Source organism: Numida meleagris, chromosome 1, assembly GCF_002078875.1.
Source record: "Numida meleagris isolate 19003 breed g44 Domestic line chromosome 1, NumMel1.0, whole genome shotgun sequence".
Taxonomy (NCBI): Eukaryota; Metazoa; Chordata; class Aves; order Galliformes; family Numididae; genus Numida; species Numida meleagris.
In genome coordinates this window covers 128173315-128278592 of record NC_034409.1, presented here as the reverse complement: position 1 = coordinate 128278592, position 105278 = coordinate 128173315, and the positions used below count along the sequence as shown (strand labels likewise).

The 105278-nt window shown below is 42.0% G+C and overlaps 4 protein-coding genes across 14 annotated transcripts; 3 read left to right on the top strand and 1 right to left on the bottom strand.

Annotated features, from left to right (window-relative positions):
• Nucleotides 7-15034, top strand: NIPA1 (non imprinted in Prader-Willi/Angelman syndrome 1). 2 transcript variants are annotated; one of them, XM_021412190.1, is made up of 5 exons: nt 7-211; nt 3297-3344; nt 7182-7272; nt 8471-8631; nt 9938-15034. In XM_021412190.1, the coding sequence occupies exons 1-5, from the start codon at nt 52-54 to the stop codon at nt 10447-10449; spliced, it is 972 nt and encodes a 323-aa protein (XP_021267865.1). In that variant the 5' UTR covers nt 7-51; the 3' UTR covers nt 10450-15034. The 2 variants fall into 2 exon arrangements, with proteins under 2 accessions (XP_021267865.1, XP_021267872.1); XM_021412197.1 differs by lacking the exon at nt 7-211 and adding an exon at nt 412-2552.
• Nucleotides 18489-29428, top strand: NIPA2 (non imprinted in Prader-Willi/Angelman syndrome 2). Of its 9 annotated transcripts, none has more exons than XM_021412129.1 (9): nt 18489-18768; nt 20684-20740; nt 23344-23579; nt 24499-24559; nt 24890-25112; nt 26679-26735; nt 27184-27274; nt 27885-28045; nt 28450-29428. In XM_021412129.1, exons 5-9 carry the CDS (start codon nt 24974-24976, stop codon nt 29085-29087), a joined length of 1086 nt encoding a protein of 361 aa, XP_021267804.1. In that variant the 5' UTR covers nt 18489-18768; nt 20684-20740; nt 23344-23579; nt 24499-24559; nt 24890-24973; the 3' UTR covers nt 29088-29428. The 9 variants fall into 9 exon arrangements, with proteins under 9 accessions (XP_021267804.1, XP_021267776.1, XP_021267782.1 ...); XM_021412163.1 differs by lacking the exon at nt 18489-18768 and adding an exon at nt 18890-19102; XM_021412154.1 differs by lacking the exon at nt 18489-18768 and adding an exon at nt 19119-19336.
• On the bottom strand, nt 31360-99963 carry CYFIP1 (cytoplasmic FMR1 interacting protein 1). Of its 2 annotated transcripts, none has more exons than XM_021412084.1 (31): nt 99784-99963; nt 85683-85806; nt 85412-85501; nt 84229-84306; nt 83450-83551; nt 81326-81507; nt 79968-80064; nt 79717-79845; nt 78979-79083; nt 78695-78786; nt 77484-77601; nt 76720-76842; nt 74603-74728; nt 74137-74303; nt 72956-73103; nt 70954-71107; nt 69575-69731; nt 68862-68958; nt 68444-68520; nt 68242-68350; nt 67534-67653; nt 65174-65373; nt 59194-59281; nt 48062-48205; nt 46542-46632; nt 38312-38442; nt 36002-36074; nt 34825-34919; nt 33371-33609; nt 32389-32536; nt 31360-31980 (listed from the first exon to the last, which is right to left on the bottom strand). In XM_021412084.1, exons 2-31 carry the CDS (start codon nt 85797-85799, stop codon nt 31816-31818), a joined length of 3762 nt encoding a protein of 1253 aa, XP_021267759.1. In that variant the 5' UTR covers nt 85800-85806; nt 99784-99963; the 3' UTR covers nt 31360-31815. The 2 variants fall into 2 exon arrangements, with proteins under 2 accessions (XP_021267759.1, XP_021267768.1); XM_021412093.1 differs by lacking the exon at nt 70954-71107 and adding an exon at nt 71405-71552 and having other exon boundaries at nt 31816-31980.
• LOC110406113 (fibronectin type III domain-containing protein 9-like) lies at nt 49349-56057 on the top strand. The gene is made up of 2 exons (XM_021412175.1): nt 49349-51352; nt 53763-56057. Exon 2 carries the CDS (start codon nt 53891-53893, stop codon nt 54551-54553), a length of 663 nt encoding a protein of 220 aa, XP_021267850.1. The 5' UTR covers nt 49349-51352; nt 53763-53890; the 3' UTR covers nt 54554-56057.

Here is a 105278-nt window from a genome sequence, read left to right as displayed (position 1 = left end):
CGGCAGCGCTGGGCCCGGGCAGCCGCCGTGCGTGAAGCCGTCGGCGGGGCGATGCGGATGGCGGTCGGTGCGGCAGCGGGGGACGGGGCGGCGCAGAGCCCCGGCCCCGCCGCCGTGTCGCTGGGCTTGAGCGTGGCCGTCGTGTCCAGCCTGGTGAACGGCTCCACCTTCGTCCTGCAGAAGAAAGGGATCGTGCGGGCCCGCGGGCGAGGTAGGGGCCCCGCCGCCCCGGGCGCTGCAGTGCGGGGGGAGCGCCGCGGCGGGCTCCCGGCCCCCTGCAGCAGGGCGGCATCGAGCCGAGCCCCGCCTGCCGCGGGCACACCGGCTGCCCCGGGCGCGGCCAGGGGAGCCCGGCGGTGGGCGGGGCGGGCCGGGGGCACCTTGCAGGCGGGCGCGGGCTGCCCGGAGGTTCGTGTGGGGCGTTGTGGGGAAGGAGTGCGGTGGGCTCATTGTCTCCGGTGAGGGACGGAGGGCACGTTCAGCGCAGTCATCGGCACCGCTCCGCAGCTCGCGCGTCCGCTGTCCCGCTGCCGCGCAGCGCTGGGGACCGCGCCTCTGCCGGCACGCGTTACTCTTTCCCTGCCGTGTGGTACCGCTGTGCTCTGCCGCTGCCTCAGGCAGTTCTGGTTCGTTCTTCGCTGGGGCCCTTCCGCGGGCTGCACCGCGAGCTACAGCAGCCGCGTGGTGGCTTTCCTCGGTGGAAGAAGGCGCACCCACAACGTGAAGTCGCTGCTGGTCTTTTCGTGTTGAAAATCCCATCCCTCGCTATTGTTTTCTGTTGTAAACCTGCTCAGGAGCTTATGGTGCTGTCTGAGCAGCCTAGCCAGAACAGAGATGTGAGTTCACGGGGCGTGGAGGTCTTCTGTATTTTGTGCTGCAAACGGAGCTCCCCAAAGCACGCAGCCTACAAGCAGCGGTTTGCTGGCTGCATCTCGATGCTTGCAGTGTAGGAAAACTGCAGTGTTTGTGTGTGTGCGGATGCGGTGGAGCAGAACAAACTTCCAGCTCTGCTACCACCAGCTGACAGCCTGATCTAACAAGTTGTTATGCTTTCTACAAGGACCTTACATTAAGGGTCTCTACGTTAAGACCACTGTTTCACAGGCATGCTCTCCTTTCAAGATGGCTGTAATCTATTTTTATTGTCTAGAGAGAAATTACACTGCGTCATAACTACAAATCTTTTTGTAAGGGAAACAATGAGGAAACAAAAGAGAACGGGAAGACTTTCCAGCTCAGCCCTGCCAAAGGAACTTTCCATTTTGCGGTACAGTGGGGCCTTATTACCTCAGTAGCGTCCTGACTTAGGTGGCTGATGGGAGTGCATTTGTGTGGGTGCTGAGCATCACAGCTGCGAAACATCTGCTCTGAAGATACGGCGGAGTTCTACTTGTGCGTTTTTCCAAATGTTTCCTGTCTCTGTGCATTGGAGGTTGCACTAGATGACCTTTAAAGGTCCCTTCCAACTCAAATGATTCTATGAGACATCCAGCCAAATACTCTGTTTCTTTCTATTTAATGTTGTGAAGCCATGCGGCTCTTCCTTGAACCTAACAGTCAGAACTAAGAGCCCAAGATGTTCGGTGTCGGATGATGTCTTTTTTCCACTGGCTTCGGAAGGTGCTGTATAATTAACAAGGAGGCACTTCAAGTCTTTTTTGTAATCTCTCCTGAGTCAATAATATCGTGTCATTGCAATTAGTAATCCTCCTTTAGAAACAGCAGCGGGTGGCAAATATTTTGCAAAGTTATCTTACTTGAGTCAATATTTTCTGTAATTTGTGCCCCCAAGTGTTTTTATTTTATATGCAATAACAAAAGTCTAAAAAATGATTACTCCCACTCTAAAGCTGGCCATTTTCATTAGTCATTTTCCATCTCACTTCAATTATATAGTGTGATTTCCCAGCAAGCGCTTAATATTTCATAAGTCTCCAGAGTTGCAGATTATTATATCTTTCTTTCATTTGGGATTTCAGAGTGCTCACTGTAGAACCGCAGAATGGCTTAGGTGGGAAGGGACCTTAAAGACAATCTAGTTTCAACCCTCTGCTGTGGGCAGGTCTGCTGTCCACCAGCTCAGGCTGCCCAGGGCCCCAACCAACCTGGCCTTGAACACCCCCAGGGATGGGACACCCACAGCTGTGGGCAGCCTGTGCCAGCACCTTACTGCCCTCTGAGTAAAGAATTTCCTCTTCATTTCTAATCTATATCTTCCCTCTTTTAGTTTAAAGCCATTCCTCCTTATCCTGTCACTATTAGACTGTATAAAAAGTTGGTCCTCCTCCTGCTTATAAGCTCTCTTCAGGTACTGGAAGGCCATAATGAGGTCTCCCCAGAGCCTTCTTTCTCCAAGCTAAACAAGCCCAACTTTCTCAACTTTCTTCACAGGAGAAATGTGCTCACTGCAGTACTTGCCTATTGGTCCAGCACATCTTGAGAAGAGAGTGTTTTCCCAAGCAAAGGCAGAGTGGGATTGCTGGAAAGGCTGGGATCATGTTATTCTTGCATTCTGCTCAAGTCACGTTTGGTGGGGGCTAGCATCTGGTTTAGTAAGTAGTGATTAGCATTGATGCTCTACAAAAACAGAGCTGATAAGATGTGGTACACAGGTTCCCTGGTGCATTCCAGGTCAAACTTCAACAATCAAACCATGAAAATAGAGCTGGGAAGGCGCAAGAGGACCATCCTGAGTTTTTATGCCTCTTGGAAATGTGGTGGTATATCAGTAGTTCAGAGGTTTCAGTTGCAGCGTTTTCCAAACATTCAAATGCAGGAGGATCTGTCCACACTGCCATACTTCCAAATCTGCTTGCAAGACAGATTCTTGATACAGCCTTATTGGAGCTATATTAACAAACTAATTTATCCAAATAATTATTTCCATATGTTTCCCATTCTCCTAGTGGTGGCTAGTGTGTATGTTAAACTTACTTCAGAGTGGCATTTGCTGGCATTTTGGACACTCTTCAAAGTCATATAGCATTAGTGTTGCATAGGTAACACTATCTATAGGTAACACTTGTATAGGTAACACTAATCCAGTCTGGAAACCAGAGCCTCTGGCTAGTATGTTCCCTTGAGAAGCTCTGACTTGGGCAGTGTGATTTGGCCTGCAGGCCAGGTCTGGGCACTTTCCGTCCTCTCTCTTGTTTTTTGCCCACTCAACTGTCTTGAGAAAAAAGGTTAAGATAAAAGTCCTTAATAGTTGAGAGTATTAAAATTGTTCTATTTTGTTGTTCTGATAATGCAGTTTCATATTTTTCTAATATATCTTCCTATACTTCCTCTCCCAGGTACTTCATACTTGACAGATATAGTATGGTGGTCTGGCACTATTGCAAGTAAGTATCTTAAATGGTTTATGATTTTTTTTTTTTTTTTTTTTTTGAAGGGGGAAGTTGTGGTTAGGTGGCAAATTGAGACATCAGAAAAATCTAGTTTCTAATCTTGGATCTGGCACTCACTTGTAGTGAAGTTGCTTTCCCTCAGAAATATCCCACTTTTACTAAGCTGCTTCTCTGGCTGTTCCGTCTGATGGCGTTAGAAAAGGCGAAGAGCTGGGATAAGCCCAGATCAGATTTTTTTTCTGGATTTTCTGAACCATCTGATACTTGCAGCTCTTGGCACCCACACACTGCTCTGACTGGATTCTTGCATGTTTTCTGTCTCTGGTTTGCACTGGTACACCCAGTTTTTAATAAAAGTCAAAGCTGAATAAGAAATTGTAGCTCTGCACAAAGGGGCTCATTGAGAACATGTTATGTTTTAGATCAGAAAGCACTTAGCCTCAATTTAAAAAACAGTATCTTTTTTGATTTCTATTTTGATAGCTCCAGTTTCAGTGTTGTTTTTAATTTGGAGGGTTAATATGGGGTGCTGATTATGAGATCTGTACAATTTAGTTTTAGTGTCTTTGTAAGTTATCCTTACACTAAGTTCACTCTCCAGTTTCAATCCATGCAGAGTAACTAGCTTTCTCCTTTTGTAGTTCAGTCCGAGTCTTACCCACAGGAGTTTAAAGGCAAAACTGGTTTATAGACACTAGTCCAGCCTTCTGTGGATTATTTGGAAATGTTTCGATGCTGTTTCTGAGAAGCAGATGAGTCCAGTTACGTACCTTGCTGTGATGCAACACGGTACTTTGTTCTCAAGCTGTACAAGAGAAATGGGAACTGATAGATCCCTCAAAGGATGAGGTTCACAGCGAGTGTAGGAGCCAATAGAGCTTCTAAGGCAAGTCTTCAGATAATTCAAGCTGAGTTTAATTAGTGTACTGTGGGCTTCTGACTCCATGATCACTGCTGCCTAAGCAGCAATAAATCTATGCTTTGGTCACAATTGTTTGTTCCCTGTGAGGCTTCTGCATTGAAGTTCAGAACAGACGGTAAAATAGGAGAATTTTTAATACAGGAATCAGAGGAAAGGACTTCATGCTCAGAAGAGCTGCCTGAATTGGCTGAAGGTGAAACAGCTGAAGGAACTGGTTTAAATTGGCTTTTGTCTATCAGCTAGGTGCAGGTATTTCAAAACACAGCCTCAATTATTTTACCAATAAACCAGTTAAGGACTTTACAGGTTCATTACTGCAACACTGTCACGAACTGCAATGGCAAGGGCCAGGCAGGGAGGGAACTGTGGAGTCTAGGGAAAGGTAATTCTTCAAGAATTAGTTGGGTGAAATTACATGTTTTTCTCAAGTATGGAATTTGAAGTTAGGACGGCTAACAAAGCCAGCATCAACTCTATCATCTTGTTTTTGCAGTATTTACTCAGACACTGCACAAGCATTTCTTGTTAGCATGCTAACTCAGAATAACACCGCCTAGCTGTTTTGTGGCCTTGGGATCCGCTGGAAGACTTCAAAGGAAGGGTTACAGATTCTACTGAGGGACGTTTTGTTTTTTTTTTTTTACTTTTTTAATTTTTTTAACACAGTAGTCAAGAGAGTGATTGATATATCTCAGTTAGCTTTACATTCATTAGCTAATTGATTAGCTTCAGTGCAAGCTTTAGATGGATGCGTCGCTATAATGTTTGTGACTGCTTAGTGTTCTGTTGCAGATTAGGAATGCACTTGTGACGTGTATCTCATTTGTCTCCCCTTATTGTGCATCGTGGAGCAGTGTTGGAGTTTTTGAAATGAACTTTTTTGCAATAAAACAAGGCTGGTAGATGTACTCTAGGAACGTTCCTAATGTGCATCAGCTGCAAATAGACTCAGTCTGTGGGATCAGGCTAAAGTTTCTTTGCAGTAAAGCCCCTGACGTGCATGGAACAGACATCTTTCACTGTTCAGATCTGCTTTTACTAGTCTCCTCACAGATGTAGACATGTCAACGTGCATCAGGCTTTGTGTTGCAATAATTTCTGGGATATCAGCACTTCTTTTGCAAGCTGGCAGCCTGATGTGCCTTCAGGAGCTGAAGTAATGACTTGATTTACAGCACTGATGTGTCTGGAGATTAATTTCTATCCACCGATGACTGGATAGGTTGGCAGCAAAGGTCTTCAACAACAGATGGTAACCATTACTGAGATTCGATTTTATTTTTTTTTTTTAATTGGTCTTAGTTAATCCTAGTCAGTCGTCCACAGTGGTGAGAGACTGTTGCTATTCTATGGTAGTGCTGAAAAGTTTGGATAAATTCACTTGGCGTATTACACGTGCAGTGTGACTGAAGCTTCGGAGACCTAATTTATGTGTCTGAGTTGGTGCCGTATATTAGTGTTCTGTAGTCAGAAAGATGAGTCACCTGACCTACACGTACACACACCGAGAAAAATAGCAAACTTTTGTCAGAAAAACTTGGAAATGTGTGAAATCTGCAGATCCACAGCATGCCAGGTGGGTCTTGCCTTCCATACAAGGTCTCCCTCAGAGCCTTGAGGATAGTGGCACAGCAGCCCCATGTGCCTGCCAAAATACAGAACTGAGGCTGGTAGCTGAGTTACTCTGCTGTCAGGGGCTGAAAGCTTTCAAAAGACCAGCACTGACCGAGAAACCAGCTTGTGCTCTAGCAGTGCTGCTCATTAGCTTCTCTGACTTGCTCTTGCATGTAGAGAAAGCCTCAGTGACTTCAATTAGTATATTCTTGCCACGTTCTGCAGTTTTGTAAGCTTGTGTTTCTCCTTTGTGCTTCTTGTAGGTTATGCAGGTCTTCATCTTTACTGGTAATGTGAGCTAATTTAGTAGATTAATTAGTGTTTGCACTGTGCTTTGCAGGTGTGAAGAGCAGTTTGATGATAACAAGGTTTGATGGTTGAGGGCAGTGCCAGCCTGAGCAGAAAGACTGTATGGATGCTTGAAATGTGTTCAAATGTTCATAATGGCTCTTAAAATCAACTTGAAATTTGAGCTGTATGTAATTTGTGTTCAGTCTCAGGGTTTTTGCCTGCTACCACACTGTAACTGTGCAAGCATCATGTTGACCTACTATAAACTTAACATAAACTTGCCAGCACTTGCAAAACCATCCAGCCTTTTTTTACTGAAAACTTGAACACGTTAAGTGTTTATCACAGCTGTGGTGTGTGCAATGATGTGGTAAATTTTAGAACTGGCTTTTATGAGGCGGTGAGGAGAAAATAAGATCATGAGGCTGTTAACGTGACTTGGTATGGATTTGTTCTTTTTACAGTGATCAGAAATTTCTTCTGATATTGTATAATGCTTTGAAAAGTTGATGCACTCTATATTGTAAAGCTTTTATGCGTGCACTTGATATTTCATTATTAGATTTGTTTGCTGAGTATTGTCCTTATTTTTCCCCCAAACAGTAACACTGCTGTTAGAAACTGTAAGCCAGTGCATTTGTGTTATGTGAATGCACATTCTGAACCTGAAAGTATAGATTTCGTGTACTTTCAGCACTCCCTATATGAAGATACGAGTGTAATTAATGACTGTTTCTAATTGGTGGTCTTATTTATAGTTCACCAAGAAAAGGTGCAAATAAAACTGTTTACTCTTGGATCTTCTTCTATAATAAATTCGAATCCTGTATTAATATATAAAAATTCCAGCCATTTGGGTTAAGTGCAAAATTAACAGAGCTGAGCAGATCTGTAACATCAACTGTTTTCCAGTTAAATCAATCTTTCTCAAACAGTATTGGGTAAGTTTTCATTCCTTCTTTTTACAAAGGGGTTTAAAGACATATTTCTGGTTCTCTTGACAGTGGCTCTTGGTCAAATAGGGAATTTCTTGGCCTACACTGCAGTCCCAACTGTGTTAGTGACTCCCTTGGGAGCGCTTGGTGTTCCATTTGGGTAAGAGTTTACTTTTCTTGTTTTTATTTGAATGTTGTTACTACTTAGTGTCAAATAGACTCTGTGATCACTGGACGTCTGCTAAGGAGATGCCAGGTTTATGAATGTAATGATGAGTTAAAATGTTGCCTGTTCCTGCTTTGCCTATTAAAGTGTGAGTATAGAGTGGTGGTAGTGGGAGAATGGTGAAGAAAGGGTTCCTGAATATCTTCTTTTTTTATCTGTTCCAGACTGTAGGGATCATTAAACAACTGTTTTTTTCCCTTCAATTCGATTATTCTGGACTCTTCTGCCCATTCTCTTATTCACAGTTCCCTTACTATGTAGATCTTTCTCTTTGTTTCACATTTGTTCTCTGCCCTGCTATCCACAGTCCACACGTGTTTATTGATGCTGATTTTAATTCAGTTGGATTTGGCCCAGTTTCCTGAAGTGAGAGCGTCCCCTGCATATGGCTGCTCACAGCTTCTTCCATGTTACGTTCACGTGAGGGGAGGGGGAAAAAAAAGTAAGGCAGTGAGTGTTCTGAATGGAGTTTAATATACAGCTAAATATTTTGTGAATAGCTAAGACACTATCTATGAAACTACTGCAGAGAAAAGGTACAATTATTTAAAAACAATGCTGCGTGTTGTCCTGAGAATTTTTGCACTTGTCTTGAGTTGTCTGCTGAATTATGTATCTGACCATAGTGGTTATCCGTTTGAGAACGTACATTGCATTGTGTGGGCCACACATCTTTCTGAAGTTTTGTATGCTGTGTAGCACGCTGGTGCTCTACTTGCTACCTATTTTATTCCAGGCCACATCATTTATAATATTTTGGTCAGCTACATGTTTGAGCCAAGTCCTTGGAACTTTGTAATCAAAGACTACTTTTATCTCATGGTTGTGTAGCGTATATAAAATATTTAATGATTTGGTGAAATACCATTAACAGGTAGTTATCTGCCGATGAGTTTTGTTCCTTGGTGGCTTTTTGGTTTGCTTTTCCAGAGGTGAAACATCAAGGATTGAGTAAAGCTGAGAATGGATGAATCTTCCTTTTGATAAGAAAGAAATGTGTTTGAGGGCTATTTGAAGATTCGCTAATGTTTAATAATATTTCTTTAGGAGGAAATTCATATGGCACGTAACTGTTACTGCATTATTAACGGGATGTACCCAGATTTAATTTTCTTCTTTTTCTTTGTGAAAGGTCCATTTTAGCTTCTTATTTGCTGAAAGAAAAACTGAACATTCTTGGCAAGCTGGGATGTTTGCTGAGCTGCGCTGGGTCTGTTGTTCTCATCATTCATTCCCCAAAGTCTGAGAGTGTTACGACTCAGGCTGAGCTCGAAGAGAAACTTACAAATCCAGGTACTTTCTTCTTTTTTCAACTCAGAATGATTCTGTGAGACTGATTGAGAGAACACATGAGGAGGAAGCTAGCCACTTATATGACATAGGAGAATTGACTTCTGAAGAAAATATGACATGACAGAGGCAAACCGGTACAGCTTTTGTGTAGGAAAACTGCAGCTTATTGTACATAGGATACCTCAGATTTCTTGATACGCCTACACAGAAAGGAAAACATAGATGCTTTTGAAAAAGTTCTCCTTTGCAGGAAGCTTAAAACAATATCCATTTGAGCTTGTAACTTTCTAAAATTTTGGAAGAGTGTATCAGTTCCTTAGAGATGAAAACTATAATTCTAGCATCTCGATTTACATTGTTTTATATAGAACAAAAAATACTCAATGTCTTTTGTTCTTAAAATAAAAAAGGTAGAATCAAAGTTTGTAGTAAGTGTTAATTATGTTCCAAACAGATTTTTTTTTGCACAATAAAGGTGTGTATAAATAGGCTGTTGAGATGTACACTGAAATGCCTGTTCTTTTTCATAGCACCCCAGAAGTTCCAGGATGACACAAACTGGTGCTGACACGTGCCAGATCCACTTCTGTTTTTCATTCATAGAGGCTAAACTTCCAATTATTGTTACTTTCTTTAATTGCTTTAGGTCAGAGAAACTCAAACCGAACAGCATCAGCTATCCAAAGTTATGGATGAAAGGAAAAAAAAAAAAAGCAGATAAAAAAATTGCAAACAAGGAGAACAAATACTTTGGTCTAAATTTAGTATATCTGAACAAAATAAATTGGAAATATATTACTTTAAAATTTTAAAGCACGCAACTTTTTCACTAGTCCAATTGGTATATTAACACTATAATGTAAATGATATGGCCTCTCAGTTCTTCTGTCTGTCCCCTTTCATCTCACTCAATTAATGGAGTTTATTTTTATGCTTAAGCTCTTTGCTGGATCCACCCGCTGTGCTTTAGTGAATGAGTGATGAATGAGGTATTGCAGCTGTCTGTTATAAGAGACTTTAAGCCTGATGGAAGAGAGTTTAAAAAGAAAAAAAAGCCATCTTCAGTTCAAATGGGCAACTGTGTATTTTACTACTTCATGATTTGCTTTACACAAAGAATGTGAGGACATCATTAGTTACAGGTGCCATCAACGTCACTGAAAGCACAGCGTTTTGGCTCTGTGTTCAACAGCAAATCATAACTGTAATGTATACTTTAGGTTCACTGATAGGACGTGATTCACCTGCTAAAATCTTTGGAATGCCAAGAGTTCTTACCTTGCTGTTATCTTGTTTTGTTTTCCAGTTTTCGTGGGTTATCTCTGCGTAGTACTGCTAATGCTTCTCCTGCTTATCTTCTGGATAGCTCCAGCGCATGGACCTACTAATATCATGGTTTACATCAGTATATGCTCTCTCTTGGGCAGTTTCACTGTTCCCAGTACAAAAGGCATTGGGCTGGCTGCTCAAGATATCTTTCATAATAATCCGTCAAGTCAAAGGGCTTTGTACCTCTGTCTGGTACTTTTGGCAGTATTAGGGTGTAGCATTATCATTCAGTTCAGGTACATCAATAAGGCACTGGAATGTTTTGACTCCTCTGTGTTTGGAGCCATCTACTATGTTGTATTTACAACTCTAGTCCTGCTGGCTTCAGCCATCCTTTTCAGGGAATGGAGTAATGTAGGAGTGGTCGATTTCTTGGGAATGGCCTGTGGATTTACTACAGTATCTATTGGAATTGTTCTTATACAAGTCTTCAAGGAGTTCAACTTCAATATTGGAGATTTAAATAAACCTAACATGAAGACAGATTAATTTTTTTTTTTTTTAATGGGAAACTGGATGGCTCAGGGAAAGATAAAGAGCCTTTCATTTCTAGGTCACTGATTCAAATATGATTCAGGTTGGTAGTCAGCCTCTGATGATTTGGTGGCCTACATGAAATGAATTGGAGGCCTCCATCCAGTTTCAAAGGAGCAGTTGTCCATTGTACCCCAGTTAATACAATAAATGACCTTAATTGGAACCGTGGATTGAGTCAGCATAGAGACTGATGTATTTCCTTACTATAAAGGATAATCAATCAGAAGAGATTTGAGGATATTCTGGCAGACCTGTGTGTGAATCCTTGTATTTTGGCTGCCTCTGAGGTATTGTTTTTGTGGGTAGAAAACTTCAGTTTCTAATGAGCTCAATCTGACTCCTTTACATGAATGATGTATACCTTAAAAATAAGAGGGGGAGAAAAGTGAGTTGAACAATTTGTTAATACTGCAATGTATTCACCGTCAAGGCTGTGAATTCTGAGACTAATGTTGGCTGAATTACGGACTGCAGATTTGTCCTTCTTAGTGACTGTCTTGGCAATTTGGTCTGCCGTGCGGTGAAGACACTGGGGAGTTTTAAAATTGAATTCTTCACACAGAGCAGTGAACCCTTAAAATCCTTCACTATTTACTTATCAGCCAATGGTAGTGTCCAGGGTATGCATTTTCCTTTGTAACATGTGCATTAAGACATACCGCATTCACCTGAGAGTTTTTAATCAGGAGCAGACAAAGACTGTAAAAGATATAGAAATGATGCACAGACTCATTGCCTATATGGTGGCTTATTTGTAAGCAGCTCAGAACTATTTCAGTGCCTTTGTAATCCAAAAATACTGCATAAATGTGAATGTATTTGTTTCAGATGGCCTATATTGGTTTAATAATTCAGTCTCGCTGTCTATAATACTGGACTGTATTCAAATTCTAAACATGTAAAGCATCCAGGAGACACGTATTTTGGAAGAATTTACTAGCCTGAATTGAAACTCTTAGATGCTTTGACAGCTTTGGCATAGTTGTAATGGGAAGAGGTAACCTATGAGAGGACTACTCGAAGCCAACCAGCATACCTTGACTCTAATTAAGTGACTAAACACAGGAAACTATATTGCAAAGTAGTTGATAAGCAGAAAAAAAACAAACATGTAAGAGACAAAAGGGCATAAAATTTCTCATCGCTCAGAAAAAGAAAAGGTGGCCTCATCCTCTTGTAACATTGGAAAAGGAGATTGAAGACTGACAAAGCGTAGGCATTCAGAGAGCTGAGTTTCAGGAAACCAACTGGAACATACATTCAGATCCGCTAACTTATAGACCTTTATGAATAGTACAGCAATAATATTTTGACAGGTAGTACACAATAGCTTAAGCTGCAAGTGGAATGATTCTGAACTGTTTAGGTTAAACCTTTTAGAGGACATTTGTATGTCAAAAATAGTTAATTTTCATGTGTTTATATTTGGTAGTTAAAAAATCACGTCAAAAATTTGCAAGGAAAGCTTGAAAAGTAATAAATGTTTGTTTCCTTTTGAGTACAAAAACAGAAATTGCACAGTGGAACTCAATATCTCTAGATCAGGATGTTTCTTGAAACAAACAAAATCCCAGTATGATTACGAGACAGTGTTTGGAAAAGTTCATGATGCTTTATGAAGAAATCATGAATCTTTGTGACTGGCTGAGAGTAATAGAACTGTTGATTAATGGAAGTAATAGTGTCCACTCTGAAGTGTTTTTCTTTGGTGTGAATTAATGCTAACTTAAAACTCACCTGTTGTTTGGAAGCCAGTTTGACAACTCCAAACCGTGAGGGACTCATGGTCTGAACTGGCAGAAACGTGCACTGTTACAGACTGGCACAGAAATTGGGTGTCTTGGTGGAACAAAATAGCACTAGCAGAAAAGGGGCCATCTTGGATTTGTAGATACTTCATATGATTTCTAGGAAGTGTCAGAATTGTAGATGGGGCAAATTGGACTACAAAAGATAGTTGCAACTAAACTCTATCCGTATTGATTGAAGGTGGTGTATTGGTTATCAGCAGACAAGTATGTTTTGTCATACTAGTTCCTTTTTTTTACTGAAACCTGAATTGTACATAAGTTCTGAGACCTATAGTGACCTACTTTTTAAAACAATGTTAGTTGTTTTCTGAAGCAGTCAAATCGTCTTTTCAAAATCCACATTCACAAGTTGCGTGTTGGTTTTGTACTAGCCTCTAATCTCCAAACGCTTCCATGAAGAACTTTCTTTAGGTTAAAGTGAAAACGTTTGTGGTCTTACCTCAGACCTTCTTGGCCATATTTGTGTGTTTTGTTTTAAAACATTCCTATTTATTTAGAAAGTGCCTATCCTAGTACGTTAGGTGCATATGCAAATTATTAGTAAATATTGTATCCACAATAACTTGACTGCCCTGTCTAACTCTTGCCATTTTCTGCGACACACAAACAAGTTTACTTGATGAGCACTCTCTACGCAGAGTAAGAATTAAGTAGCAGCCATGTTCTGTGGTCCTTTGGCCATCCTTACAGCTGATAAATGTATGTATAGGTGTCTTCTCCCCAGCTGCTCCTCATCCATGATGAGCTTTCTAGAAATGTCTGGTTAACCTTGTTGTTTAAAACAGATGTCAAAAGCCAGCACATAAGATGAAAGAAATTCTCGTGGCCTTGCACATCATTTATATCTGCAGCCTTTTACATCATGAATGCTAAATGAGGGAAGCCTTTATTTTTGCTACTTTGTTCAGTATATAACAGTGTTCTTTTGAGTACTGCTGTACCTGGATCTGGTTCAATTCTAACTTTAGAAATGTATTAGCATTTTGTTGTCACTGTTGGTATGATTCTTCCTCCCTCCATCCCGTGGCCTCCTTTTTTTAGTCTTTCCCAGCTCCTTTTCTGATTTAAAAGGAGGCACTGCTGAAGTTGAATTTTAGCTGTTCCCTCTTTTTTTCCCACCTCTGACAAATAAGCACTTTGAAAAAGACATCTGAGTTCCGTCATCTCAGGGAGCAAATGTGCATAGCTGTTTCCTGAGCTTTCCCTCATGGAAGTGATGGAGCCTACACGTGTAAAATGGACTGATTACAGTGGTGGGATGCATTTCAGTTAAATTCAAATCCATATGAAAGGTGTTTCACTCTGTATGTCTGGCTTCTGTTGTACTTATCAAACATACATACGTGTTACTCACTTGACGATAGCGCTTTGATGATTATCCCTTCAGTGTATGGAGGATTTACATGTGTCACTCCCGATCTTTATTAGGTGTCAAACACAAAAATCCCTCAAATGTTCAGTAGGAAAATAGAAACATTTTTGATACAACAACCAAAAGAAAATTTGTTACCTTAAGTACTTATGTAAAAATGAAAAATATCTAAGGTTATCTGCTGTACTGACTTTCCAAGACATTATATATGTAAATAGAGCCTATTTATTAGTGAGCTGAAACTAACGTTAACGAGAACCTGTCACATCACGGTTTGACAAGTGAGGCTTCCTATTAATAATCTTGGTTTGTATTGAACATATGTATTTTTCTGAAGTAACTAGCACTGAAAAATGAAAACACTGGACTTTGTTTGTTGAGGTACTAGAATCTGTGATGTTTAGCTTTGCTTTTTATTTAAAAAAAAAAAAGGGTTTGTATTTGAAGAAAGATCTGGGGTTAATAAGTATGGAGTGCTTAAAACTGGACTTTGCACATTGTAGCCTTCTTTTCTTCTTTCTTCATAAATATAAAGCATTCTACAGATGTTCCTCAGTTGTCTTGCTGAAGCTTCACTGTTCAATCAATTATTAACAAATATTTATCAATTACCTGATGTCTTTTCTTTACAGAGATCAATCTTTGTGATAATTTTTCGGTGCTACTGAATACAGGCTTAAGTGATGCAGAATTTGAGTGTACCATGTGAGGCACCAATGATGTGGAAAGTTGTTATTACTAGTGCCCAAGTGTTTCAGACAACAATGTTGAAATGATTACAAAGTTAGAGATTAAGAAATCTTTCTTAAAAGCTGAAAATAAGCGGTTTGGGTGGGTTTTCTTGTGTTTGGTTGGTTTATTTTATTTTATTTTATTTTATTTTATTTTATTTTATTTTATTTTTTTCTCCAAACAGCTACTCTAGAGAATAGAAAGTGTTACAGAAATTGGGTATTTTTAACTTCATTCCTTTTTCAGCTGTGAAACTTTCTTTCTTTTTTTCTAACTTTTGTTTTCCTGGAATGTAAAAAACAGTTCTGATGAGATGTGGGGAAAAAGTGGATGGCAACAAATACACAATGGCAGGTTGGGTTGCTTCAATGCTATTGCAATATAGTCACTATGGATTACATAAAAATGGTTTATTTTATTAGCTTTCAAATAATGTATATATATATATATATTTGTTAATGGCTTACCAGTCAAGCTTACTCTTTGCTTTTTAAAAAATAGTTATAGGCATGTTGTATTTGCCTTGTGTAAATTATAAGAGGCTATTTATTAAGTTTTCTGATAACTAATCTATTTATTAATCTGTAATGTTTTAAAATAAATGATTTTATTTCTAGCTCAATGCTTGTTTTGTGACTCCTCCTCTTTATCACACAGGGAAAAAAAATATTTTCCCACCCGTCTAGATGCCGTGAAGTCTAATCCCAATTCATGAGCCCAACCTATTTTCCTTACTTTCATAGGCTTGTTTTTACTGGTGATGGAAGATTCTTACGTGTGTACAGATCAATTACCACATGAAGGGCTCAGTTGTCATATGGCGGTATCTACCAAAAACTGTAGCCTTGATGTTTTAATTGCACTTGAGGTGTGCTCATATGTAAAATAAACACTCCTCTGGCGGAAATGTTTGGTGGAGCTTGAGTCAGTTCAAACTGGCTTAGGGGTTATCATGCACTCCTGTACATAAGCTAAGGAAGCCTGTGTCCAGTCTAATTTCTTGTCACAAGAGCTTTCCACAGAAGAAATCTTTTCAGAAGATGATGGAGCCTGACCAGATAATCCTTCATCTGAAGTTCACAGCTACTTGTGTTGGGTACTGGCACATGAACGTGACTTTCAGACATGTTGTTTTTCAGATGGTGGGATTTTGATGAAGAATTTCAGTCTTTGGGCTTGTGTCTAAGGGAATACACCAGTATTATTGCTGGTCAAAGTTATTTTAAAACAAAGTGGCTTCTCTGTAATATAAAATGTTGCATGCAGTGGAAGAGATTGGCATGGATACTTTGCAAGGTATGTGGTTAAAATCTTATTTTTGAAGGAGTTGGTGATGTTAATGCCATGTACCAAGATAGGAAGACCAGGAAACTAGAGAAGGTTTCCCTTCTGTATGCAGCATCTCTGATTCTCCCTTTTTTATTTCCTTTTTTTTTTTCTTTAAGTAAATGAGTATACTGCTGTTACCACTGAAGCCTGTGACGTAACCAGTCATGAGTGTATGTTTCTCACCCCCAAATCTCATGTGAGGAGGGTGTTAAAAAGACCAAAATCTGATAGTGCCATTTTCTCTTTATTTACCATGAGGTGGTAGAGGGGAGAAAAAAAAATGTGCTGTTGATTTTTGATGTGTTTGTTTTGTTTTGTTCTTATTTTTGAGATCTTAAGCAGAGCTTATTAAGTTGCATCTGGGAGTGCAACCCTTGTAGGAACAGACTTGCAGACATGGATCCTTTGTTCTGCTCAGCTGTCTTGGTTAAATGCAGCAGGGACATGGCCACCAGAGGCCCTTACAGCTGCCTGATTTCCTCATCAGTTTTCTGCTGTCTACAGACAACACTGAATTTAGCACCCTGGTGGGATGCTTTAAAATTCTGCCAGCTGACAATATTCTGCCAAGGGATACCAGTTAGCAGCTCTGGGTAGGTAGCTTTTTATCACAAACCTTTCACTGTATGGAGTTGGAAGTTACTGCACAAGAGTCAGCTAGCTCATGTGCAGCACAAACCTGCTAACCTGTTAATGTTTCCCAGGGTTGTGTGGGTGGCAGCCTTGCTCTTTGTCCTTAAACCTTGAGGGATGTTTATATACACAGTAGATACTGAGCCCTGAAAAGTTCTGAAGTTCTGCTTGTAGCTTTGCAAAATAATTTACACTAGCAGACCTTTGCTGTGAAATTCATTGAATACAAAGAATGTGGAGTGGCATTGCAAGAATGGATGACAGTAGGTAGTTTACCATCGTTCTTCATTTCAGAGGTGTTTCCAGATACTCTGAAAACATGTCTGGTATATCGTACTGTTGTAAATTATCCAGAGACACTTTGATTATTTTCTGTTAAGCACAACCCCTGGCAGTGAAATAAGGCTGCGGTGATTTGTGATGAACTGAGAGCACTCAAAAATGTATTTTGTGTGAAGGAGTAACAGTATGTTGATCAGAACTAACAGCTGAAAAAAATATCAAGAAGAGTTTAAATAGACGTTGAACTTTTTCAAAGATTTCTCAGCTCTGGTATCTTGTAAAGTACAGAAAAGCCAGCCTCCTACTGTATCATAGAATCACAGAATTGCCAAGGTTGGAAAAGACCTATAAGATCATACAGTCCAACCATCCACCTACCACCAATATAACCCCACTAAACAATGTCCCTCAACACTGTATCTAAATGTTTCTTGAACACCTCCAGGGATGGTGACTCCACCACCTCCCTGGGCAGCCCATTCCAGCGCCTGACCACTCTTTCAGAAAAGTAGAATTTCCTAATGTCCAGCCTGAATCTCCCCTGGCGCAACTTGAGGCCATTTCCCCCTATCTTGTCACTAGTTACAAGAGAGAAGAGGCTGACCCCCAGCTCACTACAACCTCCCTTCAGGTAGACAGTGATAAGGTCACTTAGAGCCTCCTCTTCTCCAGAAGTGACAGTATATTGTATACTATCACTATAGTAGTATATAGTATACTCCAGTGTAGTGCTTAGCAAATAGCTGCATACTGCCTATTATATAGATGTATGTACACATACGTACATAAAAACTACTTGATGTGTGGAAAGTTAATGTCGCAACTGACAGTCTAGTTTCAAGCTGGGGGCTAGAATGTTGCCCCAGGACATAAAATGGCCTTAAAAATTACCGCTTTGAGCGTCCTGGAATTGCAGGGATTAAAGTGACAGAGTGAGGGGCCTTTTCAGTCCAGTTGATGAGTGAGAAGAGGGATCCTGTGGGGGCAAGCCAAGATTGCTTCTCTGTTTTTGTTTCCAGGTTTTACAGAAATGAAGCAGTGGCCTGTGCAGACTGTGGTAATGTCCTGAGAAATCCTTGCTAAGGAAGGTGTTGTCACTAAGAGATGTGACCAACAGGTCAGTCCTACTTAAAAGTCACAGCTCTCAGGTGGAGCTCTCGCGGACATTTTGGGAGCATTGGCTGTCTAGGCTAATGCTCCACAGCAGCTTTGGAAGGTGTACTTGAGTAGTTTTGAAGGAACTGAAGGGCCCTCAGAGCCTGACACTTGCTACAGCTGTGTTCCAGAGTCTGTACTACAAGCTGAGGAGAAGCATGGCTAACCCCCAGTCAGGCATATGAGATTCAAGTGTTTTCGGTTGCAAAGCGTGCATGAGGATCATGGCATCTGGATTAAAAAGGCTAATAAATCATAGCAATCAGTCAAATCTTTAAAATGCCCTTTTTTTTTTCCCCTTACTGCATACGGTTTGTAAGTTTTCCTGTAAGAGTGTATAAGAAAGGGAACATGGATTTCGGAAGGAATGCTTAGGGTAGGAAGTCATAACGAACGACATGCGGCTGCGAGGAAACATGTTTCTTGTGCAATATTCTGTATTGCATTTAAAAAAAAAAAAAAAAAAAAAAAAAAAAAGCTGACCGTAGAAGGCAGCAAAGCCGGGTCAGAAACGGTGTCCGTAAGTCGAGTTCTGCCCCGCCTCGGGCTGAAGCACCCAGAGGGTGACGGGGACTACGCGGCCCTCAGCCGCCGGTGCTGCTGACGTCACACCGCGCGCCCTCGGGGGAAAGAAAGGGGACGGCTTACGGGAGGGACCACGTGACCGGGGCGGGCGGGGCGCGGCCCAGCCCAGAGCCAGGCGGCCGCGCCCTTTCCGGCGGGCGCTGCCGAGACCAGCGGGGCGGGGACAGCAGAGCGCGGGGAAGGCGCCTGCCCTCGCCTCTCGCTGTCGTTGCCCGCCTCGCTCCGCAGTCGGTCCTCACCCTCTCCTCATGGCGGTGCAGAGCGCGGGCGCCGGCCCCTCCGACCGCCCGCTCCGGCCTCCCCCACCTCTTCGTCCGCAGGCAGCAGCCGCGGGGCCCCTCCCGACGGGGGCGTGAGGGGCGGCGACCGCAGGTAACGGCGGAGAGGCGGCGGGCGGGGGAGGCCTCGCGGCCGCACGGCGCGCGGGGGGGGCGGGCTGAGCAGGGGGGCGGCGACCGGGAGCTCTCGCTCCGAGGGGCGGGGCATGTGGGCGCGAGGCGCAGCCCCGCCTCGGGGTCGAGCCGCGAGCCCCGGTGCCGACGTGCCGGGAGCCGAGTGGGTGAGGAGCCGGCAGGCCCGGGCGCGCCGCGCCTGGCGCACTGTGCGTGCGTGCGTGCGTGCGTGCGTCTGGCGGGGTATTCGCGGTGCCGCGTTCGTCGGGAGCCGAACTGGTTCGTCCGTGGCTTGGCGCAGGGCCGGGTGCTAGGTGAGCTCCAGCAGAGCTTCCCAGGCCGGGCCGGGCTTCAGTCTGAGGTGGGAAGGAAGGTTTTGGCTGCATTTCTGGATCAAAGCGAGACTTTGGGTTTATTTGCATTCTCTGAAGGCTGTGTCTGACGTCTCAGTCCCAGCATTTCTTTAGATCGCCTGAAATCTGAAGCTGCCTATCTTACACGCTCAAGGTAGAACTTGAGTGAACTTTGGTCATCCGGCTGAGAATGAGGTAACGAAATCGTTGCAAAAGGGATGAAGAAGGTTGTGTCATTGACTCCTCACGTTGGGTCCGTTTTGATAGGCTTCTGGGAAATGCAGGCAGTAGGGTAGCAGCTACGAAGCACGCTCTGTAGTCATTTAGTTGATGAATAACACTCTGTTTCAGTGAAGGTCCTGCAATTGAAGATTGTTCTTTACATAGAAAAAGATAAGTATAAATAACGCAGGAAGAATAGGGTGTACAAAAAGTTAATGATTGGATTTTTTTTTGTTTTCTCCCCTACTATCTTAAAATTGAATACTTGTTGGTTTTTCTTTATTAATATCATGTTAAAGGAGTACGTTTCCTCATTGTTCAAAAAAATCTTAGGTGGGCTTTTTGAAACTGTTGGTGTGTCTTTTGCTTTGAGTACTTGTGCCTCTAACGTGCTATATACATGCACACGTATGACATCTTTGTAAAATATATTAAGATAAAGCATGTGTCCTTGTTTTTCCTTGTCCTTGTAATACATAAAAATAAGCATAAGATTGCACTCCCTTTTAACTTCATGGACAGAGGTAGAAAACTTTCTCTGTTGGAGTTAGACTTGCGCTGCAGAATTGGAGGTACTCTTTCCTGACGAATTTCTGGACTCCTTGGGCTCTGGATGCCATGCGTCTTGGCCTTTTAAAGGCACACATGACTGAGATTTGAACCAGCAGCTCTTTTGTCTTAATGGTGCATTACATCTGTCCTTTCTGTGTTCTCTGTCCCCGTGTCTAAGAGAGAGATGTAAACATAATATGACTGAGGAAGAAGACTTGGATTACAGAGTTAGCTGTATGTCGCAGATTCAAGGAATCTTACTGAGAATATCTGTGTTGCTACTTTTTTCCCCAACCTAAGTGTTCCGTATATGAACGTATATCCTCTAAATACTCACCATACCAAAGCCGATACTTAAAAATTTATATTAGTTTTTCTTATAATAAAAGCACCTTAGAACTTAAGTTACTGAACAAGATTGAAGAGACGACGATAGTATTTCAGTTCAACTTTTAGCGTGCTCCTTCCTAAGGAATGGCTTAGATTGCACGTTAATTTCTTCAGTTAGAGAAGTGAAAAGCAAAGTGGTGGAAGAACTGTAAGGTTTCACATGAGGTGTATGTAGGGAAGGTCAAACTGAAAAATCACACTACTTTGTTACTCGAGTGTTTTTAAAACTGTGAGCTCCCTTTGTAGAGCATAGGTGAGACAGTGTACACTTTTGTGCATCATGTGTGAAAGTGAGATTAGCATGAAGTTAGGGACATCGGGGTTTTGTAGCTGAATTCTTAACGTACCAATTAATATTCTTTTTAACTTACATTTTAGAAACCTAACATTTGAAATATTTAAGAAGCGAATGCCTCTGGATTTTGGAACAAATTGGTATGTATATAACAGCCTTCAAAGGGCACATTACTTAACACTTGTGCTGTTAGGGCATGTTTCTGGTTCCTGTGGATTTATGCTCCTGGAAAGGAAGAAAGGAACACATAATAGTTAGCGTATACTTGTTATAAGCTTTGGTTGCTCGAACCCACTTTTCTTCCACAGAAAGCTTTGTGGATGGGAGGGCATTAAGCAGGTGCCCTATTTCTAAGTTAGAAACACAGAACTTCTCGTGGAGCTCTTACAGATGGGCAGAATTGAAAATAAAATACATCAGAAAAGTTCAGAAGATGGTGAGCAGCTGTACCTGGAGTAACTCTTAGTAATGTATCAAAGCAGGCCTGTTGTTTTAAAATCCTTCTGGTGAGTCATGTAGCATTGGCGATGTGGTTGAAATGACAGAGTGGTAATTAATGGCACCGAGGAAGGAAGGGTTGCCAGTCTGTAAATGCAGATGAGTATTTTCGGGAAACATTTCTGAAAAAGGAGACGCTTCTGTAGGAATAAGTGAAAGTTATTACACCCAGCCAGAGGGAACTGGCTAAACAAATGCAGTTCTCAGAGAACAGAAGTTCTGTAGAAAAGAGTTTGAAGGTTACGCAGTTGGAGAAGTTGAAGGTGACTGCAGAGGAAGTGTGAAGAAAACCACTCATTTTGGTTTGAGTGGAAAGAGTCTTCCACTGTATTGCAGAAGTGATAACAACTCAGCTGAAATACTGTGTGCAGCTTCAGGAGTTGCACTTGAGAAAAAGCATGGGCTGTTGAGGAAGACCCCAGAGGGCAGCACAGAAGAAGGCAGCAAGCACCTGACTTGTGGAGACGTTGTTCCAAGACCGGAGTGGACATTTGTAATGGATTTTGTTAGTCAAAGAGAAGATGTAGATGAAGATCTTTAGATAATGAGTTCCTAACTGCGTCAGAACATAAAAGCATGCCTGCGGTGTTTCTCAAGTTCCCTTCAGACATCTCTTCCTTAGAGAGGAGTGTTCCAATTGCCTGTAGTGAGGAGCAGCGTTAAGTGATGTGCTGTACTTGGGCAGACAGTTGAAGTAAATGGGCTGTTAAGGCCTGCTTTAGCTTAGTGATATCGTCCCATTCACAGTTAAAAAGATCAGCTTTTAGAGAGAAAACCCAGAATTCTAGCATTCAAAGATTTTAGTGTATATTTAGGCTATTTCTCAGAGAAAAGACGGTCTACTTAGCTCTTGAGGGCTGGTGGCCAAGTAGGCAAAGTTAGAACAATCCACCATGTTAACTTTTACTGACTGTAATTATTGGTTTCATATAAAGTACAACTATTAGAGGTGATAATTAATTTTCTTTGGCTGGTAACTCCCTCATACTTACTTAAGCTTATCTGTTTTTAAATGTAGAATATAATTCCATTTCACGAAATCGCTTCTAATGTTTCTGAACATTGAGCTAATTTGTTACAATAAATATTTAACATCTTTTAAGCTCTGTTCCCTGTGCTCCTGTGGAGAGAAAAGGACTTTTGAGCAAAGAGGAAAAAGAAATGTTTCCTTCTGTTTTAGGCTAGAGACTCTGTGTCTTGTCAGCAGCTTTGTTTGCCATTTGTGATATTTCCTGGTTACATCTTTTAAAAAAAAAAAAAAAAAAGTTTGCAGAAATGTGCCAAATCCAGCTAAAACCATTGCCAACCTTTCTTCCCTCCTGGTGAGCCAGATCTCTTCAGCTCCTCGCTGAGCTTCAACCCTGCTGCAGAAATGGCCAGCAAAGGTAGTCAGTATGAGCCGCGCGTGGAAGTACGGCACTCCAGTCCAAGCCAGAATTGGACTGGCTGCTTCTGTGGGGGCAACTAAGCTTACAGAAAACTAGCAATAATTTACGTGAAGAAGTAGTTGAAATTAGAATCAAGATGAACACAGCAGTTGACAGGGAACCAAAATGCTCTTAGTATCCCTACTTTTCCTCAAGTCTTTAATATATTAAGGACGCTACATGGCAAAACTAGGGCGTTTTTAAGTCTAAACTCAGAAAATTACCTGTTAACTCACAAGCTTTCTCATTCTCTTGCAATCATATACTTCCTCCAAAGAAAACCAGTGTGTACTCCTTCCCTTGTCTCTGAAATACAGCGGGTAGAAGATGCCAGGATGGGACTAACTGATGCTTTTTTACCTATGGGAGATGTATTTTTGTGTAGTGAAGCTGTGCAAGCTTGGACGGGCAGGGGAAAAAAAAAAAGGTGATTTTGTCAGTGTGAGTTCTGTTTTAATAAAAAGCTACACTGGTAAAATTGCTCTCGTTGGTAATATAACTGGAGTAGCATCTGTTGGAAATGCTTTGGTAGAGTGGGAAAGCTCAGCACGAGCAGCCTGAGTGGTGCTGTACCAGCCTTGTGTTTTACACCAGCTGGAGTCAGAAGAACACTCTTAGCTTGATTCCCTAAGCTGTGTGACTTACGGCTCCCAGAGAAGATGGCATAAAAAAGACTGTCATTAAAAAAAACATCTAAAACTTCTGCAAGGATAATCAAAGAGGGCTTAAGATTTTTGAACTGCAGATCTTGTAGCATTTTGCATAGTGCTGTGTTGAGTGTTTATTAAATGAGATTGCTTTCCTTTGCTTTTTCACAGCCTAACAAGATGCCAACAAGAAGAGCTGGGTTCAGTTTTAATGTTAACCTACCTGTGGTTCTCTGCTGGGTTTTCCTAAGAGTGTAGTGAACTGATGAAAGTTGGCAGCAAGAGCACAGAGGGGAAGGCAGTATTGGAAGAAAACAGTGATTTTGAAGAAACAAGCACAAGAGTCAGAGCTGTGAGCTTGCTTGGCGGACTGGATTGTGCTTTTATCAAGTCCAAGGCTTGCATTCGTACGTCCATCTCTGCCAGAGCCTGGGTTTCTTGGTATTGCACAGTCTTGATGCTGGCATTGTACTCCTGCATGGGGAAGCTGCTGCTGTCTCTCAGTATTAGAACTTGAATTCCAAGACTTCGATGAGCACCTGCACGGGAACGTTCTACTCCCTCCTGTTCTTTGCCCCTTTTTCCTCTAAAGTCAAAAGCTTGTTAATACAGCGTGCAGCACGTGTCATGCTTCTCATTATCTGGAAAATGATTGCTTAGGGAAATAAATGCAAATCTATGATTGGTGTTCCCAGGAAATAATCTATTTATTTATAGGTGTGTTCTTCCTTCCAGCCAGTTCTCTAAGCATTCATAATAACCAGAGGCCTTACAGTAAAAGTCTAAAAATAGTTTCCATTTCCCTTTGTACTACAGAGACGTTAATCTTTTTGAAAGGACTTTGGGTTAGGTTTTGGTTTGTTTGTTTTTTTTTTTTTTTCATTTTAAAAGGATTTATACAGATATCTTAAATTTAAATCTCACATATTAGATGAAATCCAGGATATCTTCATTGTAATATATAACAGGAGAAAGGATGTACTGAAATGAATTTTCTTACTTAGCTGGAGGATGAGTATGTAGAGTAAAACCTTCATGTCTAGTCTAGTCAGTACTTTCTGCTAAGCTGTTGTAGAAGGTCTTACATAACAAAGTCTTAGGTTGGGTGGGTGCTTTTCAACAGCAAGCTCATAGTTACTGTAGCTGAGCTGAAAAATGCTTCATACAGGTGTGGGAAATTCTTTGTACAGTACATCAACAAACAGAGGCCTTTTCTTGTTCCGTGTTTATAGCTGATAAGTGCATGCACTTACATCCAGGCTCATTTGTGTCAGGCAGATTGCTGTACGATTTAACAGCTGTTCCGCTCTTCTTTCATTTTTCTAGTGAGTTTATGTGGAAGAGATGCTGCGGCTGTTCTCAAGCTCTCTGACAGACTAATTTCAATGTAAGTAATTATTTGTTCAGTGTTGTCAGTTAAGCGGTGTGCAGGTCATAGGTCCGTGTACTTAAGGAAAAGGAAAATAAATCATGTCACTTTGAAGTTTTCTTTTACTTCCTTTTGTGGGAAGCTTTTCAGTTTTGAGGTTTCAGTTTTTATATTCTGGGTCAGATGCCCTTGTGCAGACTCGTTAGTCGCTCATCCGTGAGTCAAGCTTACACATGCTTCTTTTTTTCCATAGGCCACTCTCAGGAAGAACCAGCCACACGAACTGCTGAGGAATCCTCTCTATGTTACGCATTTCTACCATTTTAATTATGTGTTTATTTTTCTCAGGTTTCAGTATTGCATCATCTCGTGTTGAGTAACAGAAGCTCCCCTGTTCGTTGATCAATGTGACAGGCCCCAGCAGTTTACGAGATGAGCCAAGCCCGTGGGAGATATGACTTCTGCATTGGGCTGGTGTTGGCTATGAGCTCCAGCATTTTCATTGGAGGGAGTTTCATCCTGAAAAAGAAAGGTCTTCTCCGATTAGCTAGGAAAGGCTCCATGAGAGCAGGTAAATGCATGTTTAAGAAACTTGATGACGTTCCAGTTTTACTGCTTAATAGATTATTGAATTCATGATCTCATTCTTACTTTTAGGTATATGAAACCTAAAACATTTATCCAGTGTGTGTTTTTGTTGTGTTTTTTCCCTCTGGTGTCAAATACCTAACTCAGTGTGTGACACGTACCAGTTAATTTGCATACAGTGCCCTGTAGGGATGCTTATGAAACTATTCCCTTAGCATGTTAGTTAAGGTTTGGATTCATTTTGCAAATTGAACTTGGAACCGGCACTCTTAACTACATCTGTGCTCCTAAGAGGGTGAATTGAGGAGAACGTTAACTGCATTTGTCAGGAGATTGTTTTAGAAAACTCAGAATCACGTGTAATGATATGCTATAGTGTTGTCTGTTATCTGGAGCTGCTGAAAGTGTTTTTCTCTCATTGTTGCCTTTTTAAAGCCAGGAACATTCTAAACGGTGCTCAGTTCTAATTATGGATTAATATATTACCAACTCAAAAAGCAATATTAGTGGACACGTATCAATTTTCAGCTTGATTTTGTTGAACCGAATTTACCAATATTATATCACTTTCAGTATAGCTGTTACCATTTTGGGAATTGATTTTTCATCGTTCTGTCAGTGTATGGATTGGAACAATAAAATTCTGTCTAGCACTACCTAGATTCTTTCTTTTCCTTATGGCTCACTCTGTGTTTGGTAAATGAGGCTCATATTTGCAGTATCTAGCAGCAACCAAGTCTGAGTTCTGCCTGTAGCAGGGAGGGTCCAACTTAAGGTCTTAAAGATTTTAGAAACCGCCTCCCTCCACATCAATAGCTGCAAAGGAAGTGAGGGATTGTTACAGTAGGTCAGAGCTGTAATAGAATATTGGTTTGAGAGCAGCGTGCAGTGAGCATGCAAATGATTGCAGAAGGCTGGATGTGGCTGTAGGCAGCCTGGTCTAGTGGTTGGCAGCCCTGCACTCAGCAGGGGGATTGAAACTAGACGATCTTTGAGGTCCTTTTCAACCCAGGCCATTCTATGATTCTGTGGCCCTTAGATCGTTCAGAAAGTTGAATCTGAATATTTTTAATTCAGTACCTGCCCTCTCTGTTTCTGAAAGCTGGTTGATCTTGAGTGAGATACACGATTCGTTCTGCCTGGTTTGGAATGGGGAAGTGTGACTACATTTCACACTGGTGTATGTAATTGATTGTCTAAGCCGTGCCTGATTTCCACAGTGTTTTTCTGAGACATGTAGCTTGGCTTTGTGTGTCATGACAGCGAGTTGAAAGAACTGTTTTTCATGTAAAGCCAATATGGTCATCACTGCCATTTCTAACAAAAAGGAAATAAAATAATCAGTTTTCAGAGTGGGCTGTAGGAAGCATCTGCACGTCAGAGCTTGACAATGATTTCAACTCCTCTAGCTCAAGAGACCATATCAAAAAGATACCCAAGACTGCCATATTTTTGAGAGCATACAAAAAATATTTTGGTGGTGTTATCAGTGACAGGGCTAGCTGTTTTTTGATACATGTTTGTAATGGAATAACTAACATTCTTTCAGGTCAAGGTGGTCATGCATACCTTAAGGAGTGGCTATGGTGGGCTGGGCTTCTTTCAAGTAAGTAGATTTAGGGACAGCGTCTGTCTTCTTTACTTGTCATTACTTGAACTCTGAACTTACTGGCTATAATCCCGATAACTACAGCTTAACGTGTGCTGTAGCCTGTGTTTTGCCTTGTAGCCTGGCACTGCAGATATCCCCACGCGAAAGTTCATGACTCCAGTTAGCAGGCTGGGGAGCTACAACATGGACACCAAAGTAAAGCACCTCTTCTGATTTGGCAGAATTCATTTTAGGACCTGTTTGTAGTCCCTCAGCCTGTTCTGTGTTAAAAATAGTAATGGAGGTTTTGTGTTCTGCTAGTACTGACAGCCCACCACCACAATTAGATTTTTCCATTGTTCCCTTACTGCATGTTCATGTCTGCAAGAAGATTTGCATGGATTCACACGTTTGTTGCATAAGACACCCTAACTTCTTTTTTATTGTCATTACTACTCTGCAGTGGGAGCGGGTGAAGTAGCTAACTTTGCTGCCTATGCTTTTGCACCAGCTACATTAGTGACTCCTCTAGGAGCTCTCAGTGTTCTTGTAAGGTAAGAAATGCTAACAGAACGCAAAGTGATTTCCGAGAGAGAAGCTTAATGTTTATAAGTGCCTGAGATACGCTGTAATAAATGTGGTTTGTTCTTAACTATAAATGAAGAGTGGTTATAAATGTCAGAAGTAACTTTAAGTTTCTCCAAAATTCAAATGACTGTTGTAAAATGGTTCTGGCAATCTGCACTTCAGTCTGTGAAAAGCTACTGCCCTCTCCATTTTAAAAACGTGTTGTGTACAACACAGTAGTACTTTCATTCCTGATTCAAGATTTTTGTCTTTTAAAAATGACTTTCACAAGTGCCTTGATACAGAGTTTAGGTGAGGCAGCATAAAAATGGGTTCCGAAGGAGCTCCAAAATCCTAAAAGTTAGTTCTGCCTGCACCAAGTATCTTGACAGAAAATCAGCTGTGTTGCTATTTTAAATAAAAGCTTAATCAATGGAATTGTTATGAATGATTTATGGCCATGAACAGTGTTCCTGCTCACCAAAAAGTGCACGTTATGTTTGTAACTAACTGACCTGTACAGTGAAATCAAGCAGTAAGTTGATGAGCAAATACATATTACTGATGGTGTGTTTGGCACATTTTTTTTCGTCTTAGTGCCATTCTGTCATCCTTCTTTTTAAATGAAAAACTTAATCTACATGGAAAAATAGGGTGTTTGCTAAGCATCCTTGGATCAACCGTGATGGTAATTCATGCTCCACAAGAGGAAGAGGTGGAAACTTTAGACGAAATGTCCAGCAAACTACGTGATCCAGGTAAGAAAAATGCTGGTTTGATCTCTTGAGTAGTTCATACAGAAAGATGTGTGCTTACTCTTGTCTAAGCAGAGAGTTTTATTAACCGACCTTTTCAAATACCGGGAAGATGGCCCCTGTCTGCTTCATGTTGTCATGGTGAAGTAGAGATTTAGGTTCTGCAGTGTGACTCCATAGGGAGTCTTCATGCTGATAGAGTGGCAAAGTTAATGTGCCCGAGTTTCATTATTGTAGCAAGGTCACTCAAATTATTTTAACTTCAGTGTTGGTGGAGTAACGAGGAACTTGCTGATCTTTTCTGTTTAAGCTGAGCCAATTGCCTTGTTAAAGTGTGTTTTCTTGGTACCCCTAAGATGTTTGATAGTATACATAAATAACAAGATGTCTTTTCTCCCCAAACACAGGTTTTGTGGTCTTCGCAACACTTGTTGTCATTGTGTCTTTAATTCTAATAGTTGTGGTGGGACCTCGCCATGGACAGACCAACATTCTTGTGTACATAACAATTTGCTCTGTGATTGGAGCGTTATCAGTCTCCTGTGTAAAAGGTCTGGGCATTGCTATAAAGGAACTTTTTGCAGGAAAACCAGTGCTGAAACGTCCCTTGTCTTGGATTCTGCTGCTAAGCCTTATTGTCTGCGTGAGCACGCAGATCAACTATTTGAACAGGGCTCTGGATATATTCAACACATCAATAGTGACTCCAATCTATTATGTAATCTTCACCACATCTGTTTTAACTTGTTCTGCTATCCTGTTCAAGGAATGGCAACACATGGCGGCTGATGATATTATTGGCACCTTCAGTGGCTTCCTTACTATTATTGTGGGGATCTTTTTATTGCATGCCTTCAAAGATGTTAATTTCACCCTAGCAAATCTGCCCGTCTCCTTGAGGAAAGATGATAGAGCAGCAAATGGGTCTTTGCTGAGCACATATGACTGCTTTAATCACGATGAAGAAAGTTCTACCTGTGTAAGTGAAATACAATCCACGGAGAGTCTCTCAGCCAGGAGAAATGGAAGTCTGTCAGCCTTCTGAAGACATCTACTTGTTAAATAAGAGAAGAACAATTCTGTAACTCTGGATTTTTTTTTTTTTCCTGCTGTGAAATGTCTGAGCTTGTCTGGAACCTCATGTACTTCCTAACAGTGTGGGTAGACAATCTTTTAAGTTCGATTAGTTTGGATCAAAAACACCGAAGGGGGTTTTAATTTGCCTTATTTTTACTTTACAAAAATACTAAAATGACCTCAGACCACACTTGGTGTTGTTGCTTAAGTTGTGTAAATACTTTCATTTCACTCTTCTGTCTCAAGATGTATTGCACTAATGACAATTTTATCCAAAATAAATGGCTTTATTTCTGCACTGGTGGTAAACAGGTTGCAGTGGGCCTGAATCCTTTGTACTTAAGCCCCGAATGACTGCAACGTATTACAGCGGGAGCTGTCCCAGCCTGGGGCAGAGGAAAGCTACACCCAAGCAGCAGTAATCTTTTGCAAGTACTGCTTACCTAAAGCTTTGTTAGACTCGGAGCATTTACACCAACCAACCAACCATAATCAGAATTGTAGTTCTAGTTGCGGTAATGCAGTCACTGCCTCTGACAGTACCTTGGGAAGAGGACCAGAAAATACCAAACCCAAAATGTTGCTGCTTCGACAATGCTCTGGTGGTAATCTTTTTAAGTTAAGTTTACAAAGGCAGAAAATAAGTATTAGTGATGTAGTTTTATAAGAACATTCCTACCGTAGATGGTGAAGACTAGAAAATATCTGAGACAAAGCCAACTATTTACTGCTGTAATTTTGTCAGTTTCAGGGCTTAACATTAAGGAGTATAGTTTATTACCAGGACAAAAGTCAAGCGACTCCCACCTGTGAAACTAACTCCACTACCTTCCTTTTCACACATGAAAGAGGCACCAAGATGTCAAACAAGAAAAAAGGTTCTTGAAATTCTGGGTGAAGAACAGGATTTGCATTTCTGCCTGGTTTTAAGGAGCATCATCTCTCCACTGTTCAGGTACAGAGCAGAGCCTTCTAAAAAGGCCCTAAAAACTGGGTGAAGCAGGTTGTGCAGCAGTAGCACCAAACTGCTGGCTGCCACTTCCAGTACCAAAGTACCAGCCTCACTCAGTCAAGAACAGACTAAAATTTCATGTAACATTTTACTTTTGTGTAATAGATGCTTTGGATTCCAGATGCATTGTGTTTGGTAATTTAAAATGAGACAGTTATGCCTTTTGTGCACTCTGTTTTTTTCCTTTTAGGCAAGCAGTTATAACAAGTGAATTTCAAAGGTGGTGAATTTTTTTTTTAAACACTCTTACAGTCTTGTATCTGGTTGAAGAAATAAGCCACCTTTGAAAACATGAAACTAATATAGGAGTAATCTCTGAAATTCTCTTAAACGTATTCATTAAAGGGAAAACGCCATCCTGAAATCTGTACTAATGCTAGTACTTCTAAAATGTGAGAGATCAGTTCACCTAATGCTGCTAGTTAACCAGTGAGAATTACAATTTACTTTAATCACACCACAATTAGTTATTTTTACAGAGTTGTTAAACTAAAAACGAGGCTGTGCTACTTAAATGTTTATGCAGCACAGTGCCAAGCTGAAGCCTCGGGTATGTGAGACTTAGCTCTAAACCAATCACGATCTCAGCAAATTAAGCCATTTCTTCAGTTGCTTAATTGAAGCCTGATGCAGAGGGGAATGTTTTGATTGACTAGAAGTCTTCCTGGTGCTCCGCTGTGAAAAAAAAACAGTTTTCTTTAAGAAACATTTCTTTATCTAGTGGAAGAAATGCTTGAATCAAGCTGGTGTTACAAAGCACCAGCATCTCCCACACACCATGGCAGCCCTGTGTGCCTGCCTGCCAGAACAGTGGCTCTCAAGCACAGATGGTCTGGGAAAACCAGTGTCAGAGTAAGTTTACTTGCAGACTGCCTGCCAAATCTCTATCCTCTGTTTTGCTGAGGAATTGTAGCTCGTTTTTTTTTTTTTTTCTTAAGGAGAAACAAGAACTCCTTATCGCTTGTAAACATGTATTTGAGTAGATGGGTTTGTATCTCCAACCAAAACAGAAGCTGGGCAAGAAGCTCCTACAAGGAAGATGTAGAGATCCCATTCTAATCAGTTGAAGTTCCGCCACTTAAAAACATCAGGAATACTATCAGTCACCTCCATGTTCAATAACTGTAGAACAGCCCCCCCAGGTTAAGCCTTCACTTCCATAATTACTGATCACAGAGAGTAGTTTTGTGTAGAGAAGGAAAGAACAATTGACTAAAAAAATCAATTATTCACAAAGCATCGGCAGTTCGTTGTTTTTTTTAATAAAGGCTAATTAAGCAATTAATGCTCTAATGCAGTTAGGCATTGGTTTCTAAATCTTTCTACAGAACCCAGTTTCTTACCCTCTGCAGCTATTATTTTGATAGCTTAGGGAGAACGCTTATTCCAATCCAGTCTTAAGATGGTCACTTCAGTAAAGAAATGCAAAGAGATTTCAAGAACAAACCCTCTACAGCTGCAGGCTTTTAATCAAAGTATATAAAATTTTAGTCTAGAAAAATAAGTATGGATTGTATACAGTTACTGTGCTTGGAGACTGAAGAAGACAGTGCACCACTCAAATGGCACAGGCGGACTGAAAAAGGCAGATAAAAGGATTTCTTCAACCTGTCGCCATTTCGTTTTTCTCCTTTCTCATACTTTTAGCCTAAATAGGTGCAAAAAGTATCATTAGGTAGGAAATCTAGTTGCTGGCAAGGGACTGATGAATGGGTGGCTGGAAGCAGCGCACGTGTTCCACGGGTGTGCTCTCTCCATCTCCGGACTTCAAATACTTGTCCAAAATAGCGATTATTTCATCATTCAGAATCTGGAACTTGCGAATTCTTTCAACCATTTTCTTCAAAGGCTGCAAAAATCAAGAAAACAACAGTTTTAGCTCTGGAGATGAAAAGCACCAAATGCTGCGATGTCACCCCTCAGCAGTGTTACGAGTGTCTCCCCATTACTGCTAATGCAGTGAAGAAATCCAAGGTGCGTTCTGGTTTCTGACAATGCAGCTTTTTGTACAAAAAGGGCAATTTACAACAGCCTTCATAATCTAAGTGCAAGCGTAGGAGATGAGCAGCGCTCAGAAAATCCTATACAGCCGAGTAATTACAGTCTTCAAGCTCCAGTATTAGCATCTAATCCTTCGTACTCATTTTCAGCGTTTCATTCCAAAAAGCAATCAGTACATTCGCACTGCACCTGAATACAAACAGCTCTGATTTGTTTGTTTGTTATAGTGAATAAAGAACAGATGTTTTCAACATACCACGTTCTTTATAACCTCGTCTTTGCCGTCGTGCTTTTGGACTTTCAACAGGTGGTAGCAGAAATCCAACACGTCAAAGCGACGCTGCTGTCCCAAGAGCACAATGATCATGCAGCCAGCCCAGTGCAGGCCGTCTCCAAAGCACTGCCTGAAACAAACCGGGACACAAAAGAGCCTTCAAACACAGCTACAGGAAATGCTTAGGAATCAGCCATTACACTGAAATACGTATTAAATAACCCTAGAATATGTCAGATGTTAATCTAATCTAAAAAAATACTGTAAAATCTAGTAAATCAGTTGTTTTGCTTTCCAGGTACCACAGGTGATGCAAATGAATGCTTTCCTACAACTTACAGTTAGTTACTTCAAGGACATTTACTCCCCCTTGGGCTCCAGCAGCATTACGTTTCATTTTCCAAGAAAACAAAGGGAGAATTCAACACTGTTATTCTGCTTCGGGCTGCAGACAGGAAAGGAAGCAAATGTCCTGTCTTGTCCCCCATGGCTGGTCAGTGAAAAGCACTCAATAGCTGCAGTTTTTCAAAGTAAGGATACGCCCAAATTAGCAAACCGTATTAACGTGTTAATTTTCAAACACTCATCCCTGCAGAGAGGAGTCAGATGAGAAAATAACTTGCTAGGGATCTGCACACATGTCCAGCTATTTTATCTACGTTTAGCTTCTGCAGTGGTAAGACTACCACTGAGCAACGTGTGCTAGGGCCTACTTGTCATGAGATCATTCACTGTATATACTGTCAGTACTTAAAACAGAGGGTTATTTTCTTGAAAGACACAATCATCTCTGTGTTCATGCGTTACGAGCTCCTCGCAGTGATCGCAGCACTTCCCTTGGTTTTACAGTAAGCAGACACACGAACAAACCCCTCTATTCGGTGCCCCGCAGCCCCCCCGCTGCAGAAGGAACAAAGGAAGCGCTGTTGGTGCAGGTGCACCGCCGGCAGCTGCCCATACGTACTCCACAGTGAACTCGTGCGTTCCCACGGGGATGCAGTAGACGAACTGCATCGCGCTCCAGAGGCGGTGAAATTCTACACACTCGTCCACGTGCATCACCCCATTGCTGGGAAGGGGCCCACGCCAGATGGGATCGTCCAGGAAGGATCGGATCCTCGTCAAGATAACCTCAAACATGGACAGGCCGCAGCAGAGGCGTTCCTTGGTCAGCAAGTCCCCTTCCCTTGCGATTGCTATTTGCTGAGAATGGAGAAAAAGTGCAAAATCCCAGTCACGCAAAGCGCTCAGTTTACAGACCTTCTTCCAGGTTGACTTCTAGAAAAGTACCATCCTGAGCTAACAGCACAGCGCTGTTCGCATAAATGCTCCAGTTCCCAATACTGTGCTCTGCTCTGGAGCACACCAATTGGAAAATTAGTAGTAGGAGCTTAAAAAAAACCCAAACACATAATTCAGTTTCACTTGGTTTATTCTAGAAGTTTCTCCTGACCTTGAAGTGAAGTCTGAGTTCAGTTCAGTGAAAAAGCACTCAGAAAAATGTTGGTGCCTTTTCAAATAAATGCGTAGTCCGCTGCCAGAGTGAGCAATGCTAATGCAGTAATGCTATATCTGAACCTGTCCCAAGGAACTTTTAAGAGTTTTTTGCCTGCACAGATGGAGGCAGAAACCAGAAAGAGTGTTCAGTGGCCTGCTGCTAGTATGGGCTGTAGCTGCTGCAGCTGCTAGAGATGGGAAAGCTTCAAAGACAGCAGAAATGGACTCAGATAAAACCAAAAAAATGGCAATACCAAGTCAATGCTTGTCCCACTTGCGCCATCACACTGACTGCTCTCTTCTGCAGCACAGCAGCACCCACCACTGTGCATTCCAATAAAAGCAGGCTGAAGGCTTTGCTTCAGAGCACTCTGCTCTGCACTTCTACAATTCACATCTCAACGGCTTGTAAACCACTATGGTTCACGTGGAATTACTGTGCCCCCATAGTGACAGGAGAACAGCACTGAAGCTACAAAGGCATTGGAGAAAGAATGTCCTCCTTGGTCATCAGCTTGCCTGGAGAACTCAATTCAAAAGACTACTCATTTTCAGTGGCTTTCTAACTTACTGGCTGAAAGAGGAAGAAATTGTTTTAAGAAAACGACATACATTCACAAGAAAATGGATCGCACTGGGTGGAATTTGCATTAGGACCTTACAGCCTGCCCTGTACGCTGAGCATGTATTAACACCTATGAATCCTACAATGTTCCTCCAAACCTGTCACCTCCACCCATCTCAAATATGTTAAACTTCTGGGCTATAACAGGCTGGATCTAATGCAATTTGTGTTACGTGAGCAAGCTGAGTGTGCAGGCTGAATTCCTGACACAGCTATCTGCACTGTGTCAAAGAACAGGCTTCTGAGTGCCCAGGAATGTCCTGAATTGCCTCGGACAGAAATGAGAGCAAGATTACCTGCGGTGTTCCCAGCCTTTCAATGAGAGGGACCAAGTGTAACGGAGCATATTTTGATTCTAGTCTCTTCATTTTAGCATCAAGCCTTTCACCCTCTGAAAGAAAAATAAAAGGAGCATTGATTCATCTGATTCATTTAATCGATATCTGACAGTTTGTCTTTATTCAGTGCGGTAGAAAGCTGAGTATGTTCTTTATTTTTATAGGCCATTTTCATTCTAAACAGTTGGTTAACCTTTATTGTGCTTTTATAAAAAACATGTAGTTTAAATTGTAGATTGGTATGTCCAAACAAAAAAACACCAAGTGTTTATAGTGGAATACATTTAATTCATTACTAGATTCAAGACAGAAAGTAAGGCTCTATTATGCTGCTGCTGCTAACATATTTGACTCCCACTTGTACTAACCAACTAAATTGCCTGCCTGTAGAAGGTAGGTTATAGTGAGGGTGGAATTTTGTGTATAGTAAGGCTTAAAAAAGCACTTGGCACCCCCTTGTCACTGGCAAGTAGGAAATATTCTCTGGCAAGTGGGAAGTACTGTTTACAAATGGTTCGTTTTATGTACAGAGACGCAAGAGTCTGAAAATATTCTCAAAGATTTTTAGCTGATGGGATTTCTCTGAGCAGAACAGATCAGCTGCTCTGGCAGTGAGAAATGGTGGTGACAAGACAGAGGAGCAGCCTGGAAAGATGTAGAAGAGTGAGAGGAAAAAAAGCTCCCTTCCTAACGGTGATGGATAAGAAAAGGGGATACTGAAGAACACAATCCTGCAAACAGCGCACATCAATGTAATTTAAAGAAAAAAAAAAACATATGAAAAGTCTACAGGAATCACTTGCATTTACTTTATCTGCTCCCAGGCTTCGTGCACCTTGTTGTGACTGACAGCCATGTATGCTAAACAACAGTTTCAGAAAAGCCTCTCACCATACCCACACTGAGGTGTTACTGCTGCCCCGAATAACCCCACTCATCTCTGGCAGAGTATTCCTCATCTCCCTCTTGTAGTTTGCACCGCACCTCACCAAGAATATATTTTTCAGCTGAATCAGTTACCTCTACCATAAACGTAACAGCAGTGGTGTAAAAGACTGGAAAGGGTCACCAATAGAGTAGCAGCACACAAGGAAAGCAGAAAGCATTGCCCAAGCAGGGTGTTTTCACTCCGTACCTTTGACGTGAACTCTCGGCAGGATGTTTTGGAACGGTGCTGCATGCAACAGGTCACACACTTCCTCTAGGGACTAGAGCAAAAAGGAAAGGAGGCAGTTAGGAATGAAGAATCCCCAGACCACACCAAATGCAAAAACTGGGTTTCCAAAAGCATGCTGATGCTGACGCAGGAACAGCAGAGGGCAGCCAGCCTCTGCTATCACACACATAACTGCTCTGGCGTTCTCTTCACAGAAGTACTTCCAAAGATGATATGATTTCACCAGGTTACCTTGGATTGACAAAAGAAATCAGCAGCTCTCCTCCCACCCTGCACTGGCAGTTCTTAAAGGACAGGATATTTATTAAAAAGACTAATTCAGGATGAGTAATTTCAGTGTGAAAGTGGCAGACGGATCCTGAGCAGACAAACAGAACTGTGATGGATGACTCACAGCTCAGCTATTTTTACCAGCACTGTTCCCACAACACATTATCACGTTGGGCACATCTCCCAGCAAGGCAGGCTGAGACACCTCCCAGGAGCTGCTTTACCTCTTCAAGGATGTGGGGAAGGAAGAGAGATGCCACCTGCTTCTTTGCTGCTGTACGTGCAGAGATGACCTGCAGATGACACACGGCTTTGCTGTGCATCTGCCTCTTTTCTGGAGCAGAGGCTCTGCCCATTTGCAGTCCTCAGTGCTAGTATTAAAAGATGTTCATCAGCCATAGCCAAGTACTTTGGCAAGGCCAAAGTACTAGGGCTATGTGTCTTTCCTAGCTCTAATTCCTTGATGTCAACAACACGAAAATGGACATGCTATGCAGTGAAGATTTACGAGATCCAGCCACTAGCAGAGATGCACTGAAGACTGTAAATTTTGCATGGCAGTAAAATCTAGTTACGGTAGATGACCACGGCGGAAAAATACTGGAATACTAATATGACATCAGGGCACCTTCAAGGGCAAAACCAAGAAGAGGGGCAGCAAGCAGGGGTGCGTTACTAGAAAGTGCCTTCAAGGCCATGTCCCACTGAACATGACTCTAGCACTGACATCACTTCAGTGCACCCTCAGCCAATCCACCCTGGCAGCAGCCGGGCCTTCACCTGCCTGGCCTCTCACCTCATGCCCTGTTAACGCGAAGCCCACTCCAGGAATCCAGTTTCTCTCCACTGTGACAGTTACCCCATCACAGGATATGGTTTCATTGCCTGTCACCTGGCCCTCCTGTCACTCTCTGTCCCTAGGGAGGGATGCTCTAATGCTGAACAGGACACCTGAGGAACAGCACACCTTCATTATCTCAGCTAGAATTAACAGTTTTAAAACACTCAGAGAAGGACTCTTACAGGAAGATTTATGCTTATGCACTGCTAGCAGGCCCCCAGCCAGCTTGCTGAGCGAGCTAATGTAGGGTTGGTTGGCAGTCAGCAAAGATCTCTCCTTGATGGGCAGCGCAGCCTCGGTACCTGTATGGACAGGTGGGGAGTCTCTCCCCACCTAGAAGGGGCAACACAGGTAAAGAAAGGGAAAACAACACTCTTGTTGCTTTTCAGGCTCATAAGCAATGCCCATCTTTCCCTCTGTAAGAACTCAAAAGCATTAAGACCAAGAAATTACACATCTGGCCATTCTGTTTGAACGGCAGACTGTTACTCCCATGTAATATCTGCCCACAGCAGGGAAGTGGGTCCCTTCTAACCTAAACCACAAGAGGGAAAAGAAAATAACGGGTAGGGAAAAAGCAATTGCAGCACAATGCCTAGAGCAGCAGATAGCTTTGCATGGCTGAAGGTAGAGGCTGGCCAGACAGAGAGCAGCTGAGAGGCTGACTGGACGTGTTTTCACAGCTTCATTCAAGCTAAGAGAGGTGAGCATCTGGCAGAGCGGACACTGATGGCAGCCTTCGTAACAGCAAGAAGGACATCCAGCAGGCCCACATTAACTTTGTGATGTTTCAAACGACAATGGGAATGACAAGCAAGGATGGAAGGTAACAGTAACAGATGCACAACTTGTTGATGCACAGGAAAATTGTATTTGATTGTACTTTATGATATAGACCATAATATTTGATCCTCAAGTACCATACAATGGGAAGTGTCTCTCACCCATCAAAGTTAGGCATCAGTGCTACCTGGCAGACATCTGAGCCTGTGCAAGGCTGCAAGAGATCAGCACAGGGAATTGTTTCTACCCGTCTGTCCATCCACTACAGCAAACTTGCAGATTTCAACCTCGTTATTTGTGCTATTAGTAACAAAAATTTGAAAACACATTTGCAGGCACAGCGGGGTTTTAAAGCCAGCGCAGCAGGTACCTACCAGGCTCTGCTCAATAAGCAGGCAAAACAGGACAGCATTTCCCACTTCCCGCAAATTCTGGAAACAGACAGTCTTCAGCTCTGCGTATTCAACGATGTCCTTTAGCTGATGGTGAAAAAACTCCAGGATACCTGAAATCAACAGAGAACCAAACAAATAAAAGAAAAAAAAATTAATCTCAGGAGCCAGAAGGAAATCTAGTGATGATCACACACTCCATGTACTAGAACATGAGATTTTTATTTTTATTTTTTTAATTTATGGACATGCTTCCTAGAGGAAACTGAAAGGAGCAGTATTTAAACATATTAACAATCAGAGGTTAAGTGTTAAGCCAGTGTTGTATTCAGCTGGATAAGTCATGCAGAATGGAGTGCCTACATTCTCCTGGATAAAGCCACTAAAGTAGGAGGTAAGAGAATGATTTCCAGAAGCAGGAAGACAGAACAGGACTCTTGTCTGCTATTAGACCTGTTCCAGCCTCTTATTCTTGTTCCTATTGCTGTCCCCCACCCTGCTGCACCGCCCAACACGTTCAGTTTGCAGCTCTTATTCCCACAGATGACAGAGCCAGCAAGGAGCAGAGCACTGAAGGGAGCACAGGCGGTGTCAGGATAGGGCTGACAGCACCACAGACACCTAGATGTGATCTGTAATCTCAAAACAATTAAATACAAAAAACCCAAGTCAAGCTCTGCTGGCAAGGATGTGCTAGATCCTGGCTGACAAGCACAGTCAGAACTGTGTTTCTGTCAGACTTTCCAAAAACCGTTGAAAAACAGCTAAATTACCTTTTTCAAAACCACACAACTTACAGAAACATCTCAAACCTCTCCCAAACAACAGTGAGGCTTAAAGCACTGATGGACTCCCAGCTCCTTCTCCCACTCCAAAGAAAGGCTGTGCCATCCCCTGGTTTACAGGCAAGCCCAGGAAGCCCCTGGGTTCAGGTGGCTCCTGCAGATCAGAAGCACTGAGGCTAAAGGCATGTGCAGGGTGGGTGAGGAAGAGCAAAAAACTGCAGTAGGGCAGACAGCTTCCAGGCTTTTTATAACACTTTTCCATCTGTTCGCATAAGCCCGGCCTTTTTAAAAAAGCAACCAAAGCCCCCAGAGTGGTGACAGAAGAAAATACATCATACAAAACTTCTGGATTGCATGCTAGATAGAGCAGCTTCCATTACACTCAATGAGGAACACAGAGAGCCTCCAGCATCTTCCCACGTGCTGCTTCGATGCAGAGGGAGAATACTTCCTATACAAGGAATGAGCCTTCCATACTCACCTAGCAAGGCGACAGCCCAGGGGGAGCACATAACGGAAAATACGTGCTGGAGTGTATCTATGCCAAGGAAATCCCTCAAATTCAGCAGAGGAGCTTGAGAATTTACAGCAGAGGAAAGAACAGTATGGCTAACCCACGCGCTTCTACAGAAAGCCTCACGCCATTAAATTTAGCAACAGAGAACATCAGTAAAGTGCGCGGTAAGGGGAGCCAGAACTGGCTTTGCTACATCTCAAAGATCTGTTTGTCAACAGAAAATATGCAGTAAAGGAGTGCTCCTACATGCGTTCGGTGAAGAGAGGTTTCAGACCCAGCTTAGTAGCTTAGTGACTAAATAGGAAAACAGAATGGAAATCCTACTGGAGGTCATCAGTTGTCATGAATGCTCGCTGACTCTGATCGATTCAAAGAAGACACTGAAATAGAGCTGAAGGGAATGTTATTAATGTTACATGCTCTGCAGTGAAATCCTGAGAATAACTGATGCCACCTACAGCAAATATAATAAAGGAGGAGGATGACACAGGGAAACCAAGAGCAACACAGAGAACTGTGACTAGGAATAAGGAAAGCTGTTACCTAAACCCATACTGAAGGTGCAACAGAAACCGCAGCAACACTGTAAGTCCACCCAAAAGCAGCAGGAGCCAGAGAAGCAGGAGATTCGTACTATGAACACCAAGGAACTACAGGCCAGTCAGTCTCACCTCCGTGCCTGGCAAGATCATGGAGCAGATCTTCCTGAAGGCCCTACTAAGGCACATGGAAAATAAAGACGAGGTAACTGGAGGTAACCAACATGGCTTCACCAAGGGCAAGTCACGCCTGGCAAACTTGGTGGCCTTTTTTGATGGAGTTACAGCATCAGTGGATACAGGAAGAGCAACTGACATCATCTACCTGGACTTGTGCAAAGCATGTGACACTGTCCCGCATGACATCCTGGTCATTAAATTGTAGAAAACTGGATTTGATGGATGGACCACTCGCTGGATAAGGAATTGGCTGGATGGTCGCACTCAGAGTTGCAGTAACCAGCTCGATGTCCAAGTGGAGATCGGTGACAAGTGGAATTCCTCAGGGATCAGCATTGGGACCAGCGCTATTCAACATCTTTGTGGGCGACATGGACAGTGGGATTGAGTGCAACCTCAGCAAGGCTGCATATGACAGCAAGCTGAGTGGTGCATTTGACACACTAGAGGGACAGGATGCTATCCAGAGGGACCTGGACAGGCTTGAGGGGTGGGCCCATGCCAACCTCATGAAATTCAACAAGGCCAAGTGCAAGGTCTGCACCTGGGTTGAGGCAATCCCAAGCACAGATACAGGTTGGGAAGAGAATGGCTTGAGAGTAGCCCTGAGGAGAAGAATTTGGGAGTGTTGGTTGACGAAAGACTCAACATGAGCCAGCGATGTGCGCTTGCAGCCCAGAAGGCCAACCGTATCCTGGGTTGCATCAAGAGAAGAATGGCCAGCAGGTCAAGGGAGGTGATTCTGCCCCTCTATTCTGCTCTTGTGAGACCCCACCTGGAGTACTGCGTCCAGCTCTGGAGCCCCCAACACAAGAAGGACATGGAGCTGTTGGAGTGGGTCCAGAGGAGGGCCATGAAGATGATCAGAAGGCTGGAGCACCTCTCCTATGAGTACAGGCTGAGAGAGCTGGAGCTTTTAAGCCTGGGGAAGAGAAGGCTCCAAGGTGACCTTATAGTGGCTTTCCAGTACCTGAAGGGGGCCTACAGGAAAGCTGGGGAGGGACTTTTTATAAGGGCAGGTAGCAACAGGACGAGGGGAAATGGAAGAGTGTAGATTTAGACTAGATATTAGGAAGAAGTTCTTTACTGTGAGGGTGGTGAGACACTGCAACAGGTTGCCCAGTGAGGCTGTGGATGCCCCCTCCCTGGAAGCATTCAAGGCCAGGCTGGATGGGGCTGTGAGCAACCTGGTCTAGAGGGAGGTGTCCCTGCCTACAGCAGGGGGGTTGGAACAAGGTGATCTTAAACCTTCCAACCCAAACCTTTCTATGATTAATTCTATGAAAATTACATATTATCTTCTATAACTGCTCCAAGTCACCGAGTTCCTCTCAAAGTCCTTAACAAAGGCTTTTCTTTCTTCCCTGAAAGCCCCCATGGCCATATGCAGATATATAAATGCACACACCCACACACAGGCACTCATGAACAAGTGGTGTCATTATTCTGAGAATCTGACACACCGTATTTAGTACACAGTTGTTCCAAAAGCCGTATCAACTGCCTCTCTTCAATGTAGCACTTGATTTAAGGGCCAAGCAGAGGAAAGTTTACAGAGGCAGGCAGGCAACTTTTGATGGAACAGAAATGACGCTGGAATCACAATCTGCTCCCCAGTGGAGTCCTGGGGCAGCAGCACATTATCAAGTTTCCATTAATATTTAAGTGACGGCGCTCCCAGTTAGATCTGCTTGTACTGTACAGCACACAGAAGGGCATTCCTGTGAGACTCCATGCGCATAATGAAGCCCTGGAGAAAGATCAAGTGTCTTAGGAAAGTTTCACTTAACTGCATGCAGCCTCCGTCCTTCTCCTAACTCTGTTTGTGGGTGCAAGCTGTAAGATACCAAGTTCGTTACCTACACGTTGTATTTCGCAAGGAAAATGAATTGGTTTGCTCCTTTTTTCCAAGAAAGCAACATTAACTAAGCCCCTGTGTTCATGCAGATGGGATGACGTTAGGTGCAATAATAATTGGTCATATAATCCCAGTTTCTGATTTACAGATATCAGCAGCCTTGCTTCTGTTGAGATCAAACAGATCTAGTAAAGCACAGGAGATTAGTGAAGGATTAGGCTCCATCTCAACAGTGCTCAAACAGCAGATGCCAAGTTTCAGCTGCAGCCTGTACCCTAATTAATTTAGGAAGTCAGACCAAATCAACACATGGTCAGATTTCTTCACTTCTGTCTTCTCTCATTTTCTATAAAGCAATCTCAATTCACACCTAGAGACTCAAATCAAACATGTTCCAGAGCTTGTAACAAGCCTGGTACCACAAAGATTAGCTACTGGCTATGAATTATAGACCAGAGGTGCCGACTAACAACAAACCTGATCTTGAAAATAACTCTGGATCTACCCATGTTATGCTTATTTTCTGCAGAGTGTTGACTGAACAACTGTGAGGTGAAATCTGCTAATCTGCAACAGCATAATTGTTCTCAAGAAATCGGGTGCTATAATGAACTTTAGCTTATGTTCACTCTCCTACAGACCTTCAAGTGCTATCTATGATTATTTCTTTGGCTCAGCAGAGACATCATTAGCTTTGTATCTCAGCAGTCACACCATTCCTTTAGAAGAAAAAGGAATTCTGACCAGGGAGCCTGTGCACTGCTTATTTTGTTAGAAATAAATGTACTACTGGTCTTCAAATCCATTGTGTTGCTCACTGCCCTTTCAAAATCATCTAGGATTTTGTTTTATGAAAACATAATTTACACTTCTGCAGCTTTCTGTCAACAGTGAACTAGGATTACCTCTGTTCCCATTAAGTACAGGCACTTGACACACCAATGCCTCTTAAAGGGTTTCAATGTCATTCCTCAGCTTCCTTTCTGCATCCAAATCAGACAGAAACAAATATAGTATGGAAAGCTTCTCAAAGTTTGGCTTTGCTGAGTTATCTGATATTAGAGCTCAGAAAATGGCCTCCCTTGTTTTTCTGCAAGTCCCTCAACAGCACTCCTGTCTTTCCCTGCTTTGCACCTCTCCATATCCCCGCATTCTTTTCCAACGGACAACTTCCAGAAAAATCGATAAATAAATTTCTTTCACGTTCTCCCCCAAGAGAATTCAAGTCATGCTCCCCCAGCAAAATTAAGCTATCCTTCCACTGATTCAAATTGGAATAACCGGAAGCATCCGTAGCCCCTCTGCTCTGCCCCAAGCTATGCTGCCCTCGCGCCACTACTGCCCTCTTCCAGCCGAGGCTCCCTCCAGTTCTCACTAGATATTCCAGACGAAGTACAGGGGAAGACAGTTTCCTGCTGGGATGCTGTGCTGAAGCAGAAAGGTGCAGCCAGCAGCACAACTGGTCAAAGGAGAGATGCAGCACAGCTGGCAGCCAACTGGAGCCACAGAGCTGGGAGGCTTCCCCCAAATGGAGGGCAAACACATGATCACAAGACATCATGGCCTGTTGTAATGCACATTTTGCTTAGCACCAGGCCTCCAAGCCTCATCTCACAGCAGAGCTGAGGACAGATGAGACAGCATGTCTGAAGACATTTCAGAGTAGCAGGACAAGAAATACTTGTTTACGAAAAGAAGGAAACTTGTATTTAAATCCTAGGAAAATACCAGAAGAAAAATGTTACTTCAAGATCAAAATTCAAGCTCAAACTTTTATAAGCCGTTATTCCTTTTAAGAGCTTCAGAGACTTTCAAAGGTCCCTTTAAAAATCCTTACACTTAATGTATTTTTAGACAAATATTTTTATGACTACAGGATGAGCAAGTTCCCCACTGCTGTAAGATTGTTTCTATGGAAACAAACCCATTGGTGAGCAGGAGTCCTGAGCAATTCTAATGCCACTGTCTGTACTCTGCTCCTTTTAGCAAGAATAAATCTCTCTTCAGAAATCCACAGGTCCAGAGGGCTGATCACGTAGAGCTCACACAACTGCAACCAGTGGAGTTCAAACAAAGCTCTCAATCAAAGTTTGAAGCACATGAAATAGCTGGAGCCTTACTGAGCAAACTTTAACTGCTTTGCTTGTGGAGAATGGACTCACAAAGTAAATCCTAAATTGATAAATGAATGTTACATTGAGGCAGACGAGAATCTGTGTATTTAATCCATAAATCGGAATCATAGCTTTGGCCTTTATGTGTAGGCAGCGGCAGGTATAAAGTAGTGATTAAATGAGTTGTTATGGATGAAAAGCAGCACACAAACACACTCTGTAGGACGCAAACCTACCACTACAACTACTGAACACTGCTTCTGCAGCAGGCTGCCAGAGGCAGAAAAGGTGAGAAACAACAGTTGGCATGCACTTGCTTGCATTTTCAGCATGAGCCAAATGAACAAGGTGATCAAGTGGCAAAAACTGCACAGAGGAGAATTTAGCACAGAGAAGAGAGGACAGTGTTTTGAATCAAACCCGGGTTGAGCCTTTCCTTTTCACACTATGACAGCTCCTCTCAGCGTGCCAGACTAGGGCTAAAATCTACAGCAGGTCGCCATCACAGAGAACATTTTCCCTCATCAATCAGACACGCTCCAAGGGCAGGCAGCTCATGATGGAAAGGCTCCAGAGGCAGCAGTGCAATTCTTCAGTGATGCTGCAGTCGGATGAAAACCCCCCTGAGCTTCCACACACATTTTCTGTTTAGTAGCTTCAGAAAGAACAGGGAAAAGCTGTGACAGTGCCACAAAGACAGCCTCTGCTGCTTCTTAGAAGGGACTTTCTGGGAAGTTATTAAGTGTTCTTTGCTAGAAATATTTCAGTACAGAAAAATACCCCTGTCAGGACAAAATCTGCCTGTGCACTAGCCACAGAAGTGCTGAGGAGCACAGAATCAAGTGGGTTTTTTGAGACCCATTCCAATTGAAGTTGCTGTCTTCTACCGTAACACGAAGAGCTCTGACATCTCAGGACAGCAGGAATCTAATCACAGAGGATCTCTTTTCTAGGAGTAATTACGAGCTCAAGGTTATTAGCGATCTCTAGAAAACAGGAATGCTAAGAAGGATTTTAAAAGGCTTAGGACCTGCAGCAAGAGTAGATCATCCCTATGAATAGTCACACAAGTCAAGTTTTGCCTTTCTTATAGGATAGACTGCCTTTTTACCTCAGGAGAAAGTTTCTGCTTAAGTCCCTAATACTTCTTTAAGTTGAGGATTTCTGGCAAGAGAATACAGGCTTCCTAACCTCACCTGCAGCACCTCAAACCCTGGTGATGCAGAATCTGTATCTCAGAATATATACTACTGTGGTCAGGCCTTAATGAGTGGCTAAAAACCTCAGAAAGATTATTTTTAAGCTGCAAGTACCATGAGTCATCCATTTCTATGCTCCGGGGAGAAAAACAGGAAGGAAACACTTAGTGAGTCCTCGACTTCATTTAACATTGGTAATGAGCGTCAAGCAAGCTGTGGGAAGTAGAAAAAACAACCTTACTCCATTTGGAGTGGCATTTAATAAACCAGAGCAACTCTGAAATAATAAAGCTATGCTCAGAAGGTGGGTGGCACATGGAAAGATTAAAAGATTAATTTGTGTTAATTAGATATTGCGGAGGAGGAATATTTTGAAGGTGGGGGGGAAGCAGTTTCAAAATTTCAGAGAACAATGTGATAAATACTAATTAGCCAATTATTTCCCCATAGTGGCATATAACTTTCAGAGACGTTTCTTCTTGCAGCTGTTACGCCTCCTGTTAGCGGGCCGAGGTGCTCCCTGCACAACCTTCTGACACAACTGTTCTGGCAGGACCAGTCTGCCCCTCAGCAGTAATGTTCCTTTTATCTCACATTTCATAAGGGTAAAGCAAGAGGAAATGAAGGCTTTTCTGGAGAGTCAGGATTATCTAAATGAGACATTTAAACAGCACTGGTGCAAAGGGCTAACTTGCAGAGGGAAAGCTCAGCATGCTTGTGAGAAAGACTAGAATCAGAAACGATTGTGGATATCCCAGCTCAAGGAAATCATGCCATAAGGCTGTCTATAGACAGCCATCCTTTCATTTTCCTTAAGGACTAAAGTTGTAAAACACCATCTAATCCTTTATTAAGTATTTTCTGAAAGCTCAGTCTTTAACGATACTTGATCTGAACACAATGACTAAGTTCTGATTAACGGGACAGAGAAGAGAGGGAGGGACAGAGGTACATATAATCCAGAAAATGGTAATCAGTATAATTGTATTAAGTTTACAGTAAGACCAAACGTGAACTAACCTGGAGAACCATACTCATGTCTTGGCAACCGACAGATCTTAGGCATCACTTCCATCAGAGTCTTGACATACTGAAGAATTGTCCCTTGTAACTAAGAGAGAAGAGGAGCTTGTTAACATGTCACCTTCAAAAACTACACTCTTCCAAATGAATACAGCTGCACTTTCCTTCATATGGTATTAGCTGCTTTTTGCTACAAGAAGAGTGGCTCAACGGCTAAAGCCAGGAAGGGAAAGAAAGTACAGGAAATCATCAACTTTTCTCGCAGCCAGTCTCTATTGTCTAACCAACTTTTTGATTTTGGTAAACAAGTTCATCTGAATGTTTTCAAAAGCAGCAAAAGAACAACGCTTAGCATGAGGCACGTCTGTAACGGCTTAAACTAGCTATTCCAGGCACACCAGTTAAGACACAGCTCCAGTTCACAGTTTACCTTCCCTCCACTAGACGCCTATCTCCCAGCATCTGAGCATTCACAGCTCCAGAGATCATCGAGTCCAACCCCTCTGCAAAGCAGGCTCCCTACAGTAGGTTTCTCAGGTAAGCGTCCAGATGGGTCAACCTGATGTAGGGAGCCTGCTTTGGCATATATATATATATATATACACACCCACACACCATTATTTATTTACCATACACCAATATACCATATTATACCATAGCACTCCTTTAAACAGGCTCCATCCTTTCCAGCATTTCAAAAATGTACTTAGAACATTGTTGGAATGACAATAAACAATATGTCAACCATCTAAAGTGAGATTACGAACAGTACAACTGTGCACCTGTTACAGTTGGACTATATTGGCAGCGTGCTCCTTACAGAAACAGGAGCAGGGAGGAAAAGACCATTCCTGTCGCTTAAACTTACCAGCCATGCATTATGACTGTATACAAAGATATTCATAATACACTGAACAAACAGCCACCCAACCTCCTAGTTAGAAAGAAGGCCATTTCCAGTACTAGATACACAGGCTGTACGGATAACCTCTCCAGCATCCAATGCTCTGAATAGGCCTGATGCTACTCACTGCTAGATCAAGCATGGAGATTAAGCCTTCCTTGTGATTAAGAGTCATCTGTCAGTGACATTATTAATCAAAGTCCTAAGGTCACAGAAGGCAGAAAGCGCACTCCAGCTGCTCTGAAGCATTCTGAGAGAGTAAATTTACAGTACTTCTTTTTTTTCAGTTGAAACCAACTCATTTGAAATATTTATACTTTTCCAGAGTTTACCCAGGACCCAGCAGCGTAGATCTCCACAAATTAAATTAATCCCCAAAGCAGAATTCAAGATTTTCAAAACACTGCTCAGCTTCCCAAGGCATATCTTCTATTGCTTTCACGAGACACTGAGTATTCCCAACTACAGCTTATATTGAGCTTCAGTGGGCGTAAAATTTTAATTTAAGCTGAGATCTTAGTTTCCTTAGAAATCCTACTTTCATTTTATTATTTTTAAGATATTTCCTACCAGAAGCCGTTTGGAATAGCAAAACTGACAGACAATGGCATACCAGGCTCTTGACGACTTTCAGCAGCTCCTCCATCACCACAGCAATCCCCTGATAGCCAAGAAGCCTACAGATGACTTTAAAGTGAGGGGGGCCAACAAAATTCCTGTAGTTGCTGTAGATGCTCGAATATGCCAGATTCAGCGCCTGAAATGAGGAAAAACAGATTGGGTTAATGAAAATCTCAGTTGACTGCATCTTAAGAATAATCTCATTCAAACAGCATTTTTTTAGCATATTAAGAACAACGTAAAATAACAGCCTTGTTTCTCACTCTCTATCCAGGAAGTTAAAATATAAAGCTTCCTTTTTGTAAGGCAGGAACTCCCTTGCTAAGCAAGAAAAACCCGTAAGCAACATTGTTTCACCAGACATCCCTCACTTGACATTTATAGAGTCACAAACATTCCCTCATGTATTTTTCTGTTTACACAAGCAGAAAAGGATGAAGGGTACATGAATTTAAAGCACAGCTTCTGTTCCTACACAGTCCATTTTATGTACAACACATCTTGAAAGAAGTGAGTTCTATTTTCAGCTCACAATAGGTGTTGTAAACCTCTCAGGAGCTGATTACAAAAAACAGCCTTTTCCAGTTACTGCTCTCACCAGCTAATTAATAAAGATCTCTCTTCTTCAAACCCCCCAGCCGTACACAAGATTAAAGCAAATCCAAGTCAGGGATGTAACCTCACAGAAATTCTTCAGTTTATAAAGAAACACAGAATCAAGTTAGAAGGGACCCTTAAAGGTCACCTAGTCCAACCACCCTGCAATGAACAGAGACACCTACAGCTACGCAAGGTGCTCAGAGCCCCGTCCAGCCTGACCTTGAGCATCTCCAGGGACAGGGATCCACCATCTCTCTGGACAACCTGTGCCACTGCCTCACCACCCTCACCGTAAAAAGCTTCTTTCTTATATCCAACCTAAATGTCCCCACTTTTGGTTTGAAACCATTTCCACTTGTCCTATCACAACAGACCCTCCTGAAGAGTCTGTCTCCTTCTTTCTCATATCTCCCATTTAGATACTGACAGGCCACTCTCGGGTCTCCCCGGAGCCTTCTCATCTCCAGGCTGAACAGCCCCAGCTCTCTCAGCCTGTCCTCATAGGGGATGTGTTCCATTCCTTGGATCATTTCTGCAGCCCTCCTCTGGACACGCTCCAACAGGTCCACGTCTCTCCTGTACTGAGGACTCCACATCTGGATGCAGTACTCCAGGTGAGGCCTCATCAGTGCAGAGCAGAGGGGCAAGATTACCTCCCTTGTCCTGCTGACCACGCTTCTTTTGATGCAGCCCAGGATATGGTTGGCTTTCTGGGCTGTGAGGGCACATTGCTGGCTCATGCCCAGCTTGCCATCCACCAGTACCCCCAGGTCTTCTTCAGCAGGCCTGTGCTCTATCCTTATGTCCCACAGCTTGTATTGGTAATGGGGATCAGGCGCTTGGCTACATCAAAGTGTATGCAGAAATAAACAAACTGATGCTGGGTAGGGATTTACAAAATGTTTGCTAAAGCTGTGGATCAAAGGGGAGTTGGCCAACTTCACCTGTAGTCCAGCAAAGAGCCACAGAGATAATTAAGGGCTGGAGCATCTGTTCTACAAGGAGAGAGAGAGCTAGGTTGGTCAGCCTGGAGAGAAGGCGATTCAGAGGGACCTCATCCATGTGTACGTGTACTTGGTGGGGCAGTAAGGGAGCTGGGCTCTGCTCAGAGCCCAGTGCCAGGACAAGAGAGCACAAATGGGAAACTCCAGTTAAACACGTAATTACTGTGAAAGTGGTCAAATAGAGAGGCTGTGCAGTCTCTGTCCTTGGAGATGTCCAGGGCCACAGCCCTGAGCAACCTGCTAGAGGCAGCCCTGCCCTGGCTGACACCCAAGGTGCCTTATGCCACTCTTTGAAGACAGTGCTAAAGACAGAATCGTGTTGCTTTTGTGGAGGAGTGTTTGCACATTCTCAGCCATCTTTTCCATGAATGCAACTTAAAATAGACACGTAGCTAATTATTAGCCTCCACGTGCAACACTCACACTCCTGCAGCTGGATGAGAGCCGATGAAAAGACTCAATTCCAAACTCCCAGCAACTGGACAGCATGAAGCTGAAGTCCCTCACATACAAAAAAACTACTTGTGAGCAGATTTCTGCTCACACTGAGAGGATCTGGGGCACTGAATAAGATGAGAACTGGTGAAACATTACATGTGCAGACAAACGTCCCAACATATGAGGCATTTTACAGAGGTATCCCAGAAAAGGAAGATTTCTTCTCTTTCTCTTGATGTTCCCAGTCAGGTAGATCTACACATTAAACATGTCCAAACTATTTCAGCCACAGCGCAGAGAATTTTCCTTCGCTGGCTTAAAGCATCCCACTGCCACAAGCTCTCTGTGCTGCTGGTTAGAAGGGAGCTCCCTTCACACAACAGAAATTTGTCACAGAAAGACAAGCCCTAAAAACATGGTTTCGTTATAAATAACTCACCAATGTGTAACTATAAGTCTGCCAATCTAACAACACATTTTCTTTCCACGTAACCTTTGCAGAGAAGCACCTGACATCGTCTACCTGTAAGCACTGGATCAGCAGCGAGCAAGGCAGGGCCTGGGATTTAGAAAACCCCATCACACAGCACCGCTGCTTCCCCCCCCATGATGCACAAAACCATAAAAAAAATTCCCCCCCATGATGCACAAAACCATAAAACACTGAGGGAAAATGCCTACATGGAGGGAGGGGAAGGAAGAGAGAGGGAGCTCACGTTTATTCAGCTACGCCTTGCTCCCTCCCCTCCTGAAACTGAACAGAACAAAAAAAAAAAAAAAAAAAAAGAAAAGAGTTGCTGGTTGCTGATGTCATCCAAGTGCTAGCATTAATCACTCACAGCATCACCGGTACAGGCACGGGAGCATATAACGGGGATGTGCAGGCAGTGTGCTGCCCAACGTGAGGCAAGCAAAGGAGGGGGGAAAGGACAGCATTCTTCTCCTCCGTGTTCTCTGAAAACCAAGGCAACAGCACCTCTAGACAAGATGTGGCCCTGCCTGAATTTAAGTAGAAGAGGCAAAGAAACCATGCACCAGCAGCACCGTGGGGAAAGAGACGGGAGTGAGCAGTGAGAACTCAGTCCCTGGAATCTGAAGGGAAGAGAAAGCAAAGTGGCAACAGACAGCATGAAGCAGTAACTCCCGAGGAAAGCGATGCAGAACGTTCGGTGCCTGTTCATTCATTTTCACGGCATCACCACCTGGTAGTCCTGTTCCAACATTTCTGCCACGGAGTGATTGTAAGTACTGACTTCGGAAAACACCAGATGCATTTTCCAAATATTTACTTGCTCCTAATTATGCATCTTGTTACAATGTGTTATAATAACAGCAATATTGGTTTTTCGGTTATTTAGTTAAGTACCAAATACTCTGCTTAGAAAATGCTGTGATGAATAAATGTTTCTCGACAGTACTAGGAAGCATTCTATTTAAAAATATATATATTTAAACAACTGGGATTCACCAGCTAGAAAGGAGACAACTAAGCAAGGAAAAGCTCTGCTTTTACTGATGTTCAGAAGTCAGTTACATGTCAAAATGTGTCTGTTTGTTCTGACAGCAAACTCAGTTCCTTTATCCTGTTGCTGTACTAAAAAGAGTGTACTTAACTTGATCAGGAAGGCAGCACCTGCCTCAGTCGGTCAAATCTGAGGTTCTGTATGAAAACAGACGTGCATCTTCTACCTGCTGCCCAGTAACTACAATCCAAAAGCCTCGAGCAACAACATTCACACATCAAAGATATTCTTATTAATAATGCAACGCCACTAGCGAGGTCCCAATAAAATGATCGCTCTTTTGCCAGCCTCCCATCTAGTGTAAAATACAATACAAGTATCACAGAATAACCTCAAAATGTTACGAGCAAATTTTATAAACTTTCTTCTTCAGGAGAAATGTGGACAGTCCGTTGTTCCTTAGCCAGGAGACCTAACAGCTTAACATGGATCATAAAAAAGAAAATCACTCCTTTTTATAACGAAGTCATAAACAATGAAATGTGCTGTTACCTAGAATCTCAAAATACCGGCAGTTTTCCTAATGTTCATTCTGTTATGAGGAGGATTATTAGACAAGTGCCTGAGTTCAAGGCAGACGGACCATGGCACTACGTCCCATCACAGAATCATTAAGGTTGGAATTGGCCTCTCAGATCACCCAGTCCAACCATCAGCCCACCCCCACCATGCCCACTGGCCACGTACTCAGTGCCACATCCACACGGTTCTTGAACACCTCCATGGATGGTGACTCCACCACCACCCTGGGCAGCCTGTGCCAGTGCCTCACCTCTCTTCTGGAGAATAAATTTTTCCTAATATCAAGACTTTGCATAGGAAAGAACATTAGCAATAAAAAAAAAAAAAGGCGCTACAATGATGAAAGCTGTCTTTCACCAACTAACCCCAGCTTGAGAAAGCTCTTCCAGAGGGCATCAGGGCTGAGCACTGTGACTGACGCCAACAGTGTGCGGCCATCCCAGCAGCTGCCTTAGCTGTGGATAGAGAGCTGCTAACTCACCTGCAGGAAAGGAGAACATCAGGGAACATGTACTTAATGTAAAACAGTATGGGAGATAAAAATACTGGCTGGTGATGGCTCCGCATGCTGTTTTGTTTTTCAGTTAGCCACAACTGGCAAAAATCAAAGACTTGTGGGCGGCCGCAGGAATTTATCACTCAATTGCCACTCTTGCCATCCCTCCCTTGCCAAGTAAGAAAATTCATTGCTCATGAAAGCAAGCTTTCAGATTACAGAAACCACATAAAGAAAATAAAAATGTTAGATACTCAGAGAGAAAAAACAAATGCTGCATATCTTTTTAAAAAATCATCAAAAAAAAAAAAACCCAACAAATACAAAACCAACCTCCCATCCCCACACTCCAACAAAAAAATCCCAACCTAAACCCCACGTATCAACACACTCATCAGGCAAATATTAACTGCAACAGGTAAGGAGTTAATTAGTGGCGTGGCTCATCTGGCTGTCTTCAGTCTAATGCCAATCCAGACAAGAGTCTCAGTTTGGTTTAGGGTTCAACGTCACTTTTTCATAACAATGTTTCTCAGCATAAGATTAGGCTGGATGCAAAGATTTTTTTTCCTAATAGAAATTTTTGTTTTACTAACCAGAATACCCTAGCATTGCTCCAAAGAAGAGATGTATTAATGCATCCGTTTCAACTTCTGATTATTCACTTTTTTCCTGTTGGATGGCTGCATCTTTCAAAACTGTAAAGGATGTTTACAGTCTTGAGGAGTTTTTGTTTCACCTGATGTCACCTGAATGCAAACTCCTCTGGCCAAAACACCCACAGACTTTATTTTAGGGACTGTATCGCATTTATGCACATAAAAGCGAGGAGGCAAATTCTGAACGGGATGCTGATGGCCAACAGCCCTTGGCTCCATGTTATGAGGGCACGGTAATACGAAAATCCCTTTGGAAGAAAGCGGCTCCCTGAAGCCAAACCCAGCAAAACGCACCGTCTCTCAGAGAGACAAGATACAGCTGGTCACCTGGACAGGCAGCAGCTATGGCTGAATTAATACTGGCATGTATTTAGCCTTCAACTTGGCAAAGAACTACGTAGTTTAAAGCTAAGAGCATTGTTTCCTAACAAATTCCTTCCTTGAATTACAGAGTGCTACGATCCACACAGCATCCCCTGTGCTGCAGCGTCTCAGCTATCATCCGGGGAAGCAATAATTCCCCCTTCCCAAAGAGGGATATTGCTGCTGGGAAAGCCAATACACAACAGCAGCGCCGCAATGGGAATAACCATCCAGAACATCACAGGAAACACGGCGATGGTGATTTGGCCCAGAATGGCCGGCTGTGCCGACAGCTTTTACAGTGTCATGTACCACCCCAACTGGAACAGCGTGCTGTCCAGCTACTCCAGGAAGAGCTTCCAGAAGGAGGAGAGGGTGCCTGCCAGCCGCTCCTCATTTGTGGTGGAAAACCTCACCCCGCTGACCACGTACCTCCTCTGCGTCACCTGCCAGTCTGCCAGCCCCTCCAGCGACCAGTGCCGGGTGTTCAACACGCTGGAACGAGACCCAGCATCTGCCAGCACCACCAAGAAGGAGCTGGCGTTGGGCATCTGGTTGGCCAGCAGCCTCCTGCTGCTCATCATCGCCGCAGTCCTCCTCTACGGCTGCCTGCACCTGCTGTGCCGCACGAGGCGGGAGCGGTCACGGGCGCGAGCCGGGGCCTCCCGGCAGGAGGCGCGGACCAAAGGCCTGGCACATGGCTTGGAGGAGCCCAGCGGGGAGAGCCAAGTGCTGCAGGACAGCGAGGAGAGGCAGCCAGATGGCATCCAGCTGGCCACCATCATTGAGAATCCCGCAGCCTGCAGGGAGCCTGGCCAGCTGGTCTCCAGCAGCCGGGAACGAGTGCCAGCTGCAAGGCAGTGCCCCGCTGTCAGTTAGGAACCTTAGGTCACGGCAGAGCAGTGCTCCTAGCTGAGCATGCTGCCTTCGCGGCCCTTCCCAATGCCCATATGCAGCCACTCCTGCCCCAGGCAAAGGCTGAGGTTCCCCAGAAGTTTGCTAGTTAAAGAAGCGTGGAGCAAGCCATGGGCTTGCACTCTTGGGGAGGATTTGCTTGTTTTTCTTTCATCTAAATGAACAAAAAGACATAAAAAGAAATATAAACTGCGACCAGGTTAATTTTTAATTCCTTTTTTTTCCTAACAAATACAAATAAGAATAGATATTTCCACATGAAAGCCTGGTTTGCTATATTGAAGCACACACCCTGAGCATGACATCTAGCTGGTACGTGCATCACTGCCCAATTCTGACCACTTCTCACTCCAAGAACCTCGCCGGCCCCGGTGATCTCGATAGCACCCACTCTCAGCGAGGGCTCAGTCACAGCACATAAGCTACACTCATTGGATTTTCCTGGTATTCTATCATCTGTCAGAAATCTCCGCTCAGCCAAACACATACAATACAGCACTTCTGCAAGGACACTTCCACACAACGTGAGAGATGCTCCAGGCTACGTTACTTGGCACCCTTTGGCTCCCACCAGCAGCTCCTTCCTGCACTGCAGGCAAGTGATTCCCTGCAGAGGCAATGCAGTTCAGAGATGCAGCTCCTGGTCCCTCCTCCTCCTCTGCCCTCCAGTTTCGATGACAGAACTCATTCAGCAACTGCCAGTTTCCATCCAACCATACTCTAAGCTTTGTATAGCCAAGGGGTGAGGAAATAACATGCTGAAATGCATTTCCTGTTCGTAACAACCAAATCTGCTCATCATCTCACTCTGCCTTGGACTTCATGGCAAAGTATCAAGTAAAGCTCTCAGACAGCAGCCTGTTCACCTTTGCAAAATGATGCATCTTGTCTCACTTATGCCGCCCCGTTTTAAATCTCTTTACATTCCCCCAAAAAAACGTAGTAAATCTTTGCATTGCTGTGTAACACGGGATTTCTAAAACAAGGACACACTCACTGTGCCTGCCGGTATTTTAAGCTGCCACTGACACAGACATCCACGTACAGCCTGCTCCACTGACACAGCTTAGCGGTGCCAGCAGAGATGCAGGCCGAGTGGCTGCACGGCCAACACACGTCCCAGCAGGCAGCAGTGCTCTGCAGCTGCTCGATTTTGGTCACATTTCCCACAGCTCCTGAAAGACCTCAACCCTCATCTTGCTGGAAACAGATGAGCGCACCTAAGTGCGATGCTTATTTTCTCTCCTAGGACAGGTACAATATGCAGAAAGGTGTGCCAAATAAAGGGAGGGTATTACTTTTAAGAAACACCTCAGAAGGCATCTTTGTCGCATTGAGTTGGCAGCAGCGTCTTCTCCATCCCTGCACAGCACTTCCTCCAGCTGACAAGCGTTTGTCTGACACCAATCTTAAATAAACCATGAAGATGACAGCACTTCTCTGTTGTTTCAAGTCAGGGTGAATCATGAAACACACTGATAAACTCTTCAGAACGTGAGGGAAACACTACAAGTTTGCTTCCAAAAATGGGTAAGGGTGGGGGAGGGGCAAAGATTTTAATTAACAATTCAGCTGATAACAAGATGCAACATGGAGCAAACTGGTGTTTATTTGCACACCAGTAGGGATAGAAAGCATTATCTTTATATTGAGAAGTACTTTCCAAAGGGCTGTTTTTTTCCACTAAATAAATAAATTAGCACATACAGAGTGCAGAAGACATACAAGCGTGAAAAAGTTCAGCAAGTGTTGTTTAAGGCAGAAAGCTGACTATTAAATTCTGGTCTACAGAACCAGGCACTTTACAATCTGGTGCTCTTGCAAAACATACCCTGGGGGTGCCGCAAGCACAGCACTGACAGCCAGACAAGGGAAGTGACTCTCACAGAAAGGACATAAAACTGTTAAAGAGTGTCCAAAGAAGGGCTACGAAGACAGTGAGGGATCTGTAGGGCAGGGTGTGTGAGGAGAGGCTGAGGCCCCTGGGTGTGCTCAGCCCAGTGCAGAGGAGCTGAGGGGAGGCCTCATGGTGGCTGGACCTCCTCACAGGGAGCAGAGGGGCAGCGCTGAGCTCTGCTCTCTGGGACAGCGACAGGGCCCGAGGGAACGGCATGGAGCTGTCAGGGGAGGGGCAGCTGGGGCTTAGGGAAAGGTTCTGCACCAGAGGGTGGTGGGCATGGAACAGGCTGCCCAGGGCAGTGGGCATGGCCCCAAGCTGTTGGAGTTCAAAAAGTGTTTGGACACTGCTCTCAGACACAGGGTTTGATTTCTGGATAGTCTTATGCAGAGCCAGGGGCTGGACTCTATGATCCTTGTGTGCCCCTTCCACTTTAGGATATTTTACAATTCTACAATTCATTCACACATAATGTTAGCTCCGAATGCCCAGAAGAGACTATTTCTTAGACCTGCATTACTGTTTCATGCATCCAGTCAACACTGTCAAATTTCATTCTGCAGACATTCATTTTGCTAATCCTACACAAATTTCAATGGCACAAGGGGATTACAATGTCCATATTCAAGGAGCTTTCAAAATACTCCTGCTCACTTACAAGGCCGATAGCTCCTTTCAGTCTCCAGTTCTGTTCCCAGCTCAGCCAGAATAAGTTATACCTGCGGTCTTCTGTTTTGATAATGAAGATACTGCTCAGAAAACTTTGGATGCAGTAGAGAATGTGGACACAACTGTCTATGCTGAACACGAATACACACTAACATAGGCCAAATGATTTGACTCGTGTAGAAATATATGAGAATGAGTGAACCCCTTGAGAGCAAAACTAGAAATATCTTTAGTGATTCCCAAACAAGCACCGAGCTTATGCAATAATACTGCACAGCAAGTGCAAGTCTATTACAATCCCATATATGCATAAGTATATGCATGCACAGGAAACTACCATGCCTCTGTCTTGACCTAAATAAACATCAACAATTGCTTAAAACCAAACAAACAAACAAAAAATCCAATAAGAAAAAAAAAAAAAACAAAAAAACCCATACATATTCCTTGGGTATTTAATCAATACAAAGTGCTTACTAGAATTTCATGAGTAGTTCAAGAACTCAGAAAGACGATAAAAATAAATACACAGCTATTCCCTATTCCTCTATTACCCAGTCATGCAGCAGTTGAACAGTTTAACAGTTAAAGGACTCAAAGCTTGTCACAGAGTGCATCTACTGGCTGTACAGCACACAGAATATCTCACAGCAATATCACACTGGAATTTGTAGCACCCAGCACGTAAGAAATTCCATCTGCTATTTGCTATGTACATAGAAATTTCCCTCTTAGAATTCCATTCTGATATTCTCAATTCCAAAATGCACTAGACTCAAGAAAAAAATTTATACTTTTGTAAAAATTCAGAACTACGTGAAGTAAGGAATCTTTGCTCATACAGGTGCATCTTGTTACAAAACTTGCTCCAGAAACACACCTAAGCAGCCCTTTGATGGCTCCTGCTCATAGCAATATTGAAAAATAATCAGGTATCTAAAAAACGTATGGCTCTAAGTAAAGATTACTAAACTCATTTTTATAATGTAAACTGACTGATAAAAAAGGGTCCCTGTTAAATCCTCCTCACTCGGCCCACTGTAGCATCATTTAGATAAATTACGTTAGCAATCCGTACTAAATTCAGTGAGCTTTTTGCTCTTTACACAGCATCTGGCAAACTCCTAAAATAGTAAAGAACACAATAACTCTAATGTAAGAGAATCCTGCGCTCCTATAATTTACCACTGCCAGTTAGAGAACAATTACATAAAAACACTTTTCACAGGACCAGATGATCAGCTGTTTCTGTTCCATATTAAAAATAATATTTAAAAAGGTGAATTTTTTTCCAACTCTATTATATGTTAAAACATGAACATTTTATACGAGCAGCACACTCATTATGACTAAGATGTGTAACTGCACAGAGTACACAACAAATCACACAGGCATCTGCAGAAATCTGGCACGAACCTGCAAAGCACCACGAGGCTGATACAAGATGAGGAGATGAGCTGGCCAGAACACCAAGCTCATCAGAAAGACTGTGACATCCTTGGGTTGAAGTTGCCAAAGAAATGTTACGTTTTCTCCAAAACAATTTAAGCAGTTTAATATCTGATATTTTAGGACAGTCAGAGTCTATATTCCTGCTATGTCAGGCAATAACTGAAGCTGTTTTCCCACCTGCTCCTTTCTCTCTTGCTACCACAACCTTCAGCAGTGAGGCACGGAAGTGGCTGCACTCAGGATAGGCTCTCATTCTCCTTTCCCCAGCTGACCATTCTTTGAGCCTGCTCTGCCACTATGAGCAACTGCAGCGCAAGGTGGTTGAGAGGAGGAGCTGTTTTTAGCTGTCAGATCAGACTAACCATCAGACTAATCACTTGCATTTTGCCTAAAACATATTGTGAACTTCATGGCAAAGTCTAAAAACAAAGTGTACGCTGAATTTAACACAGACACAGAATGCATTCAAGCCCATTTCTAGTAACTGTCATATTCATAAAACATATGAGTATTTTATTAATGTTAATGTGAAACAATACCCTTAAAATACTGGCAAACCATAAACATGAAAGGAATAAACTCCAACCTTTGATCCGTAGAGATACTGGGGCTGAGCATTGGGCTGTTTATCTCTCTGGAACTCCTGAGAAAATGGTAGCACAGTCCGAACGAATCTACAGTAATAAAACAGAGACATCATTATTAACACTTTGATTATTAGGTGTGTGTCTAACGCACCTTATCCTGTACACTACTGTTGTCTATGTGTAACATCAAAGTCAGACCGGTAGCCTTTCAGACCTGAGGATGGGGAAGCACAGAGCCTGCAACGCCCAAACACCTGAGCACAGTGCAAAACTCAAAGGCCATACTAGTGGTTTGAACGTTTCATCACACTTCACTGATGTTCTAATATGTACGTAGCAACACAAACCATGCCTAACTAACAGTGTTGCCGCTGTACATCGTAAAAGGGGAAAAGAACTACAAGGATATGGAATTTTGCCAAAGACATGAACCAACACTCTACTCTGAACCAAGGGCTCCAAGAGCTTGAGAATCTGCCAGTCTGAATCCTCTCCTGAACTATCAGCCCTCTGATAGTGCCACGTAACCACGTAATTCACATTTTACAGCACTACAGTTTTAGTGGAGGAAGAAGTCAACATCTACTACAACTCTAATTCTGCTTTAAAAGTAAATGAAACAAAATGAGTGACAGGGTGGAGGTGTTTATGGGTTAGGCATTTCTTGGTACATTGCACAAAGTTGCACAGGCGTAGGGAAGCTGAAAACAAGTCATTTAAGAATGGTACATCAACTGTTTGCATCGAGTCAAGCTGTTCCAGCTGACAGTGTCTAAAACAAAGCATTTAGGAAAAGGTTTCAGAAAGGGAAGTTTGCAGCACATTATAACACTGAAAGATAATACTGTACCTGGATGTGTTTTTGTTTTAAATATGTCTGAATTAAATTAACACACAAAATAAATGATTCATTAATCACTTCCCCTTGTAAATATGTAGGTATTCTATTTATGACAATTTTGTAGCTGAAAACAGGAACAGCTACCCTAAACAAAATCTGTTTCACCCAAACATGAACAAATTGTATCATGTTGTTTAAAATTATTTCCACTCCATTTTATTTCTGAGTAACCTGAATTGTTGGGCTTGTTTAATTTGGAGAAGAGAAGGCTCCGGGGAGACCTCACTGTGGCCTTCCAATACTTGAAGGGAGCGTATAAACAGGAGGGGGACTGATTGCTCACGAGGGTGGGCAGCGATAGGACAAGGGGGAACGGTTTTAAACTGAGACAGGGGAGATGTAGGTTAGATATTATGAGGAAGTTTTTCACACAGAGGGTGGTGACGCACTGGAACAGGTTGCCAGGGGGGTTGTGGATGCCCCATCCCTGGAGGTGTTCAAGGCCAGACTGGATGTGGCTCTGGGCAGCCTGGTCTAGTGGTTGGCAACCCTGCACTTAGCAGGGGGGTTGAAACTCGATGATCCTTGAGGTCCTTTTCAACCCAGGCCATTCTATGATTCATTCTATGAATCATTCCTCTGAGAATGTATAACTTCAAATAAACCTAGCTTGAATTAGATATTAGTAGGAAACTCTTTACTCAGAGAGTGGTGAGGCACTGGCACAGGCTGCCCAGAGAAGCTGTGGTGCCCCATCCCTGGAGGCGCTCAAGGCCAGGTTGGATGGGGCCCTGTGCAGCCTGAGCTGGTGGGGGGCAGCCCTGCCCATGGCTGGGGGTGGGGCTGGGTGGGCTTTGAGGTCCTTTCTAACCCAAACCATTCTGTGATTTCTTCCCACAACACTAAAAGAATATACAGAAACCATTACAGTTCAGCATCACTTGCACTCTTCAAATGTTTTCGACAAGCAGATGTGTTTTCTTTTTGACATCCTGCAGGTTGCCTTCCTCCTGCTCCTCTTCCAAGAAACAGAAATATCACTTTCAAGGACTGAGGAATCAACTCTCTGAATACCAATGATCAAGTGAGGTAGATTTTACTTTCCCTCCAGCGCTGCTGGCTGCAGGTTTTGGCACATTACAGGATAATCAGTTCTTCTCATTTTTAATCACTGTTGACGATCTCAGTAATTTATCTATTTTAATCAACAAGGTTGTAAGCAGCCAAAGTAGATTAAGTGGATGAAAAGCCTGCTGGTTTAACAGAGCTTTGCATCAGTGATTGCTAAAGGATGACATGAGCCCTAAAGTAAGTATTTTCAGAATTAAATCATTTTATGTCACTGTTTCTGTGATACCTCCCACAAAGGAGTTTGTGGGGAGCACTTCACAACCAACTGCCATCATCTCTTTAAGAATATAAGGAGAAATCTGAAAAGGACCACTGCGGTTAATGAGCCCACTTCCCTGCTACCGCAGGCACCAGATCTGACAACCTCATTCATAAACTTTGTGAGCTTCACCTCACAGGAATCCCTCCCTCCCTCCCACCTCATAAAGCGTCCTTCTGGACTTCCCTGTCTAATGGATAGGGATCTTTTCAACCTCCAGCCTGCCCAGCCTACCACGTCAAAGCACAGCCCCTACACCTCTTCTCTACAGGAATGCTAGACCCGATGCACGCTTCCTGAACGTGAACGTCAAGAACAACTGCCTGCACGTTAAATGGCACACTGCGTTTTAAAAGCATTTGTGTGACACTGCTAATGAACCTTGACCTCTTCTCCAAGCTGCTGAGAAAAGCAAAGCATGCTACTGGAGCAGCACAGAGATGATGTGATTGCTTTGGCTCAATCAGAACTGCTGCCGCTACAGTTCAGCTGAAGACCGGACCAACTGGGAAGGCAAAGGCTCCAGCAGTGTGCATTTAGCTGGAACATGAGGCTTAAGGCATTGGACTGATACAAAGATGCTCTGCTTTAATCTTTTCAAACATCAAATGCCTGAATATCACAAAGGAACTATCAACATTATTTCAAAATTCAGTGGTCCTGGGTTTGGTGTGGTAAAATAATAGCTGGACAAAAGAAATTGATAAATAATTCCCATTCCAAAATTAAGATAATGTTAAAATCCTCCAGTAGCTCAAAGGGTCATTAGAGGCTTATGTGAGATTCCCCACAGAATTCAGGATTTGTATAATGAGTTGGGAAGAGATGGGGCTCCACAACTGACCACTGTCTTGGGAAGCTTGCGTTGGTGTTTCAAGGAAATACAGAAATCCTCAATCCCAATAAACATCTAGATTATCTTACACTTGTCTCACTTTCTTAACCCTGAACACAAAGCATGCTGTCAGCTCAAAAATAAGACAGAAAACGTGGCAGAAAAAAGGAACACTAGCAGCAATACTCAAAAAGGAATGAATAAGAAGAATCTGTAAGTTGCCCTTGGGCCCTCTGAATCCTCTGATAGTCCAGTCATCCTAGTTCCGCAAATAGAGAGGGATGAAAAAAGCACAGGTATGGGCATGAACTATGAAAAGATCTCATGGTGCAGAAAGCCCTTTTGCTTGGAAAAGTGGGCAATTGGGGGCAAACCTGAAGAGAGCTCTTAAAAAGAAGTCCCAAGCAACACAGAAAAGACAAGTGAGAAATGGCTGCTCACGATCACTCTCAGCGTAAGAACTGGCCAGCACAGCTTCAGGACAAAGCGAAGAGAGATGCCTTTTCATACAGCACACAGCTTCCCTGTGAACCCCTCACTACAGCATCTCATGAATGTGAAAGCTTCGCATAGCTTTAAAAAAGGACTGGATAAAGCAATGGGGAAAAAGAAAAAACAGTCTGCAAAGGGTCGAAAACGCGCTAACATTCAGAAAAGCAGCAACTGCAATAATTAAATTGCTAGATCTTTTGATAGCAGCTTCATTGTTTCATCTCAGGACATTATCACATATAAAAATATTCCTAAAGCCCAAATAATTAAAGATGCCACATGTTTCAATACTTCTGCGGGAATAACCGCAGTCTCTGAATGAAACCCACAGGCTTTGTAAACGTTTCAACTCTTACAAATGTTTGAAATCACCAAGTTCAAGCACTGTTGGGAAGAAAGCTTCAAAAAAAAGATGCTCTGCACAAGTAACCTGACCAACACACTAACTTTAAAGGAACAACCCTCACATCTCAGCTCCACTCGAATTAACAGAAGGCAAGGCACAGGTACTACACATTGCCTGGGACCTCTGCCTCCAGCCCCCAACCCAAGCAACATCTCCATCTCTACTTTCCACCACACTCATTTCTCTTTCTTCCAACCTTTCACTGTTCCATTGCTTCCCTTGCTTACACACACTTTCATTACCTGTCAAGAGTTAAACTGACAGCTCACACAGAGCTTGTCACTGGGTACCCATGTGAGTGTACACAATTACCTGTGCTAAGTTAAATACACAGAAAACTCATAGAACTAAAGCTCATGCTAACAGCAAGGCAGTAACAGAAATAATGACTGTGCTCGAGATCTATAAGAGGGCTGGAAATTACATGTTCCCCCTACCAGCAAAAATACCAGTGGGCACCATATCGTGTGTCTAACATTAATTCTCATCACACTCCTGTTTCTGCCTGAAACCAGAGCTACTCTGCGATGAAAACAGATCTGCCCAAGATCTGCCTCCCTTAAGTATCTCTTAAATTAATTATCCTGAATTAACTACCCAACCAGCCTGAAGATCAGCCTAACTCAATTGTGCACACAGTTTTTAAATAGACAAGCAGCTGTCCTATCAGTATTATGGTCTTTACAGCCAAGATGAACAGAGAATAACTTGTACTAGGAGTTACTGAACATCTTTTATTAAAGCTGCCATGTGAAATATCACCCTTTCATCAAGATTTTGTTTTAATATTATGCTTACGTGATTCTTAACACATCACATTGAACGTTCCAATGCTGATCTCCAGACACATCAACATGCACAGCAGCTTCCCCAGAAATAGATTCAACACTGCTGTGCAAACAGATTCGCGTAACAAAAGCTTCTTGGCTAAAACTTCAACACAACGTTCACTTTTTTTTTTTTTCCAGGCAGAATCTTGGCTCTAAACCACAACAAAACCATCAAGAAGAACATGTCAGACAGAGAAGGCACTTCAAGGAGAGTGAAAGATGAGCACAGGCTTCTCCTCCTCCCACAGCTCAACATTCAGTATCGCTTTACTGACTCTTCACAGTGCTTCAAGTGGGTTTTGCTTAAAAGCCAAAAGCAACACAAATCCTAAAAACAGCACAAAATCAGGAAGCCCAAGTGCTGTGCCTTCCACTCATTCAAACTTTGAATCCTATTGTTTGCTTCCCGTTTCCATGACTCACTCTCCTTCAAGGCTGCAACAGCAGGAAGGAAGGATACCTGGAACAAAGCTCAACCACTACAGATACACTCTGTTCTTCTGCTACCATAAGCTGAGTACAACAAGAAAAGCTCACCATCAGAGAAGATAAACTGTTAAATGTAGCACTAACCACCTGAGAAAAAGAAATGGCAAGAAATACAATTTACAGCTTCTCTGTATGACCTAGGGTGAGTTTCCTCTGCTCAAAAAGACACACGCTTCAAGGTAAGACTTCCTTGGCTAATGAAGGCTCAGTAAGACACAACCATTGGTCTTGAAATAGCCACAAGTTCCAGAAATGTGCAAGACAGCAGCAAGGCAGATAAAACCATATTCAGTGAGCACTGAACTCTTCTCTTTTTCTTCTTATCAGTGTGGAAACAAGGAATATAATTCTACTTCCGTCATCTCACAGTTGAGGATCCTGTTTACCAAATGTCTTTCTGACATGCACGTAGCAGTATTTTTGGACACACTTTATTTTCAGCATATCATAGCTAAGTCATAAAATGTCATCAAATGTAACCTCAGCAACCAAATTCTATTTCTACTATGGACAAATAACAGTCTTTCATACATTTGACAGTACTTAGCAAAATGACTCATTTTACTTCATTTCAAGGAAAGCATTAGCAGCAAAAAATACACTAAATGAATGGTGATGGATTTTGTTAGCATTTGCTGTGAGAGAAGTTGCAGGAGAGCGAGAGAACTGCTGCCAACAAAAGGCTCCCATGCCAACCTGTTAGTGGATCCATTGTAGCAGTAGTTTGGAAGGAAATCGTAATTGAGTTCCCAAAATACGTGAAGAGTGATTCGTCCATAAGGGGCTGACACATTGTGATTGGCTTCCCTGAACATGGCGTCGAAGCTGTCCAAGGTCATGTATCTGCTCAGAAGTTTGTGAGTCATCTTGTTTACTTCTATCAAGCCATCCAGCTCCTACCAATAAATAAATAAAAAAATAAATAAATCAAGAGGAAAGAAAACAAGCAGTAAATTTAACTAAGTAGAGAACCTCAACAAAGTACATAAATAACCTTGATCGAATAGGAGACTATCAGTGAAAAACGGACAGCTGACTCCTCTCCAGTCTCTTAGTTTAACGATAAAGCTGGAAGGAATCTGTGTTCCCAAGACTCCTCTATGTCTATATTCCGACAAACCCTCTGAGACACTGAGGGTATGACCTGTCTGCACTGCTGGCAGGTGTCTCAAATACAGATATGGGCCAACTAAGCTAAAGTTTAAATTCCAACACTTAAGTGGAGTCAGAAACACATCAAGAAACAGCTTCTGCATTACCTACATTACAAGCAACCACAAAGCTATTTCTGCTGGGTAGAGCAGCTGGTGACTGAACCTTTGTAGTAGTACTGATAGAGATAATACCAGATTTATCACAAATCCTTCTCGTGGTTTAGTCAGGTAAAGAGCTTAATATGAGGCAATGAAAGAGGAGACATTTACAAATGGAGTGAAGGTATCTACAAAGTCACTGCATATGGGCACTGACTTTCAGAATGTTTTTTCTCTTGACAAGAAATTTCCAAGTATGGTTTCTGGTGCTTTCTTTTAAATAAAATACAATAAGAATGATCCACTTTTGACACCAGACACCGAAACACTAGTATTTAGGGAACAGTGCACTGAACACATTAATGATCAGACTTGGTCTAGCAATTGCAAGGCAAGTCACAGCATAGTCTTTAACCAGTATGTGCCAAAAAAAAAAAAAGCCAAAACAGATAAAACAACCTCTCATTCCAAAAAACACCAACGAGCATTGCTTATAGTTGTACGATGACATATGAAGAAATATCCAGAGGGAAACTGGGCTTCTTTTGGCTGTGCAGTCATGCTCCCATACCTATCTGATTCAATTGCTCCACTTTTCAAAGGATTTTCAAACTTGTGAGTGACAGTTAACTTAAGGAAAAAAGACAAAAAGAACCACTGCGATGGCTACAACAGTACTGAGTCCAATCTGAGAATAGAAATGGCTCGATCATTTATCTATTTAGTTTGAAAAACAGAAGAAATTATTTACCTAGTTAAGCTATTAGTATCAGTTTCTCATAGAGGAAACTAAGCAGTTTTCAGCAGAAATGACTATGTAAAAGCAAAGAAAGAAAACTAAAAGAAAAAAGGGAAGATGGTGGGAGGGTGGATGTCAATTTAGCCCTGCCAATTTCTACCTCAAAAAAGAGTAAGAACCTATGACCTAAGAATCCATCAATGGTTTCTGTTCACTTAGCCACTACATTTAAGTACATTTAAGTAATTCAAACAATAGAACACTAAGCATTGAAAAGTCACAAAAAGCCCTACTCCTGCCCATCTCATGGCCTTAGGATTTTATTTATCCTCAGTAAAGAACGATGTGAAATTGGGTGAGTTAACTGCATGTCAAAATCTGACAGGTGAAAAAACAAACATATTACGACAAGACTGACGGTAAACTTTCTTGCACAACTTTTAATTTTTTGCATTCCAGCAAAACAGAATATAGCTTCTAGCTGGCATTTCTGACTGAATAGGAATTTGTCAAATTCATGCTGTCTGGCAATGAAAATTGTTCATTAACATTTTTATCAGGAAACTAACTCTAAAAGACACTTCAGTATTGCACATATGCTCTCCTTCCACATGCCAGATTTCATCCCTTCACAAAAAAGTTTACTTTGATTTTGTCACGCTACAAAAGACAAGGTGGCTGGCTAAACAAACTCCTTTTGATTCTATCAGGCACGGTGCTGTTTTGTTTTGGTTTGTAGTTTATGCATAAGCATACACAGAAATAGGCGTTTCCAAAAACTGCGATCACGAGGATGCTCATTCTCCTTGTTTGCACATAGCTTCTAGAATATGCCTTCTCTACAAGTGCTCTTTACACTTACAGCTCCCGAGGAGCTCAGTCTCTTCAGCCTCTTCCCTGTTCTCCAGGAGTGACTGTACAGTTAATCAGTGAAAGAACACCTAGAGGGCTTCAAGCAAAACTTCAGATTTTTTTTTTTTTTTTTTTGCTCCTACCATTAAAAAAGGAACACGCATGTTTAATGGGAAAAGAAAGAAAGAAAAGAAAAAAGGTGGAACACTCACCACAATGGAAGTCAAATCCTCGCTTTCAAATCGACCAATTGCCAGCTCCATTGATCTATACATAGCTGCTGAAATTCGCTGAGTGATCAATCGGTTCAGGTCTATTGACCTACCAAGAAGCTAAGGAAAAAATGCCATTAAGCTTTGAACTGAACATCAAATCACAAGACAGGCTGCGCAAGAACTATGGCGTTCCACAGATGAATAGACTTTTAAACAGTGAACTTGCATTCCAAACACACAGAAACAAAGTATATGGATAACATTTATAAATCCATGAATGAAGTACTACATTTTACATCTAATTTCTCACAAAAAGAAGTAACATCACATGCTGTATTTATATCTAGATATATATGTATACATATCACCATTTAATGCCTCCATTACATTGTGCCAACAACACATTTGAAAAAACAGTGAAAGATGTTATTAGGAAGACAACGTTACTACACAAAACATTTCTGCTATTTGGCTTGCATTTGCTTAACCTCAACAGTTACTTGTGTTAAAATAGGATCTTTTAAGGTCTTTGTTGGTTTACTACTTCTTAGGACAAAAAAAAAAAAAAACAACTTATCTCAAATATCACTTCTGCCACTTACAAAGCAGAACATAAAGCACAGAAATAGTTTTGAGTATCTACAGAAATCAACTCCACTGGAAAATTGTCAAGCAATGCAAATACAAAAGCGTGAGTTAACTCACTTGGACATGTCTTTGTTTCAGCAGCGTCTCATAGCGGTTGGACTGCAGCAACTGAATAGTTGCTCCCTGATTCTTACATTCTGAACGCAATCGTTTATCCAAAAGCAGGCTATCAAGAAAAGAAGAAAGTGGTTAAAGTATGGCAGACAGCAAACCCAAGCAGAAATGCATGAATAAAAGTTCTTGCTACTGAAATATCTACCTGCCAGCCATTGCCTTGTAGTATGCAAATATTTGGTCTGCCAGCTTGTAGACAAATTGGTCAAAACACAAGTTCACCTTAGGAGAAAGAAAAAAAAAGTGCATTTACAGCTACTTAGTATTAAAAGAGAGAAACTTATCCAAGACTTTCTACCACTTAGCAAATACAAGTAAAAGAATTAACATTTCTGAAGTTCCTTGCACAAGAGAAGAGAACATTCAGCCTTCAGCATTAATGCAAAGGGTTTTGTAAAGATCTACACATTTCCTTGCAATGTTGCAAATCAGTCATCCATCTTCTGTTTTCTCAGCTTGATCCTTATCTCCATCATGAATCTCTTGCAATAGGTCTCACCCTTTAACTTAGTTTCCACGTTAATGTACAGACTACTTTTCTCCTGTAGGTAAGATTGCTTTACCTCTGCCTCAATCTCATCATAGAGGAACTGCTTCTTAAATTTAGTAAGTGCATAATGAGCACTGTCATTATAAAGGTCCAAAGAATACAGAACATACCTGAAAGAAAAAGAATAACAAACAAAAAAAATTACATGTCTGTAGAGATTATGGTCCTTCAAAATGCTTAAGTCAACATATTTTAAGCCTGTGAATATTGTGATCTACACACATCTGCCAAGTTAACAAGATTTTTTGTTGTTAGAGTTTATATATAAAGATTCGTACTTGCTCATTTCAGAAAGTTTTGTTAGTTTAATAATTTTATAGGTAAGATTGCAATCAGAAACTTGCTTTCCAGATACAGTTTTTCATCAGATGAAACCATGCTTGCTCTTACTACCCTCGATTACACTGAGTAGGTAATCAATTACGTTGATTATATTGAGTTATTAAGAAGGTCTACTGCAAAATAAGCCTAGAAGGAGAACTCATCCAGGGAACAACATATTTACATGCTGCATATTTACATGAAATATTTCACATTTTATTCACTTCAGAAAGAAAACCGTGAGTTGTGGAAGTAAGCAAAGAGAAGAGGAAAATTGTAAGATCGTTTAGAATACCTTCTCAGTGACTGCTTGTTAAAATCAATTAAAGCAGTAACATTATAATACAGAGTGAGTGGTAATCATTAAGAATAATCATTCAGTGGTAGAGCACAAGTAGGTCTTACTCCATCATCGATGCCTCTTTGGTCTCCAAAATATGATCTGTCAGAATCCAAGGCATGGACATCTCAATGGGAAACTGGATTCTTCTTCCCATGGTCAGCTCTAAGAAGAATTCCCTGAACCACAGCTGGGACAGATCACAGCATTGCTGCAGGGTTTCTTTTGAGATAAATAAGGCAGAATTACACTTCTTACAGAAGTACATCAAGAACAATACAACTGTGATTCTGATGATGCAATGTGAAACAAATAAAAGCAGGCATTGAGTCATACACAAATCAAATGTGTAAACTCAATTCCAAATGCAGAGCCCATGACTTTCTGAAATAGTTCTGAACTCCATGTTGGCCCCCAAAGAGGTGCCTTATTACAGAAAATACTGAGGAAGTGGACCAGACTACCAGTTAAATGGAAAAATTATGCACACCATTATGGGGGGTTTCTAGTTTAACTTCTCATTTAGGGTCTGCTCCTCAGCTGTGCACTGAACTTTGGGAAGTAGCTGGTGAAGGAGACAATACGGTACTGGGACTGTTAGTACTGTCCATCCCTCTGGAGGACTGAATCACTCCACACATTTCTGTCGATCAGATGGGCAGGAAGTGACATACAGACACATGAAGAAGGGATTAAAACAAAAAGTTTCTAAGGCCACTGTCAGGGACACATATACGTTTTCCCACCACTCCAGTAAACACTCAGCACAAGCCTTCATTTGTAGAAAGCTTGAGAGCCAAAACAAAAACGAACTTTTTACACTAAAGTCTTCCAAAGACAGAAGCGCTGCTCACCAGTAGCATTATAACATAAATTAACAGGCTCCCCCTTCTTTGAGGGTAAAGGAGTCCAGTAACAAAACAAAAATGAAAGACAGCACAGCATGGTGATGACAAAGACTAAATACATTCAATGTCAGTAGGTGAATTCTTTAGGACAGCATGTTTCCGATTACAATTAACTGAATAGTAAGAGTGGTGAAATGACATCAAATTTACCACAACAGAGAATCTGTTCTCTCTGTATTTAAAAAAAAAAAAAAAGAGGAAAAAAATTAAAAAAACACCCCAAACAAAACACAAAAATGACTTCCTTTTTAAAATTTCAATGCACAAAGACTTATCTGTCCCTTGTTTGCATGAATACATTAAAAAAAAAGTGAGGTAACAATATGAAATTTGACCCATTATAAATGAATGTGTAACAAGTCAAAATAAACCTACCACAATAGTGAATATCACGTCTCAGAAATTGTTTGGACAGACCAAGGCTTTTGATCAATAAAACAACGGTAAGTTGGCTTAGGCAATCGGAAACATTTCCCAGGTTGTGTTAGAGGTGTTAGGACATGCTAAGCTTGACACTGATCATCTCCATATCTTACCACTGAAATTTATCAAATGAGTGTAGAAGAAAGACTCGCGATGGAATTTTTCTATGTCCAATATGGTGGGCCCCTCAAGGCTACTTCTCAAGGTTTTCTTGGAACCACTTTTGTCAGCAATGAGGGACTCTAACATAGTTCTCACCATGTAAAGCTGTATCATTAAAGGAAACAATTGTGGTGGAGGGGGGGAAAAAAGGAAAATACACATGGCACATTAGTTGAGCAACACTGAGAATTACTACCAGTAAGCGACTGCTCCACTTCAAATTGAAAATTGGCACTGTGTGGGCAAAAGCCTTCAGGCAAGAGGAACAGATGCAGCACTAGCCTACCCAGCAGCACAATGCCTACCCATGCCAAGGGGCCTCCACTGACACTGAGCAGCAGACCATTTGCAGTGGAACAGTTCACATCACCACAAAAGTAGAAGTAATAAGTAACGTCTTACCACCAAAGTTTAACAGAGGCGGATAGATGTAGGACTGCCTCAGAAACTTGTGTGTCATATGCAATAGCTTTTCCAGTCCCAGAGCCTTGAGCTGCTTCAACAGCTCAGCAGAGTTTAAGGACTCTGTCATAGTGCGAACCATGTAGAGCTAAAAACCAACAGACAGGGGCAGGCAGGGGAGAGAGAATCAGTTAATAAAAACACACAGGTAAATAAGGAAGGGGAAACAGAAGCAGAGAAATTGTGTTAGTTTGTTAAAAATGAAAAGCAGCATAGTAAGCACGCAAAGGAAAGTAAAACACTCCTAAAACAGAAAGGTTTCTTCCTTCAGAATAATCGTTGCCACTCGGTGCTCCCTGAGGCGAATGGAAAAACCACCATTCACCTCAGCAGATGTGGAGCCAGGCCCTCAGCCATTGGCTTCTCAGAGTATTTCACAAAGATTTCCATGCATGTCCAATTTGTAAATAGCCATTTTAGAACTGTAGGAGATTGAGAAAGAAGTACCTAGAGTTGATAGGTTTGACCTCCTCCCCTCAGACGTGTGCCACCCCAAGAGCAGAAAATACAACAGAACCGTACGCTCTGACGAGCCTTTAGCTGCCATTGAAACAAAGCCCTCAGAAACACCAAGCATAGAGAAACACACTGGTGGAAATATATATACTTATATTTTTTGATTATTTTCCTCAGAAAATTAGAAATCAAAACAAAATCTTCATTAGAATCATCTTAGTAAAACTTATGCAATCTTTTATTACCCAAGACTGTTATCCACATGTGTTCTCTTCCCCACAGATGTATATAAAAATATTTGATTTACAAACCACGGTGGCCTTCAGTTTTTCACCCAAAGTGCTCAGTACCTCATTTTCTCAGTTGAGCTATGAATACCCAGGCCATACACTCTCCAAACAAACTTACAAATAGAATAAAACATGAAATTACACAGAGAAAACAGAACTAATGTCTAGGTATGGGATTTTGATACCACAGAAAACGCACTTGAAATACCTGCTGTTTTAATAGTAGCACAATATCATACAGATTTTAGGGAGCAGCATCATTATTCATTACTGAACAAGATGAGGGATCTTGTCATGATTCAAATACTCTCCCATATTTTATATTTAAATTCTAAATATAATTTAAAACTATAATTTAAAACAATGTAATTTATGCAATTTAACTGGAAGAAAAAATCTACCAGCCACACTGGAGAGAATCTAAAATGGAAACAGTTAAGAAATAATTCAAATCATTCCAAAATATTATATTAAAATATTAGGAGCTCAAGGAGAAAATATTTCTTTGAAGTGAGTCAAATTACAGAGATGGAACACCTGGAAAATCACACATCTGAATAAAAAGTGACAGCAACCCAGAGAGATGATTTGGTTAAGCACACATCATTTTGTAAAGATAGATCTAATCAAAGTAGATTTTGAACATTCCAAAAGAAAACTGCGCTTTAAAGTAGTTTAGATCAGAGAGAAAATATGACATGCAATAATAACGGACAAATATCACAAGCATTAGCTGGGAAAATACCTGAGTACTGGAGGGTCCCACCGCACGCCTTGGAACTTTGATATCAAAGCCACTTTTGGGGTCTTTTTCTCCCCTTAGAGCCGGGTCATTGAATGGCTCATGACCTGCTTCCCAGTCACAGACCGTCTTTCTGATGGCCTGCAAAACACTGAACACAATTCACACTACTTCAGACTTGTATGCATCCAAGTGCACAGAAACTTTGCAACAGCGTTCTGGAGCTCAGGGTAATTCAGAGGAACCACAAACAACATTGTCAACAACTTCAAGAAGGCCAGATCCACACGATAATAATTTTACACTGTTCCCTCAGAAAGGATATTCCAGAGCTCTCCTCCTTTGTCAGAAGAAAGCTGACCTCTGGAACTGGTTTGTCAGTGACAAAACCCACTTGGCAAGAATTTGCCTTCGTGATCCTTACCGAGTGCATCAAGCCATTCTGTATTCCTATACCACAATATGCAGGCAAGTTAATCACACTAAAACAAGACAATTTGAGCTTGAATTGAAAAGAACAGAATTCCTGCTTCCTGCAGAACTCTTGAATTCATCTGGGTTTTATACAAACATTATACTTCAACTAAACTGGGAGTATACAAATGATAAACAAGGTAAGCTTGAAATCGAACAACTAGGGACACAAAAACAAAGTAAAAAGTCATAGCAATCAGTGTGGGCAGACAGAGCATTTGGAAGATAAGTGGAGGGCTAATAAGTCAGAAACAGCAGAAGTGAAGAAATAAAGCAAGATGCCAAGAGGGCAGAGAAAAGACTATGGGATGTAAACATCAGACACAAGGAAACACTTGAATCATAAGAAAGGTGGACAGCAACACCTTTCTTCAAAGTAAAAGTACTAGTCTTTCTTTAAATCTTACAGTACTTATCTTTCCTTAAAAATAAACTACAGGCAATCCTGTAAGAAATCCTGAGGTAGTGCTAAGAAGCTCATGACAACCCAGACTCCTGCCTTAGCCATACTGGCAGCCATCCATTTTTGACTACGGACTTGAATTTTTTAGACTCCCAACATTCATTCAGCCAAGTTATCTCTTAATACCATACAGATGACAAAGGGAGCACGGATTCAAGAGGCAAAATTTATCAACTATGCAATCTGCATCAAATTTAATAAGACTTAAAGAAAAGAATATAGGCAGAGATGAAAAGAAGACTGTTACCTCTGAATGACGTTTTTCTTCTTTTTGATCGCTTGTCTTAATGGCTCTCTAAGTGTGACCTGGGCAAAGTCCTGAAGAGCTGCATAAATGGTATGGCGGATTGCATGATTGAAAACACTTTCCATTCTTCCCATCAGCACCTGAAGACCTTTGATCATGGCAATCACCTGGAAAAAAAAACAGCTTTTTTTCATTTTGTTTGTATATTTGTTCAAAAAGTCATTTTTTTAAATATAGAAAAGAAGGGGAATTAACAAGTTCAAAAAGGTAAAGGAGAAAGTCACTCTGAAGAGGCTAGTTTTCCTGTAGCCCTTCTGTGTTTAGAATGGAGGAAAACATGAGTTTTCAGAGTCAGTGCAGGCATACTGTATTTTCACACAGAAAATGCCTACAGAGAAAGTTCTCTTTTGTATGGAATTAATCTTTGGAAAATTCCTGTCTAAGAAGAAAAAGAAAAATTTCTTACCTCAACCAAAGCAAACTTCTCCTCACTAGTATAATTGTATCTTGTTGCTCTTTCATACTCTTCTGCATTGTCAGGACAATCTTTATTAGAGTATTTGTCAGTCGGATGTACCAGTTTCCATGAATACTGGAGTTCACAAAGTGGAAGAGGGAGAAGAAAGATGGAAACAAAAAAGGCCTGATAAACAAAACATACCTGACCACAAATAACACGCTTATAAAATACTCTGATGTTTGCAAGATCATCTGAAAAATATTTCGTACTATTCTCAAAACCTGCATAAATTCTGAAACAGAAATGCCAACTCAATAATTTGCCTAACAGACTTTCTTGAAAGACAGCAATCTTGTATTACCTCAAAAAATAAATTCGCACTCAGCAAGTAATGCACTTTGAAGTGTATTTTAGTGAGCATAGGAAAAATGTCTCGTCTCTTCAGCCATGAGAAACAGAGAGAAATAAGAGCGTAACAAAAAATAAAAATCTATCACATACACAAAACAAGGAGCTTCCAAGTTGGCCACATTAAAAATTCAAAAGACAACTGGAAAGCTATGCAGGTTTTTCAATGTTTATGAGGCTTAGAGGTGTGGAAACAGCTGTATTATCTGTGATAGTAACATCTGCACAGCCTGCACTTCTCTTAAACACTGCCTTTTCAAGTGCTGCAAACACAGCTCAGAACGTTCCTAAGCAGTGTAGGTTGACCTAATATCCAGTAGTGTACATCTGATTAAAAGTTTTGAGTTCAACAAATACTTCATTCCGGTTGATTTCTTTGCATACATGCTAGACTACAGAGCAATATAAATTTGCCTAGTTTATTTGCAGAAATTGACCTACAGTGAATGAGAATATCACAACCTGTAATCCAAGAGTAATAAAGAGGACACTGGCAAAACTACTGAAGTACCTGGGGAGCATTAGGATCACTAGGTTAAACCGGACACCAAACATATGCTGAAACTTTTCAAATGAACATGATGTATGTAACAAGGTTAATGGACACTGAGTGAATTAAGAAAACAGATCAATAAGTGAGATACTCCATGACAGAAGTCAGTCTCAGTAGGAGGGCAGATGAACTGACGTGACAAGCACTTAAGGGAATCCATACATATCAAAAAGACAAAGAAAAGCATGGACCTAAAATAGGCAAAAATAGAAAAAAAAAATACAACCAAAAACAGCTGCTGCAGTTTGTTCTGGAACTGGGAATATAAACACAGGTAAAAATGAGAGATTTCTACAGAGGTATAACAAAGCAGGATCAAATCTGTCTTCTCTCATACAACATATCATCTGTTTCAACCCCTTCAAGGTTATGCTTTGCTGTAGGTAAGACACACAGCTTTTATCTAAGTATTAGTCTGGAATATAAGAAGTATTCCCACAGTCTCCTCTTCAGTTTCTGCATTAAGCAGTTTCTGATTAAAAAAAAAATACACAAATTAACTAGCGTCTGTTTTTAAAATAAATTATTAAGACACAGACAAACAACTTTGCAGGCTATTTCCTCTCCCTCATCTCTCCTCAAATTTTATTTTCCCTACATTTACCTTCCTTAAATGACTAAAGTCTTCCTTATATCTTCTCCCATTGGCTAACAGGAGCCTTTCCATCTTTTTTTGTGCACAGTTAAGACCTCTCGTACTTCAATTTACTAAGTGATGACATCTAACCATGGCCAACTGAACATGCTGTATCACTTCCTATATGACTGCATGTTTGTATGCATATTTTTAACAGTGTTATTTTAAGCAACATATATGAGAAAATAAATGGAGTCTTAGTCTATGAAGCGTGTCAAGAGCAACACAAAAGCATCTGGTCAAGGCTCACAGGTGAACATCTATCCACTAAAGTTAAGAAGTTAAATGTAGTGTGTGAGAAAGCACGTGCTACTGGATATTCAAAGCAGTAACATTACTCCTAGATTTTGAGAGCTGAGGTACCACTTTCCTCTTGGAACAGTCTGGAGCAGAAGGAGTAAAGGAGTGAAGGAAAAGAGGAGAAGACAATTAAGGGAACAGTACATAATACGTGTTTTTTTGTTCTGTTAAAGCAAAGCCTGTCCGACCTCTTTTTCATCTGTTTTTCTTCCTCAGAAAACATACCACTTCCATGACATGTGCACTCCACTGGGAGAGAAGCTGCAAGCCTTGGAGAGAAAGATCAAAGAGCTTCCTATACTCCGCATCTGTTTTTTGAGCTTCCTGTCGGCCAGAACCAGTCACCACCTACGATGTTTTTAAAGAAACAAAAAATCAAAACACTTTGTGTACTGCATCTACAGTCAAATTTCTAAGTATTTTTTTAAGCATTAAACAGCATCACTTATCAAGACTTGGGTACAATACATTAATATCAGCTTTTCCTTCTAAAGAATTATCTTCTTTCTGTTAAAAGTCTGTTAAATTTCACAGACTTTGGTCAAGATAGAAACCACCAGGACTTCCTATCACCAAAATATCACTGCAGACAAACTCAAGACACTGATTATATATTATATATACATGTGCACTTGATTTTACTTTTCAACCAATCTCTTAAATGTTAGCTTCATTCAAAGTGTTACGAGCACACATTTGGAGTAAAGTTCAGACAACTTATTCCTAAAGAGACACGTCAAAAATTTCTGGGATATGTAGATAACAGAAGAAGACTGCAGTTTGTATCATGTATCAGAGGTTAAGATTTAAAATTTCAATAGCGCAAATATCATTCAGAGAATGGGTACTAGTATTGCAGCCAGCTTTTCTTGAGTCAGGTCTTTCAGCTCTACCATTTACCTAGCCTGAGATTTGCCTACTTTTAGATGTTTTACAATAACTGCTAGCCAGCGATGTAAAATTTGCACAAATAGCTCTACTCCCCACACCTCACTGTTGCTGTAGCGAGCCAGTTCTGATATGAAACGCATATGGTCTTCTCTGATTTGGATCATCTGCTCGCATATATTGTACTGGGGACTGCTGCTGGAAGACGTGCACGTCCATCTGTTGCAGAAGACAAAAAAAAAACTTCAATCAGTTGAGGCAATAAAGAGTACGGCTGCTACTAAAAAAGAACGAACAAAACTGTGTGACTTCTTTTATTCCTTAAGCCTTCCTTCTCATCCATTTGAGGTTTTTCCTCTCCTGTTCTACTTTGCTGCTGCTGTGAGATACAACCTGCCATCTCTCTTCAATGGCATACACTTAGGGACAGGACCAAAAAGGATGGAAAGGCAGGGCAGAGGGACAAGTATAGGCCATACGATGTTTAGCTACTTTCAGCTTGTTTTCCTTTATTCATGTTTAACTAAGAAGAGCTTACAGTATGCTCCAAATAGAAAAATAGTTATGATTAAATACTATTAACATGTTATCAAGAGAGTCACAAAATACATGCTACCAAATATTGTGTTAAACAGCCTTATACTTTTAGTAGCTCAGTAGACTCGCTACTATTGATTTTCTCTTAGCAATTACATGCAAGTTACATATTTTTTTCCACAGGAATTAAAATGCAAAGCACTACATTCTAAATCAACGTAACTGCATGGAGGGAAAGTCTCAGAGGAGCACAGGAACGTTTACTAAAATAAAGCAATAACCATAAACCATGGAACAATTTATATAAAACAGCTGGATTTTCCAGCCATTTTGCTGTTGTACTCCTAACAAAACAAAAAGAAGAGGGACACAAGCTAAGTTTCTGCTCCATGTACAATATACACATGCACTACTGCTCACCTTGCTTAGTACAATCCTTCATTTCTTTTAAAGAAAGTTTCACATTTAAAGGAAAAAATAAAAATTACATTAGTGTAAGATATATTTTATATCCTCCAACCCAGGTGAAAAGCAATGCCACTGATGCAAGAAATAGCTCAGCAGCACAGAAAGGTCTTTAAACAACCTGTCCTTTCCATTGTATCTACTACGTGAATTACATTAATAGTGAAATACCCACACCAAAAAATGGACCAAGGTGAAATTCCTATTAAAGTAATTACCACAGATTATCGAGTGATTATGAAATTATACTTTATGGGTCTGACCTTCCCCAGCCCATATTCTTCCCTCTCTGTATCCTTGTCCCACTTACCTGGATTTATTTTCCTCATAATGGGCACTCGTCTTAATGTATCTTGCAAGTTCAATCTGCATATCACCAAAGAGCGGGACAACCTGCAGCTGCTGTACACAGGGAATAAATCAGAATAGATAAATGATGAAATATGCATCTTAGTGAAAGGAAACCACTATTTACCCAATGATAGTCCAAAGTGATCTTTATTTTATTTAATTATATAAATCTGGGTGTATAGTTAAAATGCAAGGGGAATTACCTTCTACATTACATATTAGGAAATGCTTCTCTTAACCAACCTTAAAGAATTTGTCAATCTTGGCTAAATTTATCCTCTTTTTTGCATCCAGCTTGTAGATGTTGCTGACACTTCCATCCATCAGGTACAATCCAAAGCCCATAACCTGGCAAAAGAAAAAAATCAAACCTCTCTGCAAAAGGACCTCAGGGCTAAAAACATGCTGAAAATATCTGTCATGAGATAAATGTTCAGTATTTACTCTGCACCTTTTCTTTCACTGCAAGACACGTAGTAAGTAACGTCAACTAATTTCACATTGCCTGGCACTCTCTTATTAAATATACCTACTTCAACTAAATGTTTCTGCTTACTAACCCTAATTTTAAGCTACTTGCTTCCTCAAAGCTTTGATACGCAGTATCACCTCCAGAAGCCTCTTACATAAATCTGCCACCTATCTAGAACTAAAATTTCATAGTTCCTTTCTGCTGTTGTTATACTTCATAGAAACACTGTTCTGTAGAATTAGTTTCCTAACAAGGCTGCAGTTCAGTTTGAATAACTTCAATTTATGAAGAACAAAAAAAGGATTAGAAGTTTTCTTAAGAGATTTAGTGTTTAAAATAAAAGCAAAAAAAAAAAAAGACAAAGACATTGGAGAATAAAAAAGAAAGGGCAACATTTGAGTTACTTGCCTCATGTGGTTCTGGCAAAAGGAAACAAAAAAACAACAGGAATTCAAACATCTTTGTTCTGCTTCAACTTTTCTGTAAGTTCGTACTGAAAAGAAACTTACTTTCAAAAGCATATGTTTCTCACTGGGGGTTAGATACATTTTGTTTTCATAGTAGTCCACACACAAATTCACAATATCTGCAAGCAGTTCTTCATAGCCAACAATCACTTCCAACTGCTGCTGTAAAGACTAAAAAAAAAGAAGAGGACATTAGTCCCACAGGATCAGCACCTACTACCAAACTGAAAGGGTTTTCTTTTAAAGGTTTTATACAGCACTCAGTATTTTGGAAAAAGACAATAAAAACTTACTTGTGTTATCTTGTTGTGGTTAGCAAGGAACATGGAGAGATTCTGGGATTCTTGAATGGACTGAGGATCTGCCATTTTCCGTAGGAACTGAGCAGCTCTTTGCAAACAGAAGGAAAAAAAAAACCAACCGTATTTCCCTTTGATGGCACTGCTTGTAAGCAAACTCATCCCCTCTCAGCAGAAACACACTCATCTCCACATCTACCAGGTAGTGAGCAGAACTCTAAGACATCACCAAACCTGTAACTGTCAGTACAATCAGTACAATGGCAACACTATTTGTTGCTCATATTAGGTTGTTGACCTTAGTGCATCTCCCATCTCCAAGCTCCTGAATCAGGCAGAAAGAGAATTTGACACACAAGGCCAGTGCTTTCTCGCCACAGCTTCACAAAAACATTTTAGCCAAACACAGACTGTGCATTCTACAGAGCTGCACCAAGATCCTCTTTTGCAAAACAGAGAAGGCTTTCTAAGAAAACAGCTGAAAAGAAAGGTGTAAGTTCTGTATCTGGAAGAGATATACAGACACAATCCACCCTGAACAAACTGTTTTCCAATCCCAAATCTCCAGCTGCATCTTACTTAAAAGTCCAACTGAAACCAAATTATAAATTATTTGGTATATTTCTCAACTGATGACTGTAGACCCAAGCTGTGTAACAACCAAGGAAAAGGCAGCCTTCTAGAAAACACAGTTTGTCCTCCAACAGCAGCGCACCAAATAAAAAAAGGCAAGCCAAATAAATTTACAAGGTCTCTAAACACAACAACTACAAATGGCACTTAGTGGTAAAGGAAAAAACTCTACATCTCACGTAAGTGGATCAACACAGATAAAATTAGCTAGCCTTTGTCTAAACACTTTTCTGCATGAAAGACTGCAGATGCTAGAGCTGGCATGAAGACTGTCCTCCCCTGCTGATTTGACCTCTGTGTGCGACAAAAGTTACCTGCTACCATCTGGCTGTCCAAGCGCAAAACTCAGCTGCTGGTATCCTACCCTTTTATTGACAACCTTTAAAGAGCAACTTTGAGCTACAAGTACCAAAACTAGATGCCAAAAACCAGAGTAGCACAAAAAGTCAGCTTTCTCAATCTTGAAAAGAAAAGCAGTACTGAGCAATGCATATCCAATACATTTAGTGAACACCAAGACAGAAGTATTTGCTAGTTTTGCCTTAAAAGACAGAGGAACCTTTTGTTGCTGGAAGAGCAGCATAAAGAAAGTCAATTTAGTCAACAGCTCAGCCGCAGTAATTGCAGAAAAAGCTGCCCAAAAAGCAGCTACTGCTGCCATCTTGTGGGAGTTCTATCACCCCACAGCATAAATCCTGCTCCTGTCCTTCACAGCTTACCGCTTGTAGGCTGAATGGTCGTTCTTCACGCTGCACTTCATGTTCTTCAGCTCATCCAGTACTGCAAACATGTTGATAAATTTGCCCAGTGTGATCAGATATGCTTCAGAGACGAAGTCTTTTCTCCTCTCCGCATGGCACAAGCGTCTCACCTCCCCACAAAACCGTTCAATTGCATTTCTCTAACAGAAAAAAAAACAAAAAAAGAGACGAGTCAGAGAGTAAAAGCCATGATGCTTCCAGTGTTGCCAGTAGGAGTAGGGAAGTCATTGTCCCTCTGTATTCAGCACTGGTGAGGCCCCACCTCGAGTACTGTGTCCAGTTTTGGGCCCCTCACTGCAAGAAAGACATTGAGGCCCTGGAGCGTGTTCAGAGGAGGGCAACAAAGCTGGTGAGGGGTCTGGAGCACAAGTCTTATGAGGAGCGGCTGAGGGAGCTGGGATTGTTCAGTCTGGAGAAGAGGAGGCTCAGGGGAGACCTTATCGCTCTCTATAACTACCTGAAGGGAGGTTGTAGTGAGCTGGGGGTCAGCTTCTTCTCTCTTGTAACTAGTGACAGGACGAGGGGGAATGGCCTCAAGTTGCGCCAGGGGAGATTTAGGCTGGACATTAGAAAATACTACTTTTCTGAAAGAGTGGTCAGGCGCTGGAACAGGCTGCCCAGGGAGGTGGTGGAGTCACCGTCCCTGGAGGTGTTCAAGAAACATTTAGATATAGTGTTGAGAGACATGGTTTAGTGGGGTTATTGGTGGTAGGTGGATGGTTGGACTGAATGATCTTGTAGGTCTTTTCCAACCTAGCTAATTCTATGATTCTATGATTCCAAGAAAGATTTATTGCACAACTGAAAGTCTGACAACTGTCTGTCTTCCCCTTTAAGTGAGCCCTTCCACTGTCAAAACAGTTCACTTTGGTGCACCTACAAGGGCTAATGAAAAGTACCACTGAAGCTGAAAAGTGTTTAAGGCATGAGAGGCCAGCAACACATGAGCACAGCCTTTCCAGCTTCCCCTCCATGTACTACAAGCGCTATAAGGGATTTTAGCCACAGAACCTACCAGGCACAACTGGAAATATTATTTGCAGTCTGAAGTCATAAAAATATAAAATCCCTTTGAAACAAGTGATTTTATATTCTTTAATGAGTTTTTGAGTTTAGGGCAATCACCTTGAACGAGAGGAGATTTTTGTAGTCAGTAAGATCCATCAATTTAGGAAGATAAACAGAAAATGCTACACTGCATTCATTCTCCTCTTCCTGTGTGCTCCAGGGTTTGCAAGCTCTAGTTGCTCTGGCTCCTGCAGAAAAATGCCCGGAAACATCTTCCATCCACTGAATAAAGTGGCAAGCTGCTGGTATAGGAGGAGAGAGCAAGACAAATAGCTGCTCTCCAGTCCATATTTAGTTTGGGTGGCTGGCAGGTCAGAAAAACTGGGTTAGCTTGCCTCAAGTATGAATTTCTGCAATAGAGTTGCACTGGGTGCTACAACGTCCAGGTTTGTAGAACCCTCAACCACCCAACAAATGGTCTCTGTGCTGTGACGGTCTTATGCATACACATGAAATGTGTTGTATTTCTATTTCCTTTCCTTCTACAGTGCCAGAATGGTCTCCATGTGCTGTGCGGGGACCACATGCAATTATCTTCTATATTATCCTCAAAGTCTTAATGGAGCAATCTCTTTTTGGTGGCGTGCAGCAATAGAACAAGGGGCAATGGGCAGACAGTGGAACGCAGGATGTTCCATACAAACACAAGGAAGAACTTATTTACTGTGAAAGCAGTGGAGCACTGGAACAGGATGCCCAGATTGGCTGTGGAATCTCCATCTCCGGAGATACTCAAGACCTCTCTGGATGCCTTCCCCTGTGACCTGCTGTAGGGAACTGCTTTAGCAGGGAGTAGGATTCAATGACCTCTTGAGGTCCCTTCCAACCCCTGCAATTCTCTGATTCTGTGAGAACACCTGAAGTTAAGACAAGCATTAGAAATGCTGCCCTTCTGAGAGACCTTTTTCTCCCCCAAAGTATAACGACTAGGTTGAGTATCTGAGCATATAATATTAAGCACACAGAAAAAGCACGTAAGCTTACAAACAAATTTTTTATTTCTATTCCTTTTACCTGGAAATACATAAAATTCATCAGTTTTGTGACTTCTGGCTCCAGAACCTCCACAGTTTTCTCATAAATTTCTACTCTGTTAGGCTGCTCGTTGCACTTAACCTGAAGACAATTAGAGATAACATTACACTTACAGCTTTCCCTGACAAAAAAAAACTCCCTCAGAAACTAAGATCCCAAATGACAAGCTGGCAAACGTATTATCTTCTTGACAATACAAATTTAAGGCATTAATTGCTGGCTTTAGAAAAATTGCATAGAATTACTAAGATTCACCATGAATTTAAAAATATAAATTAAGATTTTTTCTCTATTACCTCTACTTCTTGTACTTTAGTATAAAAATATTTGCCAGGTGTTGTCAATTCACAATTTTAATTTTGTTCACTTTCCTAAGGCATCTTAACATTCTTACCATCCCTTCCCTGTATCACCATTCCCAGACACATATTCACAGGATTTTATTTTTGTATACAGATCAAGAAAACACTGCATAGCTCTGACATGTAGCAAACGACCATCTAGAAACCTAGAGCATTTAACGCGAATGCTAATTATTACATGTTATATCACCTGTTAAACCTGCTCTGAATTTAAATATTTGAAGGAAAAAAAGAAAGTCCAACTAGCTCCCAAGTGTTAAGACACTATTCTACGGCATGCTCAGCTTGCTGATTCAGGGATCAAAGCAAACTTAATTTCAGAGCTCATTAATAAATCTGTAACCAAAACAAGATAGAAGTCCACATGCTGATGATGGTTTCATTTTGACCCTTTACCTGGGGAATGGCTCTTGAGCAGCTCCTCCATGTATATAACATGACTGCATACTCCTGGCCCTCTTCTAACATTTCATTCTGTAAGAAAGACAATTGGTAATAATAAGGCATTGCAAAACAAAGGAGTTAAATTCACTTTTTTGCCATTGTTCCAAAGAAAACCATTTCTCTTACCAGAAAGTATATGTACAAATGTGTTCTGCAAGCTAAATGATACATCTTACTGCATGTACGTAAAATAGCATCACCATAACACATCGGTGCAGCTGGCATACTGCATGCATCAGTGCTGTTTGTACCATTAAAGAAACACAGCAGTTGAACTAATGAGTTACAGATGCCCAGCTTGGGCAACTGCTAAAATATTCTACCTACTCTCAGGCATGTTTTAACATTCAATCTAATTCTGAGGAAATTCTTATCACCTGGGGACTGTAGGTAATCAAAACAATCAAAATGAGTCAAGAACGTGCCAGATAACTTTAAAAGCAGATTGATGTAAATTGATGTAATTTTCAGTCGCATGTAACCTATGCATTCCAGAGTTTGTGAAGTGGCTTCTAGAATGACAAGACGTATTACTTCTCATTTTTCAAAAAATGCATGAAACAACTCGAAGTTCAGAATGGAACAGTGTTCGCAACCTGCAAGTTCCTTTGTATCCCAAAACAGCAATACCACCAGCAGAGAGAGAGTTACCACTAAGAAGTCTTATCTTCTATTGTATAACTATTAAAAACCACAAAAGACCTTACACAAAAGCATACGAATAAACAACTAATGTATACATTATACAGTGAGGAAGCCAACAAAAACCCCTCACCACCACTAAACTGACAGAGAAGTAGTGGAAATTTGGGAGCACAAAAGGTAATTTTTCATTCAAGTTACAGCAGAAAGCTGTCAACAAAACTAACTCATCTCCAAATACTGGAAAAAAAGCACAGTGAAAGCAAGAAACTTTTGAACAATACTGACTGATCAAGAAAAAAGAATTTTACAACTACCAGAAATTAAATGCAAGAAAAGAAGCGCCACACACTTTTGCCTGTTACTGCCTCCTGGAAACGTTGCAAGCAACCTCTTTTCTGTGACCACAATTCTTACAATGAAATGCAAAACAACATATTATTCTCCTTTTATTCTAGGTTGCAATGAAGTATCTACTTGAACACCTACTTACCATGCTAGAGTGGACTGTAGCTTGCTCAATGTATCTCGCAATGCCAGTGACAAATGCATTTCTGTCCTCAAAGTTAGTGTTGAAGTTTGGCTGCAGAGAAAGCAAAATCTAGAATCACATTCTTGGTAAGGAAAATAATTTTTATACATTGTAAATATGAACATTTTTTGTTGTTGTTTTGTTTCCTTCTTAAGAGCACATACTCTTACAAAAGAACTGCAAAAGTCTTTTTTCTTTCTTTCTTTTTTTTTTTTTTTAAGTGACAACAGACCTGGTAAAGCAGAGATGATGGCGGGGGTTCAATGCATGGTTGCTGATCCGGCAACGGTAATTCTTCCAAGAGATCCACATTGGACAAGGCATCCTCTAGTGTTACTTGAGCAGTCATTTTGAACCTGTGGTTAAAAAAGCATATATATATAGATATGTATACATACACTTACCTGTAGCTGTGTTTTTTTTAATACCTAACTATATAAACAGAAGACAAATGAATACTACAAAGAGCAGGGAACCATTACTACTGTGGGAAATAGGTAGTTTCCCTTTGATGAGGACATATCCTAGACACCATAATGGAAGGGGACACAGTCAAACCAAAAGCCAGTTGGTTTCAGTATGCGAGTTTAAAATGAATGTTCAGACTAACAACCTCCTCCCTACTTTACGACTTCGGAAATGCTTCTCTTCCTCCCTGCCGCACCAAAAACAGAGGAAATACTGACACCAAATTCACAGGAAAAAAGGACTGCCCTCAAACGTAACCACAGGACAGTAACATCAATCTGAAGTTAAAAATAAATAAATGAAGAAACCACCAAAGACAACAAAAAGTAAAAGCAAAAATCAAAATAAAAGGGAAGGAAACACTCAGAACTGATAAGGCACCTGCCCTCAGAGACCAACCAGCACCCCGAGCTGTCACTGCAAAACCAACAAACCACATACAGAGAGAGCTCACCGACAAATTCAAACAACCACTGTCATAAAGGTCTGCAGGCCTTTTGCTTCTTGAAACCGTGTCTCCAGCTTTGCTTCGAGCCAGAGCACGTGTTCATTAAAATAAATAAATAAGCAGCGTACACATTGTGCAACTTGCAATCCCTGTTGAAAAATGACGAAGGACAGGACTGACAGGAGCGCTCGCTGGCAGACCTGCCCTGGGACGCTTGCCCAACACCTGCCCACACTCAGCCCGGCTCCTTCACAGTCAATGTGGTTATTCTTAAAATGACAGGCAGGCAAAAGCCATGGCATCTTCCTTTCAATAAATAAAGAAATACCAAAAAAAAAAATCCATATCTGGACACAAGTCCCACGAGAAACTTGAACTCGCAATAGTTTTAGCCTGGAGGAAAACGAGAGAGTTGCTAAGAAGTCAGTGCACCACAATCAAACATTACTTTAACATTTTTTTCTGAGTATCTATAGATCAAGCTTCAGCTAAAATAAAAACCAACATGCTTTACCTGGGATAATTTAACTGAGAGGCTTCTTCCAACTTGAAACCTCCCCTCCCTGTAGGCTAATAACCAAAGCAAACTCCCACTCACACAGCTCCACTGCTCCTTACGTCCGTGGGACAGATGTATGCACAGACCCCTCCATGCTGCCACACTGGACAGATGAACGGCCACAAAACCACTTCATTCCTACTCCAAAACCCATAGTGAAGAAATGGTTGCTTATTATATGCTGAAAACTACTGCACTTATCCATGCAAAGGGGAGTTGTCATTTAATGGAATAGAAATGGCAAGGTCTCCCCTCACCAGCACCAGTGAGGTCGCACCTGGAGCACCATGGCCCCAGCTGGAGCAGCATTTCTGGGCCCCACAGTACAAGAGAGACATAGATATACTGGAAAGAGTCCAACGGTGGGCCATCAAGATGCTGAAGGAACTGCAGCACCTCTCATGTGAGGAAAGAGAGAGCTGGGACTGTTCAGCCTGGAGAAGAGGAAGCTCAAGGGAATCTCATCAATGCCCTTATATACCTTAAAGGAAGGATGCACAGAGGTCAAGTCCAGCCTCCTGCCAGTGGTGCCCAGTGCCAGGACAGGAGGCCATGAGCACAAACTGGAGCACAGGAGCTCCCTCTGAACGCCAGGAGCACCCTTGTGCTGTGCGGGTGATGGAGCAGTGGCATAGGCTCTTCAGAGGCTGTAGGGTCTACTCCCTGAGGATCTCCAGCAGCTGCCTGGACGTGGCCCTGGGCACCCTGCTCTGGGTGGCCCTGCTGGAGCAGGGGCTGGAGCAGATGGGCCCTGAGGGCCCTGCCAGCCTCAGCCATCCCATGATCTTCCTTCTCCTCCTCAAACACTGCCCAGTTCCCCAGTGTGGAAGAAAAGCCAAGAATGATGATACTAAAAAAGTATTTAAAAAATATTAACCAAAGGATAAGCAAAACCCGAACTCCTTCTCACTTACACTGCTATTTAACAGCACCAGTCTGAGAAACTCCCCTCAGCAGGACGGACACGCAGGGCTACGAAAAAAATACTTCCTACTGCCCCTCAGACTATGAGGAGAAACACAGGACAGCCCTTTTTGTTCCAAGCCCTTCAGCATGATTTCACAGATAGAACAGCATTTTGTGAACTAGGAGAATGTAAGCAAACAGGCGCAGACTGTTACAAAAGCCCTCTTGTTTTAAGGTTGCTGACAGACTCCCTTGGTAATTGCCATCCACGCAGTTGGTGTCCGGCTGGCCAAGACACCATTCCAGCATGCCAGTCCTCCACTTTTCCTATTCTATGCTCGAGCAAGACATGAAAGAGGAAGAAACTCCTTTCTGCCTAGCTTTGACACATTTGCACAGGTTGAGAGCAGCAGAGGAAGGGCAGCTGGGGCTCAGCCGCGTTCACTGGGAACAGCCTCTGTAGCCACAGAGGCACCTAAGGCACCAGCCCTGTGACCCAAGCAGGAAAGATTTTCTTCAAGGCTGCTTCCCCCCCCCCCCCCCTTAAGTATAAGTAAAAATCACTTAAGGAAACTAAAATTCCCAAGACACAAAGCTGAATAGTTTTGCCTCCTTGAAACTGATCAATATGAGTTCTTACAGGTGAAATTACTGGGCCGCAGCACTAGTATTTCAACAGACTCCCTTTCGGCAGAGAACATAAGAAACTTCAAACATCTCCTTAAAAAATTCACGAACCACAGTCATAACTGATTATGAGTTTACCTAAATGAGAAGAGCTTAAAACACTGTAGTTACACTGATAATTATAGTTGTACTAGTAAATTTACTCAAGCAGCAAGGTTTACTTTCTTACTGCACTCCTGTGATGCTCTGTTTTCAGCTGTGCACCTACCTGGGATTTTCCAGGACTGATTTTCTCAAGCAGAAGACACATATGAATTACTTCAAAACGATCCTTTTTTTTTTTTCCTGTTTTTTTCTTTCCATTTTTTTCTTTTTCTGCTGCCTTTGCATCACAACCCATCATTAGAGCACTGAAGTCAAAATGCAATCCAGGAACATGCTTTCCTGGACGTACACAACTTAATTAAAAGCCATTCATTATCTTACATCCTCCCTCCAGGAGAATCACACATATCTGCATGCTGGTTAGCTAAATGTTAGAGTTTGATAAGCACACCCATCTTCCTAAGCAGGAGACAGCAGTGTCTGGGCTGACTCCCAGACTCTTTCCAGACCGCAAAGCCAGCAGACAAGAAATCCCTGTCTCCTGCACAAGCATCAGTTTTACCATGCAAATTCCCACTGCATCCAAGGGTTAGAGGTATCAATCATGGGGTGTTGTTTTTTTTTTAGGGCAACACCACTGACTAGCTTGAATTAAGATATTCTTCTCTCTCTTCATTTGTGGAGGAGACGAGCACCAGATGGGCCTGACCTGCTCAGAAAAGTTTGCACTGCAGAGAAGCTTACTGTGCCATCTTCATGACATTTTGTCCAGATGAAAAACAAAAGAAAGAAAGGCACCAGATCCTGAAGCTCCTGCAGTGTTATTTACATCTTGATCTAACTTCAGAGCTGGCTTAATATTGAAACATATTCAAACAAAAGATTTGTCAATCTATTTTAAATAATTATGTACCACTGTTAACAGCTATGCAATTGTGTGGCACACAACACCCTGCTCAGAGTTGGTCTGGTATTTAGAGCAGGTGAGGGTCAATCCTAACAGATACACCATTTCCACATCTCCATCTTTACAGAATAACGTCTTGGCTAAAGATTACTTCCAAGCATACCAGAAAATGCTCAGCACGCATCTTTCATCAGCCTTGCTCTTGAAGGTCTCTTGATAGTTCAGACTATTTGGAAAAAATACATACAAACAGGAGCAAATTATGGAAAAAAGCCATTCAAACAAACGATCAACCCACAGGAGTGGCCAGAAGAACATAAAAAAAATTGAAAGTAAGGAATGAGAAAGCAGAAGGTAGAGGAAAGAGCAGTAACTTCAGAATCACTTTGACATTAGTTGTCTTTTCCAATCCTTATGTTTCTATGATTGTATTTCAGAATGGAAACGTATCCCCAAAATGCCATTTATTGAGTGGAACAGTGATGTTTCTGGGCCGGTTTCTCCACAGAAGTAAAGGTTTTTTCCTCTCATTCTTGGAGCAAGGATGCAGCTCTCCTGGCAGGGAGACCTTGCTGGGAGTGGGCATGGTGGAAATGGCTGGACTAGACGATCTTAGAGGTCTTTTCCAACCTGAACAATTCTATGAGTCTATGAAAAAGAGGACTGCTGTAATACTATTCCACTCTCAAGATCAACTTTTTTTTTTTTTAATCTCCAACATCCTAGCAAATTAAGGAGTTTTTTTTTTTGTTTGTTTTGTTTTTTAAAGAGGAAAAAAAAATAAACACTTTTTGAGTTTCTAAGGTATCTTGTGACTGAGTTACACAGGTCAAATTATTTATCAAAGAAGAAATCAGAAGACAACTCATGCACAGTCTATAAATACCTAAAACAGGAAAACTATGCTAGATGTTAGGAGATAGTTCTTAAGCCTGTTCAAGAAACAGCACACAAAGTCCTGCAGATGTAAGTGAACTTAGGTAAACAAAGGCTTCTTGACACTGCCTTGTAAGTGCAGAAATCACCAAGCATTTCCTCTTTCACTTCTTCTTCCAGAACCAAGACTTCCATAGAGACTGTTTAACCTCTAACGGCCTCAAGGATCTATCCAGCTGTACTTTAAGATGACTCTGATTCTCAGTATAAGAAGTTCAACCTTGTAACGGGGCTTGATAATCTCTGCTTACAGATGAAAAATAAAGCCCTTCCCCACAAAAGGTATCCACTGAAATTCTGTGCCTGCTAGTTAAGATCACAGGGGGTGATGAAAATGGTTGTGTCATCATAAGGCATTTAAAAAAATTGAGTATCCTGATAACACACTGGGAAAGAAAGGTAAGTAACTCCTTGATGAGGTACAAATACATACATCATTTAAATTACTTGCAAACTGGCATTTTTAATAAGACATCTTCAAGTGGCCATTTCTACAAAACAAACTAACAGAAAAATAGCATAAATTCCTTTAGTTTAAAGAAAAAAATTGGAGCACTAAGTTAGAGTAAAAGCAGCTTCTCTGCAGATGGCACACTGACTTAAGACTATTACACAGCAAGGAGAGGCAGAGTCCTTGCTCTTGTTCTTGGACAACGATGCCAGACTTCACTTACATAAACAAAAATAATGAAAAGTTAATCCCCCAGTTTACAGGCCATTGTTCTTTTCCGTTGCTCAAAGTTCTGACAATCCAGAAATCTTTACAGATTTATCCACACAGAACCATCAGAGCAGGAAGCCAAGCAGTCCTCTTGCTTGGAGATGAGGAACAGCGGCAGATAATGGCCCGGACATGGTGACGATTTCCAGGTGCTTTCTGCCACCAGCTCCTTGGAGCAAATCTTTTGTTACTGCTGCACACAGGACAGAGCAGGCGATGCACACAACTGCGTCTATTGCTACTGCATGCTCATAGCATGCTCCAGAAGGAAAACCTCCCTGAAAAACCAAGGTTTAGCTGATAGTAAGGCAAAAGAAAGATCTGACAAGTGAAGAGGCAATGCCACAGAGAGAGAATCTCTCCTGACCGCTGGTGTTACAGAAGGAGACACAGCAACCAAGCTCAGGCTTCCCTGGCAGGAAAGACAGCAACAAGGAACTGTTGTAGACACAATAACCCATCTGGACCTTTACTTCAAGATCATGCGATTTTTGTCATCATTTTACAAAGTGCGCAAGTCAGACCAAAGGGATTCCTCTGTATCACCATTTTTTGACACCAGTATCTTAAAAAAACATTCTAAAAAGAAATTCCCAAAGTATGTACTTTCATTAAACCATGATTCCCAAGCATATCCGAAGTTTAAATCAGCACAAATCCATTAAAAACGCAGAATTACACTTCTAACAGCCTGGAAGTTACAAAATGCACAAATGCATTTTAAAAAAGATAGTGACGCCAATGAAAACTTTTGCAAAAACATACCCTATGGCTGCTATAACTACAGTATGAGTTCCCACAGCTCTAGAGGAAAAGCTGCACCAGCAGCTCTGAAGGCAGCCCATGCAGTCAGGGGATGCAGGCAATGTACAGCTGCACCTGCAATTATGCAAGCTCTTAAAACCAGCACAGACCCAACCCACATGCCAGGGGCAGTGTGAGAATACAGCTGAGGAAAGCACAGAGGTCTCGGGATGTTCAGGGAACTGGTTTTGGCAAGGTTATGTTCTGCATAACCCAAGAAGATCTCAAGCATTGAAATTTGTATGTGAAAAAATATTTTTTACTCAAATTCTAAGACCCCTGTGGTTGGGTTTAAACAATTTATCAAAAAGCTGCTGGATTACAGAAGCTCTAGAATATTTTGTGATTTCATAGATGAGAACACTGTTTAATTTGAATGAAAACAGGTGCTGGGAAGAGATTCCCTCTGTCCTTTTACAGACCACTGGATGCATTTCTCATTTTGTTTTTAAATAGATGCGCTGCATTTCCAAGTGCCTGTGCATGTTCCCAGGCTCAAAATAAGACAAAAAGGAAGTCTGTCTGCTCTTTAAACAGCACTTCCTCTGAAGTGAGGACAGGAAGAGAGACACTGGCTCTCTTCTTTCCCAAGTTTGCAAAAGCATCTTTGAATTTCAAATTAAATGAAGAATCTTAAATTAAGGCTAGCGTGGGTACTGAAAATTACAATTGCATTGCAACTCAGGAATTTAAACATGTGTCTACATGAGTTTGTTTGTTTTTTTTTTTAAATAAGCTTAAACAAGTAAATGAAAAATAAATAAACCAAATGTTACCCTACTTTATAGGGCAGGATACAATGGTAAAAATGAGGGAAATTCTACATTCTCCTTAAGTACAGCATTTAAGGAAGGGAAAAAGTACACCCCTGGCTTGTATCAGAAATAGTGTTGCAAGCACAGGCAGGGAAGTGACCGTCCCTCTGTACTCAGCTCTGGTGAGGCCACACCTCGAGTGCTGTGTTCAGTTTTGGGCCCCTCACTACAAGAAAGACATTGAGGCCCTGGAGCATGTTCAGAGAAGCGCAACGAAGCTGTGAGGGCTCTGGAGCACAGACCTTATGAGGAGCGGCTGAGGGAGGTGGGATTGTTCGGTCTGGAGAAGAGGCTCAGGGGAGACCTTATTGCTCTCTATGACCTGAAGGGAGGTTGTGGTGAGGTGGGGGTTGGCCTCTTCACTTGTGTAACTAGCAACAGGACTAGAGGGAATGACTTCAAGCTGTGCCATGTGAGATTCATATAGGATGTTAGGAAATACTTCTCCGAGAGAGTGGTCAGGCTCTGGAATGGGCTGCCCAGGGAGGTGGTGGAGTCATCAACCATAGAGGCATTCAAGAAACGTTTAGATGTCATACTGAGGGACATGGTTTAGTGGGAAATATTGGTGATAAGTAGATGGTTGGACTGGATGATCTTTGAGGTCTTTTCCAAACCTCGTGATTCTAAGATTCTATATTCTCTAAAGAAGAGGAGCAAAAGCATTCAGCAGGCCAATAGGGATAAACTTAAAAAGATGACTGGATGGTCTGTCGAACTGAGGTGTATGGGATCAGCCCCAGTGAACTCCACAGGAATCAATGACAACATTCCCACAGGAACAGGCTTGGTCTACCGAGAAGAAGTTGTTAAGTTTTATCCCCGTAGCAACACAGCATTTCCTCATTTCTTCTGCTCCCTTTTGTCATTCTTCTGTTACTGGCTTGCAGAAAATCAATTAAATCATTTTTCTACGAAGATAAATTGATTCAATATTCCTTGTGATGTTCTTACTCAGGATAAACCATGAGACTGATCACAAAAGACTCCCAAAGGTAAGAGTTAACAAAAAGAACGGATTTTCCCTTCCAAGAGCAGTACAGCAATGACTACGATGCTCTCTCTTTTTTTTTTTTTTTTTCTCCTTTTTCAAACTTCCAAGATATCTCTCAAAATTTCACTTTCGCTTTATCTTAATTTATGGTCTGATTTTTGGGTGGTCCTGTGTGGAGCCAGGAGTTGGACTTAAGATCCTTATAGGTCCCCTCCAACTCAGGATGTTCTACAATTCTATGAATTAAACCTCAAAAGCAGCAGCTGATCAATCACGTATCTATCAATTCTGACTGAGCAGAAACAATTTTATTAAATTGATAAGCAAATTGCTTCAGAGATAAGCAATATGCCAGATCTGCTCTGTGTGAATGCTCTTTTTCAGGGCCCTGTTGACAGAATCTGCCTTTTTGTGAAGGGGATTAATGTGGTATTTTTTTTGCAGGAGTGGAGCTATTCTGTGTTCCTAAGCAACAGATGAGCATAAACTGAAGGAGCAAATAAAAATGCTTTTCACATCATTTATTGACCCACCTTATTAAAGTAAGAGACAGAAGGACACAGGCAGCAGCTGACAACCCTTTATGCAACAGATCTGACATAAAGCTCAGCTTTCAAAGAGCAGCTTGCACTTGGAATAAGCAAGGCTCAGTAAGCGTAAAAGGGAAAACCAAAAATTCCAGCACTGAATTATCCCACCCAGCAACACAGCAAATCACAGAAGGGTCACATCAGGGAAATGGTTTGCTTAGAACCAGGCTCCTGAGGGCACACAGCACTGCCTCACCCTGGCACTCCAAGGGTGCAGAGGAAGAAGGACACCTCTCTAAGCAGGGAAAACCTTCCTTATGAAGAAAGCCTACACTGCTACGTAGACATTTTCTGTTCCCTGCAGGTAAATACCACATAACATTGTCATTTACACTCCTGAATTCCCACTTCTTTAAACCATGCCCACACTCTGACCATCCAGCCAAGGCTCCTTGTTACAGAAATATCAAGCACAGTGTGACCCACTCACTTCAGAAATGAGAACCTGATCCTGATTGCTTTGTTTGAGAATTCATAACAACGACACAGCAGAGCCTGACCCATTAATTCCTCACTCTGAATGAATCCTACACATGTGAACAAGGAGAGAGGGTCTGTCATTGCAGGCTGGGCTGCAGCACACAACTCCTCTGCAATGGCATTCACATTAGAATTCACAAGGGCTTTCCTTGGTTTACTTGTGTACCTAAGCCTCAAGCCCAACATGTAAGTCCTCTCTATATAAAACATGCATATGTGTTATTGGTAGGGCTAGATGGCTGAGGGGACCCATGTTGATTTGCTTGTAAATTCTTACCTAGCTGAGTTAATATTCCACATAAACGCTAGTCTAAAAAAAAAAAAAAACATGAATCCTAAACTTACACACATATTATAAACCCTTCTGCAATATTTGGTCTCTTCTGGGTAGGATGAAGTTGAAGCTTTGACTGCAATCTCATTCTAGGTTTGGTGTGCCAAGATCTGTTCTGCTGCACTTATTTACCTCATCCCTTTAACACCCCCTGATGCTACTGCAGCATGTTTTGCTGTCCCTGAAGTTCCAGTTCTTTCTTTCATTGCTTCTTGACTAACTCCCCTTCTCTTTCTCAGGGCAGCAGTCAAGGCCCCAAGCTGCCGGAGATTAAGGAGCATTTGGATACTGTTCACAGAGTTTGAACTTTGGGAGGTGCTATGTGGAACCAGCAACTGGTATTGATGGTCTTCGTGGGTCCCTTCCACCTCAGAATATTCTATGACTCTGTTCTTTTCCCTTCACGCAGTTCACCCCTCCCCTGTTGTTTAATCTTTCCTCCTCGTTTTCCCGGGCTGTCCCGCTGCTCCATCTGCTGCAGCTGTCCTCAATGCATTTCCTCCATGCCTCTGTTTCAGATTCTTCCACTGCTGCGGGAGCTCTGCACACCAGCTCCTGCTCTGCCACATGGATGCGCTCAGAGGCAGTACTGCACGGCACTGCTTTGGGAATGCCTAAAAAAGGTACACCTCAGTGAATGCACTGGAAGTAGCAGTGGCTGGTGGGCAGAGCACCTGTCTGTCATGTTACAGGTGAGTGAGAGGAGCCACAGGGACTGAAAGACCAGCCTGGAGTCCTTAGATGCCAATACAAACAACAGGACAGCCCCTCTGCATTAAACAAACTATTTAAGCATGTACGTTCTTGAACTGTGCCTTTACTTCACCAGATCATGGGAGAAAAAAAAACCAAGAAAATATTGTTTTCTCCAGAGACTGCATTCTTTCTTAGCTGTTTTCCAGACTGAAAGCTAATAGCCTTTACTAGTGTCTAAAGTTCCCATTTTCCTCTAAATGGGCTCATCACCTGTTAAGTTTTATCTTTTTATTTTTATTCAGTAAATGAAAATATGTAGTCTCAGTAAAAAGCCTTCATCAAAAGCTTCACTTCTGGCATCACCTGAAAAGCATCCACATGTCGATTCTGAGCAACATGTCCTAGCAGTTTACCTGAATTTCACGTTCAGAATGTAAAATTCAGCACACTCTCTTATTGATTTAGTAGATGTCAGTGAACCCACTTGAAATAATCGGAGCTATACTGAAAGAACAGAAATCAAACTCAGGTCTACAGCATTTTTATTTCCTGTCAATAAAGTGTCCACGACCCCATCAGAACTGAAGTATTTTTAGGTAACATGTAGCAATACTGCATTTTTATCCAGATCTTGGAAACAAATCTCTTGCACAGCTGTAATGCATTAAGGACAGTATCTCTGTGAGCTCTGTGCCCCATTTCACAGCTAGAATCCCTACCTAGCATGTCAGCTCTTGAAACACGCGTGCTAACACAGTGCTGGTTTTGAAAGCTGGCTATTTTTTCCTAAAAAACAACAGCACTGTTTTACTCTAGATTGCATTCATTCATAAGAGCATTAAAGAGACTCAACCCTACTAATTATTTCTGAGAGACAGACATCTAAAATGCGTAAGTCTACCCTTTCTCTAAAGTATTAACGTGCCTTTGGGTGGAGGAAGGGAAGGAGGAAAATGCATTCTGTGCTCCAGATGAATAATTCTTGAGTTCTCCAACTTGTTTGCTCATTCTATCGCTTCCTGATCAACACTCCTGCAAGACAGACCTACAGAAAGCCATCCTGTGAGAGGCTGCTGAGGGAGACATCACTGAACTGGAAAAATCTAACTCCCAGTAGCGGGTCTGAGCATGAAGTAATGGTTCCATTCCACTTGGAAACGCAGAACAGCTGCCCAGCCCAAGGACCGTCACAGTCACTTTTATTTCTCTATGAGAAGAAACGCAAGTCACGCCAACGCATCTTACATTCGTTACATCACTACAATGACAGACACCGATTAGCGCAAGCATACTCACAACAAGCAAGTTAGAGTACAACTGTCGGTATCACACAGCAAAGCATACCCCTGATCCCTACAAATGTAAGCCTCTAGGGATAAACGTATAGCACAGAAGTGCCCTAAGTTGATGTCTGTAGCTTAAAATACCATTATTAAATTCTCAGCAAGTTTTTGTGGACACACCACCCTATTTCACAATGTTGAAACATCCTTCTTCTATGTTCCTGCACCAGAGTTGCACACACACACACACACAAAAAGCCAAATACAGGTGTGTTCGTTACACTGTCAAGGAACAGTGTGGCCAAATTTTGAGGCTGGACTGGATGATCTCAGAGGTCTTTCCCAACCTTGGTGATTCTATGATTCAAAACCAAACAAAAAAAGGAGAGAGGTTATTTGGTTTATCAGAGGCTGCCTGTAACAAGTTTCATATTCTAAATAGCAGGAGTTTCCAAATCTGTTACGTTTACTACCTGCTCTCAAATTATAACAAAATTCACAAGCATTGAAAGGAGTCACATTCTCACTCGTGCATGGATTCATCTGAACCACCTCACTGTGTCAAGCTCCTGCAGTTTCCCTACAAAAACAAGCACTGAATTTGGTTCAGGAATAATTGCTTACTAAGTTGGGGCTTGCCATAGTAAGTACAGCTATTTAAGATCATATAAACAACAGCAGTTCAGAAACCCGCACTGTCATTGTTGAAAGAGAAGCCAGGTCAATCATGTGGCTGAGTGCTGCCGTGACATAACGAGCTGCCCTACACTGAAGTTTACTTCTACTTGTTGGTACAGCAAAGGAACCACAAGAAGAATTTGCCCCAAGAATGCAAAGCAATGACTATAAAATGAAACTGTCTTGACTCACATGTAAAATATATATGGAAATTACGCTAAAATTCATTTTCTCTTGTATAACAGTGCAAGCGATCCTAGCAGCTTCCAGGCCAGCAGATGAATAAAACTGAGTCTGAGGAGCTTTATGAGGGCTTTTTGTTCCACTTTATGCAACTTCATAGCTCCCGTACAACTCCTCTGAAGCTTCCATGCTTTCAACAAACCTCAGTCTAAGTATCTCAAACCTCTGAGAAGCAAAACAAGAAATGAAAGTCTGATGATCCTGAGAAGCAGGTTATGGAAAGATTGTGACAACCACTCTCAGGAACCAGTCACCTTCCAAGACAGTTCTCTCTCAGAGAAAATAAACAAAGCACTAACCAAAACCAAGGAGTGCATCGGATAAACTTTTAATGGATATCAGTTCCAGCTACACAATTTAAGTTAATTATATATACTTCAAGGTCTATGCGAGTCAAGAGAGCTTGTAGGTTCAAGTTCAGGGGCAGATTTCTACCCAAATCAAACTTAAAAACCAAAAATTTTGTTAATGAATACTTTAGATACCACACGTACATCGTACACTAAAGAAACACAATTTCTTCTACGTGAAACAAGCATAGAGGAGCCAAAAAAGGAGAAACCTAGACTGTTTGTAAAACATCCCCATTCTACAACGCGGATTTTTTAAAAACAATTTTTGTAACTCAGATTCACTCAATAAGATAACAAGATACTCAGAGCTCACAGAATCATTTGAGCTGGAAGGGACTTCTAAAGGTCACCTAGTTCAACTCCCCTACAACGAGCAGGGACCTCAGTGAGAAGATTTAAGCTAACCCTGCTGAGCACAATTCAAACATAGCTTCACTCTCCTCTTTGTGACCTTCAGTAGGACCTGACCAAACGCAGGGTCTGTTCAGCACCCCACATTCTGCAGGCTGCTTCCGAGCATCCCCTCCTCTTTCCTGGTCCTGGCAGCTACAGAAACACTGCTGCCCACACCAGCCAGACTCCATTTGGGAATGCTTAGAAAGCCTTTCACAATAGGCCAGGAAGAGCTCTGTGCTGAAAAAGACAGGGTTTTTGAAAGGATATGGGGAAAAGGGAGATAAGGACAAGAAGAAGAGTGCTGATGTGAGGACCAGCACCGCAGTTTCAAGCACGCAGCTTACAAAACCAGCCTGAACATAAAAAACTCTTCGTACAAATGCAACTTTTATACACAATCCAGAAAACAGAGAGTTATCTTAGAGATAACTCAGAATTATCTTACATATAATTCAGAAGCTCCACTCTAAAACATACACTAACTAGGGACACCATACAGGGAAGTTCTGAGAATAACAATTATGACAAGCAAGCAGAATGCAACGAGTACTGGAGCTGCCAATTAGAGCCCATGCTTTGTGTCCTCCACAATTACAGTAACGCGCTGCGTGACTTCTAAAACAGGAGAAACCCTCGCAGACAGCTTTCCTCCCCTCCAACGCGCTCCCTGCAGCCACAGGACTCCCTGCGCTCCGCAGCCCGTCTCCCTGCTACAGATAACGACGCACATGCCCAAACTCTGCCCAGACCCCCCGCCCAACAGTGCGGGAATACGGCTCGCACCGAGGCAGCGGGAGCTTACGGCCCCCCACCCATCAGACCCCACACAAAACCCGGGGGCGGACACCGGGAGGAGCGGCGGGACGCGCCCCGGGCGCAGCGCTCCGGACGGGGCAGGGGGCGAGGCCGCACCCGAAGCGCCGCCGCGCTGGGCCCGGCCGGGCCAGGCCGCTCCGCCGCCCGGGAAGCGCTGCCGCGGCGGCTGCTCACCCGCTCGGAGCCGCCGGCTCCCGGGAACGGCGCTGCCCGGCGGCGGGGACCCGTCCGAGGCTCGGCTCGGCTGAGAGCGTCGCTGGGCCGGCGGCTGGCTCCTGGGCCGCGCCCGACGGGGAGTTTCCTGTGTGAGTCACCGGACTGGGAGCCGCGCAGGGAAACACCCTTCCTGCGACCCAGCCCCTCCTCCCGCCGCCCGTCCCAAGCCAGCCGCCCCTTCCCTTCCCTTCCTTTCCCTGCCTTCCCGTCCGGGCCGGCCCCTCCTCCCGCCCGGCCTGCCAGCGACGTTTCCTTGGTATACAAAAGGCTGTGCTCCCTTCGGAGCTGTACTCCGAACGCCTGAGAGGATAGCGTTTCAAGGGCACCCCAGTAACATTCATGTGCGTGGAAAGCTGACGTGGTTATTTTCCTTTCCTCCACTCTTTGGCAGGACGGTGAGCCCAGCAGTAAGGGTCAGGGATCTAACCTTAAGGAATCAAAGGGGATGCAATGGAAAACCCTCTAATAATATTTCCTCTAGGTGGTGCTCATGTACGTCTTTTTTCGTAGCTGAAGCGCTGCTGTTAATTGAAATCAAGCAAAACCAAGGGTGCCTATTTTCCCCCTCTTTGACTTTTCTATAAAACACAACAAACACTCCTCCGTTTGAAATTTGCTTATCTTTTTCACAGCGTTCTCCTGTTTGCAGTTCTGCTTTTCTTCTGTTTCTTCATCATTCATCAGATGAATGTGGATGCATTATCACAACGTGAAACTTTTTCTTCTTCCTTAAAGTTTGTCAAAATCGCTGTGTGTTATGGTAGGCTGGATAAACAAACATGCTCTGCGTAGGGGTTACTGCCAGCTTAGAGCTTGGAAAGTTCCAAACCATCTTGGTATTTCCCCAAAGCCTGGTTGCTTGTAATTTGACTAAGTTGCACCCAACATTTTTCACTCTTGAAAATCCTCTGCAGTCATTAGCAAACTACAGAGCACTGCTGTAGCAAGCAACTTTATGTCTTTGCTTTCAACAGCTGATGGTTTTGGGTTGGGGTTTAGGTTTGCTGTTTTGTGTGGTTTTTGCTGAGAACAGAACAATTATTTCTTCATTTGATTTTTTTTTTTTCAAGCGAGTTTCCGTTGTACTAAGCTTCCTTAAATAGCCTTCTTGTAATAGCCTTTGGAAAGTGGGAACAAGTTGCAAAGCCCATAATTCTCAGTACTCCAATTACTGTCTTATCAAATTATTCCACCCATTCCACATCATCAAGAATTCCGACAGTTTGTGGAGAAATTCTGCATCATTTCAAAACGTTACCATCTCACCATGTTCCCTGCCAATCTTTAGTTATTTTTTCCAGTGCTGTTCCCAGAGCTGCAATCCAGTGCTAGTCTATTAAAGTTTATTTTCTAGGATGTGGCTACTTGCTCTTCTCTATTAGGATATTTCCATAATATATGTTGAGTGCTTATGTTATAGAATTCTTTGCATTGGGAGGGACCCTTAAAGACCATGTGGTCCAACTCCCCTGCAACAAACAGGGACGCCTACAGCTCAGTCAAGTTGTTCAGAGTCTTGTCCAGCCTGACCTTGAATGTCTCCAGGGATGGGGCATCCACCACCTCTCTGGGCAACCTGTTTGCATCATTGGAATGAATTTCATCCATCACCACCCATGATACCTAGCTTCTAAACTCAGCTCAGTGAAAACTGCAGAAGCCAACCAGAGCCAGATGCTTCAGTTTCTAGCTGATACCGCTCAATGAAAGCTGTCATACACCTTGCCATAAACCATCCCTAGAGCAATGAGGTTGTTAAAGTAAAAAACAACCCACCTTCATAATACAGGATTGGTTTCATTTCCTTGTCCTGAGTGCGTGCAAAGTTGACAGCAGCCCTGTCTTAGTGCAGCACTTGGCCTACATCAGCATTGAGACTTCAGTTCCCAAGCCACAAGTGCAGCAAGGGAGACTTGAAACATGCTGTGTCTGCAAGCACTGGACAGGGAACTTGCTCCAAAGCTAAAAGCTCCCAGTGAGATCTGATCAACAGCAATATGACCCCAGCTGAGTGATACGTCTTGGACTTCCTGCGAGCACAGCTCCCACCTTTGCCAGGAGCAGCTGCTTCGCCTTGTCCTAAGGATTGGCTGACGTCCCTGGGTCTTCCCATGCTCCTTCTGAAGTGACTGAGTGGGCCTAGAAGACATTTCCCCATTAGTGGAGCAATCTGCTCTTCATTGACATTCCTGTACTCACATTTATACCAACCCATAAAGTCAGGTAAAAAATACTGATAATTGATGATATGCAGCTTTTTTGTCTATCAAGATCTTTTCTACTTTTTTTTTTTTTATATTGGAATTAGAGGACGATCCCATTTCACCATCTGGATGTCTACACTGTCATGTAACATGAGGCATGCTTATCAGTATTAAATTCTGGAATGCCCCCATGACTTCCTGCTTTCCATTTTTGTGCAATTTAAGTACTGCAATGACTGTACTTGATTAAGGCTTTCAGTGGGTCTTCATGACCAGCTTCTCCTTTTGCTGTATCATCCCTCTTAATCTTGCACCAGTTAATATGGGCCTGCTGGGCCTGGCTAAAGATATACATATCTACATATGCCTGATCATTACCTGATGTCCTACCCACTAGAAGATAGGTGTGGCTTTTATGATGCCAGTGGCTAGAATTAGGATCTCAAACAGACCATTCTTGGGTGGTACCTACTTAAACCCGGTATTTAACCTGTCAACATTATCTTTACTGAGATCTGTAACACCGTGTTGTGCTCCTGATAATTTCTGTACCTTACATCTGCATCAGATGAACACCAGATAGTAAGACAGTTCAAGCTTAACTCAATTCCCTGCAGATCAGATAAAGCCTTTGTTCAAAGCACTGTGCTAGCGATGCTAGCCGCAGATACCCACAAGACTACTTCCTGAATTCCAGCTGGTTTTGTTCTATTTTGAATTCCTTTCTTTGGGCTGTACAGTATTTATCCAAGGTCTATGAAAGAAGATCATCTGCAGGAGCCCGCAGGATTCCATTCCATGTCATTCTATGTGAAAGAAGAGGTTAGAAGTCTTGAGGTCCTGCCTATGTATGTCTAAGATGCTTATGTACTCCAGTTTTGCACCCTTCCGCCCAGGTATTTTAGTGATTAAGCTTCATAGCGTGCCTACCTATCAATTTGATTTTTACCTGCTGAGTCCATACTGATCTTTTTATCCTCACAAAGGAGATAATACAACACAGGAACGTGCTGTGATCTGTCATGGTCCAGCACAGAAAGGTATTTATGAAGCCATCACGGGCAATGGCCACAACACCGCCCAGAGCAGGACACTATACAAAACTACAAAGAAAGAAAAGTAGTAATTGTCTCTAAATCAGTTAAAAAATAAACTCACACCTGCAGCAGAAAGTCAACCAGTTGTCCATACTCCAAAAGACCAGAAAAAAACGTTTGACATAAGGAGTCAGTACGCTCTTCATTTTACATCAGACAAGACAAATGGTTTAAAGCAGAGCAAGACTATGGAAATATTCCATACTCCCACACATAAAACAGGGCTGTTGCTTCAGCTCTCTGGAGATAGGCAGAGCACTTGGAGAATGCTGTGTCCAAGTCCCATCTCTATCATGCAAGCAACAGTTCAAATGTAACCCCTCACTTGGCCTCATCTAAGGCCCATCTAATTCTGGTAATTTTATTAGCTATCTAGATGCCACGACCAAAGATTCCATATAGCCTTTCCAGCAATAAAAGCAGTACAGCAACAAGCCACAGCATGATCCAATAACTACAAATTGTAGAGATGTGGGAATGTTTTTCTATAAGTGAGCAAAAGAGTATAGGAAGAAAGCCGGCAACATGTAAATCTGCAGAGTTAATAAGATTAAAATGCAGCTGGGCGGTGGATTTTTTATGTTTTTTATGAGCATGCAATTTAGAGATGGTATCTTTAATCCATGCTACCAAGGAAACCATGCCATCAGCAACTGCTTGCTGACTGTTTTTGCCATCAGTAGTTTGACACTAGCAAAGGTCCTCAAGGACCTAGTTAATTAGGAGGTTATTAAACTAAACAACAAAGAAAGCATTAGAGAATTTCTGAAATCTGTTCTAAAATGGGTCCTAGATATGACAGAAAATCACAGGAAAGGAAGAGAAGTACTGAGATTGATAGATAAGGGCTTCTACGCTGTAACTTCTGACAGAGCACACCCAGAAGTTAGAGAGGAAAAAATAAATTTGGAAATGAAGTGTAGATTTAACTGTGACAGCATCCAGTAATGCAGGGGTTTTTTTTCCCCAGAGATTCTTAGGCATCAGATATAACATCTTACCTTGAGTATTATAATCTTTTCTAATAACCATTTAGCCAGATCCTTACTTTTAAGTACCTAAATCCATGCTTGCTGTTTCACCCAGATTAGTGCTGCTTTACAAAATCATTCACTCCTTCACGTACATCATTTAAGTACTTATTTTTCAAGAACCCAAGCAGGGCTTCTTGTAGCTTAGCATAAAATTGGATAACTTGGCTGAGAGTAGGATCTGACAGTGTTTTCACTTTGCAGTTTCAATTTCTCTAGGATGAGAACAATCTGGCTGCAACTGTACATCAGCTTCTGTTTCCTCTCATTCAATAATTCATTAAGACATTGTCCCCATAATCAAGAATAATTTTTTAAAATATGTTTCTATTTCTTACTTATACACTTCGGATCAGACATGTTTATATCCCAGGACATACCTTTTCTCACTTCAATACACATCGGCCTTTTGATATTATGAAAGCAACAGCCATGAGCACGAAAAGATCAACTTAGTAAAAACAATTCCTTGAAATTTTAAAATCTGCCACGTAGTGGGCTTTTTATCCTTTTAAACAACAAGTTTTAAATTAGAAGATATCCCTTAGAAGCTTACGAAGATCAGTTTTCACATGCTCAAAATCCCAAAAGTGCAAGTAAAGCACATAAAAATGCTTCATCTCCTTGTTGAAGAGAAGGATCCCAAATTTAAGATTCAAATCAGAGGTAACTGATGGAACTTGGAAAACAAAACTTAGGAACTTGGAAAACTTTGCAAACAGTCAAAAACACCCAGAACAAATGGACACGGGGTGGAATCCAACTTAACAGCACTGCTCTCTAAGGAGACCAGAAAATGTTAGACCTTTTTTTGATCTGAAAATTGAGCAAATGCCTGAAATAGCCAAAACTTCACCAAAAACCTCATTTCTGAATAGATAAATCTTTATTTAGCCACTGCCAGAGGGCTGATGAAAGGTCTTGGTAGCATCACAAGGCATCCACACCAAAACCAAAGGACTTATTCTTCCGTGGTTCAAAATAGAGAGAAACGGAGGCCATAAGATGGGTACATTCAGGGGTATTCGTCAGTTGAGTATTACTGCCACACAAAAAGCTAAGCATGGAGGATGTCCGTGACTACAATCAGCCAATGCTGCCAGAGCTAGATTTTCCACTGC

What these genes read in the sequence shown, in the direction of transcription:
- NIPA1 (XM_021412190.1), top strand. Translation starts at nt 52, where the DNA reads ATGCGGATGGCGGTCGGTGCGGCAGCGGGGGACGGGGCGGCGCAGAGC. An exon ending in GCGCTTGGTGTTCCATTTGG is followed by an intron (nt 7,273 to 8,470) that starts GTAAGAGTTTAC and finishes TCTTTGTGAAAG; the next exon opens with GTCCATTTTAGCTTCTTATT. An exon ending in AGAGAAACTTACAAATCCAG is followed by an intron (nt 8,632 to 9,937) that starts GTACTTTCTTCT and finishes TTTGTTTTCCAG; the next exon opens with TTTTCGTGGGTTATCTCTGC.
- NIPA2 (XM_021412145.1), top strand. Translation starts at nt 24,974, where the DNA reads ATGAGCCAAGCCCGTGGGAGATATGACTTCTGCATTGGGCTGGTGTTG. An exon ending in GTGGGCTGGGCTTCTTTCAA is followed by an intron (nt 26,736 to 27,183) that starts GTAAGTAGATTT and finishes ACTACTCTGCAG; the next exon opens with TGGGAGCGGGTGAAGTAGCT. An exon ending in CAGCAAACTACGTGATCCAG is followed by an intron (nt 28,046 to 28,449) that starts GTAAGAAAAATG and finishes CCCCAAACACAG; the next exon opens with GTTTTGTGGTCTTCGCAACA.
- LOC110406113 (XM_021412175.1), top strand. Translation starts at nt 53,891, where the DNA reads ATGGGAATAACCATCCAGAACATCACAGGAAACACGGCGATGGTGATT.
- CYFIP1 (XM_021412084.1), bottom strand. Translation starts at nt 85,799, where the DNA reads ATGACTGCTCAAGTAACACTAGAGGATGCCTTGTCCAATGTGGATCTC. An exon ending in GTGCACATGTCATGGAAGTG is followed by an intron (nt 74,729 to 76,719) that starts GTATGTTTTCTG and finishes TGTGAACTCCAG; the next exon opens with TATTCATGGAAACTGGTACA. An exon ending in AGGATTTGACTTCCATTGTG is followed by an intron (nt 65,374 to 67,533) that starts GTGAGTGTTCCA and finishes ATTTATTGGTAG; the next exon opens with GAGCTGGATGGCTTGATAGA.